Raw genomic sequence first — 144,179 nt, forward strand, 5'->3', positions numbered from 1 at the left:
ATCTTAAGATGTCTGACACAAGCACTGAGACCTGCCGTAAAAATGCCAAACCTGCTCAACCTGAAGCTACTGACACCAAATCTGCAGAAGAAGTGGAAAGGCTACATAGAAGTGAAAGAACCTGAACCCTAACAAAAAAAGGAAAAGAACTTTGAGAATAAACGCTGAAAAGCGTACAACATGGATACAGAATCATCTATGAGAAATGGAGGTATCGTGCAAGAGTAGGTAAGGAAATATTGACTGATGAGGCTTCCGAAGACGAATTGAATGAGTTGATTGAGAATATGGAAAGCACCTGTTCAGATTTAAAGGTAATTTGTGAAGAGTTACACTACCGTTCAAAAGTTTGGGATCACCCAAACAATTTCGTGTTTTCCATGAAAAGTCACACTTATTCACCACCATATGTTGTGAAATGAATAGAAAATAGAGTCAAGACATTGACAAGGTTAGAAATAATGATTTGTATTTGAAATAAGATTTTTTTTACATCAAACTTTGCTTTCGTCAAAGAATCCTCCATTTGCAGCAATTACAGCATTGCAGACCTTTGGCATTCTAGCTGTTAATTTGTTGAGGTAATCTGGAGAAATTGCACCCCACACTTCCAGAAGCAGCTCCCACAAGTTGGATTGGTTGGATGGGCACTTCTTTGAGCAGATTGAGTTTCTGGAGCATCACATTTGTGGGGTCAATTAAACGCTCAAAATGGCCAGAAAAAGAGAACTTTCATCTGAAACTCGACAGTCTATTCTTGTTCTTAGAAATGAAGGCTATTCCATGCGAGAAATTGCTAAGAAATTGAAGATTTCCTACACCGGTGTGTACTACTCCCTTCAGAGGACAGCACAAACAGGCTCTAACAGGTACTATTTAATGAAGATGCCAGTTGGGGACCTGTGAGGCGTCTGTTTCTCAAACTAGAGACTCTAATGTACTTATCTTCTTGCTCAGTTGTGCAACGCGGCCTCCCACTTCTTTTTCTACTCTGGTTAGAGCCTGTTTGTGCTGTCCTCTGAAGGGAGTAGTACACACCGGTGTAGGAAATCTTCAATTTCTTAGCAATTTCTCGCATGGAATAGCCTTCATTTCTAAGAACAAGAATAGACTGTCGAGTTTCAGATGAAAGTTCTCTTTTTCTGGCCATTTTGAGCGTTTAATTGACCCCACAAATGTGATGCTCCAGAAACTCAATCTGCTCAAAGAAGTGCCCATCCAACCAATCCAACTTGTGGGAGCTGCTTCTGGAAGTGTGGGGTGCAATTTCTCCAGATTACCTCAACAAATTAACAGCTAGAATGCCAAAGGTCTGCAATGCTGTAATTGCTGCAAATGGAGGATTCTTTGACGAAAGCAAAGTTTGATGTAAAAAAAATCTTATTTCAAATACAAATCATTATTTCTAACCTTGTCAATGTCTTGACTCTATTTTCTATTCATTTCACAATATATGGTGGTGAATAAGTGTGACTTTTCATGGAAAACACAAAATTGTTTGGGTGATCCCAAACTTTTGAACGGTAGTGTATGTCGAATGCAAACTCCTGAACCAGACCAGTGGTGTAGAGTTGACATGTGCATATCACTTTCAGCATTCATTATTCGAAAGCCAGAAAGGCAACTTGAACGGCATACAACAGATGAAAAGGAAGAACCTTGGCCTGATGTTGGATCAATCCTAGACTCAAGTTCTTTGTCAAGGCCACTGTCTCATGGATCAAATGTGTTTCTACCCACTCTAGCATCCACTCAGTCAATAGAAAGGAGGCTGCGGCTGAAGCTGCCGCATCCCAGGAAGTTTTGGCAGCGTTGGATGAACGAGAAAGGGAAATGACAGAATGTCAAAGGCTAGAGGCTCAAGATAAACAGCGGCTGGCACAGTTTGAATCTGAGAACCTAGCTAAGCAACAAGCGATGCAAGACAAGCGTAGAAAGCTTAAATGCCTAGAAGCTCGAGTAAAGGTGTACAATCAAGTAGAAGAAAATTTTGAACCAATCGATTTGCTGCATGATGTTGAACCAGTAGGAGAACTTCAAGTTCTTAACCTCACAATTCCTCCAGTTATTCCTCAATCTCTGCCAGTCACAACCCAAGCCCTCCATGCATCAAGTCCCCCATTCATTCCTCAATCTCTACCAGTTACAAGTCAAGCTCCTAGTCCCCAAAGTCTGCAACTGGTACCTCAAGCTCCACCAACTTTGATGCCCATGCCCCAAGTGCAGAACAACTCTGATTTGGTCAACATACTAGCAGAAGCTATAAGTGCCAATCATCTTCCAACACCAGAGCCTGCATTATTCACTGAAGAGCCTTTGAAATTCAAAGGCTGGGGACTATCTTTCGAAACATTGATAGGCAGGAAAAACACTCCAAAGAATGAAAAATTGTATTACCTTAGAAAGTACTTAGGTGGCACTGCAAAGAAAGCCGTTGAAGGATTTTTCCTACTAGGCACCGAAGCAGCATACGACTCAGCCTGTCAGCTGTTGGAAAAACGTTTCGGAGACCCATTTATTATTGGGAAGTCCTTCAGAGACAAGCTGCATGGATGGCCAAAAATAAGCTCTAAAGGTGTTTGTGAACTAAGAGAATTTTCAGACTTCTCAAGAGCTGCGAAGCCACAATGTCCCACATTAAGACATTGGAAGTTCTCAATGACTGCAATGAGAGTCAAAAAATTCTAATGAAATTGCCAGATTGGTTGGTATCCAGATAGAACCGCAAAGCGATGGAAGCTAGACAAGCAAACGCTGGGTACCCACCATTCAGAGTTTGTAGACTTCCTATCCAAGGAAACAGATCTCGCTTGCGATCCCATATCCTCAATACAAGCGCTCAAGAGTGTGGAAAGCGAGAAACCAAAGCATCTACGAAGCCAACCCATTCAATTCAATTCAATTCAATTCAATTTTATTTGTATAGCCCAATATCACAAATTACAAATTTGCCTCAGTGGGCTTAACAGCAACACAACATCCTGTCCTTAGACCCTCTCATCAGATAAGGAAAAACTCCCTAAAAAAAACCCTTTAACAGGGAGAAAAAATAGGAAGAAACCTCAGGGAGAGCAACAGAGGAGGGATCTCTCTCCCAAGACGGACAGCGCGCAATGGATGTTGTGTTCACGCAATTTACATAATACAGCATTGAAGAGGATAACAGAATTATAATGGACATAAAATTTATGAAGAACATGATGCACAGGATGCCAAGCAGTGTCCACGTGCCAACGGAGCAGTCCAGGACCCAGGCCACGCGACCAGCATCATCATGTAATAAGAAAAACTTAGGTGAGGAGTGGAAGGGCAGGCAGCATCCAAATGGCGGCCACCATCACCACGGAGACCTGGGAGGAGAACCGACTACACATGCATGCAAGAGAGACTCACATGACACCATTCCAACACAGAAAAAGAGAAAGGAGAAGACATCATTCAGAGAGAGAGAAAAGACATGTTAGAGAAGAGAACAGTTTGCAATAGTCATTAGCCATAATCAATTAAGTCATCAATTCATCATAATCTATACTCTTTTATCTATACTCAATAATCTCGTCGGCAGAAGAGTGGTTGGTAAATTCATTGAGACAGAAAACCAACCCGCCATCCAGTACAGGTTGTGAAGCACTCAACTTAAAGGCAACTAATTGTAAACTAAGGCAAAAAGATGAGTTTTAAGTTTCGATTTAAAGGACTCAACAGACTCCGATTGTCTGATGGCAGCAGGCAGTTTATTCCACAAAAATGGAGCCCGATAGGAAAAGGCCCTGCCACCAGCTGACTTCTTTTTAACTTTGGGTACACACAGGAGCCCTGTATTTTGAGTACGAAGTGCTCGAGATGGCATGTAAGGTTTAAGGAGATCAGACAGGTAGGATGGAGCAAGCCCATTTAGGATTTTATAAGTCAGCAGAAGCACCTTGTATTCTGATCTAACATGGATAGGAAGCCAATGAAGGGAGGCAAGAATTGGTGTAATATGGTCAAATTTCCTAGTTTTAGTTAAGATTCTAGCAGCAGCATTCTGAACCATCTCAAGACTTTTAGTACTAGAATGTGGCAGACCTGAGAACCGAACATTACAGTAATCAAGTCTGGATGAAACAAATGCATGTATTAGAATCTCTGCGTCAGCCATGGAGAGAAAAGACCGAATTTTAGATATGTTACGTAAATGAAAAAAGGCAGTCTTGGTGATTTCTTTAATGTGCTTATCAAAGGAAAGGCTGGGATCAAACGTAACACCAAGATTTTTGGCTGCCACACTTTGTGAAACCACAGAGTTGTCGATTGTTATCGTTACTTGATCAAATTGGTGTCTGTGTCTAGCAGGGCCAATGACTAGCATCTCGGTTTTATCTGAATTTAAAATCAGAAAGTTAAGTGACATCCAGTTTTTCACAGTAGCCAAGCAGGCCTCTAAGTTAGTGATTTGAGTATGATCATCAGCCCTTATAGGCACATACAGCTGAGTATCATCAGCATAGCAATGGAAATTTATTCCGTAACTGCGTATAATTTGGCCAAGAGGTGTAATGTAAAGAGAGAAAAGCAGAGGGCCAAGTGCTGAGCCCTGTGGTAAACCATGTTTAATGTCAGAAAATTTTGATATAATATTATTATAGCAGACACAATGTGTTCTTCCAGATATGTAGGACTTAAGCCAAGAGAGAGCTAAGCCAGAGACACCAAAATTACAATTTAATCTATCCAAAAGTATACAGTGATCAATGGTGTTAAAGGCTGCACTGAGGTCCAGTAGTAGAAGCACAGAAGTGGAATCAGAGTCGATCGCCAGTAGAAGATCATTTACCACTCTGGTCAGAGCAGTTTCAGTGGAGTGACAGGGCCTGAAAGCCGACTGAAAAGGTTCATATAGATCGTTTTCTTTTATATGGGTCAAAAGTTGTTGATACACAACTCTCTCTAGTACTCTAGAGATGAACGGAAGATTAGAGACTGGCCGATAGTTATTCAGAGACCCTGGATCAAGGTGCGGTTTTTTAAGTAGAGGTTTAACCACAGCTGTCTTAAAACTGCTGGGAACAATGCCAGTAGTAAGAGATAAATTAACGATGTCTAGCATTGTAGGTCCAAGAAAAGGCCAGAGGTCTTTAAAACGTTTTGCTGGTAAGGGATTAAGTAGGCAAGCAGTTGGTTTAGAAGCTGACACGAACTTAGTCAAAGTATCAAGTGAGATAGTCTCAAAAGCTGTAATAACTGGAACTGACAGTGACTCATTGTGTAGATATGAATTTAGTATGACAGGATCTGCAGGAGTAGATGGAGTTGAAGAACTAATTTTGTTTAAGATCTCCTCAACCTTATTGCAGAAAAAATCTAGAAATTAATGGGCTGTGAATGGTGAGCAGCTAATAGACGACTGCTTTTTAGTAAGTTTAGATACAGTATCAAAGAGAAATCTGGGGTTATGTTTATTAATATTTATTAAATGAGAGCGATATGATGTTTTTGCAGTAGATAAAGCACGCTTGTATTTCAATAAACACTCGTGCCACGATAGGTAAAAAACGTCCAATTTTGATTTTCGCCATTTACGTTCCAGTCTCCTGCAGGTCCGCTTAAGAGCACGTGTCTCATCATTAAACCAGGGTGTAGGCCTCTTTAGTCGCCTAGCTCTGGTAGTGAGAGGTGCAACTGAATCGAGGAGACTAGAGAGGGCCACATTTAAGTCACTAGTGAAATTTTCAACAGAGTCATTTACCACAGTGAAAGGAGCCAAGACTTCAGGCAGCTGCTGGCCAAATGCAGCTACAGTGGAGGGACCAATATGGCGAGTGGCAATTTCATCTGTGCTGACATTAACTGGACAGGCCAATAATGATTCAAATTTGATGAGAAAATGATCAGACACAGCAGGTGTGGTTGGTAAGACATTCAGATCAGAAACAGCTATTCCTTTAGATAAAACCAAATCAAGGGTGTTACCACTGCAATGAGTCGACTCTTGAACAAACTGAGTGAACCCAAAAGTATCAACTAGTGCCAGAAAGGCTTTACTTAGAGGATCAGCAGCCTTATTCAGATGAATATTGAAATCACCTAGAATTAGAATCTCATCAGAGTGAGTAACAAGGCCTGAGACAAATTCTCCAAATTCTTCAAGAAATAACGGGTAACAGCCAGGAGGCCGGTAGAGTATCACAATTTGGACTGAGCCGAGTCATGGCTGAGGGAGATGGACCAAGAATAAGAGACTCAAAAGACTGGAATTTAGATTCAAGTCTAGAAGTCAGATTTAAAATAGATTTATATATTAAGGCAACACCCCCGCCTTGTTTATTTGCCCGAGCTAAATGGGCATAAGTATAGTCAGGTGGGGAAGCTTCATTTAAGGGAAGGAAAACATTTGGTTTCAGTCATGTTTCACATAATCCAATCATATCTAAACTATGTTCAAGAATCAAATCATTTATTAGTAAGGCTTTGGTAGACAGTGATCTGATATTTATGAAACCAAATTTAAGCGTCTTGTGGACGTGATCAGTAGTAGGCAGAGCTTTAGAGCCAGTAATAGGTGAAAGATTAATTGGAATTAGACACCTTGTTGAGAGTTTTGGCCACCAACGCTTTGGACGATATGTGGTCACATTCTCGATAACATTAGCTGTTTGGTTTTGTAGATTATTAGGTACTTTGACGCACATCTCACCACTACCAGTGGTAGGAATAATACTAGATTATTGTGATTCACATATTTAGGAGAGGAGAGCTTGGGAGCAATACAGCAGGGTAGGGAGACAGTCTCAATGTTATAGACCAAGCTATCAGGCTGATAATCTACACTATGAGAAATTTCCTGACTAACATTAATTAAACTACTTGACTCCACATCCGCACCAGATTTAAACCTATCAGGCTCTCTAATCACCTGCAGCCTGCTGAATGATAAGTCCCTAGTGTCAAAGTAAACTTAAACAGCTATCTATATTGCTAGACAAAAGAGCGGTGCCGTCCCCAGTAGGGTGAATGCCGTCCGTTTTCAGCAGGTAAGGGCGGCCCCAGAAGGAAGGCCAGTTATCAACGAAGCCGAATCCCTGCTCATTACAGTAACGCGCCAGCCAGCGGTTCATTGAGGTAAGCCTACTGTACATCTCATCATTACCCCTCACAGGTAAGGGACCAGAGACAATTAATCGATGCCGACACATCTTTCTGGCAAACTCAAGCATTCTGACTAGGCTGGCTTTTGTGATCTCTGATTGCTTCATCCTAGCATTATTGGTGCCAACATGAATAACAATGTTGCTGAAAGTAGTGGTGCTGTGTGCCTGGGTTCCCTGACTCTCCCTCCGTGATGCCAGCACCCTAAGATTAGCCTCTATGTCGGAGACTCTGGCCCCGGGTAAACAGTGAACCAAGGCTGGCGAAGCTAATCTAACATTGCGGGTAATGGAGTCTCCTATCACTAGCGTGCGTTGCTTTACTCTGTCGGCAGAAGCGGGAGAAGCACGATGGCCGGTAGAACTACCAACAGGGCTGGTGAGTGGAGAAAACCGGTTTGCAGTCGGGAGAGGTGACTGCAGACCAGGCCACACGATCGATGGCTTGCTCTTTCGAGCCTTCCCACGCCGGTAAACAGAGACAAACTCCACATCTGCCGACGAAGCTGAGCTAGTGCTAACAATAGCAGGCCTGCTGTCAGGCCCGGGGCTAAGGCTATCTGGAGTGCCCGTCACATCTAACGTAATCCTAGCCGAAAGCAGCTGCTCTAACTCACGGACACGTCTCTCTAGTAGAGACAACCTGTCTGTAACTACGGAGCAGTCAACACAAACCATCGTTTTAACGAGGCTGTTTTGACTGCGAATGTAATAGAGCTAACTGGTAAGCTAGACTAAGCTCAAAGCTAGTAACAAACTGGGAACAGGAAGCTACCTACTAAACACAAGATTCGTATAAGAAAGAAACGAGATAATCTAGCGATTAGTGAACTAAGCACAGAAAATAGCTAAATCAGAACAAAATGAGGAGGTTAGGACAGAATGTAAAGAACTAATAAAAGAAAAATAAAAGTTGTCGATCTCACGAAGCCGCCGCTCACGAAGGCGGAAGCTGAAACAGCTGGCAGTGATCAGTCAAGCAAAGACACTGTCTACAAACACAACACAGAGTAACATCCCATCATGCATGTTCTGCAGAAGAACAGGACATGTCCTCGCCAAGTGCAAAGAGTTCAGTGAAAAGACAGACAAAAGAAGAGACACCGTACATGTATGCATGATGACAAGTTCAAAGAACATCAAAGGTCGACACCTATGAAAGGAGACGACAACTCAAAGGATAAAGTAGACACCCAAGAAATGGCTGCAACAGCAACTACCAACAAAGTCATACAAGAAGGCCTAAGCACACAAACGTCCGCAATCATGCCAGTCTGGGTCTCATCCATGGAACAGTCAGATCAAGAAGTTCTTGTCTATGCGCTCTTAGACACGCAGAGTGATACGTCTTTCATCCTAAATGAAGTGGCCCAAGACCTCAACACAAACAAAGAGAATGCCAGTTTGCAGCTATCCACAATGAAGGCAAGGTCAACAGTCATACCTTATCAGAAACTGTCAAATCTAAAAGCAAGAGGACTTCCGGGTGGCGCTCGACTGCGATGCACACGTAGCTCAGTAGCCCATCCTCAACAACTCCTAAACTCCTTTTTTCAGTTACTCTTCAACCAACATTGATAACACATTGCAGCATAATGTCTCAAGGAAAGCCCGGAGGCAAATGGGAAGGCGAGAGTATGTTGCCGAAAAACACCCATGGTTACGATGCAAAAGGAAGAGCTCGATGACGCCATAGCTAACGCTGTTAAGACCGCGTTGCTACAACAGCAGAGTGACTTCAACACGTTAATCCAGTCGGCAGTAAAAGAAGCGATCAACAGTGTCCTCATCCCACAGTTAACAGAACTAACGCATCAAATTCAACATATCGTCACCTCAAAATAATGGCCTAAGTCATATTTTCAAGTTTTTCAAAAAACAGAATAAACTGACAAATTTTGTTTTAGTTTATTCTATGTCTAGTTGGTACCACTCCACCTCTCGCACCAGCTCAGGCTCCTCCCCTGCCAGAATAAACTGACAAATTTTGTTTCAGTTTCAGTTTAATCTATTTTTTGAAAAACTTGAAAATGTGACTTAGGCCATTATTTTAAGAAGGTGACGATATCAAAGATAATATGTGTGAAATGGCCAAAGACCTCGAGTCCTCTCACAAAGCTATCCGGAGCAACACGGCTAAGTTTGATGCGCTGCAGGCTACGGTGAGCACTAGCAAGCAACAAGCTAATGATCTTCAACATCAAATTGGGGAACTCCCCTCAAAGATCACTCAGATGGAGGACCATACCCAGAGGTCCAACGTGAGACTGGTTGGGCTGAAGGAAGGCGAGGAAGGGTCGGACGCTATTGGTTTTCTGAGCAAAAAAACTTGCCAAAGTGGATACCTTCCTTGGGAGAACAGGTTATCCGCATAGAGAGGGCCCATAGACTTTACAGCAGAGTTAGCACAGATGCTAACCGGCCTCGCACGCTGATCTTCAAACTACCACTTTGAAGGGAGCTAGAGCTCATCCTGTTAAGCATAACAAGCAAACCTTGCTATTCTTTCCGGATTACAGCAGAGAAACAACGAGCAAACGGAAGGAGTTCGCCCCAGTCCACAAGAGGATGATTTCGCTTGGGCTCCAGCCGTTCCTGCTTTACCCGGCCCAGCTGAAAATCACCTATCGTGGGCACACTGTGAACTTTGGGACGCCACACAAGCCGAGAAGTTTCTCCAAAACACCTTTCAACCTCCACCAGCCACGCAAAACCAAGAAATGGCCGCTTTGCTCCGTGAGTCGGACAAGCCTCATCACCGCCACTGTGAGTTGTTGCACACAGCTAAACAATCTTGGTATGCTTTACAGTGACTACCTGCTAATTTAGCTATTCAACAGTGATGGGACTTGGACTGACGTTGCTATTGTTCACTCTTTCTACTACTGCTACCACTACTACTACTTTATAGCTCTGTAGTTGCTACAGTTCTGCACATCGCACATATTCTGCGCATATTGTTCGCTCTTTAGGGCTGTTTATTCCTCACATTGCTTAACAAAGCTTGTTGAAGTTAATGACGTTCTGCTGTGCGGGTTATCTGATAGTTTATGTCATAGGGATTGAATCGTTCACATCACACGTTGTTCACTCTTAAGCAATTTTCCTATTGTTTAGATTAGTTGGTTGATATTTATGATGTTCTATTGTGTGTTTTATTTCGCATTCTATATCATGGACTGAATAGCCCACAGTGCTGAAACTCTATGTACTTTGTGTATTATGCCAATTTCAACAGCTCTTCTGTGGGGTTTTTTTTCTTTTCTGTTTGTTTTCTGTTGTTTGTTGAACATCATGAGACATAGGAGGGGAGAGGGGTTGTGAGGAGTGGCCTTGCAGTATGCGCGCCACCGGAATGACTAGTGTATGTTCCATGCAAACCTTAAGCGTAACAAGGACCTGGCGGTTTGCCTGTTTGTATATAGTTCTGTTGTTAAACTTTCAGTTTGTCTATGTTAAATGTGTTGTGCGGCCATTAGCTATTAAGGGACATATTCTCAGTTTAAGTCTTTTCTTTACTACTCATATAAAGTGGACTGTTTACATGTTATTTTGCAACACTTCTACACCACCATTTAAATGGCCAACGTAAATATCTTGAGCTGTATCGTTCAAGGTCTGAACTCACCCATTAACCGCACTCGTTGCCTGGAATTTTCTTACCGCAAACACGTTTCTATAGCTCTGATTCAAGAGGCACACCTGACAGCGAAGGACGTACAGTGGTTCCAAAACAAGCACTATAAAATTATAGCTCATTCATGCGCGTCAACTAAAGCTAGGGGTGTCCTGATTATAGCGGAAAGGAAATTACAGCTTGTGGTTATGGAGAATGGTAATGACAATGATGGTAGATTTGTTTATGTGCTGCTCTCTATTAATTATATAAAACTTCTATTAGCGTGTATCTATGCGCCTAATGTTTTTGATGAAAACTTTTTGCCCTCCATCAGTACGACTCTGTTATGTTATCGAGACTCTCATTGCATTGTCTCTGGCGATTACAACCACAGTCTCTCCAGAGCTTGACAGATCTACAAGCGCACTTAACGCAGCTCCTCCCTCATCCTTAGTTCTAAGATCCTTCCTGGTTGACTTGAACTTAGTGGATCTCTGGCGCATTCGTAATGACAAAGTTAAAGCCTATTCCTTTCGTTCTAGTCATCATGGCACCTCCTCCAGGATTGATTATATATTTGTCAGCCCTTTCTTATAAATAATATACCCCATATTAACGTGCTCCCTATCTTAATCTCTGATCATGCCCCTGTGTCATGCACTTTAACACCATTAATTGATTATCCCAAAGCACGCAGATGGAGATTTATTGAATCTCTGCTTAGCAATGCTGATTTTCTATTACAAATGAAAACACAACTTGGTGAATTTATTGAACAGAACGTTGGGTCATGTGACAATCCCCAAACATTATGGGAAGCAGCGAAATGTTTTATAAGAGGCACATGTATTAGTTTTTCTTCTAGGTTAAAAGCTGAGCGCAGACTTCTGGGTAATGGCGTCGCTGTGATCAGCCGTGTTTTCTTCATCTCTCCCCGGCTGCCATTTCTATTAACTACTGCACCTCTCCTAGCTTTTAGAAAAGTATCTGAAACGCTCTATTAACACGCAAAAATGCCAAAACCCCAAAAACAAAGTAAAATGGACCAAGCCTGTGAAACAACAGTGGAGCGACGCTAGCATTGGGCCTGTAGCTAACGTTAGCGCTATGCTACCTGAAATCTCATCGGAGGCTCTGCTTAAACGCATTGCCCATGTTGTCGCAGAAGAGGGCCAGCAAACCCAAAAGATGTTCAATGAGGTTTTCACCAAATTTGATACAAGACTGGATGCAAAAATCGACAGCATGGTCAAACGTATTGACGATGTAGCGGCGGCTACCGACTCTCTCACTACACGTCAGACTGAATCGGAGGCACGTATCTCCGCCTTGGAAGATGGAATAGCCCCGCTGCTCGGGAAGTGTGCTGCGTTGGAGAAAATGAATGCAGAGCTGTCGGCAAAGGTTACAGACTTGGAGGGACGCTCCAGGCGGGACAATATTATGATCTTAAACCTCAAGGAGTCAGTTGAGGGAGGCGAGCCCCTTAATTTTTTTAAAGAGTTTATCCCTAAAGTGCTGGAATTGCCAGTCTCAAGCGTCACAATTGATCGCGCACACAGAGGACCCGGTGCCCCTGTGGATGGTCGCCCTCACCCTGTTATCATCAAGATCCATCGCCCCAGAGATGTTGCCATGATATTGTCCATAGCCAGACGTAAAGGGAATCTCCAGTATGAGGGCCAGCCCCTCCATATCGCTCCTGACATCCCCCCAGTGGTCCGGTCCACACGGAGAGCTTTCAACCCAGTCTGCGCTGAACTTATCAAGAAAGGCATTCGTGGGGTCCGCGGTTGTGTAGCAGTCTAAGCATCGGCTTTGTGTCAATGCAGTTGCCCACTGGGGACTGGTTTGCGCCCCGGTCTCGTCAGATCCGACTATGGTCGGACTCGATGAAGCAGCAATAATTGGCAACGCTGTCTTCGGGAGGGGGCGGAGTCGGCTTGTGTTCGTCACAATAATGCATCTCTGTGTGTGTCGGCAAAAGCAGTGGTTCGGCCTGGGTTGGTCTTGTCACGAAAGTGGCGAGGCGTCTCCTTTGAGACTGCCGGCCGGAGAGATGCAGTTGGCGAACGCATGTAGTACGAGGGTGGGTGTTTGAACTAAAATAGAGATTGATTGGCCAGTAAATTGGGAGAAAAAGGGAAAAATCAGAAATAAATTTTAAAAAAAAGAAAGGCATTCGTTTCCAGATGAACTTCCCAGCAGTCTTTCAAGCTTAACGGCATCCAGAAGTCTTTTACAAACCCGAAAGATGCCAAGGCATTTTTGGAGGGGAGCGTTTGATTTGTACTATTTCACTGCTGCGCACCCTGACGCTGAGCAGTTGGTGAGTCAGTACCACTAAAGTACACATGCTTTGTCCCCTCTTCTAATTTCGTCTAGCTCGGACAGTTCTCTTTTCTTTTTCGTTGGTTATTTACTTATCATACTTTTGTTTATGTAGCCTTTCAGTTCATTCTACTTTGGTGTCATCTTTGCATATAATTCCTGTTTAGTTTTAGTTTTTTTTAGTTTTGTTTTTGAAGTAAAACATTATTATTAATATTATCATAATATTATTACATTTGTTTCTCTTTTCTTATTCTGGTTGGGGGGGATTCGAACATTTAACATACCTTTTCAGTTCTAGCAGGCGAGAGTGGGCAGAGACGATTTTTTTTTTTAGTGATTTGTTTTTTTTCAGCAGGGAAGTCTTTTTTTAGTAAGTTTAGGGAGAAGGTGATTATTCTCTCCTTATGGTTTACAATCTGTTCACTTTGCGGTGCAAGTATTTTTGGGGGTGGGATGCAGTCTCTCAGTTGGGGAGAGACCAGCTCGAGATTTTGATGGGGGAGTGGCAGAGGGTGGGTGCAGCCTATCGTTTGGGGAGAGGCTGGCAATGAGGTTTAGGGTTCTCTGGGTATTTGTTGTTGTGGGATGGGAGGGTGGGGGTGGATCTTTCAATGCCGGTGTTGTTTTAGGAGCCTATAGCCCTGGTCATGTATGGTTTGTTGCTGTCCTATCGTCTGCTTTACATCCTCATTCTAAGACCTGGAGTGTTAATATCATTTGTCCTTACAAACCTATGTCCTCAGCTAAGGAAAATGGATAGTGTTCTACATTTCTTGAGCTGGAACGTCAAGGGTTTAAATCACCCTGTTAAAAGAAGGAAACACACATTCATGGCTCTGATAACTCTCGCCTCATGTCACGGTGGGCGGGGCAGCACTTTCATTCCACTTTCCAGGCCAAAGCCAGGGGAGTCTCAATTCTTATTAACCAGAATATTCCCTTTGAGCATCACAATGTAGTGTCAAACACAAACGGTCGTTATATCATTGTCTCAGGGAAATTATACAATACAATGCAGTACAAAGCAGTAAAAACTCTCCAAAAAGGCAAGAGTCCTGGTTTGGACGGCCTACCTCCGGAACTGTATCTAGCCTTTTGGGATCAGGTAGGACCTCTTATATTGGGCTCTATAAACTTTGCCATTGAACAGGGATCCTTTCATAGGGACCAGAGAAATGCACTCATCACCATCTTACTCAAGAAAGGTAAAGATCCACTTGAATGCTCAAGGTATCACCCAATTTCACTGATTTATGGAGATGTGAAGCTTTATGCCAAGGTACTGGTTATTCGCATGGAGACGGTAATTGGGAAGTCAATTCACTTTGATCAGGTGGGATTCATGAAAGGGAGAGTAGCATCAGATAATGTTAGGAGGCTCCTACATGTTATCGAGGTTGCAGATACCATTCTAGAGGACTGTACCGTTCTCTCTCTTGATGCTGATAAAGCTTTTGACAGACAGGAATGGAGTAACCTATGGATGGTCATGGAGAGATTCGGATTTGGCCCTAACTTCATCTCCATGACACAAACGCGATACGGTCATGCTACAGCATCGGTTCTCACAGGAACATATCAATCACAACCCTTTACTTTACATCGTGGAACCAGACAGGGTTGTCCACTTTCCCCTCTGCTATTTGCCTTGTCCCTAGAACCCCTGGCTCAGTCCATCAGAGAGAGTGACACAATATCTCCTATAACCATAGACCAATCTAGACATTATATTTCATTGTATGCAGATGATTGTCTTCTTTTCATATCTAATATTCAGACATCACTACTGCAGGTCCTAAAACTCTTTGATCTATTTAAAGGGATGGCAGGATATAAAATCAACTGGACTAAATCTGCTCTTCTTCCATTGAATACCGCTGCATTAAATACCAGTTTGACTGCTGACATCCCTAACTGTACATCCTTTACATACCTTGGCATAAAGATTTACCCCAGTCTTTGTAGAATAGTTCAGAAAACTTTTTGGCTGTGAAAAAAAAGATTACAGATGATCTGAAGAGGTGGGGCTCTCTTTATGTGTCTTTACAAGGCAGAGTTACAACTATCAAAATAAATATTTTGCCTCGGATTAATTTTGTGTTTTTTATGATCCCCCTAGCACCACCACCTAAATGTATCACGGAAATGCACTCCCTCATATCACAGTTCATTTGAGGACGAATCAAACTTACAACCTTACAAAGAACCAAACTCACTGGAGGCTTAGCTGATAATTTTTATTATTATGCTTTTCAAATTAGACCACTGCATGTTTGGAGAAACCAGGAATCTGAGGTTCCTTGGCGGGCTATGGAGGCAGCACGCATGAAGCCACACCGTCTGGAAGACTTATTATATACAGGCAGGGGGCGCAAAAACATCAATCTACGATACGGGAGCATTGTAACCAATTCTATTGATGTATGGAAAAAAGCGGAACTGATGATGGGCAAAATAGATTTATTTCATCAAACATCTCCACTATGGAATAACTATCACCTTCAATCAGATGGGCAGCCTTTTACATTTCCCTCATGGTCACAAAAAGGTGTCTTCACTCTCAGTGATATTTTTAACAATACTGGACTCCATTCATTCCAAGATATTAGGGAGGAATATGATTTACCGGGCACCTCTTTCTTTTTTTACTTGAGACAGATCTGCAATGAAAACATATGGAGTGCCCTGGAATGGGCCTTTGCCAGAGTACCCTATGCAGGAGTGGATTGGTCCTGGGTGGGGTACTCGGGGGACAGTGACACGTATATATAACTTTCTGCTTGATCACTCTACTAAGACACTGGCAGTAGAAGGGGTGTGAGCCAGGGAACTCCACATTGTCGGTCTGGAACCAAATTGGGAAATGATATGGTCTAACATAAGCAGTACCTCTTAAAAATCTTTCGCATCAGCTTATAAACTATAAGATAATTCACAGAACATATGCTACACCAATCAAATGTTTTAAAAGGAAACTAATTACCAGCCCTAACGGTACTCACTGCCGGGATCAGGTGCTGGGCACAACAATGCATATGTTTTGGGACTGCTCACTGATTAGAGAATTTTGGACACAGGTTATGTCAATGTTGTCAGAATTATTAGGATCAACAATATTGCCTCATCCCTGCCTTTGTCTGCTCAATGACGATTTGTCTTTGTCTCTCAATTTAAATCAGCGAAGACTAATGCTGGCAGGCTTTACTGCAGCAAAAAAGACCATACGGACACTGTGGTTTAATCCCAAACTTCCTTTAATCAATAGAGCCAAGCCTGCCACTGTGCAGGCATGGTCAGGCATAGCTGTTTCCATAAGAGACTACCTTAAAAGAAGGGCTCTCCTCCTCCCTGCACCCCTCCACACCCAGTAACATCAGACCTGGAGCAGGCCAGCTTTGGAAGTTAGTAGAAATGGATGGTTGTATATACAATGTATAGTTTTGTTTTATTGGTTTTTTTTCTTTCTTTTCAGTCCACTATTATTTTTTTTCCCTTTGGGAATGTCTGTCTCTTAACTCTCAGCTAATATGGATACGGGTTTTTTATTCTGTAATTTTTTCCACCTTTATTTCGGTCCTTAAACATTATTACTAATGCACTGCCCTGTTGTGGTTGTTTGTGTGTTGTGTCCTGTTTTTAAAAAAAATAAAAATTGTTCGTCGCAAAAAAAAAAATAATCTACAAGCGAGAGGATACAACTTAGAGAAAAGGATTCCGTTGCCATCAGTTTTCGCACGGGAGTTCATTCCAGCAGACAGGTTGCACAGTCCAACTTCTGAAATGGCTCTAAAATGGCCTCATGTGGAACAATTGGCAAACAAGATTCCACCACCATTGGATTGTGAAGTAGGCCTTCTGATCAGCTATAACTGCCAGCACGCCCTTCTTCCATTGTGCGTAAATGTAGGCGATACAGAAGAAATACAGAGGTTCAACAAATGGCAGATCTGCCGGAAGAAAGAACCGAGACATCCCCTCCCGGTCTCGATTGTTTTGGCCTCTTCATTGTAAAGGAAGGAAGAAAAGAATTAAAATGATGTGGATTGTTGTTTACCTGCTTATGCTCTAGAGCAGTGCATATAGAAACACTAGGTGACTTGACAACAGATGAGATGCCTTCATGAATGCGCTTCGACCTGTACGCCAATTGAGATGTGATCAGGGAACAAATTTCATGGTTGCTAGGAGAGAGTTTTGCTATAGCTCAAGGAAATGGATCAAAAATGTCAATGAGCAATCGGTTGTGAATTCGTAATGAACATCCCATCAGCAAGCCATATGGGTGGAGTCTCGGAGCACCAAATTCGAACGATCCAAAGCATCCTGTCATGCTCGACAAGTCCACAAGCAGACTCGACACCACAACTCTGAGGACATTTCTTTATGAACGAATGGCCATAATCAACAGCAGGCCACTAAGTGTAACATCCTCACGTTCCTACCGGTCCAGAACCTCTCACTCCCAACCATGTACTAACCATGAAATCTTCAATTATTCTGCCCCCTCCTGGAAAATTTTGCAAAGAAGACCTTTTGTGCAAAAGGTGGAGAAGAGTGCAGTTCTTAGCCAATGAATTCTGGCAAAGATGGAAGTGGGGGCGCTGGTGAGCAGTAACATGTGAGGACGTCTTTAGATTGAGCTCCTGATCAGGGCGAACTTTTCATTAATATTTTAACTTTTCAGATCAAACACAGATAAATTAGGTTTAACACACACGATACTTAACCGCTAGCACACCGGACTCACAACCCTGTACTTGCATATCGATCATCTAGAAGACGCGATGGGCAAAAACAAATCCAGCAGTGACCAGGCCGCTAAAGCCTCGGGCTCTGTGAAAGCCCCGGACGAGGAGTCTACAGACCTATCTGGGGTGATGGCTGCCATCGCGAGCAGTGAGAGCAAGATCTTGGCACGGATAGATTCATTCACAGAGGATCTGAATGCAAAAATAGACGCTATAAAGGCCGGCATGGCGAAACAAGAGACCCGTCTGAAAGACGTGGAGGACGGCCTGAACACATACTCAGACAAGACCACGAATATGGAGGAGGACATCGGCCAGCTAAAATCTGAAGTCGCTATGCTACGCCAGAAGGTAGACGGTATGGAGGGGCGACAACGCCGGTGTAATGCACACATTGTCGGGATAAAGGAGGGATTCGAGACCAGCGGAGGCCAGCAGCCTACTATTAGCATCGCTAAACTACTGCAGGAGTTACTGGGCCTCAGCTTCACCCCGACCCTAGACTGGGCTCACCGCGGCCTGCGGCACTCGACCAACAAAGGAGAACCCCCCCAGGATCATCGTGGTGAAGTTTCACTATTTCTCAGAGAGGGAGGAGGTTTTCCGCAAAGCTGCCCGTTCAGCTCCGTTGAGCCTGCACGGCAAGAGAGTGAGCATCTTCCCGGATTACACCGCGGCAGTGGCGAAGAAGAGAGCGGCCTTCTCCGAAGCTAAACGGCTCCTCCGGAGCTGCCAGGGCGTCAAGTTCGGGATCCAGTTCCCGGCGGTGCTTCGTATCACTTCATCGTCCAGCCAAGAAAAGCGGTTCGAAGACCCATCTAAGGCGATGGGTTATATCAGGGAGAATCTAAAGCCTCAGGACAATGTACAGTAAGATGTTGATAAATTCCAATATATTTGTGGCTAACTGGTATTGGCGGCTAATTGATATTAGCTGCTAAGTGCCAACAGCTAGCGGAAGTAACTAGCTAAGACACCAAGACAACAGGGTAACGTTATGGTTTAACTTTATCTATTTACTTTAACTTTTGTAATTTGAGACTCACAGATAATGTTACATTTTTCATTTAATAAGAATGTCTCATACCTGCTGCCCATTTAAAAAAGCTATTTTTCTGTTGTATTATTATCGTGTGTGTGCATGTATATGTGTGTATGGATGCTAATTATTATGAGACCCGTAACAGTGCTTTGGTGACGACTGCTAGGGCGACACCCAGGTCAGTGTCACTTACCTACAAAGGAACTGTATTATAACTGCTGTTATATGGGTGTAGATATATTTTCCTTCCTTTTATTTTTTTTTAATTTTAATTTTAAAAAAAATTTTTTTAATATGGGTGTTGATATATAGTTCTTAAGTATATAAATACTTTTTAGATTTAATATAATCTTAACAAGACCACTGTTCGCCCTGGTTGGGGCTTGTTAGAGGGTTTTTATATGGTTATTTGCCAGGTTATACTAGAAATGGGGGATGCGATCTCTAGGGAATTAGTAGATCAGCATGGGTTCTCAAGGCTCTGTTTTTGTTTTGTAGCTAGTAGGCAGGGACCTTTTCTTTTCTTTTCTCTTTTCATTTTTAGAAAAAATGTTTGACACTCAGAATACAGGTTATCTTCGTTTTTTGAGCTGGAATATAAAGGGAATTCACAATCCAGTAAAGCGTAGTAGGGTTTTTGTACATTTAAAATCTTTGAGAGCTGATGTCATGTTCTTACAGGAAACCCGCCTTCGGTCAAGTGAACACACAAAACTAAAAAAAGCTTGGATAGGACAAATTTTCTGTTCCAGGAATGAGAACAGAACGCGGGGCACGGCCATCTTGATCAGGAAGGGTATCCCATTCGTTCCACTACTGACTATTTCTGACCCCAGGGGAAGGTATGTGATAGTGACGGGTAACCTGTATGGTACACTTGTGGCACTGGCAAATGTATATGGACCAAACTGGGATGACCCACTTTTTTCTCTAGTTTCATAGCAGCCCTCCCAGACTTAAATAATTACCGATTATTATTGGGGGGAGATTTTAATTGTGTATTACATCCATATTTGGACAGATCAAACCCAAGACCTAATAGTAAAGTTTCGAAGGCAGGTGCTGTTATCCATTCATTTATGGAATCCTACTCTCTTTTTGATCCCTGGAGAAGAAACAACCCAACTACTAAACAATACTCCTTTTTTCCCCAGTGCACCATTCTTACTCAAGGATTGATTTTTTTCTCCTGGATAGTAGGGTCCTTCCTATGGTTAGGGGGAGCCAATATAATAGCATTGTTATTTTGGATCATAGTCCTGTACATCTAGATATAGGTTTCATAGACTGCCCTAAACCCCAACGCACCTGGCGATTTGATCCTCTATTACTGTCCAGGGACTCCTTTAAAAATTTTCTCTCCCAGCAGATAGATATCTTTATGGAATTCAACCATACTCCAGATATGCCACTAACTATTGTTTGGGAGGCTCTCAAAGCCTACCTTAGAGGCCAAATAATCTCATACACAGCACATGAGAGAAAGAAACATAAACAACGTCTAACAGAACTGTCCCATAGTATAGCGGAAGTGGACCGTTCATATGCCGATTCCCCAACACCTGAACTTTATAAGAAAAAATTATTATTAAAAACAGAATTCGACAATCTCTCCATTAAACAAACAGAACAATTATTCTTTAAATCAAAACAGACATTTTATGAGCATGGAGAGAAAGCTGGAAAACTATTAGCCCATCAGGTTAGACCAGGGGTCTCAAACTCAACGTACCTGGGGGCCGCTGGAGGTAGAGTTTGGGTGAGGCTGGGCCGCAAGTATTCCAAAAAAAAAAGTACAACCGATCCAATGTTCTCAATCTTTTTAAAAAAAAAATTTATTTATATATACAGGTGATCAAAACAAGACAGGTAACAGTACAATTGCAGGAACAAAAACGAACAGTGTGAGACAAAAAGGGGACACCAGGTTCTGTTATGACAAGATGGAATACTAATAAGCTAATAAGCTAAAAAAAAACAACAAAAACAAACAAGCTATCAAATAAGCTCATTGACCTGCACTGCAGGTCAATGAGCACCCCTGGATCTGATATGGTTGATGCATTTCACAACGACAGACATCACATTGTCAAACTTCAGGCATTTACTGCAAAGGGCTTGCTGATGGATAATGCAGTGCAGAGCAATGGCCTCCTCCACACCCTCCTCTTCCAGTTTTTTTTTTTTAACAAGTGCCACCACTCCATTTCTCCTCCCTGTCATTGATGGCGCTCCGTCGGTTGTTATTCCAGCAAACCTCTTCCATGGCAAACCCGCATCCACAATGGCATCACACAGCTGGCGGAATATCTCCTGAGAGGTGGTCTGGCCATGCATTGGAATCACTGTGAGCAACTCCTCCATCACTTCAAAACTGTCGTCAACACCACGGACATAGATTGCGAGCTGCGCAGTGTCAATGATGTCTGTGCTCTCATCAAGAGCGACTGAGTATGCACAGAAACGTTTGGCTTTCTCACGCAGTTGATCATATATGTTACCTGACAGGTCAGAAATGCGCTCTGCCACTGTGTTGGCTGAAAGGCTGATGTTGCTAAACTGACCCTTCTTTTCCGGACAGACTATACTTGCAGCCTGTAACATGCACTTGTTAACAAACTCCCCTTCTTTGAATGGCTTTCCCGACTTAGCAATCATCTCACTCACCACGTAGCTAGCTTCGACTGCTGCATCATTATCTTTGCTAGCTTTCTTGAAGAAATCTTGTCGCTTCAGTAAACATGTTTTAAGATTGGTGACCCGTTTCTCTCTCTCATCTCCCTGGTATTTTGTATACTCATCATCAGCATGTCTAGTCGAGTAATGACGTCTGATGTTGTATTCCTTGTGCACCGTAACTTTCTCGGTGCATGTAAGATACGTCGGGCTGCTTCCTCTGTGCTCAACAAAAAAATATGCCGTCTCCCACTTTTCCTGAAATTGTCTGTGCTCGTCACCAACTTTTCTCTTCACGGCAGGTTTTGAGAAAGTCATAACTGGGGCTTGCTGACAGGATATATTTTCCTTCCACTTGGTGTCGCTCCGGAATCAAGTTTAACCAAGTTTCAACCGTTGCTAATTCGCGCTGCCCATTATGGTGCGTTCAAGTTGTGCTCGGAAGTCGGACTTTCTAGCTCCGAGTTGGACATTTCAACTGGAAGTCTGAAATCCGAGTCGTTCCAATTTACAACTTCCAACGTAACGGGAACGCACCATGACTTGACGACAAACGCGACACCGGAAGCTGTCATGAGCCTGCGCTATGGTAGCTCATAAGTGAAAAATAAAAGCCCAGGGCAAGCGCGGGCCGCACTAACACTAAACTTTGATGTCAAGTAGGGGGCCACAAAATAACGTCCCGCGGGCCGCGAGTTTGAGACCCATGGGTTAGACAGTCCATAGCCGCTAACACTATTTCTGAAATTTGCACAGCAGCTGGGGTAAAGACTGCCGACCCTGACACCATCAATAACCAGTTTAAACAATTGTATATTACCCTTTATAGTTCAAAACCGCCCAGCGACTTGTTGCATATTTCAACTTTTTTAGACGGTCTGACCACACCAAAAATTGCCCTTGAAGACAGAGCACAGATAGACAGAGAGATATCAACAGAGGAAGTGATACAAGCAATTAAATCCATGCAGAGCAACAAAGCACCAGGTCCGGATGGTTTCACAATTGAAATGTATAAAGAATTTGCTACCAAGCTGGCACCGATACTTAACCTGATGTATCAGGAAATTTTTAACCAACAGAAATTGCCCCAAACTATGATGCAGGCAATCATATCAGTGTTACTTAAAAAAAGAAAAAGATCCCCTAATGTGTGGCTCCTACCGTCCTGTAAGCTTGTTGAATTGCGACTACAAAATCCTTACAAAAATCTTGGCCACCCGTATTGAAACTGTTGTCCCAACGGTTGTTAACCCTGATCAAACTGGTTTTATACCAGGCAGGCAGTCATTCTATAACATGCGCCGCCTATTTAATGTACTATACACACCACATTCCGTAGAACAGACAGAAGTAGTGATTTCTTTAGATGCTGAGAAGGCATTTGACCGCATCGAATGGCAATATCTATTTGCTGTTCTAGAAAGGTTTGGCTTTGGTTTCACATTCCTAGCATGGGTTAAAATATTGTATTGCTCACCGACAGCCGCAGTGCGGACGAATAATATTATTTCTGATTATTTTTCACTCCATAGGGGCTGCAGACAGGGCTGCAGCCTCTCTCCTTACTTGTTCGATTTGGCAATTGAGCCACTCGCTATAGCTCTTAGGGCAGAGGATGGCATTAAAGGTATCTCACGAGGTGGTAAATTGCATAAGGTATCACTTTATGCAGATGACCTGTTGTTATATATATCCAACCCAATAGAATCTATACCAAGACTATTACCCTGGATAACTTTGGTCGCCTGTCAGGTTATAAGATAAATTATTCAAAGAGCTTGCTTTTTCCGATTAACCACACTGATAGAGACTACTCTAGCTTTCCATTCAAACTTGAACATAATGTATTTACATATTTAGGAATCAAAGTCCCTCATACAATGGGGAGGTTATATAACCATAACTTTAAAACACTAATAGAACGAACAAAACAAGATTTTAAAAAGTGGTCAACGCTACCAATTTCATTAGCGGGCCGCATTAATATAGTTAAAATGACAGTCTTACCCAGATTTCTCTATCTTTTTCAAATGATTCCCATATTCATACCTAAGACAACTTTTCAACAATTAGATAGATTAATTTCATCATTCATCTGGAACAATTCAAACCCCAGGATGAAGAAAATATACTTGGAGGTCCCTAAGGAGACAGGGGGATTAGGTTTGCCTAACTTTATTTGTTACTACTGGGCTGCGAACATTGTAAAACTTTTACATTGGGCATTTACATATGAGAATCAACAGGGTACAGATTGGGTTCACATGGAACTCTTATCCAATCCTTTACCGATACTCACCTCTCCACTACCACATAATCGTAACATACAAATAACAAACCCAGTGGTTAAAGCTTCACTTAGGATATGGCTCCAGTTTAGGAGGCACTTTGGATTAAAGCATGCTAGCGGTCTTTTTCCAGTAGCAAATAATCAATTCTTCTTGCCATCTGTGTTAGATAACACATTTCAACTTTGGCATAGAAATGGACTGGTGTTTTTCTGTGATCTATTTAAAGATGGAACATTCGCCTCATTTGAAACACTTACCAAAGACCATAACATACCCAGACCCCATTTTTTTTAGATACCTTCAAATCCGTAGTTTTCCCAAGAAAGTGTTTCCCTCATTTCCGTATCTGCCAACCAGGAGCCAATTAGATGTTATTCTAGAGAAGGATCCCTTTGGGAAAAAACGGGTCTCTATAATTTACACACTGATACAGGGATTGAAACAGATATCCTGGGACAAAACAAAAACTGCATGGGAGAGAGATTTGGGTGTAGAGCTTTCTGAAGAGGCATGGCGGGACAGCTTAACTCGTATTCATACGTCTTCATTGTGTATACGACATGGGTTAATTCAGTTTAAGGTGCTTCACCGTCTTCACTACTCGGAGGACAAGCTTGCCAGAATCTTTCCCACCACAGACCCTAGCTGTCCGAGGTGCAGTCATAGTCCAGCCTCGGTGGGACACATGTTCTGGGCATGCCCCTCCCTCAACAGTTATTGGGGACAGATATTTAATGTATTCTCACATATCTGTAAACAGACCATAAACCCCGATTTTCACACAGCCGTCTTTGGCATACCACCCCCTAACTGTAAGGTCACAACTTTGCAGGCAAATGCTCTAGCATTTGCCTCATTACTAGCACGCAGACTTATCCTATTTAACTGGAAGTCAAATAAAGCGCCATCATTTTTGCAGTGGTTGAGGGAGGTGCTGTCCTTTCTACATTTAGAAAAGCTCCAATATAAAATATGTAAAACCCGCAAAAACTTTACTTTGACCTGGAGTCCTTTCATAGACTTTATTGAAGGGTTTCCCTTTTATTGAATGTACTTTTTATTTACCTGGTTGTAACGAAAATACTTATAGATATATGTGTACAACTTTATATTGTCTTCAAAAATATGGTTATTATGTGGAATTGGAATAAGAAATCCCTGCACAGTCCTTTTTTTTTTTAGCCTTGGGGGGGAGGGGGGATTCCTGCATGTTTATTTTTGTTGTTGTTGTTGTTGTTCGTGTGCTTTGTATACCTGTTCCAAAAAAACTTGAAAATTGGAAAATAAAAGTTTATAAAAAAAAAAAAAAGATGGAAGTGGGAATACGTGCTAAACCTCCAACAGCAACAGAAATGGCAAAGAACAACATGAAATTCACAAGGAGATGACAGTGTGATTCTACAAGATGACAGCTCACCAAGAAATGAATGGAAGCTCGCCAGGGTTATAGAAGCTCACCCTAGTGCTGACGGCATGGTGCGAAAACTGAAGCTACTGGTCAGTGACACCACTAGATAAGGGAAAACCACTTAGTAGATCAGTTCACCTCGAAAGACCTATTCACAAGGTAGTTACCTTACTTGAGGCCAGCTAAGTCACATACATAAGGTCACATTTATTCAGACTTAAACCATTTGATCAGTTCCTTTCATAATCGTTGTTTAAAAGTAAATCCCACATTCCAAGTTAATGAGTGATTTTCGTGGGAGTGTAAGTGCTGTTGCATAAATGCTCTATGTTCATGGTTCATAATTGATTCCATAATTTCATACAGTAAATAAATAATTTATTTGATGTAAGGTTAAAACTTAAATCTGATGTGATTTGATGGATAGTAAATTAATTTGTTAACAGTTAAAATACAATAATGCACATGCTAAGGCATGTAAGGGCAGCCTGACACAACGTTTGGGTCCTAACATCTATGATGAGAGAAATGCTTTTCCTGTCATTGCTGGTGAACTATGCGGAGACTATTTCATAGAATAAAAGGTTTTCAAGTGCTGCATATATTACATTAAAGGTCAATTATTGACGTCTGAAGCCAAAGCAGACTGTCAAAAGAAACTTCGGAAAGACTCCCAAGGACGTAAGAACCTCTTCATGACAAGCAGCCAACGAGGTATTGAATGCCTTTGTTTCATGTTAGCGCTCAGCTCCATTTTGTATTTTCATTTGTTTTCATCATATTTACTGTATAATTTGTCGGTGTATTTTATATTATGTTTATTCACAAATATAGTTCTCACGCCGTGACTAAGATGTGGGTATATCAGAAAAACAAGATGTGCGTAAGCAATAAATGCCCATTTCAAAGAACCGACCTGTGTCTGTGTTGTCATGAAGAGAGCTACAGTGGCACTATTTTGGACAGGATATCCATGACAATGTCTTTTATGTGTACAAGAGGTTCCAGCACCTCTTGTATCGCTCCAACTCAGCCACTGTTTCCTTCAGCTCCTCATTTTCCTTGATGAGACGGGGCATTACCTTTTCCACTGATTGTGTCTTGACTTTGCAGTCTTTAATATCAGTGGCATTCATTTCCACTGGTATTATTTATGGACACTGTACTGGTGAGATTAGCCACCCTGACTGAGTTTTCTCTCAACTGGTCACTGAAGGTGTCCAGAAGAAGTAGTAGTAGAAGAAGTAGTAGAAGTCGTCCTTCTGAAAAGATGGCGGGCTGAGCAGCGCAAACGTTTCATAGCTCTGCTTCCTTATAGCCCTAAGTTGTAAAATTAGACAATTATATCGTCATCAAACGGCTGGATTTCAAGCTTTTAAAATGTCAAATTCAATTTCAAAGAAATCTGTTGATGGTTGTCCCTCGAGTTCTACAGTGCCCTCCAATCTACTTAAAAACAATGGACATGACTACCTCTTGGATGTAGAGGCTAACGCTAACAGCAGCAAGAGGGAATGGGAACAAGACTCTACTCCAAATACTCCGTCAAAAGAATGCAGAGAAAAGAAATAGAAATCAGAGGAAGAGGAAGAGGGAAATGATATCTCCAATAAAGCCATCTTGGAAGCCATTCAAGCCTTAGGTATGAGAGTGGATGACCAGTTGGTGGAGATCAATGACCAGTTGAAATGCAACAGCACCATGATAGTGAGCCTGGCGAAAATCACGCAAGTCAACTTGGAAGACCTCGCCGAATGTAAGGAAAAAAACTGAAGTTGATGGAAAATGAAATCGACCAGCTTCAGAAAGAATACTGAGATAAAAATGAAGGTGAGGGAGCAAGACCAGTACAACAGAGGGTGGTGTCTGAGGCTTAAAGGACGGAAGGAGAAAATGCTGGCAAACATCCGAGCAGAGACAATCCAGCTACTGTACTTGGATTCGAAATTGGAGGTTGCAGTTGATGTGGTGCACCGAGTCCGAAGGAAAGAAGATGGCGAACATCGCCAAATCATCATCTTGTTTCCCATGTGCAATGTGAGAGATGAGATGTGGAAACGCACTAAAGACTCTCCTGGGTGTAAGGAGGCAGGAGTGCGTTTTGCAGAGGATCTAACCCGCGAGGACTTGATGGAGAGACAACTTCTCTGGCCCCAGATCGAGAAAGCAAGACGGGTCAATAAAGTTGCATACTTCAGAGGCCCCTTTGCCTACATTGAAGGTCACAGGATTACAGCATAAAAGAAGTCAAAAGGATAATTCACAATAATCATCGCCAAGACGCCAATTCGTCATTCTGCTCATCATGTGCATTGAGAGAAAAGAGATCTGGAGACATACCAGAAGCCCCTTCGCCTTAATGGAAGAACGCAAGTTTACAGTATGAAATGCACCTACTATACATTATTAAATAGATTTACAGTAGATGTCAGTGACTACTTGTTTTGGGCGCTTCATTTGCTCTTTCTGCTTTTTTGACACAGGACTCTAATATCAATTTGTTGTTGTAGCAGTAGAGATTTCTGTGTCTTAATGTGGTTCATTCCCAGGAGAAAAATGACACACTGGCATCGTCTCTTTTGGTCTGGGAACTCACACCGACCGTTTATTTTCTGCACATGCTCACAAAAGCATCCTAACATGTACGCGCATAATAATGACATCACTGTACGTAACATATGCTATTTAACATGACTTTGCTCCTGCACATATTATCAAATATGCTTAACACTCCCACTCAAAGGCATGTTCATAGCTCTCTACAGTGGTATACAAAAATAATAATAACAATACAGAGCTCAAAAAAAAAATTTTTTTTGGCATGCTGGCAGTGTTAAGAACATTTACATCTGCCAATTTAATTTATTCCCCAAACAAATATCCTTTGAACCTCTCAAACTTGGTCTTTGTCACTGGCTTGGTAAGGACATCAGCTACCATGTCTGCAGTGGGACAATATTCTATAGATATTTTCCCTTCTGCGTGTGCAGCCCGTACAAAGTGATACTTTATATCAACATGTTTGCTCCTCTGTCTACACACCGTGTTCTTAGTCAAAGCTATCGCTCCCTGGTTGTCCTCATATATCTTCACTGGTACATGCTTGTTACCACTATCTATTCCCTTTAGTAACTGTACAAGGTACATACTCTCCTGAGTTGTGGCTGCTAGTGCCATATACTCAGCCTCGCAGGTCGATAGTGCCACGGTTGGCTGTTTTCTACTCTTCCATGATATAACTGGACCATTCTGTTAGGCTGAAGCAGTATCCAGTTGTGCTCCTCCTATCACTTTGGTCAGCTGCCCAATCAGCATCACTGTATCCCTCAAGCTGTGGGTTTTTCTCACATTTTTGGAAGTGTAGTTCTTGGTTTACAGTACCTTTTAAATACCTCAGTAGGTGTTTTGCTGCAGTCTTATGTTGTTGCTTTGGTTCTGCTAGGTACTGTGAGTTTACTCACCACCCGGCTCAGGTCAGGTCTTGTACATGTCATAATGTATATCAGGCTACCTACTATTTCTCTGTATCCTGTTGAGTTAATAACTTCACCCTCACTGTCAAAACTTAACTTTTGCTCACATGGGGTGGATCTCGGTTTGCATTCAGACATTCCAAATTTCTCTAGCATCTTCTCTATTTGTCTCTTTTGGGTCATTTTGATCTCTCCCTCACTCTGTGTAAAATCGATACCCAGGAAGTGTTTAAGTGGACCCATATCTTTCATCTTAAACCTTCTCTTCAACATTTCTTTTACATCACTGAGTGAGGCGGTGTTACTGGATGCTATGATAAGGTCATCTACCCAGACTAACAGAATCACTTTCTTGTTCTCAGATTCTCTGCTGTAGACACAGTGATCAGCATCATTTTGTACAAAACCATTTTCTGTAAGGTGATCATGCAGTAACATGTTCCAGTTACGCCCGGACTGTTTTAAACCATACAATGACTTGTTTAGTTTACACACTAAGTGTTCTCCTGTTTTTGACTTGACCTCGAAACCTTCCGGTTGCTCCATATATACCTCACAGTCCATCGGAGCATGGAGGTAAGCAGTCTTCACATCCATTTGATGTAGGGTAAGACCCTCCTGTATAGCCACCTGCATCAATGCTCTGACAGAGATCATCTTAGCTGTCGGTGAAAAAGTTTCTTTATAGTCAATCCCTGCCACTTGAGCATAGCCCTTTGCAACATATCTGGCTTTACAAGTCTCAGATCCATTTGGGCTCTCTTTCACTGCGTATACCCAGCGACCTCCCACTGCCTGTTTGCCTCTTGGCAGTGTGGTAAGGGTGAAAGTGTCATTCTCAGTCAAAGAGTTCATCTCCTCCTTCATTGCGTCAGCCCACATTTTTGACTTCTTAGAGTCCATAGCCTCTCTGAATGTTTTAGGTACACCATAAGTCACTCTATAGAAATAATCTACATTTTCACTCTCATCATTGTTACACTCAGCTTTACACTGGTACTCTTTTAAGTAGTCTGGAGCTATTCTTTCTCTAGTGGGATACCTCCGTCCCCTTTCTCCCTGTTCTCTTTGAGTACTATGTGTCTGGATCGAACTTGCCTCAGCAGTCTCCTCAACACTGGACTCTTTACCCTCCTTAGGCTGTCCCTGACCCTGGTTGACGATTTTAGTCTTTGGTGGTGTATATTCATAACTCTCACTGTCATCCACCATGTTACGATCTGTCTGAGTCTGGCTATCTGTGCTACCCTTGGTGATGAATTTCACTAGTCTATGTTTCAAGACTTTGCCTGTCTCAGGATAATACACATTATAGGCTGGACTATATTTATCATAGCCTACAATGATCCCCTTTGTACACCTAGAATCCAATGTATTTTTATCCTGCTTGTAGACGTAGCATTCAGAGCCAAATATTTTCATGTTAGATAGGTTAGGAGTTTTGCCTGTGAAAACACAGTAAGGTGTCTGCTCTAGCCGCTTACTGTAACACCTGTTGCAGATCTGAGCCGCTGTCTGTACCGCATATGTCCATAATTGCTTTGGGAGGTTACTCTCCAACAGCATACATCTTGACATTTCAAATAAGGTTCTCCAAACTCTCTCGGCAGTTCCGTTCTGGTGAGGCGAGTAGGGTGCACTTGTCTCGTGCCTTATCCCTTTACTCCTGAGTAAAGCCTGGAACTCCTGCCCGGTAAATTCAGTGCCGTTATTGGATCTTATACACGTTATCTTTCCATATGGAGCTACGTCTGCTATGAATTTATCCGTAGCTTTTGTGGTGTCACTCTTTGCTTTGATAAAGTATGGAAAAATCATCCCAGTATGATCATCAGTAAATGCTATTGCATACTTATATCCATCTTTATCAGCTGGTTCTATTGGACCGCATAAGTCTGTATGTACTAGTTCTAGTACTGTCTTAGCTTTAGCGTCTGTCTGTCTGTTTCTGCTCTGCGTAAACTTACCCTGTGTGCATATTTCAGTTTTGATTAGACTTGTCATGTTTTCCTTTTATCGACATTCCTTCAACCACCTTTTCTAACTTTGCCACATCATCAAAATTACAATGGCCAAGTATCCTATGCTACGTTTGGATGTCATGGCAACCTTTCACTTCATCAACATTTTCATCTTCTACTGTGCTAAGGAAATACAGCCTACCTTACACATCTATTTTGAACTTGGTACCGTCCTTGGTACCGTCCTTGCTGATCAGCCGGTCCACACCGTCCCTGAAGCGGACTTCAGCTCCGTTGGCTGTAGCTGCTTTGACTGAGAAGATGTCTTGTGGAAACGATGGGATGTAGAGTGCTTGCTTGAGCCTCGTTTTCACTTGTCGTCCCTCGCTGTCCAGCAAGTAGACCTCAGCGTCACCTCTCATCTTTGCCATCCCGGTAACTTTGGTCCCGTCGGCAAGCTCGATCACGTGATCTCCCGGTCTGAAGCTCTTGTCAACTGTCTTAAACTTGGAGGAGTCGTTGATCATGTGCGTTGTGGCACCGCAGTCAACCATAAGACCTTTCTTATTTCCTCTTTGTGTTGGACAGTCACTCATCTTGAAAAAGCAGAACGATGTAGGCTCTGCCTCCGTTTCTCCATCAGCTTTCTTTACCTGGTCGCGGCCGCGTCCTCGACCGCGCCCTCTTCCTCGTTGTGGTGTGGCCCACTTTCGCTCCTCTCTTCTCCGCTGGTATTCATCTGGACATGACCTAGCCATGTGTCCTTTCTTACCGCACGTATAACACTCGACATCAGCTAGGTCAATTTTCTTTCCTCTTCCTCGTCCGCGCGCTCTCATTGTCCCGCAGGTCTTCATCACGTTGTCTTCCTCTATATTCACGTCACTCTTTCCATATTTTTCAGTGCTCTCATAACTGCGTAGTTTACTTTTAAACTCACTGAAAGTTAAAGTGTCATTTGTCTGGGTGACGTGCACGACGAACGGCTTGAAAGAGTCCGGTAGCCCATGGCTATTTGCAGCCCATCACTGATATGTTCGTCTGCTCTTCTCAATGACGTGAATATAGTTTCTGCTCGAATATTGTAGTCGGTGACTGTTTCATTGCTAGCTTTGTGGAGCGAGGAAAGTTCACAGTATAAACTCACCACACGGGGTTTGTCCTTGCCCGCATAGTGCTCGCGCAAAATTTCAAGTGCTTTTCTTCCGTCTCGTTTAGCGTCCCTCATTACCAACGATAAACTTTTGTTTTCTAGACATTGCACTAACTCGGCATATGCTTCTCCATTCTTTGCTTCATCTTCTGTGAGCGCTGCTTTGTCTTCCTCATCTATATCTGGGACTCCCACAATCACTTCTCTGAGGCCGCGCAGCTCCATGTGCGCCAAAAACCTCGTTTTCCAGAGTTCGTAATTTTTCTCATCACCGTCGAATAATAATCTGAACCACTTTTGGCCTGCATGACTGGGCCCATAACCTGTAGCAGTAGACATTTCTCTGTCTTAATGTGGTTAATTCCCGGGAGAAAAATGACACACCGGCATTGTCTCTTTGGTCTGGGAACTCAAACCGACCGTTTATTTTCTGCGCATGCTCACAAAAGCATCCTAATATGTACGCGCATAATAATGACATCACTGTACGTAACATATGCTATTTAACATGACTTTGCTCCAGAGAACGCCAAGATGGCTGCCGAGTAAGTCGTGGCTGCCGAGCTCCTGCACAATAAACGATTTATCTGGTGAAAAACGAAGAAGTCGTCGTTTAAATAACTTTAACAACAACCGGAAGAACTTCTTCAACGACTGAAAGCAGCTTAATGTCGAGTCGAGACAGGAAAAGATCGCAAAAGAGCAAAGTCCCCTCGCCTGCGGTCCACTCGGGTAACATGCTTATATCCTCATGCCATGATTACGCCCGCTCCGTAGAAGCAGTAACGCTCACTATGACAGAAGAAGAATTTCCTCCGCTACCTGAGACTCCATGCAAGTCCCCTACTGCAAAAAAGCTCTTTATGAGACTAAAGAGTCCACATCCCAAGATAACGCCGTCATCTCCATACTCTCCAAACTCGTAAATGAGCGAGCCGACTCTATTGAAAGGCTGGTGAGTGAAAACACTAAGAAAATCGACGAAAATACACGGAAGATAGAAGGGATAAAAAAACAATAGACTTTGCATGCAGTGAAGTAAAAGACACACAGAAGAAAGTGTCAAATGTTGAAGCTCGTCTTAAAGAGGAAGAGCGCAAAGCTGCCTGTTCTGATCTGTTATTCCCACCCATATGCTTATTTAGGTGTCATTAATTATAAATGATTAGGCACACCGTTATTACACAATGCCTAACGTGGCTTGCTTTATTCCACCGTATTGCAAGACTGCCCGAACAATATTCCTCGCGCTTCTCCCCACATCAACAGGTGACGTCACATACATACGGGTGCCCTTACATGCCAAACCGGTACATGACACTGCCAGTCTTCAAACACGTGTGTGCGAGCTGGAGTCCGACTCAAGACGGTGGAACCTGAAGCTTTATGGCGTTGCTGAAAATTCAACCGAAAATGTGAAAGAAAAAGCTTTAGAGGTTTGCCAGAATATCCTTCCAGAGGAAAAGAACAAGCTCTCAGATGTTATCGATGTTGCCCATCGTCTTGGAAAACCATCACAAAGCCGCTCCACTCCAAGAGCCATCATCATCCGATTCTCTCTGAGGTCCTACAGAGATGCTGTGTGGAAGTCAGCAAAAAATCATTCCTTCCTGCGTGACAACAGGCTTCGTTTTGCTGAAGATCTCTCAACTCGTCAGGGAGGCCAGGCTGAAGATGTGGCCCATGGTGCAGAAGGCACGAAGTGAGGGGAAACCTGCATATTAATACAATTAAAACCCTTTACAATAATGCCAACTGTTCAATCAAGCTTAAATATGAGTCATCTTCCAGGTTTGAGGTCAAACGTGGCGTTCGTCAAGGTTGCCCGATATCGCCATATTTATTTCTACTCGCTGCCCAACTTTTATGTGACCATATTAAGTGTAGTAATCTGAAAGGTGTTTCTATTGCTGGTAGAACTATTGTAATTAGTCAACTAGCGGATGACACCACTTTATTTCTAAAAGGCAGCTCCCAAGTACCTTTAGCTATTAATATTATAGAACAATTTACTAAAGCTTCAGGTCTTCATTAAAATCTTAAAAAATGTGAATTATTAGCTATCAAAAATTGTTGTGTTGATTCAATTTCCAATATTCAAGTTAAAAATTCGGGTACTTATTTAGGTATCATTATAGATAAAAATGAATCCCAAAGATGTAACACTAACTTCAATCCAATAATTAACGAAGCTAAACAAAAATTCAATCTGTGGCTCTTACGTGACTTATCTTTAAGGGGCCGAATTCTCTTCTCAAAGGCTGAAGGAATATCAAGATTAACATATGCTGCACTGTCATTAGGTATAGATAGTCATATATGCAAAACAATAGATAAAATATTATTTGATTTTGTATGGAAAAACCGCACCCATTATCTTAGGAAATCTGTTCTGATGAGCGAATACAATAATGGTGGCCTTAATTTTTTAAGACTTTTCCACACTAAATTACACCTTTAAAATAAATTGGATCAGACGTTACCTTATATGTCCATCTTCTCTTTGGAATTTCATTCCCCATTTTGTCTTTTCTTCAATTGGTGGTCTTAAATTTTTGCTTCTATGTAACTATAACATTGACAAAATCCCCTTCAAACTTTCTTCGTTCCACAAACAAATGTTACTGGCATGGTGTCTAATTTACAAACACAACTTTTCTCCTCACAGGTTTCTTATTTGGAATAATAGATATTTGCTGTATAAAAACAAATATCTTTTTCAAACAGTGGTTTGACAACAATATTCTTTTGATTAGTCAGTTGTTTAACCAACATGGGCAACTTTACAATTATGTTGAATTCATTCAACATTATAGATTCCCTGTTACACCTAAAGAATTTTCTATTGTTTTTGATGCTGTTCCCTCTGGTATTGTTTCAATTTTCAAAGGTGTTAATGTGAATGTTAATCTCCCTATATCAGTAGATGTAACTGAAACAACTGTTGGGAGAGCATGCTTTTCATGGAACACCAAGAACAAAAACAAGATTATTCGTCAACTGTTTCAACAAGATATTATTAGCTCACCCTCTGCCTTATCTTATTGGTCTGCCTTTGTTGGTGAAAAAATTGTTTGGGAAAAAATGTGGCTTTTACCTCATAAGTTCCTCTTGACTAATAAAGTAAAAGAAATATCTTTCAAAATTATTCATAGATTCTATCCAACTAATCATTATTTGCAGAGACTTAAGAAGGACATTGATGTGAGTTGTTCTCTCTGTGGTTTGTTTAATGAAACATTGGTTCATTTATTTTGGTCTTGCCCACACACTAAACAACTGTGGAGTAGGTTGTCTCATTTGATTATTGATCATATTTACCCTCATTTCACCCTGAGTTGGAAAAATGTATTGTTTGGATATACTGAATTTGATAGGAACCTCGATTCTCAGTATTATTTAATCAATTTGCTAATTATCTTAACAAAATTTTATATTCACAGATCTAAATTCTCTAGCAAGAAACCTAATTTTCCTGAGCTGTCTGCGTATATCAAACAATATATTTCATCAATATCTGATAGTGAAAATAAAAAAGCTGTAAAAACATATAAGCACTTTATGATTTACAAAATATTTAGTTAAGTATGTAATTTATATTTGTTTTAATTTATACAATCCCCCTGGCGTATCTATGTTAATGTTTATGATAATATATGTGTTAATGTTGTATACATTTAATAATGTGACTATTGTTGATTGACATTGTTGTATACTATTTTTGTTAACTTTTGTTAATAAAGTTCTTAAAAAAAACATGACTTTGCTTATAACAGTTGTTATAGCTACTTTTGTTCAGTAGAGTCATTAAATGTTATCGTTGAATACTCATATTTCATTTTGTTCCTTAAATACCAGGGGTTTAAAAGACAATGTCAAAAGAAAATCCTTATTTCTTTTCTGTAAAGGGCAAATGTTTCACTGTTAACTTTCTTCATGAAACTCACTCGTGTCACTGACGCCACTTTCTGGACTAATCAATGGGGTGACTCTGTTATTCGGCCATGGTTCCAACCATTCTGGAGGAGTTGCAATCTGTTTTGATAGTTTTCCAGGTAAAGTTGTCACACAGCACTAATACTAATGGACACTGGTTGGCTGTAGTGTTGGATATAGACAATTTATTTTTTATTTTAGTCTATATATGGGTATAATAATTACAAAGAAAACAATAAGCTGCTTTCGGAAATCACGGTGATAGTCGAATTGAAATCGTCCTTCCCTACTATGTGTTAGTAGGTGGCAACTTTAACGCCTGATGAGTGGTTTGATAGGTGGCCATCCAATTATGCTAATTTTAACTATAACCCAGCTATTTTACAACATTGATAACCATTTACTTGATATTTGGAGAAATTTAAATCCGCACATAAAACAGTTCTCTTGGATTAAACCTAATGCAAGCAGCAAGTCAAGAATTGATTTTTGGCTTGGTACAGAGGCAGTGCAGTGATGAGAAATACATTTAATTCTACCATGCCACAGACCCCCTTAACTGACCATTGTTTAGTCTCATTCGTTTTGAATCCAGCTATAAAGCTTCTGAACTCCAAAGGCTATTGGAAGTGTAATGATGATCTATTAAAAAATGAGGAATACTGTGCTAATATTAAAAGAATGATTTCTGAAATTAAAAATGATGTTCAACTCTCCTCTAACTGCAGCCAATGGGAATTTCTGAAACATAAGATTCGAGAGCACTCTATAGACATTAGTAAAAATCTGTACAAACAAAAGAGAGAATATGAGTGTAAATTGCTAAATGACATCTGCATGTACACTTATAATAATCAGGACAATAACAACAGTAACGAGAATAGTGAAAATGTAGTTGCATTGCAGTCTAAGTTAGATGAGCTATACATTAAAAAAGCCCAAGGAGCCTATGTGAGATCTCGGGCCAGGTGGATGGAAGAAGGTGAAAGAAATTCTGTTTACTTCTTTCAACTTGAAAAAAAGGAGACATAAAAAACACAATACATAAGCTTATTATTAATGGGTCTGAATCCTCTGATCCAAAGGATATAGCAAATGAGGCATCTAATTTCTGTAAGTCACTATATTCCTCTTCATTTTCTGACTTTAGTTCTACATAGTTTTTTGACAAGGTTAAAGATCCCCTGCCTAGCATTTATCAATCCTTCAAATAATTGTGTGATTCAGACGTTTCCATAGAAGAATTGGATTCTGTTATCCGAAAAATGGCCACAGGTAAATTCCTGGTTCCGATGGTCTTACAAATTTTTTAAAAATGTTTTTGGTCAGATATTAGAGAATTATTGTTTGTCGTCCGTCGCAGCGACGAGGACCATCTAGTCATCCTGTGATGGATGACTGATGACTTGCGCAATGATTAAAGTGAGGAAGAGTTGCCCATCATCAACCTCACTCTCGTCCGAGACCACCTACTACCAGTGGCAAGACTAGTAAGACGACTGGCAATGGAGACGGATGCTGATTTTTCCTCAGGGTTTCTTCCTGAAGCCTTTCCCGTAGACGAGTATACCCGCAAGGCAGCGGAGGTTATAAATCAGTTTGCCTTCTAGATGAACTGCGACAGGCTAACGAGCTTCATCTACCCAGGTTTGAAATCAGAGTTGTCCTTTTCCTAGATTGGCTACCAACCAAGGCTAACGAGTCCAATTGACCCACCTGGTTATACCATCAGGAACCCGGTCGCCCCCACAGCAGACACATTTGCGTAGGAGCAGCCATATGCTAAGGTCCTGATGGACCCGCGGCGATCACTAGGAAGCGAAGAGACCACCACACCGCTTCGCATTCCTTTTGGCAAGTAGGACATCTGGCCCAACACTCGCCACCTCCCAGAGAGAATTATTACTAAATGCAATAAAGGGTTGCATAGAAAGACAAGAACTGACTCCAACTATGAAACAAGTAATAATATTGATCCCTTAACTGTGGAAATATAAAAGAATACTAGATCATTTAAGGCCTATCGCTTTGCTAAATACTGATTATAAGATTTTGTCACGAGTGTTAGCTGCCAGACTGAAAGAAGATATAACACAAATAATCAGTGAAACACAGTCTGGTTTTATCAAGGGAAGATCTATTCACAATAACACCCGTCTGGTTCTGCATCTACTAGATTACAGTAATTTGGTTGAAGATGATGGATTCTTACTGTTTCTAGATTTTCACAAAGCATTTGATTCTGTTGAGCACCCTTTCATCTTACAAGCAGTACATCAGTTTGGTTTAGGAGAAAAGTTTGTGTCATAAGCATGTTATACAAGGATATAAACAGTTGTGTGTCCTTACCTGGTGGTACCTGCTCGGATTTGGTATTAAGAGGGTCATTAAGCAAGGCTGCGGCAGCTTCCCTTTATTATTCATTATTGTAGCAGAATTACTTTCCATTTTAATTAAAAATGATAACATTGATGGCCTAGAGGCCTTGGGCAGCAAATTTTTGATGTCAACTTGCGGATGATGCCACTCTTTTCTTAAAAAATACCTCCCAGATCCCCTTGGCACTTAAATCAGTTGAGCTCTTCACTAAAGCATCAGGTTTAACTCTGAATATAAGCAAATGTGAACTTCTGGCTATACATGAACATAATTTTTGGTCTTTATTTGGTGTCCATGTTAAATATTTAGGCATTAAGTAAAAACCATGAATCAAGAGAAGAGATGAATATTCAGAATTATAATACAAAATGTAAAGCTATATTAAACAGCTGGTTACAGAGAGACATTACTTTGTTTGGGAAGACTTTACTCACCAAGATGAAGTATCTTTCTAGATTTACTTATCCTGCTTACTTATTGGCTATTTCATTAAGAATGATTAAATCCATAAACCAAACTAATTTCAATTTTACTTGGAAAAATAAGTGTCATTATATCAGAAAAAGTGACCTCTTGAAAAATTGTGAAAATGGGGAGTTGAATTCCATTGATTTTGATATTATGAATGGTAAAAATTAAAGTGGCTAAAAGCCTTTGTCATAGATGAGATTGTGATTTTGCATGCCATTCCTAATGCAATCTTTAAAAAGTTGGGAGGGATTGCTTTTCTTTTGAACTGTGATTTTGAACTGTCCAAGTTACTGTTGTTTATCCGCCTTTCATAAACAAGTTTTACAGTATTGGAAACTGTTGTTTAAACACAACTTTACCTCCCATGAGGTTCCAATTTGGAATAATAGATGTATCCTGTATAAGGGAAAATCTTTGTTTTTGGAAGAGTGGTGGAAGAAGGGTATTTGGTCCATTACACACACCATGGATGACGGAGGCAATTTGTTGAATTATAATGAGTTGTGTTTGAAATATAGATTATCCTCTGAAAATGTGTATGACATGGTAATAGGTGTGATCCCTATACAACTCAAGATGATGGTCTCACAATGTCTTATTTACTGTTCTGTCAGCCCCACACTTCGCCCCTTAATAATTGACAACTTAAAATTTGTCTATAGAACCTGTAATAATCACTTTATCAGAAACTCGCTGTTGAAGATATGTTATCCTAACCCTTTAAGAAGGAATTATATTTTAGACATTTACTCAAATTTGAATGCCCATAAAATTAGAAAAATTATACATTTAATTCCTTGTCCCCCCCCCCCGTCAAGATGACGAATGACATTTACTCCTCCAGTGAATTTATAAGATTAGAATTTAATGTAGACTGTAATTCTTCTCAAATTTGCAAGATAGACATAGAAACAACGGATCATTTATTTTTCCACTGTAACATTACTTATAATTTTTGGTATAATTTGTAAGTATGGATGAAATCTAGCGTTGGTGCTTTACCTCCGTTTCTACTACAGTGTCAAATTTGAAATGTTTATAGAAGATAGAAATATAGAATTCCTATTGAATAATGTAATTATTTTGGCAAAATGTTTTATATACAAATGAAAATATTGCAAAATGCAACCCTGTTTGACAGCCTTTAAAAACGAATTGGGAACTTTTTCCAAATCTCTAAACTGTATGAACAACTGAAATGCCCAAAAATTATTCTTTGCATTTGAACAATTGAATGTAATTTAACCCCTGGAATATTGTATTGTCCTATTTCATTTTATTTTTTATTTATTTATGTTATCTCTTTTTAATTTACTATTTCTGTTTCCTTGGTGTCTCCCCGCCTGCCGCCCGATGACTGCTGGATCAGGCTCCAGCATCCCCTGCGACCCTGGGAGCAGCAGGATAAGCGGTTCAGATAATGGATGGATGGATGTTTCCTTGTTTTGTTCTCATTGTCTTTGAAATGTTTGATGTACTCTACTTAGCCTACTCTGTTGTTTTAGAGTATAGTGGCTTTGCTGATGTGGTTGTATATTTGAAGACTTAAATAAAAAAAACAAAAAAAACATAAAAAGTAGTAGAAGAAGAAGTAGTAGTAGGCGAAGAGCGTTATTATGAATCCCACAGCACTCCTAGGCGATACGCCCCGCATAGCATTCAAGTGCTACGATTGGCCAGATCGGCCAGTACTCGTTGCCTCCCTTGGTTGGGTTGGTTAAGGTTAGGTTTAGGGCGGGGTTAGCTAATCAGAGGCGGAGTAAGGGCAGGTCTTCCTAGAATCCTAGCGCCTGGATGCTATGTGGGGCGTGTCTTGCCTAGAAGTGCCATGGGATTCATAACGCAGTAGAAGAATAAGTAGGAATAGAAGTAATAGCAGAAGAAGTAGAAGTAGTAGCAGAAGAAGTAGTAGAAGCAGGAGAAGTGGTAGTAATAGAAGTAGTAGAAGAAGCAGAAGTAGCAGAAGAAGAAGTGGTGGTAGTAGTAGTAAAAGAAGAAGAAGAAGCGGTAGCAGTCGTACAAGAAGAATTAGTAGAAGCAGGAGAAGTAGTAGTAATGGAAGTAGTAGCAGAAGAAGAATTAGCAGGAGTAGTAGTAGAAGAAGCAGAAGTAGTAGAAGAAGAAGGAGAAGCGGTAGCAGTCGTACAAGAAGAATTAGTAGAAGCAGAAGTAGTAGTAATAGAAGAAGAAGCAGAAGAAGAATTAGCAGAAGGAGAAGTAGTAGAAGCAGAACTAGTAGCAGAAGAAGTGTTAGTAGTAGAAGAAGAAGAAGAAGCGGTTGCAGTCGTAGAAGAAGCAGAACTAGTAGCAGAAGAAGACGTGGTGGTGGTAGTAGTAGAAGAAGAAGAAGCGGGAGCAGTCGTAGAAGAAGAATTAGTAGAAGCAGGAGAACTCCTAGGCGATACGCCCCGCATAGCATTCAAGTGCTACGATTGGCCAGATCGGCCAGTACTCGTTGCCTCCCTTGGTTGGGTTGGTTAAGGTTAGGTTTAGGGTGGGGTTAGCTAATCAGAGGCGGAGTAAGGGCAGGTCTTCCTAGAATCCTAGCGCCTGGATGCTATGTGGGGCGTGTCTTGCCTAGAAGTGCCATGGGATTCATAACGCAGTAGAAGAATAAGTAGGAATAGAAGTAATAGCAGAAGAAGTAGAAGTAGTAGCAGAAGAAGTAGTAGAAGCAGGAGAAGTGGTAGTAATAGAAGTAGTAGAAGAAGCAGAAGTAGCAGAAGAAGAAGTGGTGGTAGTAGTAGTAAAAGAAGAAGAAGAAGCGGTAGCAGTCGTACAAGAAGAATTAGTAGAAGCAGGAGAAGTAGTAGTAATGGAAGTAGTAGCAGAAGAAGAATTAGCAGGAGTAGTAGTAGAAGAAGCAGAAGTAGTAGAAGAAGAAGGAGAAGCGGTAGCAGTCGTACAAGAAGAATTAGTAGAAGCAGAAGTAGTAGTAATAGAAGAAGCAGAAGAAGAATTAGCAGAAGGAGAAGTAGTAGAAGCAGAACTAGTAGCAGAAGAAGTGTTAGTAGTAGAAGAAGAAGAAGAAGCGGTTGCAGTCGTAGAAGAAGCAGAACTAGTAGCAGAAGAAGACGTGGTGGTGGTAGTAGTAGAAGAAGAAGAAGCGGGAGCAGTCGTAGAAGAAGAATTAGTAGAAGCAGGAGAACTCCTAGGCGATACGCCCCGCATAGCATTCAAGTGCTACGATTGGCCAGATCGGCCAGTACTCGTTGCCTCCCTTGGTTGGGTTGGTTAAGGTTAGGTTTAGGGCGGGGTTAGCTAATCAGAGGCGGAGTAAGGGCAGGTCTTCCTAGAATCCTAGCGCCTGGATGCTATGTGGGGCGTGTCTTGCCTAGAAGTGCCATGGGATTCATAACGCAGTAGAAGAATAAGTAATAATAGAAGTAATAGCAAAAGAAGTAGAAGTAGTAGCAGAAGCAGGAGAAGTAGTAGTAATAGAAATAGTAGAAGAATTAGCAGAAGGCGTAGTAGTAGAAGCAGAAGTAGTAGAAAAAGAAGACGTGGTGGTAGTAGTAGAAGAAGAAGAAGCAGTAGCAGTCGTAGAAGAAGAATTAGTAGAAGCAGGAGAAGTGGTAGCAATAGAAGTAGTAGAAGAAGCAGAAGAAGAAGAAGCGGTAGCAGTCGTAGAAGAAGAATTAGTAGAAGCAGGAGAAGTAGTAATAATAGAAGTAGTAATAGAAGCAGAAGTAGCAGAAGAAGAAGTGGTGGTGGTAGTAGTAGAAGACGAAGAAGCGGTAGCAGTCGTAGAAGAAGAAATAGAAGCAGGAGAAGCCGTAGTAATAGAAGTAAGTAGTAGAAGAAGCAGAAGTAGCAGAAGAAGAAGTGGTGGTAGTAGTAGTAGAAGAAGAAGAAGCGGTAGCAGTCGTAGAGGAAGAATTACTAGAAACAGGAGAAGTGGTAGTAATAGAAGTAGTAGAAGAAGCAGAAGTAGCAGAAGAAGACGTGGTGGTAGTAGTAGTAGAAGAAGAAGCGGTAGCAGTCGTAGAAGAAGAAAGCACCAAAATTTCAGCCGGCTGTCACCCCCTCCAGCACTGCCACAGCTCTCTTTCGTTATTGACGCTTGACAAGAGTTGGATTTGAACCTGCCAACATGGGGACAAGCGTTGCATTCTGTGTTGAGGACTTAACCACTGCACCACGAAGTTATACAGTTCTAAGTTATCTGAGAGCTTATGAATGTTTCATTTGGACATTACCTTCTTAAAACTTGGATAGAATGATAAATATTGGTCTACCACCTATAACCTTGTCAGTGTCGTGACTGAACACTAAACACTGAGCCACCAAACTTTTTTTTAGTTGCTCAACCCCACAGAGTATTTTAAAATTTCCTTTGATTGATTGTTTTCAGAACTTGTCAGACTGTCACAAGCTGGTTTTGAACCCAAAACATTGGCCATATCACGAAGGCACACTACTGACAAGAGTTGGATTTGAACTGGCCAACACACAGTGACAAATACGGCATTTTAAGTTGAAGACTTAACCACTGCTCCACGCTCCTTGAGTTCTTTTAGAGCTTATGAATGTTTCATTTGGATGTTACCTTTTAAAACTTGGATAGAATGATAAATGCTGGTCTAGAACCCATAACCTTGTCAACATTGTGACAGAGCACTAACCCCTGAGCCACCAAAACTTTTTCTGCTGCTCAACACCAGAGTATTTTAACATTTTCTTTGATTTTCAAAAATTGTCAGACTGTCACAAGCTGGTTTTGAATCCAAAACCTTGGCTCTATCACAAAGGCACACTACTGACAAGAGTCAGATTTGAACCAGCCATCATACAGTGAAAAACTTTGCTTTTTGTGTTGAACACTAAACACTGCTCCAGCAGGTCCTCCGCACTTCTCAAGTTCTCTGAGAGCTTATGAGTGTTTCCTTTGGATGTTACCTTTTAAAACTTGGGTAGAATGATAAATGCTGGTCTAGAACCCATAACCTTGTCAATGTCATGAAAGAACACTAACCATTGAGTAACCAAAGCTTCTTCTTTTTTTTTGCTCAACACCACAGAGTATTTTAAAATTTCCTTTGATTGTTTGGTTTCAAAACTTGTCAGACACCTCTTTCCATGTGTAACCCACTCTTGGTCGACGTAGGTGCTCTAGAATAAACTAGGTTCGTAAGGAGTAAGGTATGAAGTAAGTACAATAACCATGACCACACCTGATTTCAAGGTTACTACTTTTACTTTGCAACCTTGTATGTAAATTATGCAACAACATATATACATGTACCATATATAGAAAATAATAAACGGGCCCACAAATAAAATGCTGTGAATGTCTCTTTGTATGAATTTTAAAGTGTCCAAAGTCTTGAGTCGAAGGTGGAATCCGAATCTGACCCGTTGGGATCAGATCTAGTCAAGTCAGTTTTGTCTAAGAGCGCTTGGAATCTGAGAAAGTCTCAGGATGACGTGCACGTATGTGTCACTGTGCCACTCAGTCTGACTGGCACAGTCCTACCACAAGGCCGATGGTGGTCAAACTCCTGTTCTAGTAGGTTGATCCGCAATCCTGGAAATCCAATTTGGGTAGCTCGCCATCTATTGAGATCGGGATCGTCCCTGTGGTGGTTCTTCTTGATGGAATCAAAAGACCTGACCTGTACAGAAACAGGTTCAGCTCTTCTCTATTCTGTTTGTTGTACAACACGATCACTCACTCTAAATTCAACAATGTACTGCTGAACACAATACATTCATGTAAGTATTCAATTCAAATACACATTATCAAAATATAGTAACATCTAATATATAAACTATATTACCTGGAACTATTCAACATACTGCTAAATGGTGACCCATAACCATGTATGGCAACAGTTGGCTACGTTAACCAACATTAGCTAGGTCCAACAACACACAGTGAATTAATTTCCGCCTATTTCCGATTGCAGTAATATGCAAATAGTACTATTAAATTCACTCTTTAACCTTCCCAAACGGTTCCAATTCCAACATACAACATCTTATAAACATACTACATTAATTACTTATGACATATTTGCACTAAATTAACTTAAAACGACCCACCATACTAACATGGAGATCTAGCAATGAAAAGCAGCTAGCTAGCCTAGCTTAGCTTTAGCTTACCGAGTCCCAGCAAGGCACACACAAAAGAAAAGATGAAACCGAGGTTTCCAGCGTCCTTGCGTTCTGTGGTTTATATACTTCACTTCACTATTGAATACAATACTTTCTAATTCGTTTCTCAATCGTTCTGCTCAACTCTGTTGACAAGCGACACTCTGGTTCAACCAGCTCAAACCGGCTCATGCATGTTACGCTAGAAAAAAAAAGAAAAAAGGTTACACTAGAAAACGTACTTCCTGGTTTCAAAATAAAAGTCCTTCCTTATTTATGAAGGTAAAAACGTCTGAAATCAGTAAGTAGCTCAACTATAATGCAACTGGCATAATATAAAATTAAGTCACTTCTCAAATCATATGAAAATATTAACCATAATCTTTAGTTAATAATGTTATCTTGTTTAACCATTCATTCTGTAAACCCAAATACTTAACTGGGTTACACATGCTTTACAACCAGCGTGTTTTTTAGTATTTCCTTTGGCTGCTGCCTTTCAAAATTTGGACTGACAGATGCCGGTCTTGAACCTCTAATTTTGGCAGTCTTCTTACTCTTTCCATGATCACTGAATTTTTCAGTATTTTCTTTGAATGCTGGCTTTCGAAAAAGCATGAATCAACAGAGTGTTACTCATTTGACATCTTCAGTAACTGACGCTGCTGTCGGGAGTTGACCCCACAATACTGGGTCTGTCATGTTGTCACTTAACCCACTAAGCTATGAGGTCAAGACGTAGCGTGTGGAGTTAGAAAACAACGAGACAGGAGACGTGAGAGTAGACGTAGTCGAGGTAGTTTACTAGCTCCAACTTAGCATGTCATACATCTGACGACACTGAACTGACTGTGAACCGGAAGCGGAAGTGCATTATCTGACCCCTCGCCTCTTCCCTTAAAGGTACACCGTCCTCTTAGATGAATGTCTCTCGATATATAGATGTGGGTCACCACACAGGCCCCCCCAGAATTCACCTACACAAAACAATGCAAAACAGCAAAAGTGCAAGTCATGAACATAAAAATAGACTCTACAACAGAACAGTCAATGACATAGTGCAAAGTCACGGGGAAAACAGGTGACGAGTCGGGGGGCGGACCCTGCGGTCATAACGGCTGCGCTTCACAGGAGGGGAAACAGATGGGGCCGAAACCCGGGCCATAGGCGGGGCCGAAGCAGGAACAGAGGCAGGTGCCGGGGCCGACCTAGGAGGGCGCCCCCGCCGCGGGGGTAGGGTCAATTGCATTGGCTCCCCAATGTCCAAGTGAGCGGGTTTGAGACGGTCTATAGCGACCCGCTCCGGCCTGCCCCCCATGTCCACCACAAAGTTCTTATCCCCCGCCTCCAAGACGCGGAAGGGCCCGTCGTATGGGGGCTGCAGCGGGGACCGATGGCTGTCGTGCCTAATGAAGACGTACCTCGCCGATGGCAGATCCTTGGGGACGTAGGACCGGGGGAGGCAGTGTTGAGACATCGGAACGGGAGCGAAGGCACCGGCAGCGCTCCGGGACGCAATGGGGTGAGAGGCGGCCGACCAGGGAGCCGTAGCATCCGGAAGAAACTCCCCCGGAACCCGCAGGGGCTGGCCATACACCAGCTCAGCGGGGGAGGTCTGGAGGTCTTCCTTCGGGGCCGAACGCAGGCCGAGCATGACCCACGGGAGCCGGTCCATCCATTCGCAGCCAGTGAGGCTTGCCCGCAGAGCGGCTTTCATGTCCCGACGGAACCGCTCACAAAGTCCGTTGCTCTGCGGGTTGTACGCCGTAGTGCGGTGGATCTTCACCCCCAGGTGCTCAGCGACCGCCGTCCAGAGCTCCGAGGTAAACTGGGAGCCCCGGTCGCTCGTGATGTCACCAGGCGTGCCGAAACGGGCCACCCAGCAGCCGATGAACGCCCGTGCTACCTCTGCTGCCGTCGTGGAGGACAAGGGAATAGCCTCTGGCCACCTGGTGGCCCTGTCCACAATAGTGAGGAGGAACGTATAACCACGGGAGGGGGGCAGGGGACCCACCAGGTCAACATTGACGTGGTCAAACCGCCTCTCTGGAACCACAAACGGCGCCAAAGGGGCCTTGGTATGGCGGTGCACCTTGGCGCGTTGGCACGCCACACACGAGCCGGCCCAGGCTCTAACATCCTTACGGAGCCCAGGCCAAACGAACTTGACGCTCACCAGCTTGGTCGAGGCCTTCACTCCCGGGTGGGAAAGGCCGTGGACGGTGTCGAAAACTCGGCGCCGCCAGGGAGTAGGCACCAGGGGGCGCGGTTGACCGGTGGAGATGTCCCAGAGGAGGGTGGTGTTGGCCGCGTCGAACGTCACGTCCTCCAGCCGTAGCGCCGTAGGGGTCGACCGGTAGTCTTGAACGGTCGCGTCCTTGGCTTGGTCCGCTGCCATAGCGGCGTAGTCGAGTCCCAAGTGAACGGCGTTAACAACCGTCCGTGAAAGGCAGTCGGCGACGAAGTTATCCTTGCCCGACACCTGTTGTATGTCCGTGGTAAACTCGGAAACCGCCGCGAGATGGCGCTGCTGACGCCCAGACCACGGTTCTGAGGTTTTGGCCATACAGAACGTCAGCGGTTTGTGGTCCACGAAAGCGGTGAACTGTCGGCCCTCCAATAGGAACCTAAAGTGTCTGGTTGCGAGGAAGAGACCCAGTAGTTCCCTATCAAAGGTGCTGTATTTGCGCTCGCTCTCACGGAGTTGGCAACCCTGGCAGGGAGGGGAACGGCCCCCTGTGGAGTGATGTGGTGCCCGAGGAAGGTGATGGACGACTCCCCGAACTGACACTTAGCTGGGTTGATGATGAGGCCGTGTTCGCTGAGCCTGTCGAACAGCTGTCTGAGGTGCGTCATGTGTTCCTCCGCCGACGCGCTGGCCACGAGGATGTCGTCTAAGTACACAAACAAAAATGGCATGTCGCGGAGCACAGAATCCATAAGGCGCTGAAACGTCTGCGCCGCCCCTTTAAGGCCGAAAGGCATACGTAAGAACTCAAAGAGCCCAAAGGGTGTGATGACAGCCGTTTTCGGGACATCCAGTGGGTGGACCGGCACTTGGTGATACCCCCGCACTAAGTCGATTTTGGAATAGATGGCAGCGCCCGCCAGGTGGGTAGAGAAATCTTGTATGTGCGGTATGGGGTACCGGTCGGGGGTCGTGGGATTGTTTAGGCGACGGTAGTCCCCGCACGGGCGCCAACCCCCGTCGGCCTTAGTAACCATGTGAAGAGGGGAAGCCCACGGGCTGTCAGAACGGCGGACAATGCCGAGGCGCTCCATAGTCGAAAACTCCTCCCTGGCTATTGCGAGCTTGGCCGAGTCAAGGCGTCGGGCCCGGGCGTAAACTGGGGGGCCCACTGTGGTGATATGATGTTCCACGCCGTGCTTGGCCACCGCCGAGGAGAAGGTGGGTGTGGTGAGCTCGGGGAAATTTGCGATTAGGCGTTGGTATGGATCCCCGGTGGAGAGTGTGTTAGCGAGGCACAGCGCTCCAGCCCCCCCAAGCGTGCAGCGGTATGACGCAAAAGAGACGGCATCAATCACGCGACAGTTTTTAACATCCACCAGCAGGTTGAAAGCACAGAGGAAATCCGCACCTAGGAGCGGGGTGGATACAGCAGCCATCACAAAGTCCCAGCCGAAACGTCGGCCGCCAAAACACACGTCCACATGTCTGATACCGTACGTCCGAATGGACGTCCATCTGGGGGCCGTGACTGTCGGTCATCGTGTCCACAGCTTGTGCTGGTAGTATGCTGCGTTGAACGCCAGAGTCAACCAGCAGCCGCCGGCCCGACAAGGAGTCTCTGATGAACAACAGCTTGCAGTCACGGCCGGCGCCCATAGCCGTTAACGAGCGCCGGCCTTGGCGTTTCCCTGAACCCTGTAACTGCAGGGTTTGCGACACTGTTTTGCTTTTGCCCCAAACCTGGCATGGTAATAACAGAGCCCGTCGTCAGGTTGGCGGCGGGCTGTCACCGCAGCCGCGGTGTCCATATAGTCGTACACAGGTGGTGGTGAGGCGGTCTGGTGGGGTAGCAGGGCATGCACAAACTGTTGCCGGTTGGCCAGGAAAACCCTGTCTGCTTCAGCAGCCAGAGAACGGTAGTCCTTGGAGGCGGCGAGAGGAGAACTGGCCAGTGCTGTGCGTACAGGTGCGGGGAGCTGCCTCAGAAAAATGTGCGTGAAAAGAAAGGCCGGATCAGCCGATCCCAGCACAGACAGCATTTTTTTCCATTAACTCAGACGGTTTGCCGTCGCCGAGGCCATTCAGGGAGAGTAAACGGTCTGCCTTCTCCAGCTCCGACAGTTCAGATAGTTTCAGGAGGAATGTCTTTATAGCATCGTACTTGCCAGCAGCTGGCGGAGCTTCCAGTAGTGTCACTGCTCGCGCCGTTGTCGATGCGTCTAACGCCGCCACTACGTGGAAGTACTGCGTTGCATCCTGCGTTATCCCTCTCAGCTGGAATTGGGCTTCCACATGTTGAAACCACGGCCGTGGATTATGCTGCCAAAAGTCGGGTAGCTTCACAGTAGCGGCGTAAATGCTAGCGTTAGCAATAGCCATGTTGTTAGCACCGGCGTCGGGAGCGGGTACCGCGGCAGCATTATTCCCGGCGTCTTCGTTGTCAGACATACGCGTATTAGTAGTTCGATCACGTCGGGGTCACCAATGTGGAGTTAGAAAACAACATCTATATATCTCTCGATAGATGTGGGTCACCACAAGCGCATAGTTATCTAGGACAGCTAGTCAAACGTTTCCTCTGGATGTATTTTGTTAAAATAGAAAGCTATGAGAGGAAGAATCATCCCTCAGAGCTTGGTTGTGGTGGCCTAAATCCTGCAAAGCCTCTAAAGACTGATATCCCAACACACACATGGAAAGTAGGGTGCAACTGATCCAAGGTTTGAATCTTAACTTTTTGTGGGTGAAATAATTCACAATAAATAACCAAGTTCGTCTTATTTCGAAACACCACTCTTATTTGTGCCTTAAACTGCATTACCTATTTATGAGACCGCACAAATAATTTTTGTATGGTTGAGTTATATTCTAGAATGAATTGCTGCGTATTTTTGTTCCATTTCCCTCCATTGAAAACACTTAATTGGCTCGTTTCTCTGTACGGACAGGTGATGAACTAGTTGACACTAAAAACAGTGTCTATATGAACTCACTGCTTCGGTCCAGATTTATGTGCGACATCTGATTGTCAGTGCATGCATTGTGATATAAAGCAATTGTAATTGTCGACCCTTTTTTATTTGTGTTGATGTATGTATGAATATGCTCGTAAATGGCTTGGTAGTCAAGAAAAATCTAAAATTAATTCGACGGTTGTCAAACAAAGACGTTTTAACTTCAGTGTCAGTTGGGTGGCATCATGGGCTTCTATCTTGAGCACATTTTGTATTATTTACAATTTGACTGAAAACAAGAAAAACGCCCTGCATTGAAATACTGAAATCAACATTTATTTGATTTTTTTTACTTCATTTAAAATACAAAATATTTCGCAATATCATATCTTAAACCGTTTTGACAGCCTTCCATGCTTCTCATGTAGTTTCAACATTAACCAGAATGTCATACTATATAATTCATATATTATTATCCTATATTCACCAGTCACTAAAACACCATTTCCAGGGTAATCACACTTCAGTGTGTCAGTCTGTTTGCCTGTCCATACATCTGTCCGTTTGTCCATCCTTCTGTTTGCTCTGTAGACGTACATGTTTGTCCATTTTTTTTTTGTTTTCCTCAAGTCCGCGCTGTTTAAAAAAAAAAGAAAGACAAAGATGCGTGCATTCCAGACCATCCGTGCCTCTAGTTTGGGACAAGAAACAGCGATGCTTTTCGACACAACATAGGTTGATAGTGGTGTCATCGTGGCGAGACGATTGTCTTCAACATGTGTTGCGCTGCAAAGATAACACCCCCCCCCCCCCGCTGCAGAGTCCCAGCCTAGATGCATGGCTGTGTTTAAAATGCATCCTGTTTAAGAACGGGCTTTGTTTAAATACAGAAACGGTGCATGACTTGTCAGAGACAGACACGTTACAGGTGTCACGAGAGCTCACGCACAAGTTAAATAATCTCCTTTGTTACCCAATAAACATTTGAGCTAGCAAAGTTACCTGACAAGTTCATAAAAAGAACAAGAGAAAAGGAGAAGAAAAAAAATCACAGCAACCGAAAAAGTGAAAACCGTAAATAGTGTCATGTCACACACACACACACACACACACACACACACACACACACACACACACACACACACACACACGCACACGCACACGCACACACACACACACACACACAACTCCGTTCTGTAAAAAGAAAAGAAGAAAAATCCCCCTTTTATAATGCTGCAGGGCTCAGTGAGGTCTAACTCCATTACTTTGACAGCGCTCTTTGACCCTCTGACCTCCCCGCTTCTACACCCAACGCAAGCCATTTACAAAGTACAGTGAAAATATCTACACACGGAGGGCAGACGCACTGCGAACTAAAAACTTGATGCAAGTTATGGAAACCTGGACCCTTTTGAGACTGAGTCCAATATCCCTTCATCTGATGAGATAACCAACTGGTCCTTCCTGCTGTGATAGACTGCTGCAGCAGCACTGTTATGCTGCCGTCCATGGAAAGAAAAAGCAACAAGACACGCCACGCACACTCACAACACTGTCGAATGCATGTATCGCACAGACGTTACAAAAAAGTACAACGTTTGCGTCATTACGTCAGCGGACTACCAGTATAACGCAACAGCGTGGTTTAAAGTTTGATTACACCAAGGTATCCTTATAAGTGCAATGATGTGATTTATACCGTGACTGTACTGTGGTGGATTATCTTGACAGTGACGGCCCAGATATGGCCCCCTACCACTAGACCACCGTGGTACTTTTTTGTAAGGGACGCACACATGCACACACACACGCACACGTAAGAACACACTCACATATACATGCAATCACACACGTCCCATTCGTTTATATATAAAACTCGGCAAGTGCTCGGTGTACACACTTCTCTGTTGCGTTTCGAGTTAGAGCAAAACATGACACCAAAGACAGATATAGGGTTAAATGCATAAACCTAATCACCAGTACACGTTACCTTTTTGCAATTTCAATGAAACCAGCAACATTTTCATTCACACGGATAGACTAAAAACAACTCCTTCCGACATTCAGTGTCACCCCGCAGTATTCCGACCCCTTCATTTTAGCTCTTTACGTGCCAACGGTAAGCCCCGCCCCTTCGGCTGTGCCGCTATAGCGTGAGTCCAGTTTCTTTTGGCAGTTATCTGGTGAGTAGGTTGGCAGTAATTGATCGCTGCTGGTGTGCAGCTCACCCTTGGACTGAGTGGCGTATGAGTATTGAGATCACGCAAAGTGAGATGGTGACAACATGGTGCGAGGCTTTAAAGAATCTGTACGATGCAAATTTGCGCCACAAGTACCACTCGGCATGCTCACAGTTCCACATCCTAAACCTTTGCCAGGGTTTTATATTTGACTGAGATGTAATGGTTTTATTATAAGATGATCATGGGTCAATAACAGGATTATCAGCCGGGTCATTTCATTCACTAGCTGAAGATTTGTCTTCACCACAACACATTTGGTGGATGTCAGCAGGGTCCGCGCCGGCACGCGGTGAGAGGTCATTAGTGTTTTGGGATCAAACGTTGACCGTCGATCGTACCTTTGGACACCATTTGTCCATTAGCATCATTTTTGATACCTCCCCGTTCTCTTCAAACTGTGAAGGTAAAAAGTCTACACAGATGCTTCACAAAAATTATTTGCGAGCACACTTTTGAACACGGGCTTTAGCTAACATGTGCTTGTAGATGAACGCTGAAGCAGCAATGATATGGGGTTTTTTTTATACTAATTTTCATAGCTCTGGTTCGCAGAAAGTGGTACAGGTATTCTGTACACACCTATGGACTGAGAGTTCTACACCGAAGCCAGGTCTTCCCTGTATATAAAGAGGGAATTGTATGGATCCGGGTTACCGATCTCTAACAAAGGCCCCTAGAAAACCTTTCTGGAGGCAATTAACAAGTTGGCCATCCTTCAATCAATATCTGAACGGAGGGGAAATACTTGCAAAGTGGTCATGCTCCGATGGTGAAAGTACTAATAAGGGCATGACACTGGAAGATTCCTACCTGTGTTTTTTTTTTAGCGTGCAGCAACAAAAAGCAGGAGTCTGGTGTGTAGAAATAAATAGCTTGAGGAAAAACAAATGCAAACTATACAAACGAAGAGCAAGCTTGAGAAAACTCAAGGCAGTCACAGGTCTGTGTGTCAGAGGGTAATTTCTGGCTGGCTGGTGTGGTAAGGAAGGACAGAGCAATGAGTTCAAAGTGTTAGCTGGGGGTCCATACATTAAAATGCACATCCCTGTCCGCCGGTAGTCATTATAGCTCTCTTTTTCATCCTTTACAGTATATATATGTACAAACAGCTAATCATCCGTCTTAAAAAAAGCTGTGTTATGCTATCTTCAATTTTGAGTCACACACTTCACAGCAATGTCCAAAAAGACATTACCACCATTTTTTACGTGCTTCAACAATATCCTGTGTAACACTTGACGATTGAAAGTAAAACGATAAAAGCCATAACCAGTTGATAGGCATGCACTGCGTACAGCCTCATCACACAGCTGACCTCTGCAACAATGAACGCGAGTTGCTACTCTGTATGTGCTAGTATGCTTAATAAGATCATGACAAATTCCATGCAGATGCTGACGGATCAGGGGTGCCATACAACTCAATGTACATTTTCCTGCATGAGGGTCATGTATTTGGATAAAATATATACTCAGATATATCACATTTAATATTGTATAGATGTTTACCAAAGAGATCAAATGGCACTGACACACACACACACCCACACACACACACATAAACACACGCATACACACACAGGGCCACTCCATCTCTGTGACTTCACCTCTGGTACATTCCTCCTGCTTTTCCGTATTGCTTTCTTATGTCTTTCTCTTTCTGTCTCTGAAAGTCTTTACATCCCTCGTTCTGCCTCTTCTTTAAATAGTCATGGGGGGGGGTTCATGTCGCCTTGGTCACGTAGAGTCGTGTGTTTGTGTGCGTGCGTGATGATCACAGGAGGTCAAAGTGTGATAGGGCTAGAAGGACTGGTTGGTGGGGTCAGGACAGTGAGCGTGGACATGAGGGCACGTCAGCAGCCTCGGTGACAGGTAGCCACAGCGATGGATGCCAAGGTTACAGCTACCACGGCAATGGCCCCTTAAGTGACAGCCACCATGAAAAAATGGGGTGGTGAAGCGGGGTAGGGGGTGGTGGTGATGGAGGGGGTACGAAGTGACTGTCACCGTGGCAGCTGTCACCACAGTGAAGGTTGCCAGTTAGTTTTGCCGGGGTGACAGCGAGTGACCACAGCGATGGATTCTGGCCGGAAGCATCATTGCCTCACGGACCTCCCTCTCCATTAGATGAAGGAGTTCATGGCATTGACGGGCGACGGCGCCTCAGAGCTCTCGTTGCCCTCGTGTGTATCTTTCTCCTTCTTGCCGCTGTACTGGCCAATGAAGGAGCCGTCCTCGTTGAACTGTCCGTCCCCGCCCTCCCCATAGTCCACCAGGCTGTCGTCACTCTCGTCCCTGCGCACCGTCCCATTGGATGGCGTCCGGCTGCCCTTTAGTGGCTTGTGATCCTCCGTGTCACTATTGAGGAGGGGAATGGAAGGGAGAGTGTTTATTGAAGAGGTGGAAGTCATTTGTTGTACTTGTCTGACATTCACAGTGGTCAGAAACCTTGGGGGCCACATACAGTACGGGGTAGACGCTTATATGAACACAGCATTAGCATTTTCCTGCTGTAGTTCAGTGTATTGCTCAGTTATGATAAAGTATGCAAGCATGCTTGTCCAATAAGACACCCGCATACCTCAGATACTGGCTTAAATGGTGCTGGAGGGGATGTCATAATATTTGGTAGAAACAAGCAATGCATACAAAGTACTGTCCCATAACCATAGGAGCCCGGTATTATGGGTACTGCATGGTACTTATGCAATGGGAATATCTCATGAAGTAGTTCTACTAACTCTGGTATGGCGTAGAAATGCTAAGGTTTTTTTAACCAAACGTGTCATAGAACCAGGGTTGATGACCACTGCCACATAATTTTTTTACATGTATAATTTACTATTCAGTACCAACATTATCACGAGAAGGGCAGTTAATGTGCTATTAATTTACATGCATTGATTGGGGGGGTACAAACTTTACAAAATGCACATGTTATTGATTGTCAGACTCATTTCCCAGACGAGGCCTGCTACGCTCCTTCTAAACAAAATTAAATACGTTTTGTTAACATCTGCTGTTTACCATCCGCTTGTTTTTCCCTTTGGTACAGTGTTTTTCTATTCTATAGTAATAAAGCGCTAAAGTCAGGACGATGCATTTTAACTGAATTTGCAAGGACAATGCATTTATTTAGTCACCCAGAACAAAAAACTGAAGCAAAATGAAGGAAGCAGGACTCTAGTGTGCAAGTAGGACGGCTTAATTTTAGTATCTGTTAATGTTGAAGTTGCGGTTATGGTGTTGACGCTATTACAGTGAAGACTATAACGGCATACAGTGTACTCAGTCAGTTGGTTGGCCTTATTTCCAATGTCTCGCTTGCATTTTAGTTGCATGATACAACGCACACCAACCTATAGCTTTGACATTTTATAGGTTGTGTAGTATTGCATGCTGGTCTAGCACATCCTGTCTTACCTTTCCATGGACCTAAATCCCCCCCAAGAGACAGAAAAAAATTTAAAATGGAAGGACACATGGAAAGCCATTGATGAGACACGTTGAGGTTTCTACTCTGCTTTTTCAAGACGGGCAGGCATTGAAAAGACAAAAACGTTCACTTTCAATGCACGACAATAGAACTTTATATTGTGGCGCCAGTTGTTTCGTCCCACGTGCAAAACCTGTTTGCATGCATATGTCAAACGAGATGGAAAGCTTTGTGAATGTAAATCTACTTAAAATACATTTACTTGAAAACCCAGTAAAAACATCCATCCATCTTAACAGATGACTTCAACTCTGATGAGACATGCTTCTCAACGAACCTAAAATTGAGTTGTACCTGAGCATTACCACACATGAAATCAATAAGAGCTCATCAGAGCTCATCATAAGCTCCTCAAATTGCGAAAAAAAAATTTTTTTTGATAAACTTCAGCAAAATTTGATTTTTCTGCTTAACATATAAGGGTCAACACAAATGTAGATTCTGTCTTGCCAACGTCCGGGTGGGGTGGTGGTCTATTCCCTTGCCTACCAACACGGGGATCACCGGTTCGAATCCCCGTGTTACCTCCGGCTTGGTCGGGCGTCCCTACAGACACAACTGGCCATGTCTGCGGGTGGGGAGCCGGATGTGGGTATGTGTCCTGGTCACTGCACTAGCGCCTCCTCTGGTCGGTCAGGGCGCCTGTTCGGGGGGGGACTGGGGGGAGTAACGTGATCCTCCCACACGCTATGCCCCCCCTGGTGAAACTCCTCACTGTCAGGTGAAAAGAAGCGGCTGGTGACTCCACGTGTATCGGAGGAGGCATGTGGTAGACTGCAGCCCTCCCCCAATCGGCAGAGGGGGTGGAGCAGCGACCGGGACAGCTCGGAAGAGTGGGGTAATTGGCCCGATACAATTGGGGAGAAAGGGGGGGGGGGATAAAAACAAAAGATATATATTTATATATATATTCCGTCTTGCCTCGACCCATTGTTTGGGAATGGGGCCAAAGGGGCACGTTTCTCCTCAGCCTGGTTAAATGTTCTACAGCCAAACAGTGAAACCACAACACTTGGTGTAGGCAGATGTAAAGAAGAGGTTTAACATTGTGGTCCGATCTAAAACTCCCATTAACTCATCCAATCATATCTCCCTGACATCTCCCTACATGTGTCATTGCCGTTCGGTGGCTAATTTGAACAGCTAAACCCCTGTTTTGGAAACACCGTGACCATGACTATGAACTTGAAATGGAAATTTTATTGTTTAGGTTACAATAACTGGCTTTTTTTTTCCAACTAGCAATTCACATCTGGAAGAAAATTTAAAAAAAAATCCATGATATTTGAAAAAAAAAAGGTTCACCTTTTCAGGTCTGGAAAACACAACTATTAAAATTGCATATTTAGGGTTGATTTAATTTTTTTTCCCTGCTTATCAAATATGCTGTACTGTCTCACCTGTATTCTCCAAAAGTCCCATCATCCTCTTTCATTGGCTGGATCTCTGGGTCTTGGTGAGCGTCCTCTTTCTCTTTCACTGTAGATAATGAAGAATTGTCACCCCATATGAAGAAGTGTGCATGTGTGTGTATGAATGTATGTATATGTATGTTTTTGTGTGCACGTGTGTTTGTGTATGAGTATCTGTGCGTGAGTCTGTGTGTGCATCTGCATCTGTGTGTGTGCATGTGTCACCTGGGTATTTTCCACCTTTGTTCCTCTTGATGAAGCAGACTATGAGAAGGACCAGGATAAGAAGAGCGATTGCACACATCAGGCCGATAAACCAGCCCTGGGTGGCGATGTCAACCTGCCGGCTGGCCACAGCTGCAAAGAGAGAGAGAGAGAGAGAGAGAGAGAGAGAGAGAGAGAAGTTATGGGTCAGAAAGATGAAGTCATAGACAGGTGGAGAGAGAAGGTGGGAAAGAGATAAAGGTGAGATGAAAGGAGACAAGAGAAATACAATGTGAAGGTTTGCAAGTCTAATTTTAAGTTGCTCCAAATGAATCCTCTGGGGGGGTCATGCTGAGGAACACCGGTGAAAAGGGGGCCGTGCCTATAGTCCCCGGGTCCTATATTCCCCGGGTCCTATGTTCCCCGATCGGGGAACATAGGACCCTTTCGAAAAAAAAGGGTCCCATATTCCCCGTTTTCCCCTAAAAAGGTCCTATAATCCCCGTTGCAATAGACACCGGGGAACATAGGACCCTCTTTTGGAAAAAGGGTCCTATATTCCCCGCTGTTTCCAGGGGAACATAGGACCTTTTTCCAAATAAAGGGTCCTATATTCCCCGCTATTGCCAATCGAGGAACAAACCGGGGAACTTAGAACCCTTTTTGCAAATTATTTCCTTAACGGGTCCAAAATAATAAAAACTGGGGTCAAGGCTGAGATGTAGGCTACGATAATCTATTCCTCCGCTGATTAAATTAGGCCGTATTACCATTGTTGGCTGTTGTATATCGCAGGCCACCTTGAGTGTGTATCCAAATTCGGCCTATAGAGGAGGCTGTAATTTGCTTTATTGTTATTTCTTACCAATATTTACTGCAGTAGGCCTAGTTAGTTGGCTCTCCGGCTCAGCATGGACAGTCGGCAACCAACGCAAGTTTGTCTTGCAGTAGGCCCGCCTACCAGTATAACCTAGCCATTTCCACCTTCGCTCAAAGTTCAATTTGCACAGCACTGGACACTTCAGCCACTTTCTTGTTACTTTGCAGTTCGTTTTCCATATTAAATCACTTGGCAGACTTTCTTTCAAAAAGACTTTAATGATGAACTTTTTAGGCAGAGAACTTAGACCAGGACTTGAAATTTAGGACCAGCACAAAGTATCCATCAACGGGGGCCGCCTACCTTACACAATAGGCTAATTGCCCAATAATAATAATATGTGCTTCTCAAAAAACTAAAGGCTTGTGGAGGTGCTAAACCAAAAACATGAATCAAAGACGAACATCAAAGGATGTAAGGTAACACTCACCAAATGGTAAAAAAATAACATAGGCAGTCCTCTATTTCACCATTTTATTGTTTGGCATCAGTCATTAAGGTTTCTGAAGAAGACCACCCGGCCAAGTTAATGACTGATGCCAAACAATGAAATGGTAAAATAGAGAATTGTGTCTTTTTTTTTCATTTGATGAGTGCTACCTTACATCCTTTGATGTTCTTCTTTAATAATAATAATAATAATAATAATAATAATAGTAATAGTAATAGTAATAATACCAATAATAATAATAAGAAATAATACATAATAATAATAATAATAATAATAACAGCCTAATAATGATAATAATAATAATAGCCTAATTATAAAAGAGGCCTAATAACAAATAACAATTACAGGCACAATACTATCAATAGTAATGCTGATAATAGGCTATTAATAACAAAATGCTTCTAGTAAAAGCTTGGCTGAAAAAGGGTTGGTCTATGGCAGAAGCCCCCCAGAAAAGGCATGGTCTAAAACAAAAATCTCCAAGGCCTAACTAGCCTAACGTTAAGGCTTTTTTCTTCTTCAAAAAATCAAAATGAGTAGTCCTAGTCCATTAGGCTACTCAACAAAGAGGGGCTAAAACCCTGGATTTGACATTGCCGACGCTGCAGGACCCTTTGCGCATTATAGATCCTTCTGATTGGGACTGTTGGCTCCCTCGCAACTTCTGCAATCACCCCCTGTCGGAATTCTGCACGGTGCACCATTTCTCCGTCAGGGGGATGCACGTGTTCCCCAACATCGTGCACAATAATGTTAGCATCCACGTCCTCCACTTCAAATCTATTTGTGATCAGTGGCACTCTACAGTTCCACCTCCAGCACCTCCATCTAATGGTGTCTTGATTGGTGCGGTGCTTCTGATATTTGAAGTTCTCATGTACCAACACTTTGCCCCCTCGATCACCATCCATAACTATCGCCATTGTTTGTCTTCTTGTAGGCTAGTAAGCACATGACAGTGAGTCCACGAGTTATCACCGATAACAACCGATTGTTGCAAATTGTTGCAAGTTGGCGGGCGGTTTAGACATTGGTGAATTTTGATCATGTGGTTTAGAACGCCAGGAAACTTGCGTGCAGATGACCACACATCCACGACAAGTCTTAAATATTTCCACTCGAAATCATGTGTGCATTTGGCTATTTATAAATTATTTTTCGAGCAATATGTGTTTTGTGATTCAGCTTTAGCGTTGTTGATTAGCCTTTCATTCATATTTTGTCAAAAAGGCGTATTCATTAGCCTAGGCCCATGTCCCGTTATTTCTGTAGCATACAGCATCTTAGAATCTTAAGAGACCAGGCAGATATTGTTATTATTTTATTGTTATTACCATGCTATATTAGCCTACTTTATAATTATAAATATTTCAATTATCCGATTTTTAGCATTTCTAATATAAGGCTATATTGTTATTATTATCCTTATTATTATTATTATTATTATCATCATCATCATCATTATTATTACGCTATTATTATTATCATTATTATTGTTCTGATCCGTTATTCCCACCTATATGCTTATTTAGGTGTCATTGATTATAAATGATCAGGCACACCGTTATTACACAATGCCTAACGTGGCTTGCTTTATTCCACCGTATTGCAAGACTGCCCGAACAATATTCCTCGCGCTTCTCCCCACGTCAACAGGTGACGTCACATACATACGGGTGCCCTTACATGCAGAACCGGTACATGACAATTATTGTTATTATTATTATGTTATTATTATTATCATTACAATTATGACGCTTAAAGGGCCTTACTGAGCAGATGGTTTCTATCTAATATCTGTCAGATGCTTTTCCCAATAAGCTGGTGTGGTTATAATGGGAACGACGGCTTTCTAGGGAACATAGAAGAAGTGGGTCGGAATTGGCCTCTTGTCGGTATCAGCCAGCTTTTGCAGGAGTCTATCCCTGGTACAATGCGCTAGACCTCTGGGAGATGGACTGCTGAGGACGGAACACAACACCTATCCTCAGCTCCCAGCACTTCTCGCAAAATGTGCTACTCATACGCTGAGTTGGCGGCACCCGGGATCGAACTCACAACCTTGCGATCCATAGGCGAGAGCTCTACCGACTGAGCTATGCCCGGGTACAGTTGCTCAAGGAACATAGGCTTACTATATTACATTCAGACACAGACGAGCCAGCTCACCTACTCGGCGAGGCGCATTTTCCTCGGTAAGTGACACATTTCGCGCATAAATATCAGAGAACTACCGCGGTGGGTTATGCGCCCAAATGTAAGCTATAGCCTAATAAATTGAAATTGGTGGTGTCTAAAGTTTCCACATACTTTAGCCAACCTGGACTTTGTGAATTCGTTTTTGTGATATAAAAATAGAAATCGTATGATTCATTGTCCTCTTAATAATCTGCCTTAAATAATGCATTATTGAAAATGCACTTTTTGTGCCAAACAGCGTCAAACCTGCTGACCGGGGAACATAGGACCTTTCTTTATAAAAAGGGTCCTATGTTCCCCGGGTGCCCTAGGGGAACATAGGACCCTTTTTATAAAGAAAGGTCCTATGTTCCCCTGCACATACAAAACGGGGAACATAGGACCCTTTTGGGGAAAAGTGGGGAATATAGGGCCCTCTGTATACAAAAAGGTCCGATATTCCCCGGTCTCATACAAAGCGGGGAACATAGGACCCGGGGACTATAGGACCCGGGGAACATAGGGAGGACCCCGTGAAAAGAGACGAAAACAAAAGCTAAACAGGGAAGTTAAATGTAAAGCTCTGGAAAGACCACAAGCTCTGAGCAAACCTACAAAAAATATGGGTTAACATGCAATGATGGCTCCTTCAGTACTACTACATGTGAACAAAAGAATACCACTGGGTACAGACGGAGCGTTTAGGAATGTCTTCTTACTTGACATGGATGAGACCAACTGGGATGGCAACATGCTTAAACACTACACAGCCGTTGGGTTACGAATTCACAGTCATGTGCTGGAGTTTTTTTTTAATTATGGGGTAGTATCATGGAGGATGGTAAGGTGATGCAGGCACACAAAAAACAAAAATACAAGGTCCATCTACCGTGAGGCATGCCACCTCACCTGGCACCGTAACCAACAGCTCCTTGGTGCTGTGCACTGCCGAGTCAGCCTGGTCCCTAGCTACCACACGCACCCTATAGGACGTCCCCGGCTTTAAACCCTTTATCATATGCGAGTGTGAACCATTTACCAACTCCTTTTTCCACTCCTCTTTACCTGGAACGGGTTGTGGAAAAAAGAGGGATCAGTTTCGGGACAAAGGATGAACTGGATCAATAACTAGTTTAGGGTATAATGAATGCTGGTTTTACTGGTTACCAATTAACATCAAGAATTTTAAGACACACAGGATAATTAAGGTGACAATAAACTTTTTTCTCCCCCCTTTTTCTCCCCAATTGTATCCGGCCAATTACTCTACTCTTCTGAGCCATCACGGTTGCTGCTCCACCCCCTCTGCCGATCCGGGGAGGGCTGCAGACTACCACATGCCTCCTCCGTTACATGTGGAGTCGCCAGCCGCTCCGTTTCACCTGACAGTGAGGAGTTTCACCAGGGGGACGCAGCGTGTGGGAGGATCACACCATTCCCCCCCAATTCCAGTCCCCCCCCCCGAACAGGTGCCCCGACTGAGCAGAGGAGGCGCTAGTGCAGCAACCAGGACACACACCCACAATCCGGCTTCCCACCTGCAGACATGGCCAATTGTGTCTGCAGAGACGCCCGATCAAGCCGGAGGTAACACGGGGATTCGATCCGGCGATCCCCGTGTTGGTAGGCAACGGAATAGACTGCTACGCTACCCGGGCAACCCTAAGGTGACAATAAACTTAACACCATCGCAAGTGTGCATATTGATCTAACAGTAATGGGTACAACACAGCATGAATGCAAATATAAATTAAAGTCTTACTGTTCTCTACAATATATTCCACAAATACACTCTTATGGTGTCCATAGTACTCCCAACTGATTACTGCCCCGTCCTCAGCCACAGAGGTGTTGACTGTGCCAAACGCCGGGCCTATGGGACGCACTGCGCACAGAGAGGACGACAAATAAAGTTTTGGGGAAAAAATGTATAGCCGACATTCATGACCACATATTTTCACCAATATGGATTCCAATCCTAAACAAAGATAATAAACAATTCATGTACAATGCATAGTGTAAATAACAGAGTGAATTGCAAATTTGCAAAAACTTTGAAATGTCTTCATGACATGTTTTTTTTTGGTTTTTGTTTTTTTTTAAATACTGCCAGAAGGCAGTGTTAGGGCTGATCTCTGCGTGCTGATGTCTGGGGAATCCTCCAAGAATCGTCACCTTAACGTGGTGGAGGGGTTTGTGTGTCCCGGTGATCCTGAGAGCTGTGTTGTCGGGGGCAATAGCCCCTGGTAGGGTTTCCCAAGGCAAATTGGTCCCAGGGGAGGGGCCAGACTAAGAGCGATTCCCAAAAAACCCAATGAATTTACACCAGCAGAGTTACAGGACCTCGCCCGGAAAAGGGAAACTGGGGCCCCCTCCTGGAGCCAGACCTGGGAAGGGAGCTTGCCGATGAGCCTCTGGTGGCTGGGCGTTGGCCCATGGGGCCCGGTCAGGCCCAGCCTGAAAAAACAACATGGAGCCACCACCCTGTGGACCCACCACATGTGGGGATGAGCATTGGGGTAGGGTGCAATGCAAGCCGGGCGGCAGGCAAAGGCGGGGACCGGGGTGTGCCAACTTCCAGCATTGCAGATTGGTCCTCGGGACGTGGGAATCGTTTGTCACCCCCATCATAGGAAATAAGAAAAACTGCCAAAATGTAATGCCAATGTTAGCTTAACAACTGACACATAACCATGCAAGAGTTGACTCGCAGGCTAACATTAGTCGTTTAACAGGCCAAAACTGATAAAATAGAAAGGTTTCTCTTTGGTTCCTTATTTAAAGGGTTTGACAGAGAAGATAAATCTTCAAGCCACAACCTAAAGCGACTCGGGTGGTGACTTCCATTAACATCCCATCTACGAGACACAAGCTAAAGAACAATTCGCCTCTTTTGGCGACAAGTAGCAACAAATTGCCACTTATCTGTGAGTTTGTGTGTGGTGTGGGTAGATTGTGGAACTGAATTGCCCTTCTGGGATAAATAAAGTTGTCTGAATCTGAATCTGAAGAATTACGAGTTTTTTTTCACAACACAGTGTCCCGAATCAGTCACACTCAGAAACAGTAGCTGAGGCAGATAAATACCCCACCAAAAAACAAAATATCCCCATTTATAAGTATTTAATCTAGTATTGGCATTTAAAATCTTATACAAGAGAAGTTAATGAAAGGAAAAAATTATGCCTGTTTCTGGGAAAAAATAAGCTTGTTTCAAGAGTTTGCCTTCAATGAGTCTCAGTATCTTGAAATAAGGACCTGGTAGTACTGGGAAATTTTCACTTGGATCACAGAAAAAAAAAAAAAAAAAACATCCTTGGATCATTCGAAACGGATGAGTTTTTTGTTTTACTTCATCTTAGCCTTCGTTTTGCACCAACTGTAGTTTGAAAACTACAATTGTGGGTCAAATTACATTTGTTTTAGGGAGATTTTGTTTTACGGTGTAAAGATCATGGGCAGGTTCGGGGGTGAGGGGCACAGGGAGTGTTTGTACCCTTGTGAAAGGGGGGGGGCACATAGACTGAGTGATGGGGGAAGTTGGGTGAGGGGGCTGTTGGGCCTGAAAGAACATGAGAGAAGAGTGAGACAATACACATACACACCACAACACAACACACTACAAAACAAAGAGTGGAGTCGGCAGCGGCATGCTGCACCAAAACACTGCGATATTTCATGGTCCTGGACCGTTTTGTGCACTTCCACCATGATTCAGAGTTTCATCTGTCATCTGCCCAGCTCAGGTTCAAATACCGATAGTTCTCCATGGGTACAAAAACACTGTAAAACTTAGGAGATCTGCATCTATTATCAAAATAAATACAAGTGTAAATTGTGGTGTGGTTAAATTCTCAAGGCTCAGCGTTTTCGGTTTTTATTTTCCAAAACCATCCAGCATGCCGAATCTTGCCACAAGAGGACACTGTTACATAACCTCAAATGAACAGGAACAACTTTTGGATCCGTGGAAACATAAAATCCGGGTGAAAATCAGTTTAAAAATCTGGGTATTTTTCGGTGAAAATCAGTAAAAACCAAAAACACTGAGCCTTGTAAATTCTGAAACAACTATTTTGCTGCAAAAGGAAGAGCACTCATATCTCCAGTTTACAGCAATAAAGATGGGGGAGATTTTAGAGAGTGTGGTTGCGCAAATCTGCCCACAGCTGGTACAGGGGACATTACGGTGGGAGAGGCTGCCATAATTTGAGTAGAATGAATGGAGGTACCAGAGATTTGATTTATGCGAGCCAGCTCTGCATCACAGCCCTGTGACATGCACATTATTTGGTTTCAGACACTTTCTAGCCAGCTCAAATATGAGCCATCAGAATAAAACAAGAATGGAAATATCTGATGTGTTAGTGCTGGACTGAAATCAGAGCATGCTTGAGGATGGGAGTATCATGCATGATTCCTTTTTTTTTTTTTAGGCGTTTTTGAATTCAAGAGTGGGGACATGGTAAAGGCTGAAAGCATGAAATGCATTGTGGGATTTTAATGTCGGTATATCTTACTCTGTAGGACGACACCAGTCTGACACTGTCGCTACAGCAAAACTAATATTCTACATTAGTTACAGCATATTCCCTCAGGATACGTGCAGAGCACACAAACAGTGGCTTGCAGACACCACAGGAGCTTGCTACAGTTATAGCTCATTTGTTCAAATGGGGAGCTTTCAGATAAGCTAACCACGTGATGGGAGAGGCCATGCAGAGACAAAACTAGAGGATGATCTGTCTGGTGGCAAGCGGCTAATATCTTATTATACGCATAACATGCAGGCCTTTCCAGTGGCAAACCTTTTTTTTTTTACCTTTTTCTGCTTCTACAGTGGGCTGAATATTAGCTTCAGAGAAGAGAAAAATGAGAAAGACACATAGAAGGCGTGTAAGAGCTTCAGTGAGAAAGGCATGAGAGTTGAGATCGGTTGTGGTTTTTGGCTTGGTTGCAAACCCCCCCCCATAACCTTAACAGCATACATTTTACAAAACCAATAAGATGTAGAGCACAGTATCATTGCTATCAGGTGAAAAACACCTGACTGCAGCGACAGTGCTTTGTCTTTGCTTCCTTGAATTGAAATTTGGTTGCAGCCAAGACGGGCTGCTTATCTCAATCATTTGGGTGAAAATCACTATAAAGTGCCTTTCGTGTCCTCATCAGAATCACACAGTCATCATGAACATATTGCAAAATAATTAAATTCTGAGGTTTTATTATGAATGGCCAAACATTTACACATACTATATCAGTAAAATGATAAGTCTCTTGAAATGTGTTTCCCTCATTTTATACCATTTTCTTTGTTTGGGTGTAGGTGATATTAGCATGTCCCACACATTGCTCTGCTAACTTTAATGAGTGTAATAAGTGGTTAAATGACACAAAATCAAAATACGTTTTATATGTTCTAATTGCCCTCAACAAGTTTTTTGATAGAAGAAGTAATTTCGATGATTTATATTCTATTTTCATAATAATGTTAAATATTTTGCACGTGTCCCTGAAATTGCTGTCCACTCTGTTACTATGGGATAACTGCCCCTGTAAGAAACCAGCTGATGTGATCGGTGACATCACCACCACCATTTTGTCTTTCTTCAATGGCAGGTGAAACAACTGCATCCAACTGCTTCAAGTACAGTAAGTATCTACAATTATATTTCCTAATTTTCGTCATCAAACAAATGAAATACTTTCATTACCATTTATCTAAATGCTCTTTGCCCACCATCACTCCTTTATCACAGATGATCATTGTAGGGTCACAGAAATGTTGGTCACACCTAATGTCAGAGCACTGATCTTTGAACCCCTTACTTGTGGTGGGTGGATCATAATGTTGGTGAATGAGACATGAACATGTCCATGGAACTCACTTGTGTCCAAGATTGTGAAGGCCTCTTCTGTGATGCTGGGGCCAAAGCCCTTGATTGTCTGAGCGTTTAGATTGAACTTGTAAAGTGTGCTGGACTTTAGGTTTATCAGGGTAATGGAGGACTCGTTGGCTGCGAAGGTCATGACATCGACAGGTCCCAGCTCATTGGTATTGTTTACTGTAGAGACCGGGATTAGGGTGGAGAGGAGGGCAGAAAAAGAGAATGGAGGAAAAAAATACATGAGTTGGGGTAATGAGATAAATGAAGACAAAGAAAGGGAAAAGGGAAAGAAGTAAGAGGCTGGTGAGAGAGAATATCACTGTCAAAATCATAATAGCTAGCTAGATAAATAGATGGTTACATAGATATAGAATATCAGTTCCCTAAGGACATGTGATGCTGAGCTTTCGTGGTGCTGTCAGTGTAGAAGACAAATTGGCTACTCAACTAGCATGCTGTTTGTGTACCTCCCAAAATAATTGGTACAAAACATAAAGCAAAATAGAGCACTATTTCAGTGAGGGAACAGAGAAGTACACCGATTAATTTGAAACTGCATGGTAGGCTAACTAGTAATGGCCATCATAGATCTTGGAAGGCCTACCTGGTTGGTATTTGAGTGTGTAGCCAGTAAGGCGCCCATTATTGTTGAGTGGCGGTCCCCACTCCAGGGTGAGAGAGTCCATATTATGGTTGATGACCTTCAGGAAGGAAGGACGCTCTGGAACTGAAAAGAAAATCAGTACCAGCATCAACCAGTTTCTCCACTAAGTATAATAAACACATATTCACATAGTAGAAAAAAAGCATTGTAGAGCACAGACACAACATCTGAGTGGAATAGGGGACTTGTACTGAAAAAAATATAAACAAGACTGTGTTCAATATTATCTACTGTATACTGACATTGAGTGGGCAATGTGATAATAGGCAAGCCTGTAGCATAACTGTTGGAAATTATAACAGCTCCACCTAAGCAACTACAAATATCCAAAAGCATGGTAAAGCAGCAGGTCTAAGAGCACATTAAATGTGTAGCCATAAGTATATTGGGACACAAAAGCAAAAATTTTCCATAACATTTCTTTTATGAACAATTTCTAAACCACCTTTATAGGCGCTCTGTCATACGTACCTCCCTCAGGGGTCTTGAAGTTGTTGTTGGTGGTGGGGGGGCCCTCCCCCTTGCTGTTAAGGACCTTGATGATGAGGTTGTAGATGCTGTAGGGCTGGAGGCCTGGTAAACGTCCCTCGCTGCGGTTCCCGCTAAATATCAGAACCTGCTGCTCCTCCTTAGCCTCCTGTTCCTCTGGCTCATTCAGGCTGCGCTGGCGCTGGTAGAACACCTGTGGGACGCCGAAGGTTAACATACATTGCATTTGGATAGTCTGCTTGGCCTGGTCCCGCTCATGACTGGCTGACACCAAATGGAGCAAAAATCTGAACAAAGCTACTTGATAAATATGCACACACACACACACACACACACACAAATGCATAACTGTGTGCGTACACCCACAACACCAGATGAACACAGGTGCACAAGTGGACAACAACACAGTTTTATGCAAAATCTTGAATGAATAAAAGATGTGCAGTGACACAGTTGAATTAAACAAAGTCAGAGACATAGTCAGAGCCACATTATTAACAGTACCTTGTATCCCTGTAATTTTCCCCTGACTGTGGAGGAGGGGACAGGTTCCCAGTGCACCTCTGCCAGGGTGCTGTTATGGACCATGACCTGCACACTCTCTGGGGCAGACAATGGCACTGCATGCCAGAAAGAGAGAGAGAGGGAGAAAGAGAGAGAGGCAGGTGAAAGGACAAAAAAAAAACTGGAAAAAAAATCATTTAAGGCTTAATTTTACGCCGTTTCATTGAAGCAACGTAATATTTTTATATCTAGGGAGCATTATAGAAATGGGAAACATAATAAAAATCAAATAACCAGAATTATGTTCTCTTCAGAAAGGTAACCCCTTTGTTCATGAAGTATCACATTTAACATAATCATTACTGAAATGGTGTTCAGACTCTTAAGAGTGTAAATTGAATTTTAGAACAGAAATTATTGGAGTGAAAATAACTTTCTTTGGCTTCGTTTCTTGAGCCTTGGACTCAATGAAATTATTGCAATAAGTCGTACCAGTTGCCTCTGCAAATTGTATTATCTAGTACCAAAATATGAACATTTTACATTGTTTTTACAATAGATGTGCATTGGCGGATCTCCAAAATGCCCATTTTGAGTCTCAAAATTGCCACTGATTTTGTAGGACTTCCGCAGTGTAGGGGTCTGGTGCATGTGAGAGATTAACTGGCAAATGTACTAGTTGTGTTTCTTTGACTTTTGAGATAAGAGTGAGAGACATGAAAATTTTTGCTACAGAACAAACCCCCCCCCCCAAAAAAAGAAGAAAAAAAGTCAACTATAATGTGCCAACTCTTTACAACAGTTCACTCACAGTCTTCCCCGGAGTAACCCAGCACCACTTCTGGCTCCGGGCCACTGCCATAATCATTCAGTGCTTGAACTTTGACCTCAAAGGGCATGAAGGTAGGCACCCCAGACACGATGTACTTGGAGGAGTTGGTCACAATCTCAGCGAACCACTCCTGTTCCACATCCTTCTGCCTCCATTGGACATTATACTGCAGACCAGGCCCATTGGACTGAAGACCCTTCAATGGCTGTGCAGATGGAGAGTAAGTTGTTCTTTAGTCAGAGTTTTTATATTTCACATATACAACTCTGTACTTGCACTGCCCCTGTTATGGGTATAGTAGACAATAAACGCCCTTTGGCTTTCAATTAAAAGACTGAGAAAAGTCACATCCTAAGAGAACATCCATCCATCCATTTTCCAAGCTGCTTATCCTACTTACGTAAGAGTCGTGGGATGCTGGGGCCTATCCCAGCAGTCGTTAGGCAGCAGGCGGGGGGACACCCTGGACAGGCCACCAGTCCACCACAGGGCCCACACACATTCACACCTAGGGACAATTTTGAATGTCCGATCCACCTGACCTACATGTTTTTAGACTGTGGGAGGAAACTGGAGCACCCGGAGGAAACCCACACTGACACAGGGAGAACATGCAAACTCCACACAGAGGACGACCTGGGATGACCCATAAAGTTGGACAACCCCAGGGTTCGAACCCAGGACCTTCTTGCTGTGAGGTGACCGTGCCAACTATATACTGAAATAACTATATAGTGGGATAGTGAGGTAGAAATAACTATATACTGAAATAACCATGAAATCCTGACAGCCTCCTTTGAAGGTAAAATCAGTACAATTATGTTCATGTATGTAACCACCACATATCCAACATACTCAAACTGAACCAAACTGCAAACAAAACTTTTGCAAAAACTTAACTCTTCTGTTATGTATTCTATTCAGTAAGTCATTATGGTTAGCTCAGGCTGAAGGGAACTTCTGTGAGCACAGCAAAGACTGATTTTGTTTAAAAAAGCCCAAATATTCTGACTTTTCTAGGGTAAGAACTGTAGCGGAAAAATGTAAGGAAAATGTAAGAAATGCAGTGCAAAACTAACCACCAAACTCCTCTCCCTTGGCCTCAACCCCCCCCCCCCCCGTAACTGGACCCTGGACTTCCTGACCAACAGACCTCAGTCTGTTAGGTTAGGTGACCACACCTCCTCCACCCTGACCCTCAGCACAGGTGCCCCTCAAGGCTGTGTTCTGAGCCCCCTCCTTTTCTCCCTCTGTACCCATGACTGCCTGCCAACTCACCCTTCAAATGTTATAGTTAAGTTTGCAGATGACACCACAGTCATTGGCCGTATCACCAACAATGACGAGACGGCCTACAGGGACGAGATTCAGCCCCTCACACCATGGTGTACTACCAACAATCTTGTCCTTAATGTGCAGAAGACGAAGGAGCTGATTGTGGACTTCAGGAGGTCTAGAAGCTTCAGGCACTCCCCCATACACATCAATGGGGTGAAAGTGGAGCGTGTTTCCAGCTTTAAATTCCTTGAAGTCCACATCAGCGAGGAACTTTCCTGGACATTAAATACCCAGGCCCTTGTGAAAAAGGCCCAACAATGCCTGCATTTCCTGAGGAGGCTGAGGAGCGCCTGTCTATCCCCCAAAATTCTCACCAACTTCTACCATTGCACCATAGCGAGCATCCTGACCAGCTGCATCTCAGTGTGGTACGGCAACTGCACCTCAGTAGACCAGAACGCTCTGCAGCGGGTCGTCAAGGCGGCCTAGCATATCACCGGTACCCAGCTCCCAGCCATAAAGACATTTATCACAAACGCTGCCTGCGAAGGGGTCTGAGCATCAGCAGAGATCCCACCCACCCCAACCATGGACTCTTCTCCCCCCTGTGCTCTGAGAGGCGTTACAGGTGCCTCAGAGCCCGCACTACCAGGCTCAAAAACAGCTTCTTTCCACAAGCTGTTGCCCACCTGAACCTGGCCACCCGCTGAATGTCTGTAGATATTTCTAAATATTTTGTACTCTTGCTCATTTTTAACTTATCTTAGCTTTTGATCTTCATGTTTGTATATCTTATACTGTGTTTGCTGTGTTTGTCTGTGTCTGTCTTGCACTGTTTTGTGAAGCCACAGCCCTCATTTTTAACATGTGCCTGCACATTGTTTTTAATGACAATACATTGAATTGAATTGAATTTTTCTGGTGCTGTGTATTCCGACAATCTAATTTGGGACTACCAAATGACAAAATAAAGTAGATTGACTGTAAAGCAGTTTAGGTAAAAGTATCAGCAGAAATTGAACATTCAAATTAATAAATAGGCCCATGACACTTCCAGAAGGCTCATCAGTACATTTGGGTATCCCAGAACCAGCCTCCTCTATGTCTGTTCTCGGTAAGAATCAGACCTACGCTTAGTCACACTAAATTAACTTTAAAGTGATGCCACAACTACATTCAGGCCACCATATCTCATCCAGTGATGTCCATCCTTACCATCAGTGATGACTTACCATCCAGGAGATAATCAAGTTGGTAGGTTCTGTACCAGCAGCTTGAACATTTGAAGGATTCTCATCAGGAGCTAGAAAAGACAATTTAAAAACTACATTCAGTTTTTTTGCAAAAACAAAAACAATGTGTAACCCACATGATTACATGTACCCTGTGACGTATGTAAGTTCCACGAGTAGCGTCTAGGAGGCACATGAGCTACAGAGTTTAAACCATGCAAACAACCGTCGACAATAGAGAAGAGAAATATGGATATTTAGAAATACGGACAACTTTGACTATGGATACCTGAATTATTGATATTTGAACTATGGATATTTGAGCTACAGGACATTTGAACTACGACAAAAAATATCCCTCCCACGAAGCTTCCTTGACAGATGATCTCCTGTTGAAGGAAGAAGGAAGACTCTTTTCTCTTGTGTTTTGTACGCTGCTGGAATCCTGACTGTTTTTTTTAGTACCCCGAACAACCCCCCTTGCGACACCCTTTTGGAACCCTTGGATACCCCCTTTGGATTGCCCCCATCATCGCCCTGGATTTGGATTCATCATCATCGCCTCTACATTAACTTGCCCCTGTGATTGTGGTAGGATCTGGACATTGCACCTTGCACAGATTGGAAGACTGAATCATTCCCCCTTTTCTTTTCTTTATTATTTTCTTTGAGTGCACTCATACTTTATTTTGGATTATTTTCTTTAATTTGTTAGTGTAGAATATGGCTGCATAAGTAATATATTAGAAGGGTATAAAATAGAATATAGATAGATATAGACAATAAATAGAATATTAGGAAGAACTTTTAAAAAGTATAATAGAGTAAAATATATATATACACTACCGTTCAAAAGTTTGGGATCACCCAAACAATTTTGTGTTTTCCATGAAAAGTCACACTTATTCACCACCATATGTTGTGAAATGAATAGAAAATAGAGTCAAGACATTGACAAGGTTAGAAATAATGATTTGTATTTGAAATAAGATTTTTTTTACATCAAACTTTGCTTTCGTCAAAGAATCCTCCATTTGCAGCAATTACAGCATTGCAGACCTTTGGCATTCTAGCTGTTAATTTGTTGAGGTAATCTGGAGAAATTGCACCCCACGCTTCCAGAAGCAGCTCCCACAAGTTGGATTGGTTGGATGGGCACTTCTTTGAGCAGATTGAGTTTCTGGAGCATCACATTTGTGGGGTCAATTAAACGCTCAAAATGGCCAGAAAAAGAGAACTTTCATCTGAAACTCGACAGTCTATTCTTGTTCTTAGAAATGAAGGCTATTCCATGCGAGAAATTGCTAAGAAATTGAAGATTTCCTACACCGGTGTGTACTACTCCCTTCAGAGGACAGCACAAACAGGCTCTAACAGGTACTATTTAATGAAGATGCCAGTTGGGGACCTGTGAGGCGTCTGTTTCTCAAACTAGAGACTCTAATGTACTTATCTTCTTGCTCAGTTGTGCAACGCGGCCTCCCACTTCTTTTTCTACTCTGGTTAGAGCCTGTTTGTGCTGTCCTCTGAAGGGAGTAGTACACACCGGTGTAGGAAATCTTCAATTTCTTAGCAATTTCTCGCATGGAATAGCCTTCATTTCTAAGAACAAGAATAGACTGTCGAGTTTCAGATGAAAGTTCTCTTTTTCTGGCCATTTTGAGCGTTTAATTGACCCCACAAATGTGATGCTCCAGAAACTCAATCTGCTCAAAGAAGTGCCCATCCAACCAATCCAACTTGTGGGAGCTGCTTCTGGAAGCGTGGGGTGCAATTTCTCCAGATTACCTCAACAAATTAACAGCTAGAATGCCAAAGGTCTGCAATGCTGTAATTGCTGCAAATGGAGGATTCTTTGACGAAAGCAAAGTTTGATGTAAAAAAAATCTTATTTCAAATACAAATCATTATTTCTAACCTTGTCAATGTCTTGACTCTATTTTCTATTCATTTCACAACATATGGTGGTGAATAACTGTGACTTTTCATGGAAAACACAAAATTGTTTGGGTGATCCCAAACTTTTGAACGGTAGTGTATATAACACATCTAATTTAGTATTGATATTGAAATAACTTTACTTTGAACTGTTGAAATAAATTGGTTTTTTTATTGTAAACTATACCCACGAGTGTGTGTGTTGTCTTTGGGGTGAGTACTAGAATCCGGTCTAGAAAAAAACCTACACCAATCTCCACTGAACTTAGACATTAGACTGTAAACTGTCCCTGCGCAAGCATAGGCCCATTCCCCTGTCGTGCAGGTTACAGAAAGTTGGCGAGCCAGCCAGGAGATTGGTTAATTAGCGTTTCAGGCCATATACTACCCCACTGACCACACCTCTCTATAAAATACTTGATTATATATTTTTTTATTTTGAAAATAACACAGTCAATATGGATCTTTGCAATCAGTATAAAGTCCATGGACAAAACTGCTTATTAGTTGAAGGTGTCAATGAAATGAGCTCTGCCGAAACGATAATAAGCTTCTTCGAACAACATGGGAAGATCTCATCCTGCATCAGAGTTGTGGATGAGCCCAACCAACCTAATGGTAGGGTAATAATAGAATTTGAGTGTGAAAAGTCAATCACCAGGATAACCCCAGATACCCTTGGCCTTATACCTAGCCCTGTTGATCCAACTACTCTATGGAATGTCAGAACAATTAGACAAATATGTCAAGAGGAAATAGGCAAAGACTTAGCCCAGCAATATCTCGAAGAACTCAGCGCTATTGGTGGTAGTGCCATGTCAGGCTATGCCTCCATCTTAGAAAATGGACTGAGGCGCATTCGGTCTACAGCATCACAGAAAACTGACAACACATCTTTACCAGAACACAGCCCTATGCAAGACACTAAGCCTAGCATTGATGTTGAGCACACGCCTAGCATGACCCAAGAATGTAACAGACGGCCATCTATATCTGACATTCACCGTGCTCCAACCACACACTCATCCATGCGTAATTCAATGAGCCTTGAAGAAGACATCATTAATCCCCCGAGCATCCAGAACGTAGTAGTAGAACATGTTATTAAGAATGAGTCAACACAACCATACAGTAGCCCAAGTAAAATTCGAACCTTCTCAGGTAGGCTTCCAAAGCCAAATGGGGAAGTAGATTATGAAGCTTGGAGAACTCAAGTTGAGCTGCTTCTAAGTGACAACTATGTCACCGATTCACAAAAAATCAGAAAGGTTCTAGAGAGTTTGGTTGGTCCAGCTTCTGACATGGTGAAACCACTTGGTGTCAATGCAAACCCTGTTGCGTACGTAAACCACATCGAATCAGCCTTTGGAGTCGTAGAAGATGGAGAAGAGCTTTTTGCTGCATTCTTGAGTGCAAACCAGAATTCTGGAGAGAAGCCATCTGATTATTTATTCAGACTTCAGACCCTCCTCACTAAAGTCATCTCTAGAGGGGGAGCTTCACTTGTAGATTCAGAAAAACACTTAATAAGACAGTTCTGCAGAGGATGCTGGGACCACTCGTTGATTTTAGGTCTTCAGCTTGAACAGAAAAAAAATAGCCCACCCTCATTTCCTGAATTGCTTCATCAGCTTAGGACAGAAGAAGGCCGTCGTTCAGCTAAACTAGATAGGATGAAGAAACATCTAGGGAGCTCAAAAGCTTCAGTGCATGCCCACACTGTTTATGGAATCGAAGCCCCAGCCGAAAACAAAAATGAAGACACACAGAAACTCCGCGATGAGGTAGCTGAGTTAAAGAAACAAATTGCAACCCTGTCCATCAAGGAAGAACCACAGCCAAACAGAACTCAGATTGAAACCAGCTGCATGGTCATGAATGCCTCCACACCTCGAATTTACACGCGTCGTTTTCCCAAGCCATGGTTCTGCTTTAAATGTGGTGGAGATGGTCACATTGCTGCCCACTGTGTGAGTGCCCCCAACCCCGCTCTTGTCCATCAAAAGAACACCAAGCTGAGACAAAAACGTGAAGCTCACAGGAATACGCATACCCTCACCTCCATGCCTTTAAACTAGTAGCATCTCCTGTTTCGGGACGTTCAGGAGCTAAGTACCAGCATAACAGTCCCAAACCCATTAATGATATTATGAATAGAACCCAGACAAGAAAAAATAGATACAGACAAAGATACCAAAATAGCCTATCCCTTCCCTGTGAACTTGTAGGGCCACGCTGCACTGCATCTGTCTCCATTGAAGGAATAGAATGTGAATCAATCCTTGACACCGGTTCCCAAGTAACAACCATTTCAGAGACATTCTACTTGAACCACTTATCGTTCCTCCCCATCCAGCCCATTCAGACTCTTTTCCAGATAGAAGGTGCAGGTGGCCAACATGTTCCTTACCAGGGTTATATCCAAGCCCTCATCTCCTTCCCCAGCAGCATCACTGGCGTAGCTGAACAGGTCTCTTCATTAGTTCTCATTGTGCCAAATTGCCATTTTAACACTCAGATTCCCCTATTGATTGGAACCAATGTCCTTGACAGATTATATGAAGGTGGCATAGAAAAGCATGGAAGAGAATTCTTACAAAGGCCCAATATCAATAGTGACTGTATCTTGCTGTTCCAGCATGTTGCCCTAAGTCATCAGGAAGAGATTTCAGCCAATCATGTTAAGTTGCATGGACGCCATCCTGTCACCATTCCACCAGGAAGAAAAGTGTCTGTCTTTGGAGATGTCAGAGTGAAGAAACATTTCCCACGTTCCCTTTTCGTGGTCGAATCCCCTGAAACCGTTTCCTTACCTGGTGGAGTGTTCGTTGAAAATTCCTTGATAGAAACTCCACTTCGATCTTTAAACAAGATTCCTGTCATTCTCAGAAATGTGACTGATCGTAGTGTCACACTGCATCCAAGGCAGGTGATAGCTGAAATGATGGTAGCACAGTATGTGATGCCGTCTGAATCCCAAAATATGACTGTGCCTGACATCCCTCAGTCTCAGAGTAACACCACCAACTTTGATTTGGAAGATTCCCCCATTCCAGAAGAGTGGAAAAAACGGATCACACACCAGCTGAACAGCATGCCAGAGGTGTTTGCTGTTGATGACCTGTCTCATGGTCATACAACTGCAGTAAAACATCGCATCCGACTCCAGGATGAGGCCCCTTTTAGAGAGCGACCCAGACCCATTCATCCCTCTGACAGAGATGCTGTCAAACAACACCTAAGAGAGCTGCTAGACGCTGGAATTATTCGCGAGTCAGAGTCTCCATTTGCTTCCCCCATTGTAGTTGTCAAGAAGAAGAATGGTGCAATAAGACTCTGCATAGATTTCAGGAAGCTGAACATGAGAACGATCAAAGATGCCTATGCTCTCCCCAACATCGAAGACACCTTCTCTGCTCTTAGTGGAGCCAAATGGTTTTCTGTCATGGATCTGAAGTCAGGCTACTATCAAGTAGAAGTTGCAGAGGAAGATAAGCACAAGACCGCTTTTGTCTGCCCTCTAGGCTTCTATGAGTTTAATCGTATGCCCCAAGGTGTGACAAATGCACCAAGCACCTTTCAGAGACTGATGGAGAAATGTGTTGGAGACCTGCATCTCAATGAAGTACTAGTATTTCTGGATGACCTGATTGTCTTCTCTGACACACTAGAAGAGCACGAGGCCAGATTGATGAAAGTGTTGAACCGGCTCAAAGACTATGGCCTAAAGTTGTCCCCTGAAAAATGCCATTTTTTCCAGACTTCTGTTAAATACCTTGGCCATGTTGTTGATGCCAATGGAGTCCACACAGATCCAAGCAAAGTCTCTGCTTTGAGAGAATGGCCTCAACCCACCAACAGAAAAGAGCTCAAATGCTTCCTAGGATTTGCTGGATATTACCGACGTTTTGTGGAAGGGTACTCTAAAATAGCAAAGCCATTGAATGCTCTAACTGCTGGCTATGTTGCTCCAAGGAAAAGAGGGAAGATTTACAAGAAGGACAGGGTCAAGACTTCCATCAATCCCACCTTACATTTTGGAAATGAGTGGACTGAAGAGTGTGACGTTGCTTTTAGAACTCTCATAGATAAACTGACTTCGGCCCCTGTTCTTGCCTTCGCCAATCCCAATCTTCCTTACGTCCTGCATACTGATGCCAGCCGCGATGGTCTCGGTGCTGCGCTCTATCAGGAACACGATGGGAAGCTGAGGGTTGTAGCTTATGCCAGCAGAGGACTATCCAGAAGTGAACAAAACTATCCTGCCCACAAGCAAGAGTACCTCGCCTTGAAATGGGCCATCTGTGAGAAATTCCATGATTACCTCTATGGAACAGAATTTCAGGTTTTAACAGACAATAACCCCCTAACTTATGTGTTGACCACAGCAAAGCTTGATGCAGCAGGACATCGCTGGTTAGCCGCTCTGTCAACCTACAGATTCACCATAAAGTATAGGGCTGGGATCAGCAATCAAGATGCCGATGGGTTGTCCAGAAGACCCCAGAGTCCGTCAGAAGAAGATGAGGAGTTCAAGCAGGAGAAAGCGAGGATAGAAGAGCTGAAGCAAAGGGTTTTGGATGGAGAAAGCAAAACTGTTTCTGGCGACATGCTGTCTGCTTTATGTCAACGCCACTCTGTGACCACTTTGGCTGACTATTTGCAGCCAGAACTCCCCATTCTTGCCGAATCCTTAGCTTTAGATGCTTCTGCCATCCCTGATGACTTTGTGTTCTCTGGACAAGGCACCCTCCCTGGAATGACTCACAATGACTGGTATCAGTCTCAAAGACAGGATCCATCTATCAGACGTGTGATCAGTTTCATTCAAGGAAACCGAAAACCCACTTTTCAAGAGATGTCCTCTGAACTGTCAGAAGTCAAGCTGCTCCTTAGAGAATGGAATAGACTAGAGCTTATAGATGGAGTACTGTTCAGGAAATGTCTTGATCGTGGGAATCAGATCTATCAGCTGGTGCTGCCTAGTAGCCACAGAGAAAGAGCATTGCAAGGCCTTCATGATGAAGTCGGTCATCTTGGCGCTCAGCGTGTCCTTCATCTTGTTCGTTCCAGATTTTTCTGGCCAAAGATGTTTCAGTCTGTTGAACAGAAGTGTAGGACTTGTGAAAGATGCGTGAGGCGGAAAGCCAATTCCCAGCATGCTGCTCATATGGAGAATATACAGACCAGTTATCCCCTTGAACTGGTGTGTATGGATTACCTCTGTATTGAGCCTGATAGTAAGGACACTAGAAACATCCTCGTCATCACGGATCACTTCACCAAGTTTGCCATTGCCATCCCCACGAAAGACCAAAAGGCGAATACGGTTGCCAAAACACTGTGGGAAAACTTCATTGTACAGTATGGTTTTCCAAGTCGCCTTCTCAGTGACCAGGGGAGAGATTTTGAATCCCACACCATCAAGGAGTTGTGCTGTCTGATTGGAACCGAAAAGATCAGAACCACGCCATACCATCCACGTGGAAACCCTGTCGAGAGATTTAACAGGACCCTTCTCAGCATGCTCGGGACGCTAGAAGACAAGGATAAATATCATTGGAGGGACTTTGTCAAACCGCTAGTCCATGCATACAATTGCACGAAAAATGACACCACAGGCTACTCTCCATATGAATTGTTGTTTGGTAGACAGCCAAGACTACCCATTGATCTGGTTCTAGGTCTTACACCAGACCAAATTGGATTCAAGTCGCATTCAGAGTATGTTAAACATCTTCGACAGCGCCTCCAAGACAGCTATGCACTTGCTTCTGAAAGCTCTAAGAAGATGGGAGAGAAGAATAAAGCCAGGTTTGATAAAAAGATCAGAGCCGCAGAACTTGTTACCGGAGGTAGAGTCCTGGTGAAGAATGTCAATTTAAGAGGAAAACATAAACTTGCAGACAGATGGGAAAAGGAAGTCCATACTGTGGTGAAGAGGATGGGAGATGGCCCAGTGTATGTCGTCAAGCAAGAACAGGGTGAAGGTCCACACCGTACCCTTCACAGAGACCTTCTTCTGCCCTGCAGCTTTCTACCTGTTACAGATAAAGTCTCAGAACCTGACACAAACTTACCAACAAGGAGGCTGAGACGCAGGGAAACAGTCTCGCAGCAGACCAGGCACGACAATATTGTTGACCCAGATATGCCCAGCAGTGACGAGGATGAGGATTGCTATCCACAGATCTCCACAAGGTTTCCCCAAAGCATTAGGACAACCACACAGGCCACCCCTCTAGCACGTGCCACGGAACTGTTGAACCCAGTCGGGTTGAATCCAAGTCCGTCGGAGTTCTCCCAATCTGATAGTCCACTCCTTAGTGAAGTACCCCATACCCCTGAGTCTGTTCACAATCAGTTACTTGAAAAGAAACCAATTGGGCGTGAGACAGAAGTAGTCACAGATGAATTCTCTCAACCTGTTCGAAGACACTTACCTGAGGGAGACCCCGCATCATCTACTACTGTTGTACCTCAATTTGGACCTATTGAAGGACGTTCACCTGAAAACAACCCACTTGAACCCGAGAGTGCACCGCCCACTGGTGTGACAGGCCAGGCTGACCTGTCTGACGGAAACCCGTCTGAGAGCGAACCGATCAGAAGATCTATCAGAGAAAGACATCCCCCTGAGAGACTCTGTTATGGTGAACTAGGAAGACCTTTAGTCCTAGCCATGGCCTCATTTTTCGAAAGTTTGGGCAGAAATGTCCCTGATTCTTCTAGAGTGCCCTCTGCAAGACCATACAGTGTTTAGACGCATGCAGAGACTGATGCGGTTTAGAGGGGGAGAATGTAACCCACATGATTACATGTACCCTGTGACGTATGTAAGTTCCACGAGTAGCCTCTAGGAGGCACATGAGCTACAGAGTTTAAACCATGCAAACAACCGTCGACAATAGAGAAGAGAAATACGGATATTTAGAAATACGGACAACTTTGACTATGGATACCTGAATTATTGATATTTGAACTACGGATATTTGAGCTACAGGACATTTGAACTACGACAAAAAATATCCCTCCCACGAAGCTTCCTTGACAGATGATCTCCTGTTGAAGGAAGAAGGAAGACTCTTTTCTCTTGTGTTTTGTACGCTGCTGGAATCCTGACTGTTTTTTTTAGTACCCCGAACAACCCCTCTTGCGACACCCTTTTGGAACCCTTGGATACCCCCTTTGGATTGCCCCCATCATCGCCCTGGATTTGGATTCATCATCATCGCCTCTACATTAACTTGCCCCTGTGATTGTGGTAGGATCTGGACATTGCACCTTGCACAGATTGGAAGACTGAATCATTCCCCCTTTTCTTTTCTTTATTATTTTCTTTGAGTGCACTCATACTTTATTTTGGATTATTTTCTTTAATTTGTTAGTGTAGAATATGGCTGCATAAGTAATATATTAGAAGGGTATAAAATAGAATATAGATAGATATAGACAATAAATAGAATATTAGGAAGAACTTTTAAAAAGTATAATAGAGTAAAATATATATATATATAACACATCTAATTTAGTATTGATATTGAAATAACTTTACTTTGAACTGTTGAAATAAATTGGTTTTTTTATTGTAAACTATACCCACGAGTGTGTGTGTTGTCTTTGGGGTGAGTACTAGAATCCGGTCTAGAAAAAAACCTACACCAATCTCCACTGAACTTAGACATTAGACTGTAAACTGTCCCTGCGCAAGCATAGGCCCATTCCCCTGTCGTGCAGGTTACAAATGCATATACATTCTCAATCAATCCATCTATCCAATATGGTGCAGTGCTGAAATACATACACTGGCATCACTGAACAAGATATGGAAGAAAATCACTTAAAGGTTACAGTCATAATATTAGACTTCGCTCACAACAGATACAGCATGCTAATTTCACAAGAAACTTAAATGAAAGGCTTACAGGATCAGTTATATTCAATGATGATAGTGAAATTGGCAAAGCAACGCAACAGCATGTCCTGCTGAGGACATGGTGATGTTACATTTTCTAATTTTGAGTTTTTTGTTTTGGTACACACTGTGTCCTGTACCTGCAGGGTTGGTCCTGTACTGGGGTGAAGGCTGGCTGGGTTGACTGTAGCCCACGGAGTTAAAGGCCAGCACCCTGAAGGAGTAGTAGACAAATGGAGAGAGGTCCAGGTGTGCTGTGGTGCTCGCCCCTGAGACTTCTGTCATGTTGACCCACACGCCGGGCTGGTGGAGCAGGTCCTCATATTGGATCAGAAAATCTGGGTGGGGGGCGTGGGGTGGGGGGGAGTTCATGGATGTTAAAGAAAGTTTGTTGACATCACGCAAGCACACACACACACACACACACACACACACACACACACACACACACACACACACACACACACACACACACACACACACAGAGTCAAATCACTATCTATACCTACTGTTAACTGTCACATGGACTTCAATTTCGAGGTCAAGAGTAAAATACAGTGAGTTTGATTGCACAGTTTAATCTAATTGTATTCTGTTTAAGTCCATGTTACTACATATTGAGCTGTCCTAGTACTGGAGTGTACTGTCATATGCCAAAAAAAATACTAAAAGAAAGAAATTGGAATTACAAAGATATGTTTCAACATGTATTGAAAAGAATAAAACATTTATTTTCTACCATTTTTCCTACAGATTCATAAGAGGTTTCAACAGTCGTGGACAATGCACAATAACATCAAAGCATGCATTTCAAAGGCTCTGAAAAGTTGTAGAAAATAAGAAAACATACCAAATAGCTTGCAAAACTCAGAAATTCATTCAGGGTTTTTTTTTCTTCTTGTATTGAATGCTGATGTTCAACATTGAAATTTAGCCTCTTAAAGACCCAGATGCCTGTGAAGGAGAAGCTTAGGCGACCAGATGTGTTGGACAATACTGACTCTGTGTGGGGCTGTTGTGTTCGTCACCGGGGACCCAGGTGAGCTGGACGCTCCTCTCTCTCTGGTCTGTCAGCTCCAGGTCTGTCGGGGGGTCCGGTTCCTCTGTAATCACAATGAGGAGCTCAGGACCGAGGACCTTGAACCAGTTTGTCTGCTGCTAGCTTCAACTGGATCCGGGTACCGTTTGAGAGCTTAAGGCATCAACTTTTATTTTTCTCTTTTTAAAAACTTTCTTTGTTTTGTCTGGTTAAAAAACAACAACACAACTCACTACGTAATTCTTCGTAGTTCTTGCGTAAGAGCTGCTTTTTGTAATAAATCAGCACCCTACTCATCATATTTCAGCCAAAGAAATAGAGAAAAGCCTAATATTACAGAAGGGTCCAATATATTGGTACATTTTGACAGCCTCAAGAAGCCAGGCTAAATCCTGCAAGCTCGGGTTCAGTTTCGTGAATTTTTTTTCCCTACACGTCTTCCTCATTCACAATGAGCGAAGTGAATTTTGCGGGCTGATTTTATGAGGGTACCTTTTGATTGGTACATTACTTGTTTGTTTTTTTTTACTGTTACTTTTGGCTGTATCATACTGGGCCCTAAGATGTAGGAAATCTAAGAGACAACACGTATAATCAGTTCATGGCAGTGGGAAATAAAAGAAAAAACTATATAAAGCCATTTACTTAGTATCTCCACCAATTGGAGGGTCCAGTCAGAAAAGACGGACAGCTCTGTTAAGCAACAACATTGTGTTATCTACAGTACTTATGTTATCGTTGGCATTATGTTATCTACAGTACTTGTGTTTTCTTTGGCATTATATTATCTACAGTACTTATGTTATCATTGGCATTATGTTATCTACAGTACTTATGCTATCATTGGCATTATGTTAACTACAGTACTTTTGTTATCATTGGCATTATGTTATCTACAGTAATTATGTTTTCTTTGGCATTACGTTATCTACAGTACTTATCGTTGGCGTTTTGTTAGCTACAGTACTTATGTTACCTCTGGCATTATGTTATTTACAGTACCTATGTTTTCTTTGGCATTAAGTTATCTACCGTACTTATGTTATCTATGGCATTATGTTTTCTTTGGCATTATGTTATCTACCGTACTAAAGGTGCAACATGTTGGTTTAATTTTGAGCAATAGTTTTACCAGAGTTAAATCCAATTAAATGGTGTATATCTCATGTTGGAAAAAAACCCAAAACTCTTCAAATTATAAAATGAACAAAATAAATTCAGGAAAAATGGAGGTATATTAATCTTCAACCGGTTCTGAAGGCAATGCAGATAATCATATTAGCAATGATACGTAAAAATATAATCTAGAAGTGGCTTTCTGTAGGATCTATAGAAAGCCAGTGGTTTCAATCTCCTATTCAAATCATCAATAGCATGCTGTCGCAATTGTGTGTTTACCGTCAACAATAGCTGGAGTAGGAGTAGCCTCTGAGACAGCAAGAAGCAAGAGCGAAGTACAAGAAATTAGATGTTAGTAACAGACACAGCATTTTAGAGAGGGAAAGGGCAGGAAAGTACAGCAGTGAGAATCTGAGATTACAGTTGCTGGTGAGTTAAGTTTAACAATGAGTAAATCAAGCAAGCTTCAAAATACCAAGAGGAAGAGTTCTTTACACTCTTAAGAAATGAGAATAAAACTTTTTATCAGGATACGTGAGAAGAAAGCTTATTGTTAATATCAATGAGTTTGCTTTGTGTAAACTGAGGCGCCACAAATGCAAAAAACCTTTATTTGCATTAATTTCTGTTTTTGAATACAATCCACTTCTCCTGAAACTGGTCACTCAAACTTTATAGTACGTCGAGTGGCCCAGACATGTCTAGGCCAAATTTGCCACAAGATGGCAGATGGAGCACACACCAAAATCCCCCATTATATTTTCCCATTTGAAAAAAATAAACCAAAAAAATCTCCCCAAATAAGATCTGTGTTACACATTCAGTTAGTCACTAATGTTGTTGTGTTTTTTTTTTGTTTTTGTTTTTTTTGTCTATGAGTCAATAGCCAAGTTACGGTAAGACTGTTGACAGTTAGCATCTTGCTAGCAATAGGCTTCTTGTGAGTAAATTAGTGCTTCAAAAATATGTATGCTGTCAGAAGACAGCATTTCACTTGAAAAAAGAAAATCAGCTGGCAGATCCCCCCTTTGTGAATGACACACTAACTGAGGAGACTTTGCTTTTTCAAATGGAAACTTTTAATCGGGTCTGAGACAGTCAACCATCCTTATGTTATCTGTATGTCAACTTTATGTTACTACAAAGTTACTTCAGACCGGGCTACTTGATAACGCAGAATTTACTTTTAAATACTGTCTCTCTCTCAGTCTACAGTATGAGCTTCGACATCCCACTGAGTGCTGAAACACTTCAATGTGAATACAGAATCTGAACATACCCACAACGGTGAGCATGGCACTGGCTGAGTCATGGTCCAAGGTGGTGTTCATCATGCAGGTGTAGGTGCCCTCATCCTCATCTGTCACGTCCTTTATTGTCAGGCTATCTGTGTCCACCACAAACCTGACCGCCGAGGGATAAAATTAATGAATGAATGCATGCATGAATAATGCATCTAAATGGTTACACATTTCTGGGAATAACTTGTAACACTTATCAAGTCCACAACATGGGTGAGTTTGAATTTGCCCCCCCCCTCCTTTTCTCCCCAATTGTACTTGGCCAATTACCCCATTTTCTGAGCTGTCCCAGCCACTGCGCCACCCCCTCTGCCAATCCGGGGAGGGCTGTAAGACTACCACATGCTTCCTCTGATACATGTGGAGTCACCAGCCGCTTTTTTTCACCTGACAGTGAGGAGTTTCACCAGGGGGACGTAGTGCATGGGCGGATCACGCTATTCCCCCCAGTTCCCCCTCCCTCCCGAACAGGCACCCCGGCTGACCAGAGGAGGCGCTAGTGCAGCGACCAGGACATGCCCACATCCGGCTTCGCACCCACAGACACGACCAATTGTGTCTGTAGGGACGCCCAACCAAGCCGGAGGCAACACGGGGATTCAAACGGGCGATCCCCGTGTTGGTAGGCAACAGAATAGACCATTATGCTACCTGGGCGCCCTGCCTCTCTTTCTTTTAATCAAGTCACAATTTGTTTTTTTTTTCTCCAACTTTAATCTGTATCACTGAATCTTCTGAATGCAGTGATTGGTTATTTTGATCTTTTTTTTTTTTGGGAGGGGGAGGTTTGTTTGCCGTAGTATATACTAAAGTGATCTAAACTTTGCATGACCATTACTAGGTGACTTCAAAGGCCATTTGGTGCTGCCTACCTCTCATCGTCTGGTAGCTCGCCACTGTTTTTGAGCCAGGTCATGGTGGGCATGAGGGATGGGTCATGTTTGACTTTGCACTCAAACACAGCATTGCTGTTTCTCTGCACCACCTTGTACTCGGGCTGCTTCAGGATACGAGTGGGTTCTGTTACAGGAAGACAGGACAAAAGTACTGTCAAGAGTAATAATATAACATTTAAAAATGATAGCACCGATTTCCTCAAGAAAAGAAGACAGCTCATCCCATAACCAAAAGGTCACAGGTTTAATCCCTGCAAAATCCAAATACCTATCAACAGCCATACATGCTGTCAGAAGCTCCTTAAGATAGACACAGCACCTTTACTAGCCCTCATAACATAGATTCAGATTAAAATATAGTAATTTCTAACGGGCAATATTTCAACATATGATCCATTCGAGTCTTACGGCAGGGAAAATCCTGTTATCTGACCTTTAACCTCCAGATAGACATCGTTCTCCTTGACCCCCAGGTTGTTGGTGGCGATGCAGGTGTACTTGCCACTGTTCAGCGGCTGGGCTACATGGATCTCCAGGGTACCATTCTCATGGATCACATACGGGTCTGAATTCTTTATGCTGGTCTGGCTGTCTTTGTACCTACATTAGAAAGTCAAGCAAGTAAGAGTTCTTGTAAACACCGAGAATCGATGGGGTCCTGTAAAGGCTCAATTTACACCACTTATGCTAAAAATGGTGTTGTCTTGTTGATTTATTGAATTTCCTTACTGTAGATGTGAGTCCTTCAACTGTTTATAAAAAGCACCCACTAAATCGGATTTGTTATGTTAATGTACATAAAAAAGCACTTTGCAGGCTAAAAAAAAAAAATATTCACCCTGCCTCTTTTCTTCTGCGAATTAAACTCAAAGTAAAATGAATGCCCTCTACACCTCTTAGCCTAACATCCACCTGTTAAGGTTTCAATCTGAGTTCAATGTGTTTTTTGTTTTTTTTTTGTTCAATTTATTTTGGGAAAAATAAAACTCATTCATTTGCACCTTTCCAGAAAAACTGTGTTCACAGACACAGGCAAGCTGTTCTAAATCTCACCATGTGATTAGTGGTATCGGCGAGCCAAAGGATGCACAGTCCAGTAAGGCAGGGTTGTTGGTAATGACCTGGTACACATTGTTGGATGGAGTGAGCACCCTTGGTGGTTCAGCTGTGCAAAACAAGCAAAATTATATACATATTACACATTATACACATGCAGCCACACCAACATGTACCCTGGCTCTGCCAAATGACAGAAGCTAAGCAGGTGTGGGCTTGGCTAGTACTTGGATGGGAGATGGGAGACCTCCTGGGAAAACTGAGTTGCTGCCAGAAGTGGTGTTGGTGGGCCAGTAGGGGACAGCCTTCCCTCTGGTCCTAATAAAAAACAAGAAATGCTCCAGTGCAGTGGCGGGGACACTGTGCTGTAGGAGATGTCGTTCTTCGGATGAGACGTTAAACCAAGGTCCTGACTCACTGTGGTCATTAAAGATCCCATGGCACTTATCACAAAGAGTAGGGGATTCCCCGGTGTCCTGGCAAAATTCCCAATCTGGCTCTCTTTTCATCTGGCCAACTAATCAGCCCCCCTTGTAATTTGCTCTAAGATTCCTCCCTCTACACCTCAAGCTGATGTGTGGTGAGCGTTCTGGTGAAAAATGGCTGCTGTGCATCACCTGGTGGGTGTTGCACATTGGTGGTGGTTGAGGTGAGTTACCCCCTTCACTGTGAAGCTCTTTGGGTGTCTAGATAAAGCACTATATAAATGTAATCTATAATAACTGAAGGGGGAGAACATACTTTTTTCCTGTGTGCCAACCACAGCAGTCTGTATAACCAAAAATGTCTCCCTAGCTTTCTCCCTCCCCAAGCGGATTTTAAGAACAGAATAAGATGTTGAAATCATGGCCGGTTACTCATGAAGTTGGGTTGGTAAGGTAGAAGGGTCATCAATATGTTCTAGAATTGCTTAACACACACTATTATAGTATTGTCTTCTTGTGATGACGGAAAAAAAAAGCATGCATCTGCAAAAAGGATGATGTCAATGTATTGCTGAAATCATCCAATAGGATGATTCTCACAATATAAAGAATTGTTACATTAATGTAATTTTTATACACAAAATACATTAATATGAATTTTTCGGGGAAAAAAGTCTCTATAAATGCTTTATCGAAAATAATTTTTGACTCACACTTCAACTCACCAAGAACATTAACAAAGGCATTAGCCATCAGGTAGCCAAACTCATTGGATGCATTACACTGGTAAACTGCACTGGACCCCGTCTGTACGTTGCTGAGAATCACAGTGTCCTCCTCCACTTTCCGGCTGGGGTCCTGGGGTGCATCTATCAGAGATCACAGGCAAAGTATATGGTCTAGTTCAAACATATGTTGACTTGAAATATACCCTTCTGCCATACGGCATGGAGCAAACACACACATAATTACATACACACACACCCCCCCACACACACACACACACACACCAATAGGGTTTCTCCATTGCATCATCGTGGCTGTGTTGCGCTACCATCACTATTATGCTACAAAATCAGCAGCCTTGGGCAGAAAATGAAAGTGATGAATGTTATGGACCACGGTACTGGAAGCAATTGCAGTGAGAGGTCCTACTTCATGTATTTATGCCTCTGCTGGCTTTGTTGATACAGTGAATTCACTCATTGTAGGTGTGAGTCCTTAACCTGTGTAAGTGAATGACATTGATCCATGAATTTGAATCTGTCATATTTGCTTAGCCGTAGACTATCTTAATATCTTGATTTTTTTAGGATTTTTTTCTCCCCAATTGTATCCGACCAGTTACTCCACTCTTCCGAGTCATCCCGGTTGCTGCTCCACCCCCTCTGCCAATCCGGGGAGGGCTGCAGACTACCACATGCCTCCTCCGATACATGTGGAGTTGCCAGCCGCTAATTTTCACCTGACAGTGAGGAGTTTCACCAGGGAGACGTAGCACGTGGGAAGATCATGCTATTCCCCCCAGTCCCCCCTCTCCCCCGAAAAGGTGCCCCAACTGACCAGGGGAGGCGCTAGTGCGGCGACCAGGACACATACCCACATTGGGCTTCCCGCCCGCAGACACAGCTAATTGTGTCTGTAGGAATGCCCAACCAAGCCAGAGGTAACACAGGGATTCGAACCACTGATCCCTATGTTGGTAGGCAACGGAATAGACCGCTACGCTACCCGGACGCTTCTTTGAAGCAGTAATTTACTCATAAGAACAAAAGTAAATTACTGCTTCATAAATTCATATGTGTGTCATCAAAAGACAGCATTAAAATGTGATCGGTGGTTTATCTGCATGTCAATCACAGACTTTATTTAAGGCAACTGTTTTTCTTTTTGTTTTAAATGGAAAAATTTGATTCTCTTTTTAAACCATCTGCCATCTTGTGACAACCGGATGCTGCTACAAAATGCAAACTACGGCATCAAAACCTCATGACAGCAAGCCTCACTCGTATTTCACTCACTGTCTATGGGCACTCCATTGATGGACCAGCTGATCTTGGGTTTGGGGTCTCCGCTGACCCGACAGGTCAGGATGCCCGTCTCATTGGGGGCTAGGATCAGGTTCCTGGGGGCACTGATCCAGAAAGGAGCCGCTGGGGAAGAATGAACATAACACAAAAAGGTAAGAGACTGGGAATTTGTGAGGTTTTTCTGTTACATTTTGGATTTTCAATCTATACGAAGTACAAATTATTATTTCCTAAATTGTACTTAATATTCCTCATGCTATTAAGATTCTTAATGAATTTTCTTCCTATTGAAAATATTCTTAAAAACTCATTCTTCCTGTTTTCTAAATGCTCTGTTGTGTCTTCCGTGTTTTTTTTTGTTTTTGTTTTATATAGAAGCACTCCACCATCATATTGTGTGTGCAAAGACACTTAGTAAATAAAAAAATAATATAATGACCGATAATAATAATGACCAATTCAGCTGTGCAGCATTTCACAAATGATTATTGAAAAAAACCTCTTGAATCCACAATGCACCACTTTAAATCCCACCACCGACCTTTAACAGTGACCTTGATGACGTGGATGGCGCTGCCCAGGCGGTTCTTGGCCGTGCAGCGGTAGTCGCCTGAGTCGTCCTCCATCACGTCCGCAATCTTCAGGGTCTTTTGGAAGTTGTGGAGGGACATCCTGTTACTCGGGAGCTCCCCACCCTCCTTAAGCCAGGAGATCTCTGGAGTGGGCCTGATATGGACACAACAGTCACGGGATTAACTCGTATTCTGAAAAAGAATGTACTATATGTTTTACTCTGTGTGTGTGTGTGTGTGTTAGTATGTTTTTGTGTGTATTCACACAAAATAATTAATAGATATAATAATAATTAATAGATTAATAGGTACATCACTAGTAATGCCAAAGTCCAGGGGTGGGCGATGATTCAATATTATCATTTATATAGTGTCACATTAAGCACAATTTTCTTGTCTACGTTAAAGATAACAACAATTTATTATAATGAATTAAAAAGGGGGTTCCCCCCACCCCCCAATTATACCCGGCCAATCACCCCACTCTTCCGCGCTGCCCCGATCGCTGCTCCACCCCCTCTGCCAATCCGGGGAGGGCTGCAGACTACCACATGCCTCCTCTGATACATGTGGAGTTGCCAGCCACTTCTTTTCACCTGACAGTGAGGAGTTTCGCTAGGAGGATGTAGTGCGTGGGAGGATCACACTATTCCCCCCAGTTCCCTCTCCCCCCCCGAACAGGCACCATGACCGACCAGAGGAGGCGCTAATGCAGCAACCAGGACACTTACCCACATCCGGCTTCCCACCCACAGACATGGCAAATTGTGTCTGTAGGGATGCCCGACCAAGCTGGACATAACACAGGGATTCGAACCAGTGTTGGTAGGCAACGGATAGACCGCTACGCCACCCATATGCCCATGAAAGACATTTATTTACTTTGCTGTTTTTGCACTGATCTCCTCCATGTTCAGGTTTATAGTGTTATTTGGTGTTGCTGTTTAAGTGATTTGTGTCCTTGTGATTTTTTTTGGGGGGGGGGGTATAATAGGCCCTTTGGAGTTTCTTTGTTTTAATATGCACAATTTGGATTCTCTCTCTCTCTCTCATTAGTTTCATGACTTTATGTGCGAATAAGGCAAAGCTCAATACTGGAGTAGTCAAAGGTCTCCTTACAGGCCCTCAGCGATGCATTCCAGCTCCAGGACCTCCCCTCTCAGGACCATCTGGGTGCTGCTGGGTCCCAGAGGCGCCAAGAAACCAGGAAGGCGCTCCTCTGTGGGGCTCTCTGAACACAAAGGGAACACACACTCCCGATCAGAACCGGACAGGGACATCAGAACCAGGGTATGTTTTTGCCACCGTATGACTCCCAAATGGAGTTTTAGCTTCACCTACAACCTGGCATTACCTGCAGGGGCTAAACATTTTGCTGAAGCTATTTACATTAGAGGAGCCTGCAAATTGACATGAGGGGTGGAAGTGGAGTAAAACGTAAGAGGGAAGTCCATACTCACACCAGGGATATGTCAAATTGGCCACAGGGGAAAGAAAATGAGGGAATCATAATGAAACACAATGTGATTGCCAAACCAGATGAACGTATGGGTTACCAGCCATGCCAGCCTTTTCTATCCTGTCACATATGACAATATCTGGGGGAATATAAGAGACATTGCCCTAAGATGTGTAGGGGTTTTCAGTCTGCTATCAATCTGGTAGCAGCTTGTGTGCAGTAATGATCCTTCCATGTGTTTTTTTTTTCCAGGGTCACAGTGATAAAAATAAGGACATGGAAGGATCTAGAAAGATGAAATAAAAATAGACATGTGCCATTTTGTCAGAGTAAATCTCATCAGGCCATTTGAGCAATGGGTTTACAGAGTGATGTGTGTTAGACGGAGCAGATCATGAGATCATAGTTTGAATTCTTACTGATTACCATGTATATTATATGAATGAATACCATTGTTATTGGCTGACATTTCATGTGTTATGCATGCTTTGAGGGTTGTCTATGTATGTTCCCTGCAGTCCAGTAATGTTAGTCAAGGACACTTAATGGGTACGTTTTGTATCTGTATAGTGTTGTATGTTGTATCATTGTGTTAATGTAATCACACAGGACATGGTCGGAGGTAGATTAGGGGTGTATTTCAGGTCAAGTTAGGCCCAGGGATTGGGTACAATGTTGTGCTCACATTAAGGGGGGGTGGGCAGGGGGGTTGGATTGGTCGAACCAGCAGCACTCACCACTATAGAAATCAGTGATATTGTACAAAGCAGCCACAGTCTCATTCATTGCATCCACTGTAATACAACAGAAAATCATAAGCATACAGTACTAGGAAGAATAACAGAGGATGCTTCATTTTGCAATAGCTTTGCTCCAGTGCATTCCCCTATTTAACTACTGAAAGGTATTGTAAGGTACATTGTTGTTAATTACATCTTGTGCATCACTTAATTACAAGCTGCAATGACTTGATGTAAGAACAAACAAAAAGTAACCATGTTATTGATAGCATGACACCGGGCCAATGCCATATTACAAGACAGGCCACATGGTGATGATTCTGCGCTCAGAACAGGCGGGGAAAAACAAAAAAATACAGCATCAAATACATTATAGATGGCAAAATGGACTTCTGGTGAGATCCTTTTGCACAATTACATCCATGGTGAATATAGTGGATTGTTTTACTCATCTCAAATCTAACACTAAAATCATCACAATTGAGGAGTTTCATTCCAAACTTATAGTATAAAACCTTTTGGAAAAAGAAACTTTATAGGTTCAGATTAGCAGCGCCATCATGAAGCACATCGTGTGACCATGTTGGCAGGACTTTTAAAATCAAAATTCATGTTTTTTTTTCTCCAAACGGGATGTAAAAAGTTTTGGAAGAAAACTCTTCAATTGAAAGCGAACAAGCTTTAAGCCGTTGAAACGTAAAACCGGGCTGATAGCACACCAGGTCGGTATTGAAAACCTACTGTCCAGGACGGTGACCGAGATGGGCTGCTTCTGCTGGATGGTCTGTGTGTGTGGAAAGCGGGCGTAGCAGATGTAGTCGTTCCTGGTGTCCGCTGGGAGAACATTAGAGAAATACAGGTCTCCGTTCAGGGCCTGGGACACGCGCTCGTTCAGCGGCAGCTTCTGGAAGACTGGAGGATGAAGGGAGAGGGAAAGATAAATCAGAATCAGAATACTTTATTCATCCCCGAGGGGAAATCGAGAGACAGAGAGAGAGAAGCTAGAGGACGAAGAGAGTAGACACAGTGCTCAAGTTACAGGTTTGATGTCAACCAGGGACATGTACCCAAGACACAAAATACCTGCACTCATCGCTTTGTGAAGCATGTCAGCGATTGAAGTGATTTACACAGGCTCTAAAAAAAACACACATCTAACAGGCATTTAACCAGAATCGTGTCAAAATCTATCTACATAGATGCTGTTGCATTGAGTCAAAGGGATTTGCAAGTGGCGACCGTCCCTGGACCTGGACGTGTCGTGCACACGTTCCTTCGCCGCATTCATTCAGACAAATCGCTGCACATTCACCGTGCTCGAATCCAGATATGCACTCACTGTTATCCATCCAGAAGATGACAGGAGGGGGCAGCCCGGCAGGGGGCCGACACTGCAGCACCAGGGAGACCCCAGCCTGCAGCACGATGGCCTCGTTTCTTTCCTTTGACCACAAGGGGGACCCTGCGAGTCACACAAACGTCAAACAAAGGTAAACGCAGACCTACCTCAACTAAATACAGGGGGGGATATAAAACAAAAATAAATTGAGAAGTTGATGAAAGCGCTTTGATATTGCTGAGCAAGTTAGAAGAGTAATATTTGCAGGCGGGGGATAAAAATCACTGAGATCAATTGTTTTTGATGTGCAGTCCGGTTGTTCTCGTCTGTGGATAGATGGCCTACATTTGAAGAGTTCCAATTTCAAAATGAGCTTAAGGATTTAATGTGAAAAGGGATGTGTACTGTTACAAAATTACCAACAGTACAAAATGAAAACAGCTGGTGCTTTTTGCAGGACCTTTTGTTTTTAATTTCCGTATGTTGGCTGATGCAATGCCAGCACCTTTACAAATTGGATCTTTTTTGAACTCCTAAAAATAGATGTTTGGCGTTTTAGAAGCTAGCTATTCATGTAAAAACAGCCCAAAGTTTAGTCAGTTGTGTAAGTGATGCATTAAAAACATCTATTTCATTTCACCGGTACTAAAAAAAAGAAAGAAAGAAAAACGTATAGCTATCATTAAAAAATCTATTCAAGTTGGTATTATGCTTGAACGATGAATGCTGACACTTACTGGACTGTCGGATGACAATGTTATTGGACACGGCAGTACCGTGCTCATTGTGAGCGGTGCACTGGTATGTTCCCTCATAGGCCTCGGCCTTCTCCCCACTGATGTCAATGACCAGTGTCCCCGAGCCAGGCTTCATCAGAACCTTGGAGTCTTTCTCAACATCAAAGTGTGTCCCATTTCGTGTCCATGAGAAGCTAAGTACAAAAAAAAAAAAAATAATAATGATGATGATTACCATCTCTATATATCCTGGTCCACCAACTGTATCACAAGTAGACTGAGCAGCAAAAGTCAAACTAAAGCGTCTATAACAGGACACTCACCAATGTTAATGTGTACTTATGTTTATTCATGTTAATCAATGGCTCTTTTGCACAAGTGCAACTCCCATTTATTACATTTGACCATCGTGCAACCAAGTACCTGCTCACTAGGCCACCATGGTTTGATTTTTTTAGGATTCTCCTATACTTAAAACAGTGTTCCATGTTTAGTATATACTTAACAGTCTTGTCTGTCTATCTATCTATTTATCTACCTATCGGTGGCATGGCTCAGGAGGTAGAGCGGGTCGTCTAGTAATCGGAATGTTGCTGATTTGATCCCTGGCTCCTGTGGAGAGCGTGCCGAAGTGTCCTTGAGCAAGACACTGAACCCTTAACTGCTCCTGATGAGCAGGTTGGTGCCTTGCATGGCAGCTCCTGCCATCAGTGTGCGAATGTGTGTGTGAATGGGTGAATGTGAGATATACACTGTAAAGCATTTTGAGTGGTCGGTAGACTAGAAGAGCGCTATATAAATGCAGTCCATATACCATCTATCTATCTATCGATGGCTGTCTGGCTGGCTGGCTCTGAAAATAAATTCAGTGAATGGAAATATCATATCACCCTCATGTTCAAATCTCTGAGATCTGTTCTGATTCACTTGTATTCACTGTGGATTTTGCAGCTGGGGGCTTTAGTTGATTCAGAGGATGACTGCACATCACAACCGTGTCTAACAAGCTCTGCCAGGTGTGCAGCTTAAGTGTCTCTCAAGCAACGGTCGCGATGGAAACGGCTGCCATGGTGGCTCATATTTCCGCTGCTCTCAGCCATAAATGCAGCATCTGCCATAGCTGTGCCAAATCCTGACTTTTAATTGACTGTTAGAACTGACTGTCTGTCTGTTTTCTGATCGTGGTCATTCAACGTCTTGTTTTATTCCTGTGTGAAACGGTTACACCTATCAAGGACTATACTGGTGTGTTTTCCATGTTTGAGCCCATTTACTGCAAATTGCACATACTCTACATTACTCCCAACCGTTTACGAAGCAGACGACAGGGTTTTAGATGATTCGACTGTGCTTTTCCAGCAGGATAAGCGGTTAAGATGATGGATGGATGGATGGATGGATGGACTGTAATTTTCCGACCTTCCAGGCAGCCAACGTTTCCATTCATTTCAGTACAGTATAAAAATAAACTTGGAGAGATGTGAAACTTGCTTAAGATAGGTAATTTATCACAGTGAACATTCGGTTGCCTTTATTTTTTGTCCAACTTATATTATTGTTGCAAGACAAAGCAGTTGAAAACCGCATTAATCTTCTCAGATCAAGCTTCTTTTTAAATGCAAGTATTCCCGGTGATTGATTACCTATAACAAGTAAGTTTCAAGTCACTATATTATGCTTTGGAAAATGGTCGGGAATATTTTTAAGTATTTGTAGTAAACAGGTTTAAACGTGCAAAAACAACAGTATGAGTATGGGTCATTATGAGTGGTTTCCCCAACCACTGAAGGGCCAGGGTAGGTCCCTTCATCTAGGGGTGTTGTGACCCTCTGACCCACTGGTTTCCACGCCCTTCCTCTCCAATTAACACTGGTGAAGATGACGGCATGTGCAGAACCATATGATCCCAGATAGCACCAAATACAAGTGTTTAGCCATACGCTCTCTTACTTAGGGTGAGGCTTCCCCTTGGCTTCACAATGGATGACAATGTTCTCCCTCGGGTCGAAGATGTAATCTTTAGGTGATTGTAGCGTTATAGTGGGAGGCTGAGGTACTAGAAAAATACAAACAGAGGAATAGGTTAGATTCACACAGCAGTACAAACATGCACCACACAGGAAAACACAAAAACTCCACAACACAATGTACGCATGCCAGCATAGCAACTTAAAGCTTTCATTATTCTATCAAGCAGAAGATAAGCAAACAGCATGCATCCAGCCATCGCATCCACTCAAACTTCACTATCAACTGTGACACAGTATCTGCATGACTAAATCATTGTATACAAAGCCAAAGTCTAAGCCCTTTCACTCCTGATAATAGCTGTCTATTCCGTCAAGTGGCGCAAAGCAAGAAACACTCCAAAACAAGCAAGTCACAAGAGCAACACAGGGATTCAGGAAGCCACATGCAGGTTTAGCATCACTCCAACCCACACCGATGCTGATCAGCTGAGAGTTTTAAACAGTGAAAACCCCACACTAAAAGTCACAGCAGTCTTTTGGGCCAACTTACATCCTTCCAATACTTTAGCTGTTTGTCCACGGTGACAGGCCATACCACAAAGATGGAATATTAAGCAGAGGCTAGGTATTAGTTTTTCAATCAGTTTGAGCCTGCCTCAAGTTTAAGACGTTAACAGGTTTTCTCATTTTCTGTGCATCGCTCATTTGCTCCAATTGTGTCAGACCCGAGACAATCAATGGCAGAAAAATGGTGGCACACATTATCATTTGACACAAAATTGGTAAGCATGTGACAAGGTACAGGTAAGTAGACTTCCTCTTAAATATGGTTGCATTTCCTCAGTAGGGGAACACCACATCCCATGCTTGTTACACTACCATGCAATACTGAAATGCAGGGCAACCCTCTTCACTGGCAAACTGGCATTTCTTACAGAAAAGAGTTTGTAAAAATTAGGTATGTCAAGTACTGTACATGTGGAAAGCATTTGTGTTTTAATTACACAAGACAGCCAAAATGAAATGGGGTCCAGACCCATCCATCTATCCATTATCCAAGCCGCTTATCTCAAATGGGGTCACAGGATGCTGGTGCCTATCCCAGCAGTCATGGGCGGCAGGCAGGGAGACACCCTGGACAGGCCGCCAGTCCATCACAGGGTCGACACATTCACACCTAGGGACAATTTAGTACGGCCGATTCACCTGACCTACATGTCTTTGGACTGTGGGAGGAAACCGGAGCACTTGGAGGAAAGCCACGCAGACATGGGGAGAACATGCAAACTCCACACAGAGGACTGCCTGGGATGACCCCCAAGGTTGGACAACCCCGGGGTTCGAACCCCGGACCTTCTTGCTGTGAGGCGACTGCGCCAAGAGTCCAGACCCTTTATGCCAAACTCTATACACAGGATGGAAAATATTTTTGCAAACCTTCATTTTGTGGTAATTGATTTGAAGAAAATGTGAAACTGAGGTCAGTGTGCAATTCAAACTGTGGTGCATCACTGGATAGATTCCACCTTTCATTATCTTACACAGTAAAATTGAGGTCAACACAGCTACCGTTCACTCAATTCAATACCTAAATGACAAAAATAATTTCCCCGCCAACTGCTGGATACCTACTCACAAATATTTGATCATAAACCGAAAATCGGGTTAGGGATTTCTGATGTCATGCACTTTATTTTCGAAGAAAAAAAGGCTCAAGTTCCAATGTGAATTAACTGGCGTGCAACTAAATTGACTTTAACTGTAATGTACATGAAGTCAGACTGGGTGAGATAACAAATGATGTCAACACTTACGGTCAAGAGGCACTTCCAAAGCTGAGGTCATGTGACCTAGCAACATCAACAGCACAGCTCCAAAGCCCGGTTCCCACTTCCTTTTTCTGTCCATGGTTGGGTGTGTCACGATGAAAAGCTCCCCTCCAGATTCAATGCAAGGTTCCCCGACACTCCACGATCAGGACACAGAGCGGTGTGAATGACTTTACATCCACCCTACTTAGTCAGCTGCTGACGTGAAGAAAGAAAAAGACAAGGACAAGACAAAAGGGTGGGTGGGAGGGAGAGACCGAGAGAGAGAGAGAGAGTGAGTCAAGTCAACAGATTATATGAGTACAAACCTAACCACGGGCCTTCTTCCACATGCCTAGAGTATGATCATATTAGCAAGGCAAGGCATCGCATCTGCACAACTGTGGCATGGCCTGGCACCCACGTGTTTGCCTGTAAACATTTGGCACGTGAGTGCACCGGGCCGCAGCAATCACAATGCTGCCACGACTGCACACTGATTTACGCATGCATACACAAACATAAACACACACACACACACACACACACACACACACACACACACACACATTGGTGTTAGCATCCTTGACAATTTGCCATATGAATTAAATTACACGTGGGTGCAACCCACAGGGGTTAGCTTCTGTTGTTTGGTCCAAAACAAAGGATCGAGAAAGGCAGTTTGATATGCACAGCTATAACAAGCCCAGAAATAACCATGTTGCTATTAATTAAACCTAACGTGCAGAAAGGGTGTGTGTGCTTGTGTGTGTGTGAGCCTGCATTTGTGAATAACATACGTGGCTTCTTGTGTCTGTCTGTATGTAGTGTGTTAAAGATGTCCACCTAAGAGGTTATTTAGTCTCCTATTTGGGAATTGAATCATGATTTCTTTTGAGAAATATAAAAGAAAATGAAAAATCATTTAACTGAGTGGAGATCATTTCGTGTTTTTTTCCAATACATTGTCACCTTTTTTCCGGAATTTTCTTCTTCTTTTTTTTGTGTGTGGATTTTTTCTCCCTTTTTTCTCCCCAGTTGAATCCGGCCAATTACCCCACTCTTCCGAGCCGTCCAGGTCGCTGCTCCATCACCTCTGCCGATCCAGGGAGGGCTGCAGACTACCACATGTCTCCTGCGATACACATGGAGTCACCAGCCGCTTCTTTTCACCTGACAGTGAGGAGTTTCACCAGGGGGATATAGCGCGTGGGAGGATCACGCTATTCCCCCCAGTTCCCCCTCCCCCCGAACAGGCCCCCCCGACCAACCGGAGGAGGTGCTAGTGCAGCGACCAGGACACATACCCACATCTGGCTTCCCACCTGCAGACACAGCCAATTGTCTGTAGAGACGCCCGACCAAGCCGGAGGTAACACGGGGATTTGAACCGGCGATCACTGTGTTGGCAGGCAATGGAATAGACCGCCACGCTACCCAGACGCCCCCGTTTCAAGAATTTTCTGAAAACAAGTGGGGATGAGATGGAAAATGTTCATCACTCCAAAAGCATGAACATAATGCCACTTTATTCACAGGTTTTTAAAGTATCAGTATATGACGCACAAGTGAAATTATCTTACCCCACCAACATTTTAATTTATCTTAAAACAAACAAGATTTTAAGACACAAAACTCCGTTGACTGACAAGTTACAATAAGACCTTAGTTGACAGTGAACGCTTGTGAGTCCCGGGTAGTGAACACGGGTCACGTGAGCTGAGGGGAGACACTGACTCCTGTCAACAAGCTGAGATGCAGTTACAGTCAGAGCTGTGACTCTGTCCTGACACGGCCTCTTCATTATTCATGACTGCCTCTCAGAAACCTGCACACGCGTACACAGCGCTCACACACACACATACACACACACACACACACCATGTCTTCCTATATTTGTGGGGACCCCTCACTGACTACGTCCATTCCCTAGAAACCAATTAGGATAGAAAAACCTGGTGTACACACACACACACACACACACACACACACACACACACACACACACACACACACACACACACACACACACACACACACACACACACACACACACACATTAATGCTGCATCTACGGCGACATCTCAAGGTAAAGCTATCAAACTCCCAGCCAGATTCAGGGCAGTTACAACTCTGCTAGAAAAAAAAACAAAACATTATCTCATGGCATAAAAGAAAGGGAGTGAAAACACACACACACACACACACACTTATCCAGCAAGGCTAAGCAGAGTGTGTGAGCTAATATAACCCTAGGACATGGCCAATTACACTGACACGTCCTATTGGATATTACTCTCACTGGCTAATCGAGACAGAGAAGGGGGGGGGGGGGCACCGAGAAAGAGTCGGTATATGCATCAGAATGACAGTGAAAAATGCAGGCAATGCCTATTAATATTCATAATTCCATTTTGAGATAAGCAGTATGACTACAGCATGCAGACACTGATGAGCCAAAACATTATGACCACCTGCCTAATATGCTGGTGGTCTTCCATGTGCTGCCAAAATGGCGCTGACCCGCCGAGACATCGACTCTACAAGACCCCTGAAGGTGTCCTGTGATATCTGGCCCCAAAACTTTAGCAGCAGATCTGTGAAGTCCTGGAAGTTGTGAGATTGAGCCACCGGGAATCAGACTTGTTGGTCCAGCACATCAATCGGACGAGATCTGGAGAATTTGGAGGCCAGGACACAACCTTGAACACTTCATCATGTTCCTCAAACCGTTCTTGAACAATATGTGCTGAGTGACAGGGTGCACTATCCTGCTGAAAGAGGCCGCTACCATCAGGGAATACCATTGCTATGAAGGGGTGTACCTGGTCTGCAATGAAGTTTAGGTAGGTGGCACGTGTCAAACTGACGTCCACATCAACAGATGTACCCAGGGTTTCCCAATAGAACATTGCCCAGAGCATCCCACTCCCTCCACCGGCTTGTCATCGTCCCACAGTACATCCTGGTGCCATCACTTCCCCAGGTAAACAGCACATACGTACATAGCCATCCATGTGATCTAAAAGCAAACGGGACCCACTGGACCAGGCAACCTTCTTCCACTGCTCCAAAGTCTAGTTCTGATACTCGCATACCCATTGTAGGCACTTTCAACGGTGGTCAGGAGTCATCATGGGTACTCTAACTGGTCTGCAGCTACACAACCCCATATACAGCAGGGTGCAATGCACTGTGTGTTGTGATACATTCTTCTCGTAACCATCATTAAAAATTTCTGTGACTTGTGCCACAGCAGACCTTCTGTCGGTTCAGACCAGACAGGATAGCCTTTGTTGCCCTCACACATCGATGAGCCTCAGGCGCCCAACACCCTGTTGCTGGTTTGTGGTTTGTCTCTCCTCGGACCACTGTCGGTATGTACTCACCAGTTCTGACCGGGAACACCCAACAAGCCTTGCTGATTCAGAGATGCTCTGACCCAGTCATCTGGCCATAACAATTTGGCCTTTGTCAAAGTCGCTCAGCTCTTTACTCCTGCCAATTTCTCCTGCATCCACATGTTGACTACAAGAACTGATAGTCCACTTACCATCTAATCTACCCAGACCTTGACATGTGCCCTTGTTTGGAGATGATTAGTGTTATTCGGCTCGCCTGTCAGTGGTCATAATGTTTTGGCTCATCAGTGTATATAACTGCCCAGCCTCACATCAACAATTACCACAATACTCAACACTCCCGAAAGTTGATCAGCCCTCCCCAAAAACACCACTAACCACTGCGACCTTTATCACACCTCAGGCCATTTCTTCTCCTAAAATGAGGGTTGCAGAGAGACAGAGAGCCCTTTATGATACCTGCTAGCGCTGCTAACAGTTGATTTGATTCACATTTGATTTGTGACAAGGAGTGACGGAGGAGAGAAGGGGTGTAGAGATGGATGGGAGCAAGGACAAATGACAAAGAAGACACGAGTGAGAGATGGTGGGATAGGTGAGAAAAGAGAGGGGGGAGTGTGAAATAAATGAGAGAAAAAACAAAAGAAAAGCAGTCAAAATTTGAAGAGTGTCAAGTCAAAATGACATATCCACTGTTTCAAAAAAAAAATATCAGACAGACATTCTGGTACTGGGTAAATTAGGTCCTTGGTGAAAGAAATGTCTGCACTTAACACCGGACAGACTGGATTGATCATATTTTATTGTTAATTTATTTTTTGTTTTTCCCTGAAATGGATATGCTGGAATACAACTCTTGATTTAACATCCGGTCTCCCAGGGTGCGTCTCTGTTTGTCTGATTGCCCCGGGTCACGTCTCCAGAGAGCCGGGGGATTAACCGTCCCGGGGTAACAAATCAGCACACAACACCACTGTTTTTGTGATTTTGATGCCTAATGAGTTGCGGTGCAGAGGATAAAGACTGTGCCACAGGACTGAACAGTGCAGCAAACACACACACACACACAAATGTAGTGATGATAAGCTATTCATACTTCATTATATTCATGAAAGACTTAGAGGGCTAAATTCATTTAATGTTGCTCATTTTCTCCAAGGCAAGTAGTCAGAAACAAGGAGAGAGGACGAGGACGAGGATGAGGAAGAGAATGACGTGGATGACATTAGCTAGTGGGCAGGTCAGCTCTCTTCCCTCTCTGACCTCTCTGCTCTCTGACTTAGGGGTCAAAGGTTGGAGGTCAGATAATTGCCAGACGGCTGGAGAGTCAGCCAGTCAATTTGCTTTATTTTCACTTTAGTCTCTCTCCCTTTCTCTCTCTCTCTCTCTCTCTTTTTCTCTCGCTCATCTAGACAGTGTGTCTCATCTCTCCTCAGACCAAGCCCATGAGCATGGTTTGTCATCTGGATATCAAATTGACCGTCCTAGTCTACTATACTACAGACAGACGCTCAGCCGAAGGCGTTGAAAGCACAACAGACACAAGACAACGTGGTCTTGGCTGACAAAAGATAAGCAAAGGCACTTCGACGTTGAATTCCCTGCAAGAAAAGTGACCTAATTCAATCTAACATGAGGCTCTTGAGGAACATTACAAGGAGATATAGAGTACAGCACAAAGCCTGTTTTACAATTTGTAAGTTTTTGCATGTTAGACATGAAGATGATGCTGTCATCCAGATACCGACAATAACTAATAAGCAAGAAGGTTTTCATCGCCTCGCTCAAGGACTCTGACAAAGGCGGATTTGCTAAACTCCATCTTAGGGATTTAATGATGCCCATACTGTTGGCAGTGCCTCTTATCGATATCGGTGCTTGACAATTATCTCTTAGTGGTACCTTTTTGGTGTAATAAACCTGATGATTATTATTGGCAATTGCTAAATATCATTGCTATCATTTGATGAATATAATGTTTTTATTGTAGTTAACAAGGCAATACGGTGGCACGGTGGTTAGCGCATTTTGAGCCCTGGGGTAGTCCAACCTTGGGGGTTGTCCCGGGTTGTCCTCTGTGTGGAGTTTGCATGTTCTCCCCATGTCTGCGTGGCTTTCCTCCGAGTGCTCCGGTTTCCTCCCACAGTCCAAAGACATGTAGGTCAGGTGAATTGGCCATACTAAATTGTCCCTAGGTGTGAATGTGTGTGTGTGTGTGGGCCCTGTGATGGCCTGGCGGCCTGTCCAGGGTGTCTCCCTGCCTGCCGTCCAATGACTGCTGGGATAGGTTCCAGCATCCTGTGACCCTGGTTGGAGTAAGCGGCTTGGATAATGGATGGATGTAGTTAACAACCAGACATCGACATAGCATGCATAACAGCAGCATGCTGGAACACATACAGTAATGGCTTTGAAGCGCTGCAGATATTGGTTGAGAGGGAATTTAACAATTTTTCTGCAAAAAAAATTGGGCATAGAAGCCCTTTCTGGTTGAATGTGTGACCTCTCTGAACTGATTGTGCCACTTAATGTGGCAAAATTACTCACATATGTTCGTGCTGCACAAATATGAAGCACCGTTAACACAGCTCTTATCGGTTCAGTCGGTACCGCCCTCTTTGGTACCGGTACCTTAAAAGCATCAGGACTCGGTTTCCATCCCTAGTTACAGACGGACACACCGGCTGTTGTAGGGATGGAAAATGTGACTCTTTGATCGGTGGAAAATCTGTGACCTGTAGGTCACCGTGCATCTCTTACGCTCTTGAAGTCCATTTGCACTTCCTCTTAATCCCAATTTACACTGTGTGTGTGTGTGTGTGTGTGTGTGTGTGTGTGTGTGTGTGTGTGTGTGTGTGTGTGTGTGTGTGTGTGTGTGTGTGTGTGTGTGTGTGTGTGGTGACAACTTTAGAGGTTTCGCTGGCTGATGAATCAATACAGTACCTTCTCATGTGACAGGGCTTTGAACTACAGCCCACTTCCATTACTCCGCTGCCTGTAATAACAGAGATGCGGTGGTGTGATGGAAGAGCAGCTACGCTACTCAATAAAGCCGCTGTCATTTTGACTACTGCAGTCCAACACTCTTAAGCTGTCAAGGGTTGTGGGTTCAACACCGCAGCTACCAGCCCCCTACGAAATCCATTTCACTTTTCCCCAAGTTACGTTTTATTTCTTTCCTATCTTCATCTTTCTCGGTTTTACTTTGTTTTAAATGCTGATTTTTGTTTTCACCTATTTCTACTGTCAGAGTTCATGCAACCAACTATAATAATGAAAACAAAAAGCAAAATGGCTGTCTTTCCTTCATTTTTTGTGTTGCTTTTTTTTTTAACATAATTGTCTTCTGTGGGGGGCGTCCGGATAGCGTAGTGGTCTATTCCATTGCCTGCCAACACGGGGATCGCCGGTTCGAATCCCCGTGTTACCTCCGGCTTGGTCGGGCGTCCCTACAGTCACACTTGGCCGTGTGTCAGTGGGTGGGAAGCCGGATGTGGGTGTGTGTCCTGGTCACTGCGCTAGCGCCTCCTCTGGTTGGTCAGGGCACCTGTTCAGGGGGGAGGGGGAACTGGGTGAGGGGGGTAGCGTGATCCTCCCACGTGCTATGTCCCCCTGGTGAAACTCCTCACTGTCAGGTGAAAAGAAGCGGCTGGCGACTCCACGTGTTAGAGGAGGCATGTGGTAGTCTGCAGCCCTCCCCGGTTCAGCAGACGGGGTGGAGCAGCGACCTGTATGGCTCGGAAGAGTGGGGTAATTGGCCGGGTGCAATTGGGGAGGAAAAAGGGGGAAAAAAAACAATAATTGTCTTCTGTGATGCCGATTGCTTCAACATTTTTTTTCTCTATCCCATACAACAAACCCACAAGCATTTACTGACGTGTGCACGTTGTGGATGTGCACATTCACATGTAGAAAAGACAGAGTTGCACCACAAAGTTTCCTTGAGGAAGAGCAACCGATCCTAATATGTTTAGAAATGTTATAAAAGCCTCCAAATTCCCTACACTTCCCAGTTTATATGTGAAATTTGCTGCCATGTCTCTAAACTAACATTATGTAAGGAATAGGCAGGGACTTTCTACATTGGCGGTATCACTCTTCCTTTCTTTTGGGGCAGCACGGTGGTTCGGTGGTTGGCACTGTTGCCTCACAGCAAGAAGGTCCTGGGTTCGAACCCCAGGCCGTCCCAGGTCTATTCTGTGTGGAGTTTGCATGTTCTCCCCGTGTCTGTGGTGAGTTTCCTTCCACCATCAAAAAGACATGCATGTTAGGGTTAATACTCCTCCTGTGCCCCTGAGCAAGGCAACGGAAAGAAGAACTGGAGTTGGTCCCCAGGCGCTGCAGCTGCCCACTGCTCCTATACAATAGGACGGGTTAAATGCAGAAGACAAATTTCATTGTAAACAAAAACAACTGTACAATGACAAAAATAAAGGGGCTTTCTTTCTGTCTTCTGACGGCACAGAAAAGACCCAACAACAACAATACCGATGCTGCTGAAATGAAACTGGACGGGCCTGCCTCTCCCTGTCAGTCGCATAACCCTGCAGCAACATGCTAACTTGTTATTTCTGTAGTCCTCCGTCACACTGGGAGATGATGAAGAATGACATGTCTGGCTAGACAGATGAGGATGGGTGGATTAATAGGTGGAGGGGGGGTGGGTGGGAGGGGTGAAAACAGTCATCCGTGGTCGCATTGCATCACAGTGACGAAGATGTCTGGTAGACAACAGACCGATGCGGACGGCTCTCAGCGGGAGCGGATTGGACTGAGCAACAGCGGGTTTCTCGACCACATCTCGGTGCAAGGACCAGACCGCCGAGCGTGACGTATGTTCAGAACAGATGAGCGCCATTTTTCACATTAGCAAACACAACATTAGAGAGGACGGTACATCGACAAGGTGAAATATGTGGCCGTGTGCACAACGGGGCTTCAGGTCTCATCCATCCTGCTCGCCTCAACCCCTCTGCTCAATTTTCCCGAGATGTGAAAATATTCACATCGAATCTGCTACCAGGGAAGTGGAAATAAAAACAGAAATTTAGCTTAATCTGAGCGAGACAGCTTTAGAAACCCCAAGGCCCCAACAAGAGCCGAGGGGCCGAAAACCCGACTGTCTGTTGTAAAACTTAATTAGGCCTAATCACGAAATGTTGTTGTACACACTAGTCTGGGCAGTCGCTTTGGTTTTTTGTTTTTTTACATTTTCAACGTCTGTATTAGTAATCAGGTCACTAGAACTTGGGCTGTCGGCCATGAGCAAAGTCTTACAAATACACAAGAAGTAACAGGGAGGCATGGCAGCCCAAATGTGAAGCCGCCATTACTGCCAAACTGGCACCTCGTTCTGTGAGGACGTGAGGACAGCAGACGTCACACCTTCTGACACAACAGTGTGCTTGCATGGCTGGTCGGCTACAGACTGACTACATCACCTTAAGAAATGGACTATAAATATAAAGAGCGGGACAGAGCAAACAAGGAACTTGTGGGTTTAGGATATGAGATGTTTGAGTGCGTGCTCGTGTGTGTGTGTGTGTGTGTGTGTGTGTGTGTGTGTGTGTGTGTGTGAGGGGTGGTGGGTGGTTTACTGTGACATAGTGCTACGATTACTGACAGGCAAACAGACTAACGAGCAGACTACCCGGCATTCAGACAGACAAACAGTCAGGCAGATGAGGCAACACACATGGCTATACACACATGGACAGACAAACTCACAAAGTATGAAATTTTGTCATGGAAAATATGCAGGGAAGCTTGCGAAAATCTACCGATACACATCCACGTCCACGTCCACACACACACACACACACACACACACACACACACACACACACACACACACACACACACACACACACACACACACACACACACACACACACACCAAGACCAGTAATGACAGTACAACTGTTGCACTTTTCCTTCAAGTGTCTGGAAAAAGAACTCCACTGTCCATTTTTTTGAAAACTGAATTGTTATTTTGGGCAACCCTGTTCATATGTGAGATGTCTTAGATGAGACTTTCACCATTTAAAAAAAAAAGTGATTGCTGTGATATCGAAAATGATTAAGAGAGCAAAATTTCATGGGTGTCCAGGTGGCGTAGTAGTCTATTCTGTTGCTTACCAACACGGGGATCACCGGTTCGAATCCCCATGTTACCTCTGGCTGCACTAGCGCCTCCTCTGGTCGGTCGGAGAGTCTGTTCAGGGGGGAGCAGGAACTGGGGGTAATAACATGATCCTCCCACACGCTACGTCCCCCTGGTGAAACTCCTCACTGTCAGGTGAAAAGAAGCAGCTGGCAACTCCACATGTATCGGAGGAGGCATGTGGTAGTCTGCAGCCCTCCCCGGATTGGCAGAAGGGGTGGAGCAGCGACTGGGATGGCTTGGAAGAGCGGGGTAATTGGCCAAGTACAATTGGGGAGAAAAAGGGGGATAAAATCTCCCCCCCAAAAAAACATTATCGCCCCCAACATAACCTCAACATTATCTCTGATAGGACATCAAAACTGTGTGGAAAGTGTCGATAAGACGTGAATGTTAATACTACTAGCTCCTGGTTTGCAGCTACCATCGGTGGGACATCTTGAAACAGACTACAATAAAAACATAATGAGAACTGCAAGCTCCTGTAACAAATGCCATATTTAAAGAGACGAAGATTCACAGATTACCCACTAGAACACATTTGCACATAATTTTTGGCAGCGTTTCTGAGACATACAAGACTGCTTAGCATTACGGCTGCTAAGGGAGTGTTATCACTACAGCATATAAATAGAGATGATACTTTAAACCGAGATCGCTTGTTTCCTTATAACAGGCTGTCCAGTATTGTCTCGTACTTTTGGTTGCTGATTGTTCCCACTTGTATGGTGTTAAGTATGTTAATCAACAGCAACATAATGGCGGCTGTTGATGGATGCACTGGCAGGTGTTATTCACTTTACCCGTCCAGAATATCCTTGATATGCGGGGGCGTCTGGGTAGTGTGGCGGTCTATTCCGTTGCCTACCAACATGGGGATCGCCGGTTCGAATCCCTGTGTTACCTCAGGCTTGGTCGGGTGAACCTACAGACACAATTGGCTGTGTCTGCGGGTGGGAAGCCGGATGTGGGTATGTCGCCGCACTAGCGCCTCCTCTGGTCGGTTGGGGGGGGCTGTTCGGGAGGGAGGGGAAACGGGGGAACAGCGTGATCCACACGCTACGTCCCCCTGGTGAAACTTCTCACTGTCAGGTGAAAAGAAGCGGTTGGTGACTCTACATGTATTGCAGGAGGCATGTGGTAGGCTGCAGCCCTCCCCGGATCGGCAGAGGGGGTGGAGCAGTGGCCGGGACAGCTCGGAAGAGTGGGGTAATTGGTCGGGTACAACTGGTGAGAAAAAAAGGGGGGGGGAAATCCCCCCCCCAAAAAAGTCCTTGCTATGGGAAGTGAACCAGCAACCCTCCAATCAAAAGCTAGAGTCTCTCACGCGGTGGAGCACCTTCTAACACAATAGGCACATCTCACTGACGTCAGCGGCGAGCACCCCGACTGGACTCAACAAATGACTCCTATATTGGAGGTTATTTAAAGAGGGGCTTCCGCTAACATAAACACCAATTCTTTTCAATGAAAGGCGTTCCGGGGGATAGATCCCATAACCCCCAAACCGGATCACACACAGCCGTCTAATGAAAACAAACTATCTCACCATCTTACACACTCACAAGCAAGCACTCATTCATGTGAGCACACACACACACACACACACACACACACACACACATACACACACATGCACGCACACATGCACACGCACCCACGTGCACACACACACACAAAAAATATATGCACACAAATGCACATACAGACATGTAAGGCCTGACTGTTCACAATCGGGGTCAGTTATTCTAGCACCATCCACACAATCCCCTGGTGCCTGCCTCTCTCTGGGGCTTTGTGAAGTGCTGATGGTCAGCATACGCCTGCCATGAACGCCCTCCCATGCAAACCTCTCAAACCAACCCTGGGGGGTCTATTGTCCTCTTGTTTACCACTGAGATAGCGCTGAAGCTGCAGGGGTATCTAGGGCAGAACGGGACAGCATGAGCAAAACCATGCACTGGCACTTATAGTCCAGTGACCATGATATCAAATTGTGTGCCATAGAAGACCATGTGTATGCAGGCATTCTTTCCAACCCGACACTAAAACACACGATTTCACTGATTGGTCCTCCCCCGTGTAGTTTGTGAAATTAGTTGGTAAAGTGTTGGGTAGGAAGGAAAACCTGCATACACGTGACCGCCATAGTTTGCGCAACAACAACAAAAAGACCAGCCATGTTAATGCAGCCAAGCTAGACTTTACAATTGGTGGATGTTGAAAGTCTTGCAAGTTGCGAAAAAAATGTTTTGACACCCGTGACATTTTAATCTTAATATGCACTGTGAACTATTTTACCTTTCCCTGGCGCCATGACATATTCTTCAATAAAAGCTTGTGTAGATTCCTGTTTAAAATGAAAAACTCTATAGGCACAACTGAACTTTTTTTATATGACATTGTAGAGTCTTTGTTTTTGTTTTGTTTTTTTAATTTCCCCCCTTTTTTTTACCCATCCAATTGTACCCATCCAATTACCCCACTCTTCCGAGCCGTCCCAGTCACTGCTCCACCCCCTCTGCTGACCCGGGGAGGGCTGCAGACTACCACATGCCTCCTCCGATGCATGTGGAGTCACCAGCTGCTTCTTTTCACCTGTCAGTGAGGAGTTTCACCAGGGGGATGTAGTGCGTGGGAGGATCACACTATTCCCCCCAGTTCCCCTTCCCCCCTGAACAGGCACCCTGACCGACCAGAGGAGGCGCTAGTGCAGCGAGCAGGACACATGCCCACATCTGGCTTCCCACCCGCAGACACGGCCAACTGTGTCTGTAGGGACGCCCGACCAAGCCAGAGGTAACACGGGGATTCGAACCGGCGATCCCCGTGTTGGTAGGCAACGGCTTAGACTCCCATGCCACCTGCACGCCCAAAACAATGCAGTTTTTAAACATGCCTTAGCATTTACGTATTTGGAATGTAGCTGAGCGCTTATCCAGAGGCAGGTCGGGGGTCAACGTGTGGCTCAAGGGCAATTTAGCAGTACACTGCACATGGCTGCAGCAGGCATGGCATTGCTGAGATAAGTCAATCATCGGCCCATCGTTCTAACCACGGCACCAACCTGCAGACACCAGAGCCGTCTGCAAACACAATTCTTGAAATTTGCCCCTTTTATGTTTTTGATTCCATTTGTTGTGGTTTTCTCCCTGCGACAAGAGCTGTCACACACTTCCCAGGAGCCTCATATGCCATGTGTGCATACTGTCTCGCCAGATGAAAAGATTTAGGGCATCTCACCTCAATTTCCCCTTCCCTTTTCCTATTCATATAAAATAACAAGTCCCATTGTGTCTCCCTGAAATGAATCTACTAGCCTTGCTCAAGGCACGGATATAATAAGGCAACCTTCTATTGAAGGAGAGAGAGAGAGAGAGAGAGAGAGAGAGAGAGAGAGAGAGAGAGAGAGAGAGAGAGAGAGAGAGAGAGAGAGAGAGAGAGAGAATGTGGTAATAGCTCGTGTTAACTAACATTGACTGAGGTATCACACCCACACACCAGACAACAACATGGTCAATCCAGGATGAGACACCTGCTCTTGAAATAGGAGAGTAGAAAATAATACACAAAACAAAACTGCCCACCATTTGACTGCTGTTGACAAAGCAGTAACATCCGAGACAGTCTAACCATATCTATTTTTGAAATCCTGAGCTTTGATTGGTAAATGATGTGTTTGTCTTTTTGCCGGAAATCGTTGCATCGTATTTGGGGACGGAGCCTCTGAAGCTGACCAGAGTCGATCGGTAGTGTCTTAAAAATGCCTATCGACCGAACGCAAAAGCATTGAACACTTTCATGTCTAGCATGCCAAGTAGCTCATCAAAAGCAATTGATGATAACTGTCCAAAAATATGCTCGGTCTGACATCCAATTACAGCGCTGTGATATTTGGCCAATTGTACCCATTTTGCTTGGCGCATGGACCAATTTGTTGGTTGCCAAGCACTTGCTTCATTGTTGGGTGTGTTCCCACGTGCTAAGTGCACGTGTGCGTGCATGTGCATGTGTATGTGTGTGTGTGTGTGTGTGTGTGTGTGTGTGTGTGTGTGTCTTGCCTGTCTAAGGTCATCTCATCACAAGCACTGGGCTCAACCAGAGCAGAGTGCCCTGCAGGCTGGATAGCTGGATCCATATGGAGAGCGTGCATGTGTGCTATGCCTGCATGTGTGTGTGTGTGTGTGTGTGTGTGTGTGTGTGTGTGTGTGTGTGTGTGTGTGTGTGTGTGTGTGTGTGTTTGGTGTGTGCCTATCTATATACATGCTAAAATGTTCGTGTGCCGTGCGAAAGACTTTACATGGCAAACAAAAAAGCGAGATAATAGAAGGCTCAATATGGGGGATACAAGGCAACATGGGGCGGGTGTGGGGGGAGGCCAGAAAGCGAGGCAGAATCAGATTGTTCTTCGCTTTGATCCGACACTAAACTCCTCACAGTTCATGTTAGATAAGAAATACACTCTCTGCTAAGGCTGGCAATATGATTTTTTTTCTTTCTTTTTTTTTTAATTAACATATACCCTTTCTCCTACTCTAGCTCACTGCCTTTTCATGTTAAGGTTGGTGTGCTTAGAATAAAAACAAAGTCTAGAAAAATCCATATTGATAGGGTCCTCATAAATCTCAGCGGGCTTGGAAACTAGCCCGGTCTCATTGGTATTCCTGGGCGTTGTTGCTAGGTAAAAGGTATTGATGATCAGATACACACGCGTGAGGCCTTAACATGTGACTCTGCACACTCGACTGCGGGATGAGTGTGTGTGTGTGTGTGTGTGTGTGTGTGTATGTGTGTGTGTGTAAGTGACCTTCAGGTTGAAACGACTGAACCTTTATGGCTGTGATTCTATCATGTTAAATGCCTTACATGTGCATCAAGAAGCCTGAGCCTATCTGAAAAGGCCTTGTTTCATATCGCCGCCATTTAACACATCTATATTGTAAAGGTATATTCTAACACACACACACACACACACACACACACACAAACATACACACACCCTTCCTTTCGCTCACTCTCTCTTGTTCTATATCAGCTCATGGCTGGTACGATATCCAAATTGACATTAATGGATGGATGGTATATTATTCATTCAAGAAGACAAGGTAAGTAATACAAAGAGTGGAGGGGGGCAGGTTGACATGCTGACAGCAAAGAAAGGATGATGACGGTTGAAATGATGGATGGTGGGAGCTTGATGACAGAGCTGGCATGCTCCTTTCTCTCCCTGCACCCATCTGTTCATTAGGATTACTCATACAGTGTGGTGAAGGGGGGGGGGAGAAAAGAAAGGGTGAGCTGACAAGGCAAGGCCTGGCATGGATGGATGCTGAAAGACGAGGAGAGAAGAGCAGAGAATGAGAGATGAGCCACACGTAGGCCTAAGGTCTCATAATATACGAGTTCAACATCATTATCTGTGATATCTCATCATTAAAAATAAACTCCCATGGTAATGATTCCACTTCGGCTTAAGGGTGTACAGCATGCAACAGAGTAGAGTGCTCTCGTAGCAGGATTCAGGTGAGAGTGATATTGATGGCCGATGCGAACACTGAAGTGGTGTGTTACATAACACCGTGGTGCAGCAGGCTGACTTGCTCCACTTACTAAAACTATAGCTCACCACTGAAAATGTGTTACATGGGGTTGCCTCTCCCAACACATAATCTGTGCTGTGAACTTGCAGGCACACAGTAGGATGGTATATTTTTCTGTCGCTTTATAAGTGCATGGTTGGGTCCCCCCCAAACGTATCTGGCATGGGCCGACTTTTGAGGGTTGTTGTCAACGGGGACATCATACCACGCCCATTGAGATGTATGGTGTGTGCAGCATGGGTAAAGTAGAATAATTGTGCAATGGGGGGGGGGGGTCCGGGTGGTGTAGCGGTCTATTCTGTTGCCCACCAACATGGGGATCACTGGATCGAATCCCCATGTTACCTCCAGTTTGGTCGGGCGTCCCTACAGACGCAATTGGCCATGTCTGCGGGTGGGAAGCCGGATGTGGGTATGTGTCCTGGTTGCTACACTAGCACCTCCTCTGGTCGGTCGGGGGAGAGGGGGAACTGGGGGAAATAGCGTGATCCTCCCACACGCTACATCCCCCTGGCAAAACTCCTCACTGTCAGGTGAAAAGAAGCGGCTGGCGACTCCACATGTATTGGAGGAAGCATGTGGTAGTCTGCAGCCCTCCCTGGATCGGCAGAGGCGGTGGAGCAGAGATCAAGATGGCTCGGAAACGTGGGGTAATTGGCCAAGTACAGAATAATTGTGCAATAGAAAAAGTGGAAAGGTGCTTGCAGAACACAATACATAGTATTGATGGCCTGTTGGCAGTAAGGACAACAGACTATTATTCCTACTCCTGTACACATCTTTCTCTATGGACTCTCTCTGCCTCTCTGTTTCTGGGTGTTTTATATAGTATGTATGTATATATATGTATATGTATATGTATATGTATGTGTGTATATATATATATATATATATATATATACACACACACACACACACACACATATATTTCACCTACATTCTCTCTTTCACACTGTGTCATTCTCTTTCACCTTCGCTGTTAGAGACAAGGTGTTTTTATTCCTATAAATAGACATTTTTGTGACAATGATTTCCGCTGCATCATTTATCTGATGCTGCTGATCTGCAGGGTGTCAATCATTCTTGCCTCCCCTCTTTCTACCTTCGCTTCCCTGTCTCTCTCCCCGTGTCTCTCTGTCATTCATACCTGTGTTTGTGCCTGGTGCTTATGTTCGTATGACAGCAGCAGGTGACACCGGGATCCGTGTTCCCTAATAGGATCTAAATTTCTGGCCGCCATCTTTTTCCATTCATCTCCACCTGTTCTGTCCAAAGACACGTTTCGCAACCATATTTTCATCTCACCTTGCATTGTATGAACATTTGACATAGTCTTACATACTTAGAGTTATATACTTTTTGGGGGGGGGATTTTTTTCCCATTTTTTCTCCCCAATTGAACTTGGTCAATTACCCCAATCTTCTGAACCGTCCCGGTCACTGCTCCACCCCCTCTGCTGATCCGGGGAGGGCTGCAGACTACCACATGTCTCCTCTGATACATGTGGAGTCGCCAGCCACTTCTTTTCACCTGACAGTGAGGAGTTTCACCAGAGAGGCGTAGCACCTGGGATGATCACGCCATTCCCCCCAGTTTCTCCTCCCCCCTGAACAGGCACCCCAATGGACCAGAGGAGGCGCTGGTGCAGCGACCAGGACACATACCCACATCCAGCTTCCTACCCACAGACATTTGCAATTGTGTCTGTAGGGACACCTGACCAAGCCGGAGGCAACATGGGGATTCAAACCTGCAATCCCCGTGTTGGTAGGCAACGGAATAGACCACCACACTACCCAGACGCCCGGCAACCATATTTTCATCTCACCTTGCACTGTGTGAACGTTTGATATACAGTCTTACATAGTTAGAATTATATACTTTGCTATATGTTTAAGCTTTATCTGCACAGCAAGATTAATTACAAATAAAAGACTTGTTTCACAAAAAGGGAACAAAACAAATATAAAACCAACTTATTGGGGCCAGATTCTAGAAAAATATCATACGAGTCTTGCTCTCCCGGTAGCATTTTCAACAAGATAAAATGAGTATAGGGATACCACTTGAAAATGGTATCTAGTCTTGGACTAGGTTCAATCCAATGGTAGGCATTTTGCTGAATCAGAGAAAATGAGTAGATAGGGGTCACTCACTAGGACACCTTGAGACACATAGCTGTTCATAGAAACCCATTAGCTGACTCAGGAGTTCAACCCGTGCCCATCTGTGCAAGCCCTCATATCACGTGGCCAACCCCACACCCACATGCTTCAACCCCAGTCTTTAGGATGTCAGTGTTGTTAACATACTGTGTAAAAATTGGGGTGCACCATCTGTACAATCTCACTTGACAAAAGCCATTAGGACAACAGACTACCCTGCATCTCACCCCTGGGTCCCCCTAAAACCGTGTACTCGGTGCACAGACACCAGTCAAGAACTATCCGCTGAATATTTCCCACCTACTCACTATTAAACTCTCACCTGTTCCTGTGCAATCACAGTATATAAACTACACGGTAAGTCTAACTTCACATTTATTCTAATTTGTAAACCCATCAGAAATCTGTGTCATCTTCCTCTGTCATTTTTTTCTTTGCTCATCCTTCTGTTTCATTGCTCAGGAATGTGCAACTGACTAAAATCAATCTACACTAAACTAAAGTAAATCAATCCATGGCCTGAACCATGTTGTAACTAGCACCAAAACTGCTGTCACCGGGTTGATTTATTGGCTGGTGGTTGAATTGCAGAGGCCAAGGGTCTCTCTCACCCACAGGCCACAGTCAACACTGCAAAGGGTACAAATCAGTCACTGCTTGCTGCATGGCGCAACTAAAACTCCAACGCATACTTTCCATCAGTGCTGATTAATCATCCTGATTTGAGCAGTGCCACAGCAAGCAAACACTGAAATACAAATTCAAGAATGTACTTCACAGAAACCTTTACATCAGCACCACCGTCAACATAGGTAACGAATGTCAAACTAGCAACAACTGCTATATTTGTATGGCTCAACAATACCCTGACAACAGATAAAGTTGAGGAGAAAATGGAATCGATTCTTCCCACATTGGAAACCTTGGCCTTACCTGTGAGAATCTAATCTTAGCCTTCAGCTCTCAGCGCCGCCTGTCCGTCCTCAAAAAAGGAATTCAAACCTGCAACACAAAGAAGATAGACATAAGGCATTACAAACACATACACAACAACAATAGTCCTGTGGTCCTGTATGCTCAATGGTTCGGGTATGAATGTAACCAATGGACGATTGAAATAAAATAAGTGAAAAAAGCTAAAATGCATGCAACTGAGTAACTAATATGGATAAACATGTGCAACATTTTCCCATGGAACGATGCAGAAATCAGGATATAAAGACTCCAAATGTATTATCATTTAGGAAAGTGCACATTGCAAAGTTTACATGTGAACACACAACATCAGCTGACACGATGGCAACACTGCAACAAACTGGAGCCTCATGCCAAAGATAGTCGGTGATGAGCTTCAGACGGTCATGTTTTCCAAAACACATTTATAATCATTAGCCATGCGGCTATAACAGATATTGGCAAAACCAATGTCAACCAAATGTGACTGAGACAAAGAGACAAATTTAATTCAAAGCTCAAAGACAGCACAGGAGAACTCATTTAAGTCATTATACCAAGCCAGTGGTCACGAACATGAGCTATGTGAACAAATGGGCAGACCTTTCCATGTCCCAAAGGGGAACAACCAGCAAGTGATTCTGTCTCGCTGAACACAAGGCCTTCAATCAATACCCAAAATGACTCTGGACTCTTTATTACTTTTACCTCCAGCATGGCAACACACACACAAAGGCAAAGGCACACACAACACAAAAGATATATGCAAACACACACACATACACATGCATGTGAATGTGCATGTGCACACACAAGCAGGGCCTCCCTCTCTCCTCCCACAAACTGGCTTCTCTTCGTGAACACGAATGCATTATGATCATCTCAGACGAAAGAGAGAGAGAGAGAGAGTAGATTATGCGAGCGGCCGTAATAAGACTGAGGTCGAGCTGTTTGAACTCAGTGGGTAATGTAAAATGATAAGAGCGCTTTTCATTGGACATCCTGCAAGTCATTGGGAGCAGCTGCTGTCACAGAGAGAGAGAGAGAGAGAGAGAGAGAGAGAGAGAGAGAGAGAGAGAGAGAGAGAGAGAGAGAGAGAGAGAGAGAGAGAGGGAGAGGGGAATGAGAAGAGAAGAGAAAAAAGAACAGCAGAGAAAAGAGGGATAAAGCAAACAGACCTGACCCCAAGCCCTGAACCGTTACCATGGAAACTAAAAGAAGTGGAGCAAGAAATAGAGAGGCAAGAGATTGGAGATGGAGGGTGTGAAAGAGGGAGACAGACGGAGAGAGAGAGAGAGAGAGAGAGAGAGAGAGAGAGAGAGAGAGAGAGAGAGAGAGAGAGAGAGAGAGAGAGAGAGAGAGAGAGAGAGAAACATTTTTTCCATTATCAGTAACTCTACATCAGTTGATAAGTTACACTCTTTTGGCAATGCATGTGTCTTACCTAGCTGAACATGCCAAGTGGGAAACGAATTGAAATAATTTGAAATGAACTGAACTGCACTGAATCGAGACAAAAAGGAGATAGATGAGACACTGAGAGGGAAAGAGAGGAAAAAGAGAGGGAGACGCAGAGGCTGGGGGGGGGAGTGAAGGGAGGAGCTACTAATGAACAGAGACAGGAGCACACCAAGCGATCAGAGACCCTGACAGGGGAGACAGAAAGGGGATGAAGGGGAAAAAGAGGATGGGAGGGTAGAAAGACAGACAGAGCAAGCACATGTAGTAGTGAAGGGCTGGTTGGAATCAGAGAGGAACATGTATTATTGACAGTCAAATCTAGAAACGCTCCATCATCACAGCAAGGGAGAGAGAGAGAGAGAGGCAATAGGGAGCAAAGCTAACAAACCCAACCCAAAGCCCAACCTGTAACCATGGAGACAAAAAGACGTGAAGGGGAAAGGCAGAGAAAGAGAGAGAGAGAGAGAGAGAGAGAGAGAGAGAGAGAGAGAGAGAGAGAGAGAGAGAGAGACAAAGAAAAAGAGCGAGTGAGAAAGAAGGACAAAAAAAGGAAATAAAGACAGCCTAGGCAACCCTGAATACCCATGAATACCCTATGTGAAATGTACAACTCATCTTCCTCCCTCAACTGACAGCAAAATTAATAAACCCTTTTAATTTATTATTTAATCAACTGATTAATTTGATTGTCGTGTAATCATCGAGTCCTGCTGAGATAAACAATGTCAATGTTACAGGATGTTTCCTTTGTTTTTGTTTTTTGTTTTTTTCCAACAACCTGCCCATTGGGTTTTATTTTCAAGATTTTGCCATGGTACTCACCAGTAATATCATTTTGCTCACCAGCTTCACTGTGGTGATCGTGGATGCAGGACCACCACTGGACACAGCTTTACAATGGCATCATACGGTGCAACCGCACATGAGCGACAGACACGTTTCAACAAGCGCAATGTGAAAACAGAAGACCCAAGTTAAACATTATTACCCGAAAAGTCCAGTGTGGTGAAACACTTCCTGGCTCAACTTGCAGGAATGACCTACACTTTATCATCAGGGCTGGGAGGGTTACTCTATAAATGGATTCCATTACAGTTACAAATTACTTGCTGAAAAAATGTATTCAGTAAGTTACTCAAAGTAACGTAATCTGGCTACTTGCAGTTACTTTTGATTACCTCGATGCCAAATATGAAAAAAAAAGACAAACGATATTGATAACATGACTGTCACTTGAGTGCATTCTGGAAGACAGCCTTAAAAAAAGACAATGGGGACACCAAGCTTTTAAGAATCAAAACATGTAGCAAAAAAGGCAAACAGACAATGCTGTTACAGTTTAGCACATAGATTAAAGGTACCCACACCCACCCTCTCTTTTAGGCCGGCTACATAAATTAAGAGCATCCACAGTGTTTTTTAATCAACAAAACTGAACTGTCTATAAAGGAACATCACAAAAGTGATTCAGGCAGAAGGCCTATGGATCCCAAATTAAAGTATAGTCTATGTCTATACATGTCCCAAATTGTCCCACACAGACACACTATTTGTCCCACATTTGGTTTGTTGGCATCTGGTCACCTGACATGCAAGCCAGAGTAAAAGAAGGAACCACAGAAACAAATCTGGGCAGCCCATCAGTAAGGTTGCCACCTTTAGCTCAGAAAAATAAGGGACACTTAACCCTATCCTGTCTCAGCTCTCACAAACCCTACCCAGGCCCCATGACCCCCACCTCAATGGAAAAGGTTGCTTTTTTAAATAAATAACAAGTTCCCTGACTCTATGGGTGCATGTATTCTCAGTGTGGTATTAGTTCAGAATGTGGCAGGCTTGAAAGGTTTGTGTAAAGGGAAATATACAGTAGGCTGGACACCTGTCTACAGTAAGCACTCCTGTCAGAGTGTTGTCTCTAGAAAACACACATGTAGCTACATAATGTCTCAGTTTAGGGAATTATCAGCAAACAAAAGCAACACACAAAATAATTTCAGAAAACATAATGTATACTACTTCTTATTTAAAGTTCAGGCAGATGTACAGATAGATAGACAGACAGACATGAACAGAGAGACAGATAAGTGAACAGACAGACAGCTGAAGAGAGAGACAGACAGACAGATGGGTAGGTGAACAGACAGACAGACAACTGAAGAGCGAGACAGACAGGTTGGTGAACAGACAGACAGACAGATGAACAGAGAGAAAGATAGGTGAACAGACAGACAAATTAACAGGGAGACAGGTAGGTGAACAGGCAGACAGACATACAGACAGACAGACAGCTGAAGTGAGACACAGACTGGTAGGTGAAGAGACAGACAGACAGACAAATGGATAGATGAACAGACAGACAGACGGACAGATGAACAGACAGACAGACAGACAGACAGACAGACAGACAAGTGGGTAAGTGAACAGACAGATGGACAGATGAACAGACAGACAGACAGGTAGGTGAACAGACAGACAGATGGACAGATGAGCAGACAAACAGACAAACTCCTTCCACTTTAGTTAGATTATTATTCTGAGGAATTTTGAAATGTATATAGTTAATATATCAAAGACTAACAAGTGCACATCCCTCTCAGGTCGTCCATGAGTGAGTGACCACAATTTGCGCCGCATACCCCACAGCGGCTGTTACACGGCACATTTATTACAGAGTAATCCTTTATCCAGCAGTCTGCCATAGCAAGTCTCTACAGTATCGCTGCTGTAACTGTCAAGGGACGTGTTTCTTCAACAGCCATATTTCCCATCTGTTAATGGTACGGCGGGGGCCCTGTAACTCTGCATAACAATAGCAGGTGTTAGCTGACATCCAACTGGCTCCGCTCTCGTTTCCCGGGCTGGCATCACAGCAAGTAAGACAATCTGCTTTACTCCAAGTCTGTTGTCCAGACCACCAAAGACTGAAATCTCAGATATGACACTTGTTCTATTTGCCCAAAGGTTTCTTTGTTCCGCTAGTGTCAGATAATCCAGTGTTAGCATGGATTGAGAGAGAGAGAGCGAGAGAGAGAGAGAGAGAGAGAGAGAGAGAGAGAGAGAGAGAGAGAGAGAGAGAGAAAGAGAGAGAGAGAGAGAGAGAGAGAGAAGAGAGAGAGAGAGAGAGAGAGAGAGTGTGTGTCTGTGTGTGTGTGTGTGTCTGTGTGTGTGTGCGTATATCTGGCTGCATTCCTGCTCACCAAAAAAAAGGCTAAAATGACTGCATTACGATGGTTGCCAGTTTGGGTTTCATACACTTTGTCATTGTGTTCCAGGTATAACATTTTGGGGTGCAACTGCAAATCCCCCGGCACCTAAGCAGTTAGGACCGCTTTACCAAATGCCCCGTGTGCTTTCGTAGCCCTTAAGGTTACAGTGGTCTCCAACCGTGTGTCACTGAAAGTCATGAGCACAACCAAACAATCAACCGGCTGATTTTACAAAATTTGTTTCCCCTTTGTAACGCTAATCCCTGTCAATCAGCTGGTGTCATATATTTGGAAAAGCTGCAAGTACATGGCTCTTAATGCCACATGATTTGAGACCATTTGCACATTACGTTGCACAATGCCTTCTGTGTGTGTTGCTGTATTGGACATCAACATGTCGCCAAATATTGTCCTGAAACTAAATTCTGTACATTTTTTGAACATGCAAAAAAAACATATATATATATATATATATATATATATATATATATATATATATATATATATATATATATATATATATATATATATATATACAGTTATTGTGTTTCTGAATCCCATCCATATTCCCCAGCTCTGAGGAGAATTCAATGGCAAAATCTCTGACGGTGTTCGGGTTTATTTGAATAGCTTATACCCATCAGCTGTGTTAATGCCATTTAAAGTATGATACTTGCAAACGGTAACGAGCTTTAAGTGGAAAAAGAGTGGAAAAAAAACATCTGTCTTGAGATAAAACTGTAAGAATAGAGCACATTTATTGGAAAATGCCAGAAGTCTGTGTGAGATTGGCCTTTTCCAGAAACTTTTTAAGGCCCGGCTTAACAGTTCGTAACCCTGTCCTTTACATTGTCCACCAGTGTGGGAGACGGGGGAGGACTCGTTTCCATGGATCCTTTAAAGGTTTTCATTTAAACAGTCGAGTGTGAGCATCGCTCAGATGGCAGAGGATGTACACACAGAAATATGCACGTGTGTACACACACACACACACACACGCACGCACGCACACACACACACACACGATCCAATCCCAAACAAAAAGAGCAGTTAGAGAGCCGGTGTTAATCAGAGAGATTTACTACCCTGAGATTTTTTTTTTCATTCTGGGGGTTAAAGGTGCACCTCTCCCATCTCTGCTGTTCCCACTCAAATCCACACAATGGAGACATCAGGAATGTCTCCCTCACACACACACACACACACACACACACACACACACACACACACACACACACACACACACACACACACACACACACACAACACACACACACACACACACACACACACACACACACACACACACACACACACACACACACACACACACACACACACACACACACACACACACACACACACACACACACACAACCGAGTGCACATACAGCGAGACACAGAGACCAAAGTACCAGGAGTGTGAGAGTGAGGGGGGCAAAGAGTGGAGGATAGAACATGGGAGACATGTAAAGACAGACAACAGAGAGAAAAAGGAAAGGGGAAAGAAACAAGGAGACAACATAATCAAGAATACCATGAGAGAGAGTAACACAATAAAAACGAGAGAAAAATGAAAAAGGAGATGTTATGGATGGTGACTGAAGACCTCATCACCGTTAATTCAGATGGAATACTCTGCCATATGAGCCATGCCACCATTAAATCAGTCAGAGAGAGCCAGCAAGCGAGAGAGAGAGAGAGAGAGAGAGAGAGAGAGAGAGAGAGAGAGAGAGAGAGAGAGAGAGAGAGAGAGAGAGAGAGAGCGGCACTGTGTTTGATTTCTATGTTAATGCAAGTTTTCTCCAGACTGTGCAGAGAAACGCCACCCAAGGCTTGGCTTGAGGGCCAGAGGCTGAAAAACCTCCATTAACACACACATGCACATGCATCTATATGCACAACCACATGCATGCACACACACAAACACACACTATTCCTCACTTTACACACACACACACACACACACACACACACACACACACACACACACACACACACACACACACACACACACACACACACACACACACACACAAAATTCAGGCATTAAGGCCCACAAGCACATGTGCAAACACATAGATGTGCACATGCCCATACAGCCACACACTGTTACAGCAGCGGCCTGCCCATAGATGAATAACTTCGCAGATGAACACACAGCCCTGTGGACAAGTGTTGTGTATAAATTCAAAGTGGCACTATGTTAGATTTCAAAGGCAGCTCATTCTGCCAGGCTTACTCCTCTCTGTTCGAATAGAAACACAACGTAAGCCAATACTCAGGACACATATCAGGGCTGCTAATGAGATGCACTGGGAGGTTTAAATAGAACAGGCTACGAGAGTGTGAGAAATATATTTTGCCAGGGATTGACAGAACTGCACATTTAGGGCAAGGGGATAATATCAGGAGGCATCCAACAGACAGCGGGCTAAAGAGGAAAATAGGGTGTTTGCTAAAGTGTTCAATAGTTGCTTAGGTTCCAGGGGGTTTCATGATGACTATGGCAGATATTATACCTGCAACACAATGGCTTGGTGCACAACATGGTGCACAATGGCACAGTCTCCCAGCAGCAAGGGAAAGACTCCCCCCCCCCCTTTTCTCCCCAGTTGTATCCGGCCAATTACCCCACTCTTCCAAGCCGTCCCCGATGCTGCTCCACCTCCTCTGCCGATCCGGGGAGGGCTGCTGACTACCACATGTCTCCTGCGACACATGTGGAGTCACCAGCCGCTTCTTTTCACCTGACAGTGAGGAGTTTCGCCAGGGGGGACATTCCCCCCAGTTCATCCTCTCCCCCTAACAGGTGCCCCGACTGACCAGAGGAGGCCCTAGTGCAGTGACCAGGACACATGCCCAAATCTGGTTTCCCACCCGCGGGCACGACCAATTGTGTCTGTAGGGACGCCCGACCAAGCTGGGGGTAACACGGGGATTCGAACCGGCGATCCCCATGTTGGTAGGCAATGGAATAGACCAGCTACGCTATCTGATGACCCCAAAGGGAAAGACTCATAGTTTTATCACCGAAATCTTTGCTTTTGACAACATGCTACCAGTTATGAGAGCAACATAAGTCACCGAGTGGCAAAGATGGCCATTTGGCTATAGATTCCAGTAACCAAAAAGGTCAGAAGTTAAACGGCAACAATAAAACAGGCTCATTAATGGTCATATTTTCTGTTTAAGAGTCTTTGCACAAAATACTGAACTTCCAGCTTCTCGCTCATTGTTAGTCACTGTGGAAGAGAGTGTCAGCTAAGGATGCTCAAACGGTGACAAAAATGGTACAGATAGCATTCTCCCTGCATTAAATTCATTCCCAACCAGACCTGGGTCCACTTTTCTGCAACTAACCCTGCGGTCTGATTTCTGTGAGCAGAGGAACAAAGAAAAAAATATAATTCCTATGAGGCAATTAGTTACATGTCATATCATCACATTAAAAGGCCGATTTGTGCATGAGTGGAGTAAAAACATCAAAAATTAGATCAAGGGCATCCGGGTAGCATAGCGGTCTATTCCGTTGCCTACCAACACGGGGATCGTCAGTTCGAATCCCCGTGTTACCTCCGGCTTGGTCGGGCATCCCTACAGAAACAACTGGCCGTGTCTGTGGGTGGGAAGCCAGATGGGGTATGTGTCCTGGTTGCAGCACTAGCACCTCCTCTGGTCGGTCGAGGTGCCAGTTTGGGGGGGAGAGGGAACTGGGGGGGAATAGCATGATCCTCCCACACGCTACGTCCCCCTGGCAAAACTCCTCACTGTCAGGTGAAAAGAAGCCGCTGTCAACTCCAAATGTATCGGAAGAGGCATGTGGTAGTCTGCAGCCCTCCGCGGTTCGGCAGAGGGGGTGGAGCAGCGACCGGGACGGCTCGGAAGAGTGGGGTGATTGGCCGGATACAATTAGGGAGAAAAAAAGAGGAGGGGGGGGTCCAAAAAAAATGAGATCAAGTGTTTTGGGTTTTTTTTTTTACAATGTGCCTGAACATGGATGCAAGGTCCCCAATCAAGGTCCCCAAGCAAATATCATGTTCAGTTCCTGAGTGTCTTAACTACAAGGAAATGATCCATTTACTTAATCAGAGAAGAATAGTGGGCTATAATGTAAGCTACTTTCCACACAGAGTAATCCCCGTGTCAGTTTTGATCATCTTAATCAAATTCTCAAAGCAGTTTGTGGCCTCTGGGGCCGAGCACGACCTGCAATATCACTGCAACAAATACACAACTTGGTCAATTTCTACATTTTAAAAAGTAAAAAAAAAAACTTGAGCTGAGTAAACAATGAACAGGAAACGTGAATCGGAATATGTTAACACTTTACAAAAAGGGGAAGGTTGAGGATGAAAGGCTGGAGGAGAGAGAAAAGCAAGAGGGGTTGGTTTATTCTATTGCATGAGAAACGGAGGGTTCAAGACACTGAATCATTGATGTATGAAGTCATTGTAGACTGAGGCTTACCATTAATACTACATGCAGAAAAAGCTCTCTCTCTCTCTCTCTCTCTCCACCAACCTTCACACCTATAAAAGGTAACTTGAGGGTTTTCACTGCCAATCCCATATATAGTTTCCACCCTGTGATTTGATATTACAGTTTCTAAGGGCACCATCCCCTCTCATCTGCAGTGAAACACGAACAATGCAACCATTAAAAAAAACTGCACGATGAATCGCATTCATTATAAGCCCCGTGTGTTGAAATAAAAGCTTAAAACATGAGTATGCATCTCTGAGAAAACGCTGAAACCATTCAAATTCAAACACTTAGAGATGTTGTCGAGGTCGTCACGTTACGTCTCTTCACGGTATCTGTTCATCTTGTTTCTACATTGCAATCCAGGAGAAATGCTGCAATGTTTAAGATCGCCGGGTTTCGACTGGCGCTGAGGGCAAGGCCGTGGAAAGAGTAAAGCAGAACAAGAAGCAGAATGCTTCACTAAGCAGAACTTGGCCGTCAGCGACATGACATATCAGAAACCGCCAGGCATTGTGAAAAATATCCATATTTGCAAGCCACTGAATCCCATTTTTTCTTAAAAAAAAAAAGTTATAAAAGAAAAAAAATCCCCAAGCAACGAGGTAATCTAGGATCAAGAAAGTTTTGGAACAAGTTTCTTTTCATTGTGATAAGTAAAAATGCAATTTCTTTGCAGACTATGACTTGTTAAGAAGGTGTCTCTTTGCAGTGGGTAGACGTGACGTGCAGCAGGCATCCCAGACACTACCTTATCTGAACAAAGACGCCGGATGGAGGCAAGGGACGGACAAAAGGAGAGACAGGTGCAGAAGAAAGGGGTGAGTTCGAGATGAGAAAATGGTGTGGGAAGATGGAAATGAGCGGAGGGAAAGCGAGAAAGGGCTTCTGTCAAACTTGGACAAACACAGGATGGTATAGCGGGTCTATAGCATGTCTGGGAGAAGTCTAATATTGACCGCATATCTTCCACCTAGCAGAGAGACAGACAGAAAAGAGAGAGGAGAATCGAGGCCTCCTAATATTAGCAACGCCACAGAGCAAAGGGATTTCTCATTGAGGTTGTATTAATTTAGGGACTCCTGGTAAAAACCTCGCTCTGGGGCTGAGAGACGAGAAAAGGAAGGGACAAACCAGCACAAAGGCTGTGCCATCACATCAGCAGAGTGCCGACATGAAAACACAAACGCACCATTCAGCAGAGTGCAGACTGTGTAAAAGAAACTCAGGAATAAGGAACACTTTGTCATTTCATTTCATGTACTTGTGTACAGGAAACGAAATATCGTTCCCCCCAGCCCACAGCAGTGCAACACAAAGACAAAAACACATATCTGGAAACTACAAGAACACATATATCAACAAAATCACTTTCCAAGAGAAGAAAAAAAAATGAACACCAGCCAGGATGACTGTCTGAACTGCCAGTCTTGCATGGTGCAGTTAGCTTAGCCTGCCCCGCTCCCGCATCCTGTCAGACCGCCCTCGGTGTTTCCTCCTCGGGTGCAGCTCCAGGCAGGGCCGTGGTCCCTGGGCCCACCAGACGCAGGCAGGCCAAGCTCTTCAAGATGATCCAACACCAGCTCTCCCAGCCAGACACCTTCGATACACCTCCCCGCACTCCACACGACGACACCAAAACAGTCAACACTAGGCGAGGCCACCGCCAGACCGCCCTCAGTGTTATCGGAACTGCCGGTCTGCATGAGCTAGCAGTTAGCTTAGCCTGCCCCGCTTCCACGTCCCGTCACACCGCCCTTGGTGTTTCCTCTTTGGGCACAGCTCCAGGCAGGGCCGTGGTCCCTGGGCCCACAGGACACAGCAGACCAAGCTCACCCAGCCAATCCAGCGCCAGCTCTCCCAGCCATCAAACAAAGACACAAACTTAGACACAGACGTGGACAAAGACACTGCATGGACGGTACCGGGTGAGGCTGCTGCAAACATAAGTTCCTGCTGCCATCTTCCTACACCGGTACTGGGTGAGGCCACTGCAAACGTGAATTCGCGCCAACATCTTCTCACTGTACTGTACTTCAAACTGTACTGTCACTGGAATAAAAACTTTTATCATGATGCTTTAAGACAGCCACAACATGACGCCACCATCACACAGGATTATCACTCTATTGTTTGCTATGAGACAGCTTAGCACACACCTCTCATAGCACGCGCAAAGCTAGCTGGCTGAGTAACAGGCTAGTGTCTAGCAGGCCCAAACTCAGGCCATTCATACTTTCACGCAAAATGCATCACACAGTTGTATATTATTAGCAAAGTCTTCCAGGAATTGTGGGAAGACACAGTTCTTCGTTGTGAGATCGAAACTGGTGGTGGGCAAAAACAGAACACTCTGACTGAAACTGCTATTTTAAAAGACGAAGGAACAAGAGCGCTCTTTATTTTTTGCTTTGCTCCTTATTCTAAGGACAAGCAAACCAAAACGGTCTCAGCACCCATCAGCATCACACAACACATGACTAACATTTCCTCAGTAGGAAACTGGTCAGGGTCATCATGATCTTCGTGCATCCCATTGTCTCAGAGGTTTGCTGCCATGAGAGAATGATAATGATATTAGAGTGACTAGTCATTTAATACAAAGCCTGCATATTGTGATGGAGTACTATGACTAACTGCTAATGAGTGTACAATGTTGTATGTGTGTGTGTGTGTGTGTTTGTGTGCATGCATCTGTGCATGTATATGTCTGACTGTCATGCATGAAACAAACGTGTCTAAATCCCGCACTTCTCTAGAACTCAACTACATTGAATGTGAAAGCGCAAAAACATGCACTTCACTGAACGTGACATTAATGGTCTATTTCGGAGAAGAAAAAAAACGAAAAGGCTTCAGGCTGTATGTGGACCAAATATGGCACTTTAAAAACAGCAGCATTCAGCAGCATCCTGGACTTTTGTACAAGTATTTCTTCTATGTGCCTCCTTTATGCAATCATAATACGTGTATTTGTTTTTTTTTTTGTTCCCGGGGCTAAAATGGCCTTCAACAACCCTTTGCATGGCATTTGTCTCTGCACTTCCCAAGCTGGTTGATTTGGCAACATTTTGTAGACCAACAAATCATGTTTAATGTACCATCACACTGCTAAAGCTCCCGAGGCCGTCTTGAAGACTACCATCGCCACAAATCCACCTGAGCAACCTGCAAAATCGGCGACAAAGAACTTGGTTAAAACCATTTGAGTGCCGTCACGTTTGAGTCGGCAGTATTGTCATTGCTTCCCAGCTGCGGTGTGTGGGATATGTACACACATACACATATGTGCATGCATCATGGAGTCACACACACACACACACACACACACACACACATATAAAACATTTGTGTTTCACCATTGTCCTTATTCTCATTAAAAATGTGACAATGCAACTGCATCGGTGACTTACAGTCAAATCAGGAAAACAAGCAGCTGTGTCTGACAGACCCAGGAAAAGGAAGAAAATGCTCACTGAATGGCTTTAATTATTTGAATTGTACTTCTGGAACTGTGTGCTCCACAAAGTTTGAAAATAATGGGCCTAATGCAGATGGAGAGGGGTCAGGAACCATTCCCTTGTGTAGCTCTGTGAGTAGAGTTTGGCACTCATAGCGACACAACTGCAGGTTCCTGTGCAGTGCATTGGTTAAAACACTGCACTAAAATTGCCAAGGTTAGGGCTTCAAGCTGAAAACGTATGCATTTCAAAACACTTAAGATGAGAAATATCCACTAAGCGGCATATAAATTATGTGTATGATGTTAATCTGATGCCTTTTTGGCAAATTAGAAGATGCATAATTGAGAAAAAAAGTCCCATTTGTGCATCCATCGGTCCCAGGGATCTCGCTATTGAACGAGAGAGCACAAACCGTATCCTTTTCTCGACACCTCTGCATGGCTTTTAGAGCAGAAGAAATCAATATTTCAAGAGCTGCTCCTGTAACACCAACCAATCCTTTACAACTCCAACCATCACCACACTACCCCCATTTTTATCTCTCCCTAAAGTAGAAACCACAATCAGTGATCAGTATGGCCAGCCACCAAATATATAAGCAAGCACACAGGAAATACATTCTCTCAGAAGCATCAGTATCAGTATGTCATTGATACTGTTCATGTTTAACATTATTGACAGGACCTGAATTCATTGCATCACACATCACTTTATATGACTCATTAAAATGTATACAATGGATTTATGGATGGACAGATTTAAATTTGAATGGCAGATCAGGGTGTCTGGGTGGTGTGGCGGGCTATTCCATTGCCTACCAACATGGGGATCGCCGGTTCGAATCCCCATGTTACCTCCGGCTTGGTTGGGCGTCCCTACATACACAATTGGCCATGTCTGCGGGTGGGAAGCCAGATTTGGGTATATGTCCTGGTCACTGCACTAGCACTTGTTTGGGGGGGGGAAGGGGAACTGGGGGGAATAGCGTGATCCTCCTACGTGCTACGTCCCCCTGGCAAAACTCTTCAGTCAGGCGAAAAGAAGCAGCTGGTGACTCCACATGTATTGGAGGAGGCATGTGGTAGTCTGCACCCCTCCCCAGATCGGCAGAGGGGGTGGAGCAATGGCCGAGATGGCTTGGAAGAGTGGGGTAATTGACCAAGTACATTTGGGGAGAAAAGGGGGAAAATCAAAAAAAAAAAAATTTGAACGGTACATAAGCTGAGTCGAGATGGGACAAATTCCACACTGTAACTTTCAAACCTTTTCATTCTTCGTCAAGAATGCTTTCACATTGTTTCAGTGTCTGCAGTGTAGGCCATGTTTCAAATTGCACCTGCCTCTACCTCTCTATCATCCTGGGTTTACACACACACAATTTGGTGCAAGACATGTCTGCTCATACCCTGTATGTTACACTGACTGCACCTGGTGCTAAAACTCCCATCACCACCATGCATCACCTGAGAAGCGGGCCTTTGCCTGCAGCACCATGTGGATAGACAAGACAAACACATTGCATGGTTCATTATCAGCCAGACATAGACTCGGGCCTGTAGGGCAGGCGGGACCAGCTAAAACTCAGCTCAGTTAAGGTGGTCGATAAGAGAGGAATCAAACACAGAGGAACCCCCGCTACAAAGACTACTGGGAGGTGCAGCCTCAAGGAAGTTCTGGGCACTTTCTTCATCACAAAAAAAAAACACTGCAACCAACAATTGTTCTAGTGTTATCATTGCATCCTGTTGGTAGGCATTTCTTGGTGAAAATCTGATTATAAAGCTCAGCATTATCGTAAATGATTTGTTAAAATTGTTCATTTGTTCATATTAGCTATTATCCTAACTATGAATGATGTCACGCCTTCATACTCTTACCTGCAAAAAATGACTGGCTTGACAGTTTTAGCCAAATTATTTGGACGGGCAAATAATTTTGCTGGTTTCAATCATTCAAGCTTTTGTCAGGATAATGTACCGTGTTTAAAGATAATGGCTACACACAGGGAGCTGATAAGACTGGATGAAATATAAAATTGTGCTATTTGTGTGTTTTGGGGGTTTTTTTGTTTGTTTTTTTTGTTTGTTTTTTTGCAGCAGAGTCTTAAAATCTCCTGGTAGTTTGCTTTGTTTAAGACGGACGCAGATGCAAAATTCAGCAAAGATCAATAGTTTTGACTGGGAAACATCACATGTATTGCTGGCTCTGTGTTGGGCTCTTTGATGCAGGGCGCTATTTATCTCTCAATCTCTCCTTGCACACACACACACACACACACACACACACACACACACACACTCACACTCACACTCACACTCAAACTTCGCTGCTGCCCACAAGGCTGTATCCTTGTTGGCTGGGCTCACAGGCTCACAGTAGGCTAGACAGAGTGGACCCATGTGTAAGAGGCCGGCCATCTTTATACAAAGACTCCAGTCAGCATTCCTTGGTACTTGAAAGACGGACGATTTTAGACCTGATAAGAATATCTAGTAGCACAGCAGCTAAGAGTTTACATAGGGTCAGTCAGCAATCCTATCCAAATAAGTGAGGCCTCTGGTAAAGTGTGGTTTTATAATAAATCATTGTCTGTTGAATATTTACAACATGCCATCTACTGTATCAAATTGTTTTGCCAGCAGAGTTTGATTTGTCTCCGATAGGACTGCACTTTGAATCTGTGTCAAAACACAAATCAGAGTAGGGATCAGATGCCATCTGTCAGCAGGCAGACCCGCTTTTCCCCGAAGGTGTTACCCCATTTACAAAAGGTGTGAAGGTGAAAGTTCAGTGCCTTGCTAAAGGACACTCTGACAGGACGTGGTTGTCGATGGACACAAGTTGCCATTTTCAGCTCTCATTTGGGGGAAGGGTCCCTCTAACCACATGGCCGGCCTCTCTCTAAGGTGTCGGCTAATAGAGGTAAACTGAGATAACCCACTTGACTCCATCCTGTCTGCGTTAATGAGCGTGTGGGGGATCGTGGTGCTGTTTAAAGAGGAGGCCCGGCTCGTGGCAGAACTGGTGTCCTCTGTGCCCCCACCCTAATCCTAGTAAGAGCTGTGCCAATACAATCCCATGTGCTGACACATACTGCCAATCAACGAGTAAAATCAAAAGGCACATGCACGTGAGGCAGGTAGCAATGTACAATACCTCTGAAAAGAATGAAAAACCTAAGTTAGTGACCAGCAGTCATGCTGTGATAACGATAATTTGCACAGGCAAAACAAAATTTAAGTCAATCCAGTTCTGAAATGTACTGGAGCAAGTGTCAAGAGACTTACTCACCTATCCGGTGTTTGGCCATTTGTAGTTAGCATGATACAGTTAGCATCACTTTATATTCATTTATAAAATATAACTAGGCTCACCACATGGGGAATGGAGAACGTTTGGCGATTTTTCCACTTCCGGTGTGGGAAAGATGGCGGAGCGAATTCACGTTTGCAGCAGTCTCAACCAGTACCGTCCACGCAGTGTCTTTGTCCACGTCTAAGTTGGTGTCTTCGTTTGATGGCTGGGAGAGCTGGCGCTGGATCGGCTGGGAGAGCTTGGTCTGCGGTGTTCGGTTAGGTGGGCCCAGGGACCAAGTGCCTGGAGCTGCGCCCGAAGAGAAAACACCGAAGGCGGTCTGACAGGATGCGGAAGCGGGGCAGACTAAGCTAACCGCTAGCTCATTCACACCGGCAGTTTCGACACTCATCCTGGCATTCGGTTGCTCGGACAGTCAAGTCAAGTCAATTTTATTTGTATAGCCCAACATAACAAATGAAAAAAAATTATTTATTTTTTTGGGATATGATATGTTATATGTTTTTGTCTTTGTGTTGCATTGCTGTGGGCTGGGGGAACGATATTACGTTTCATTTCATGTGCGCAGATGCGTGGAAGGAAATGAAAAATGTTCCTGATTCCAGATTTACGGCAAATGTAAGGCACACTACGCTCACCCAATTATATTAAAAAAAATGTCGAGCATAGAATCAATGAAGTAATGCAATCTACTCCACAATGGAAACTGTTCTGACTCATTTCCCTCCCCTTTTTGTCTATTTTAAATCATTTTTTCAATGCGGTGTAAAAATAATGCACAGCACAGGCATGTTAGCGGTCTGGCCTGCTTCGGCGTTCACCAAGAATTGGGTCTGAGGATTTTGATTTGAGTGCATTAGTCCTCTTTGGGGGCAAAGGAAAACTCTCATGGGAGAAAACACGTTTCCGACAAGGCAAGTAGAAAAACAATCTTGACAGAACAAGAAAATCCAGGACATGGCATCCACCACTCTTCCAAAATGAGACCCTCTTGCATTTTGAGGGTTACGGTGACAAGAGCCAAGATGGCTAATTAAATAATTCATGCCTCAGCATCGTAAGCGGAAGTGGGTGGTTTGTGGACGCGCTTTCACATAGCAAAGCAAGGGCAATGCTTCTAAGCAGACAGATAAGAGCCACTTTTTTTTGTTGCATATATCTTCAAACTAGTTTTATCTTTAGGCAACACACCTGCAGGGGACTTACCTACAGCGCGCAGACAACCTGCATGGCAAGCCCGCAAAACACATCCCCAACGCCGAGGACACAGAAGGTTAAGACGAGCAGGATGCTATCTCCATCTACCAACCCAGACTTCTGAGCTTGGGTCAACATGAGGGTCATAATGAATGTGTAATGAGCAGATGACTTTGATGGGGTTTTTCATTCCGAAGCGATGGCAGGCTGGTGTTAAGGGAAGCAGGCTTGGGACTAAAATATCAAATCAACAGACCATCTGGGAGATTTTAGTTTGGCGGAAAAATTGTAATCATAATCATAAAACGAGTTGGGCTCTCCCCTCTCATGAAGTCTCCTCTGTCATGGGCCACTTGAGCAAGGCATCATTTTCTGGCGTTTGCAGCGGCGTGATGTAACTTTGCGAAACCTTGAAGGGGATAAACAACGATACTGTGCATAAAAAATGCCCCATTGAGTACAAAGAGACATGTAGCCTATACTATATTCCCATTGATGTGCAGTCTAATGTAGACCAGGAACACGTAGTCCCCGTCTTCTGTCTGTCCCCCGAGCCTCATTTGGAAGAAAGAAAAGGAAGGCATATAGAAAAAGAGATGACGTTAGATTAGATTGATTGATCAATCGATAGATAGATAGATAGATAGATAGATAGATAGATAGATAGATAGATAGATAGATAGATAGATAGATAGATAGATAGATAGATAGATAGAAAATTGAAGGCCAGAGAGGAAGAATGAGCTGCTAACAACAAATGAGAGAAATGTCATTAAGAAGTGCAGGAGCAGCAGAGGTGTGTGTTAAAGCAGAGCTACAATAAACACCCAGAATGAACCAGAAAAGAGGTGAGACAGGCAGGTTTTATAGTTTTGAGTAATCAGTGTTACAAACACCGGATCATTAGTCAAACTCTGGTACAATGAATTTGGGTTGCAGGTGTCTTTGCTTCACCAGCCAATTATGCAGGTACCTACTGTTCAGGGTTCCCACAGTAAATTTATAGCCAGTCACCTTGCTCAGGATGCAGGGAAAGGTTCGTTAGTTTCCTGGGCTGCATAAGACAGACGGCCGTTCTCACACCCAGGAAGTCACACACATCCTGTAAAAGTTAACAAGAAGTTCCCATTACCCCCAGACAGTGTTAACTGTATCATTACCGACCTGAAATTGATGGTTAATGCAATCCAACACTTTACAGGATCCTCCCAGAACACCCGATACTCAGTGTGGCCTAAAAATGCACGAGTGTGTGTGGGGAGGACGCCACCGTGGGAAGAGTAAATGACACCCATTCGAGAAAATTATCCACCCTTACACATACTAATGGCGCCTTTGTGGGGCAAGGTTCTTGCAGGTAATATATATCCCATGTAAGCTAAGGGTGGCTGGTTTGAACACATATCACTGACTGAAGTGAGAGGGAAAGATTGATTCCAACGATACGCCTTGGAAAGCACAGGCCAATATGTTCAAGCCCTCAGTACCACCGGTCTGTTCATTAATTCCTCTGGTTTGTGCTCTGTCCTTCAGCGGCTCTTTCTCTCTGTCTTCCTCTCATTGATTTCGTTCATCGCTCCCTCGCAAACGTTATCAAATCTTATCTATATTTGGTGCAGACATAGTGGACCGAGCTGACGTTAAGCTTTAAGAGACAATTTTGTGCCACTGTAACATGTTACCGAAATACATTACCAAATATAGGTAGTGAGCATGTGAAAACACACACACACACACACACACACACACACACACACACACACACACACACACACACACACACACACACACAATCATCATCATCATCATCGCCAGTCACTTGGGGTCGAGTATGACCGTCCTCCCTTTGAGTCTTCAGGTGGGTGTAGAGGCCGATCCTGGAGCTGCATAATGGGAGGACGCCTGTGCGTGACAGCTTTTTACGTGGAGTGGTTGATGTGCCTGCAGCCACCACACGGTCCTTGGCAGGGGGTGGACAGACTCCAATGGCACGGAGAACCAAGACGATTGGGGACCACCTTCTATTGCAGCCTTCATCCGCCTTTGCTGCCGTTGTGACCTGGAGACATCTTCCGCTAGTTCCACTGTTGAGGTCTTTGTTGGATTGTGCTTCATCTGGCACCTCCCCCTTGACCTGTCTGCCTTGGGTGACCCGACCAGGAGCCAAGCTCCGGACGGCATAGCTCTTGGGATCATTGATACACACAAGCGATCCAGGAGAAGCACACGCACACACACACACACACACACACACACACACACACACACACACACACACACACACACAAAGCAAATATTTAGCCAAAAACTTTAAACCAAAATTACCCCCCCCAAAAAAAACAAAAAAAAAACAAAAACAAGAAACAAAACAGAAGCGACATGATATTCGGTGCCAGCTGGTGGGCGGCGACCGAGGCAGCGAGCGCTGGTTTGCCATTCACTGGGCAAAGGTTAAATGGGCTTTGTGAGTCACGGATCACAGTGGAGCGTGGAGGAGAGCTGGAGTGGGCTGAAGGTCAATACCAGCAGTGTGTCTATGATGGGAAAATGCTGGGAGAAGAAGGAAAGAGGCCTGTCAAACAGGCGCAGGGGGAAGCCGAGGAATGAAATGAAGTTCAAAGTATGCCGCGTGACTCCAGATGCCGCATCAGATTTGATGACGTCACTTTCAAAGCTCAGTCCAGTTTCTTCTTCATCTTCTTCTCATAGGCTGTTCTGGTGGCATCTGGACACTGCTTGGCATCCTCCTCATCATATTCGTCACATATCTTATAATTCCATTATAATTCTGTCATCCTCTTTCAGTGTTGTATTCTGTAAATTGTGTTTTATTCTGTACACACAACATCCATTGTACATCTATCCATCTTGGGAGAGAGTTCCCTCCTCTGTTGCTCTCCCTGAGGTTTCTCCCTATTTTTCTCCCTGTTAAAGGTTTTTTTTTTTTTAGGGAGTTGTTTCTTATCTGATGCGAGGATCTAAGAACAGGATATTGTGTTGCTGTTGGCACTGAGGCAAATTTGTAATTTGTGATAATGGGCTATACAAATAAAACTGACGACTTCTCCTCCTCCTCCTCCTCTTCTTCTGCTTTGCTTCTTCTTTCAGCTGTTCCCGTTAGTGGGCGCCACAACAGATCTTCATCCATTCCCATCTCTTCCTGTTCTCTGCATCTGTTTGCACGGTCACTTTGGCCGTTTTACATGGCAGAAAAAGTATCACCTCTAAAAGACAACCGATTTTGTGCCGTCTTTAAGTGTTACTTACCCCCCCCCCCCCCAAATTTGTGGGGGGGAAAAAATCTGCCCCCGGGGTGATTTAATGCATTTTTAACCGGTCTAAGAATTTAATTTAAATGCATCATAAATACCTTAAAGCACATAACTCTGGTATTATCAAGGTCTGGTTACAAAGTCTGGACAGTTCTTGAAAACAAGTTATTTTGTGCTGAAAACCGGATATATATGTCGCGGAGGATATCCTGCAGCTTAATCATATAGATCAAAGCTATATAATGCAAAAATGTCGAAAAAAGAGGGCTGGTTGATGATGAATGTTCAGTGCAAAGACTGCAAGCTCCAGCCCAGACTGGAGCGGGCCTGCCCTCTGCCCTCTCCTTTAACATGGGGATGGGGGGGGGGCATATTGCAGACAGTCATCAATAAAACATATGGCTGTCTCACCAAAAACACAGTCTGGCTCCCAGCCAAGTCATTAAAATAGTTCATTATCTTCGTCAGTGTGCAATGTGATGTTAAAAACAGTGCGACGTTAATACATGTGAAAAGTCGAACATCTGAAATGTATGTATGTGTGTGTGGGTGGGTGGGGGGATGGGGGGTGTTCAATACAATCCATTACGTTGAATCAAATTGAAGGAAAAAAAGCAATTAGGATTCGCCAAAAAAAAGATTTGATTGACCGCATACAATTAGCTAATCCACTAAAATCCAAACATATAACATTCATGTTATAATGTAGTCAGTGCTAAAATGATTTAGTCAGTCAACTGTCTAGTCAATTAACAGCAAATTAATTGATTTTGGCAGTCGATTAATCGGTTAAGTTATTTATCAAATAATATATATACCAAACATTTGCTGGTTACAGCTTCACAAATATAAGGTTTGTTTTCTCGAATGCGTACCACCGTGCACATGATGGGTGGCTGTGATTATTTGAGATATTTCATAAACTAAAAGATTAATCACACAAAAAAAAGAAAATAAATTATAGTTGGAGCCGTAAATGTAATGGTGGATACTTCTTGGCATATATCAGGAATGACAGAAGGCTTGAAAAAGGAGGTGGTGGCGCGTGTTACTGTTTTGAGGTGTCTCGAATCTCCCTGCATGCCTTTGGAGGTGCACAAATCCGCAGGCCATCTGATTTCGGTCTTACCGCGTCCATCCTCAGCAGCCTACATCTTCCAGAGCTAAACTGAAGGGTGGCATATCAGTGTTTTCCTTCCCCGGACAAAATGGATGAAATGGGCAGAGATTATAGTGAACTTTGATGGTTATAGCTCCAGGCACAACCCCGGATTTTCCTAGTTTTGATCTTCACCAAATGTGGCGAGCCACATTTCAAGCTACAGTGACAGCGGCCCGGTCAGAATCAAGACGGGCCTCTGTAAAGCAAACACATTCTGAAAGTTTACACGTCGCGGGAGATGTCCATCCACTTGCATCCGAGCCGGACTCAGGACTGCTCCGTGCACAGCCGCCTCCCTCCCATCGAAGGGGCCGTTGCCTCATATCTCAAGTCCAATCTTGTAATGAGATAACGTGCTAAAAGTGCAGTCGTGGAAGCATTACGTCAGGGACCAAAAAGGCGACGCGGGCAACGCACCCTGGCTCTGACGGCCGGGACAATGCAGGGCATCAGATCCGAAAAAAACACAAAGCTCAGCAGTTTCAGGGTGTGTGTGTTGGGGGGGGGGGATGTGGACTGGGGAATGATCACTTATGTGAAAGGCCATTGACCTTTATGGGCCAACATTCAACCGTATCAAACGTTGCTGAGTAGGAGCAAATAGGGCATCATTCATATGGCCTCCATGGGCAACCGCTGCATTAAACCTGCTTCTGTTGACTGAGACACCAAACATGAATATTTAACCGTGCCGAGATATGCCGCTGGTGGAAATTTGATAATTAAACTCTGTATTATTATCTTTTTCTTAAAGACATGCCTAAAATTAAATTATAAACTTACATTTGGCTAAATAACATCTTGCTTTGCTCTCACTGTGCTCTGCAGACTGTGCTCTGCAAACTGTGCTCTGGCTCTTTGGGGGATCCGATGTTATTTATTTTTTTATTCTTATTTTTTATTTTACTCTTTTATCGAACAATTTCTTCAGAGCATTTTGTAATATAACAAATTAGTTAATAAAGTTAATATCAATAAGTAGTAGTAGTAGTAGTAGTAGTAGTAGCAGCAGCAGCAGCAGTAGTAGTAGTAGCGGTGGTGGTAGTAATAATAATAATAATATATAATAATTTTATTTGTATAGCACTTTTCAAGCTTACGCACAAAGTGCTTAAATAATTTACAGAATAAAATCAAAAATGAAAACCAGAACTCCATATTAGTGTTACTAGTAGTGGTGGTGGCGGTAGTAGTAATAATAACTATAGCAGTGGTAGTGGTAGTAGTAGTGGTAGTAGTAGTACTGGTGGGATTAATAGTAGTGGCGACAGCTGTAGTAACAGTAGTGGTTTCCAGAAAAGCTTGAAGAACATTTTCCAAAAAACAAAAACAAACTCAAAGGTGAATAGTCCATACCGGTAAACTGCTCTCCTCGGCCCAGAGCCACCTATCTCCTCCTGTTTCAGGTCCAAGTGTTTAGGAGCAGCCAAGCTTTGAGAGTCAGCCATTCAGACCAGCAGGGTCCCTTTACCCCCATGAGACTGCAGGAAACACCAGCTCCCCTGCGACCACACAGAGCGGAGCTGCACGGCCACCAAGAGCAGGAGGTGACATGGACTGAGCTGTACACATCAAAACACTTTGATCAGTTTTGGGAAGGAACCCCCCCCCCAAAACAAACAGTTAGTGATTATCTGAAGTTCATCGGTGAGCATCTCTAAAACCTATGTGATGCATTTTTGTCAACCGAGTCTCCAAGTTACGTGTTGACCCTTTGCAATTATTGCGTTTTGTTACGAAGTTCTGCATTACCCGCGCTGCGAGGACGCTGGGTAAGCTTATCAAATATTCATCTCTTTTTTTGAGCATATCTCTTCACATGCAAAAGGGCTTTTAATTCATTCTTTATTTGTGGGGAGGTCTACTTGCATTATGCAACAGTCCTGCCTGTCTTTAGATTGTGAACGCCAGCACAAGGCCATCCTTTTACATAACCCATTGAAAATAAAAAGCTTATATAAAACACCGTACATATAACCAGGTTTATCTTTAAATGGTGTGGCCATCATCTGCACGACATGACGCCTACTCTCACCGATTCACGTGCAGCGCAGTTAATACAAATTATTTTTTAATATTTTTTTAATGGACATCCAGCAGTTCAAATCCGAAGGTGCCATGATGCAATAATCGTAGTGCCTGAATCTTGTTTTTTTTGGGTTTTTTTTTGGTGAATACGCCTTTTACGACATCTCCCCGTTTCTGCATGTCTCTCTCTCTCTCTCTCTCTCTCTCTCTCTCTCTCTCTCTCTCTCTCTCTCTCTATATATGTCTGGCTCTCTGTCTTTCTCTCTATATATACGTCTCTCTCTCTATTCATCTCTCTGTCTCTCTCTCTATATATATATATATGTCTGGCTCTCTGTCTCTCTCTATATATACTATAGACGTCTCTCGTCTGCCTTGCTGTCTCTCTCCCTGTCTCTCTCTCTATATACTATATATGTCTCTCTCTCTATTCATCTCTCTCTCTGTCTCACTCTCTGTCTCTCTCTCTCTATATATATATATATATATATATATATGTGTGTCTCTATATGTAGAATATATATATAAGTCTCTCTCTCTCTCTCTCTCTCTTTCACTCTCTACTTATCTGTGTGTGTCTCTCTCTATATTGTGTGTGTATAATAAAACAGGCCCACAAACATGAGGGGGCTGTCTGTCTTTAATTGGTTTAGCGGTGAATGGCCACAGCTTCAGCTGATAGATGACTGCCCCATAATGACAGCCGCTTCTGTTTTCCATCCTCCTCATCTGCGTGCAGGGACGAGCTGCGGGACAGTTTATCTTTCCCACAATGGCACTCTTTCAGCTGAGCCCGAGGGCTCTCATTGAAGTCCGGTCTGGCCTTCTCTCGGGGGGTCAGATGTGTAGGAGCGGGGACACATGCAGACTCCGCTGAACCCTTGTGGGTTTTCCCACACCTCGCTGATATTGATGATGAGCAGGCCCTCGGTACAAAGCGCCCTCTGACCGAGCAACGCGTGAGCCTGGGAAAGTGGATCCGGGAGAGACGCGAGAGGCTTCAGACAACAATATCGTTGATATCAATCTCCGGTTTCCAAGTTGAGATTTACTGATGTCAATGAAAGCTCTCGCAAAAGAATGCAAGGAGAGAAAAAGTAAAAACCGCAACGCAGGGCCTCCACAGATACCCATGCGTTCACAAAAAAACCTGCACAAAAGCGAGCGGGCTGCACACCCACGTACAGCAAAAGCAGTCATAACAACAAGGCCGAATATACCGACATGGTGCAAAGAGCACACACACGGGCACATCTGCTCCTCAAATATGTACAGTCCTGCCCTTCGGTCCCACTTGAGGTATTTTGAACCATGCACAGAAATGGCGCGTATAGCACACACAGGCACAACTGCTATTCAGAAACCTCTCACCTTCTTTCCCCGCTTCGGATATTTTGCACTGCAACGAATAAAAGCCCGAGAGGTGTGACGAGGCCTTCCCAATAAACTTGAAAGCATGCAGCACAGCCTTACTGTAAAACTGCCAAACGCAACACACGGTTAATGCAACGCATAATTCTGTACTCTACAAATCAAGCGTGAAAGGCCCAAAGGTTCATTTCCCCTCAAATTAATCTCTTCCTAGATTCAGTTTACAGCCGGGCCTTAATCCGCAGGGAACAAGCGGGTCCTCCCCAGCACGCTTAGCGGTATGCAGATTTCTGTGCAGTCTATAAAGTGCTGTATGCGTGGTGGATTAGAAAGCCAGCCGCGGCAGACAGATTGAACACCTCGATAACACCTCCTGCAGTCGTCGTCGCGGCAGCAGAGGTGACGCCTGGTTGGTGCGTGTGAAGCCACACGTATCATGTGATGCCGATACCTCCGAACAATTGGATGTTTGCTGTGATACAGGAGAAGCTCGTTAATGGGTCCTTTGACCTAAATCTTCACTAATCATTCTGGAGCCGAGACAAAGATGCTGCCGGGGATAGGGGGATGACTGTTGTGTTTTTTAAACCTACTGCACAATGAATTAAGCTCCACCTCCGCCGGGCGTTGGCGTTTCTCCTTTGTGACAGTCGCAAGAACCAGCGCGCCAATCATATCTCCCCTGCATGGCGTGGGACACAAAAGTGATCTTCCTGTTTTTTTATTAAAGGGCAGGAGGACAGATGTTGAACCCTCACTGGGAGAATTGCTTTTCTTTTTCTTTTTTTGGGGGGGGGGGTTTCTTCTCCCTTTTTTCTCCCCAATTGCATTTAACTGCCCCCACTTTTCCGAGCCGTCCTGGTCGCTGCAGACTACCACATGCCTCCTCCGATACATGTGGAGTCGCCAGCCGCTTCTTTTCACCTGACCATGAGGAGTTTTGCCAGGGGGACGTAGCACGTGGGAGGATCATGCTATCCCCCCCCCCCCCCCGACCGACCAGAGGAGGCGCTAGTGCAGCGACCAGGACGCATACCCACATCCGGCTTCCTATCTGCAGACATAGGCAATTGTGTCTGTAGGGACACCCGACCAAGCCAGTGGTAACAAAGGGATTCGAACCGGCGATCCCCATGTTGGTAGGCAACGGAATAGACCGCTACACTACCCGGACGCCACTGTGAGAATTTCTGAACTTGCAAAGGCGTCCTTGCCCTAACAATACTCGATAGAGAGATGGAAAAGAAAGAGACGGTGAGAAATATACAAAGGAGTTGTATGCCACTCAGTGTCAAGTGAGACCCTTTCAAATAACGACCCCCTGGACTCCTCCCCTCACCTGCGGGTGGCTCAGCTCGACCGTGGCAATTACCAAACGTGAGATTGGGATCCACTGTGCAGTCTGTGACAACAAGCAGGCATTAATAAGATCTATTAGAGGCAGGTGGGGGCATGCATTATGCATCATGAGCTGAACAACCAAACACAAAACAAACACCTCCGCCACCAACAAAGGAAGTGTCTGCTAATGTGAGTGCGTGAGTGCTTATTTGTTTACTAAGGATGGGCTTTCTGAACATAAATGCCCTTTTTCTGCAGTGTGTGTGTGTGTGTGTGTAAACAGGTTTTTCTATCCTAGTGGAGACCAAATGTCATCATTAGGATAGAAAAACCTGAAACCACCTACCTTGTGGGGACAGTTTATGGGTCCCCATGAGGGAAAGGGTCTATTTTAGGGTTAGGACTTGGGTTTAGGGTTAAGGTTAGAATTAGGATTAGGTTAAGGTTAGGGTAAGGGTAAGGTTAGGCATGTAGTCAATGAGGGGTCCCCACAAGTATAGGGAGACATGGTGTGTGTGTGTGTGTGTGTGTGTGTGTGTGTGTGTGTGTGTGTGTGTGTGTGTGTGTGTCCATGTGTGCAATTGTTTGTTAATAGTCCTATGTGCTGTAAGTGGCCCGTGTCGGAGTGCATTAGACGATGCAAATGAGGTCCCATGTTGCAGAGGAACCATGTACGCTGATGAAAAGACCCAAGCACTTTCATTTTGAGAGAGCGGCACAAAACGTAGTGTGGTTAAAAAAGAAAGTGTGAATAAGTTAGAACAGGTTGAGGTATAACTGCAACCGTTTCCACTGCAGACCAGCAACGTTTTAGCATTTCTCGGGGTCCCGTGACAAAACCTTTACGGTCGTTTTTGGTACTACTTGATATGTTGCTTGTCTTGAGAAAATCCCACTTTAAGTGAAAACTGCACTGAAATTGAAATAAGGACAATGAAAACTTCATAAATATCAGAGTAAATCACACCGAGGTGAATGCGTTTAGTGGAGAGCTGGTGAAAGGTGCTGGCAAGTCTACGGCCTCCCTCCTCCTCTGCTCTCTCCCACTCGCCCATCTGTCAGCGACACAGGATCCACAGGAGCAGGTCCGTCTGCAGCCTCTGAGGCGGACCCGGAGCTAGCGGTGCATCTGAAATCAGCCCTTTTGGGTTTATTGCTCACATCTCACAGTGATTCTGTGAGACCAGCGATCATCTCACCAAGAGCTGATGGAGCATGGAAAGACAGATCTACCCAGTCTATCATTTGTGTGTGTGTGTGTGTGTGTGCGTGCGTGCATAAAGATGTGTATCTGCAAGCACGAACAGTGCATGCTTGGTACTCCTGCTGCTCTTTAAAACCTGTGCAAACGGCGTAATCTGTGGTCATCGCCGTTACCGTCATTCTGATATCGACTACGTTTGCACACCTTGCACACGTGTTGCTTCATAATGACCCTTTGCCACCTTTTAAACGTCTATTTTTTTTACGTTGTTGTTTTTCCTTAATTATTTCTGTGTGTTTTATGCACCATTCTACCCCTGCACCAAATCAATTTCCTCAAGGCGATCATTAAGGTGCATCAAATCTTATCTAATACGTATATAATGAGCAGAACCATGCAGATTTCGCCGGGTGTGTGTGTGTGTGTGTGTGTGTGTGTGTGTGTGTGTGTGTGTGTGTGTGTGTGTGTG

The 144,179-nt window shown here is 43.7% G+C and overlaps 1 protein-coding gene across 1 annotated transcript; it reads right to left on the reverse strand.

Moving 5' to 3' along the window:
- Positions 1 to 54,230: 54,230 nt before the first annotated feature.
- Positions 54,231 to 94,332, reverse strand: nrcama (neuronal cell adhesion molecule a). The gene is given in 29 exon segments (XM_056276655.1): positions 54,231 to 54,465; positions 55,531 to 55,542; positions 57,004 to 57,082; positions 57,241 to 57,372; positions 61,638 to 61,793; positions 62,491 to 62,613; positions 64,225 to 64,243; positions 64,246 to 64,281; positions 65,537 to 65,583; positions 66,617 to 66,793; positions 67,221 to 67,343; positions 67,752 to 67,962; positions 68,274 to 68,389; positions 69,085 to 69,310; positions 71,616 to 71,686; positions 81,609 to 81,806; positions 82,470 to 82,571; positions 83,906 to 83,935; positions 84,906 to 85,030; positions 85,800 to 85,947; positions 86,257 to 86,423; positions 86,877 to 86,988; positions 88,030 to 88,173; positions 89,326 to 89,457; positions 89,876 to 90,060; positions 91,026 to 91,133; positions 92,843 to 93,017; positions 93,445 to 93,567; positions 94,182 to 94,332. Coding segments are annotated over 29 exon segments (3,648 nt in total). The 5' UTR covers positions 94,318 to 94,332.
- Positions 94,333 to 144,179: the final 49,847 nt, after the last annotated feature.

Source organism: Lampris incognitus, chromosome 3, assembly GCF_029633865.1.
Source record: "Lampris incognitus isolate fLamInc1 chromosome 3, fLamInc1.hap2, whole genome shotgun sequence".
In the NCBI taxonomy this organism is placed as follows: Eukaryota; Metazoa; Chordata; class Actinopteri; order Lampriformes; family Lampridae; genus Lampris; species Lampris incognitus.